At 40.6% G+C, this 144179-nt stretch overlaps 3 protein-coding genes and 2 long non-coding RNA genes across 8 annotated transcripts; 4 read left to right on the top strand and 1 right to left on the bottom strand.

Moving 5' to 3' along the window:
- Positions 1-9851: 9851 nt before the first annotated feature.
- On the bottom strand, positions 9852-34142 carry LOC138730515 (uncharacterized). Of its 2 annotated transcripts, XR_011339038.1 has the most exons (6): positions 33935-34142; positions 22867-22935; positions 16081-18477; positions 15727-15970; positions 15448-15568; positions 9852-14454 (listed from the first exon to the last, which is right to left on the bottom strand). It is a non-coding gene; the product is annotated as an uncharacterized lncRNA (long non-coding RNA). The 2 variants fall into 2 exon arrangements; XR_011339037.1 differs by having other exon boundaries at positions 15448-15970.
- Positions 34143-46794: 12652 nt separating this feature from the next.
- LOC138730497 (CD99 antigen-like) lies at positions 46795-86093 on the top strand. The gene is made up of 13 exons (XM_069875768.1): positions 46795-46963; positions 71166-71201; positions 71577-71627; positions 76745-76780; positions 77157-77207; positions 77763-77798; positions 79374-79415; positions 79553-79591; positions 80455-80526; positions 81856-81897; positions 82391-82501; positions 83082-83135; positions 85737-86093. The coding sequence occupies exons 1-13, from the start codon at positions 46900-46902 to the stop codon at positions 85760-85762; spliced, it is 660 nt and encodes a 219-aa protein (XP_069731869.1). The 5' UTR covers positions 46795-46899; the 3' UTR covers positions 85763-86093.
- A 183-nt stretch (positions 86094-86276) lies between these two features.
- LOC138730532 (uncharacterized) lies at positions 86277-90825 on the top strand. Its single transcript, XR_011339040.1, has 2 exons — positions 86277-87816; positions 89589-90825. It is a non-coding gene; the product is annotated as an uncharacterized lncRNA (long non-coding RNA).
- Positions 90826-92210: 1385 nt separating this feature from the next.
- On the top strand, positions 92211-115742 carry XG (Xg glycoprotein (Xg blood group)). Of its 2 annotated transcripts, XM_069875790.1 has the most exons (9): positions 92211-92501; positions 103228-103269; positions 103609-103665; positions 107601-107636; positions 111852-111917; positions 112767-112823; positions 113473-113511; positions 113803-113922; positions 115023-115742. In XM_069875790.1, exons 1-9 carry the CDS (start codon positions 92441-92443, stop codon positions 115037-115039), a joined length of 495 nt encoding a protein of 164 aa, XP_069731891.1. In that variant the 5' UTR covers positions 92211-92440; the 3' UTR covers positions 115040-115742. The 2 variants fall into 2 exon arrangements, with proteins under 2 accessions (XP_069731891.1, XP_069731882.1); XM_069875781.1 differs by lacking the exons at positions 113473-113511; positions 113803-113922; positions 115023-115742 and having other exon boundaries at positions 112767-113130.
- A 4223-nt stretch (positions 115743-119965) lies between these two features.
- On the top strand, positions 119966-137299 carry GYG2 (glycogenin 2). 2 transcript variants are annotated; one of them, XM_069875448.1, is made up of 9 exons: positions 119966-120046; positions 125722-125863; positions 127464-127638; positions 128289-128451; positions 129007-129133; positions 129655-129877; positions 131027-131167; positions 132871-132981; positions 134860-137299. In XM_069875448.1, the coding sequence occupies exons 1-9, from the start codon at positions 120040-120042 to the stop codon at positions 135019-135021; spliced, it is 1251 nt and encodes a 416-aa protein (XP_069731549.1). In that variant the 5' UTR covers positions 119966-120039; the 3' UTR covers positions 135022-137299. The 2 variants fall into 2 exon arrangements, with proteins under 2 accessions (XP_069731549.1, XP_069731557.1); XM_069875456.1 differs by lacking the exon at positions 132871-132981.
- The last annotated feature ends 6880 nt before the right edge of the window (positions 137300-144179 follow it).

The following is a 144179-nucleotide window of genomic DNA, read 5'->3' as shown; positions in this document are numbered from 1 at the left end:
TAACTATTAATCCTCTCTCACCGTAAACCTGAGACCGGCTGCAATGCAAATCCAAGGTATTTCACTCTTGCAGTGAATACAGGAGCAGATCAGAAGAATAAAGAGTTGTGATTGAAATAAATAATGTTTTTTTAATTCCTTTACTAGTGGAAACATCCAGCCTGCCTTATCTCTTTCTTTTTTAGGGCGGTTGCTTTTGCCTGTAAATTCGGAGGCGTCAGTGAAAGGCTTGTCGTTATACTGGTGTTAGCTGGAGGCGATTCCGGTCCAGAGAGTCAGACACGGACTGATCATTTCTAAGCATGATATTTCACTGAATGTCCAGTTTTCAGTACTCTCATGGGAACCTTAGATGCAAAAATGTAAGGAGGTTTATTAGAATGATTTCAAGACTCACAGAAAAATTCCTTGGAGCAGGAGTGTCAGAAGCATGTCTACGATGCCCAGTGATTGCACATGGCCTGGAATGCACATTCCTGGAGTGTCTGCACTAAAGAGGACCACACATGTTAGAAATACTACAGGCAATTGTCAACAAACTAGCTCGAGTATGGTAATTTGTCTGGCATTGCTGCACAGTGCTCAATGCATATTAATTTAGTCCAGTACTCAGTCTATTGTCTTAAAATGGTATATATCAGTATTTTTTGCTATAGAAGTTCTGTCACTGACTTCAACGAATACAGAATTTTACCCCATGACTAGAAAATACAATGAAATTAGTGAAAATTGGAGTCTAATTTAATAAAAGAGTACTTGGCTATAAACAGAGTCACAGGAAAATATATTGGTTAAGGAACTGATGACATGTTTCAGAGCCTTCCACCTCCAGAGCATCTTTCAAATAATTTTCAAGAAGTGACCATGTGTTGATAGAATGATTGCCTGGCAGTGGTCTTTGTAGCTTTAGTGATTTTCTGAGTGGATGTATGTCTATATCATAAAACCACTCATGCAAGTGGTGCTAATTACATTGGACAAATCCATAGATTACCATAGATTACATGTCAGGCCTCGAATACTGCTTTACAGGCCAAAATGTGGTGCTGTTGAGACTGTATGAATTAGTGAATTAGAAGAGAGTTATCAGTGATCTCACATTTCATAATGATGGACATGGCATAAAAGGCTGGGCAAACATGAACGCGCAGCATGAAGAGCAATCACACAAACAAAACAAATCTCCTTCTTAAAAGAGGGAGCCAGAAAACAAGCTCTGAGTTATCAGTGACATTAATTAGAGGACCTCCCTTTGGTCTCTTATTTGGATGACCCAAAGTAATGAGAAAATTCAAAATATGAGTTCATATTCCATCTGCATTATTCAGAAGACGCAAATTAATTTAAGGTTGTAATGTAATGTAATGTAAAGCATTACAATTTGTAAAGATTCACAGCAAGGAGAGGTATGCAGTAATGGTCATTTCTGGGGGAAAAAAAAAAGCTTATTTGCCACAGTAAAGAACAAATTAAGTGGGCCCTCAGCAACACAGCTTTGAAAAAAAAAGGAGGTTCTTTATAGAATACTCAAGAGTAGAAATGCAAGAAGGAGACAGGAGTTACATTTTGTCATGCTGCATCATGTCAGTAACACCCTCCTGGGGTACTGGAGTTCCACTTTCCAGGTTAGAGTGTTTGGGGGGAAAAAAAAAGCAAGAAAAAGCAACTCAAGGCTGTAAGAATAGATCTTTATCAAATCAAAGCCTCAAATCAGGACAGAAAATCAGGTAGCTTTACTTTCCGAGACGCTCTTCAAGCTGCAGACACAAGTCCTCCTACTTCCTCATGGCAAATGACAAGAGGATGGACAATTCTGTTTGCCTTTGTGTTTTCTGAGTCTCCCCGAGGCATCATGCAGGGCATCTGACTTATGGCACAGGCAATTACTCTGGGGTCCGTATTTGTGCTAGTCTCACATTTACTGCTGGGGCTGCCCTTGTGCTTCTGTTCCAAACCTGATACCCATCCCAGAAAAAAAATAGGGAAGATGGTTCATGTGGTGGTGCAGAAACTAGCATGGCCTGGCCATGGGGTTCACATTCGCTCTTTTCCCTAGGCTGAATTTCATCCTCTTCCTAGCCAAGGCTGTGGCTGATGCCAGCTGGATTTATTCTTAATGTCATTGCCTGCCAGAACGGCTTGTAACATTACTAGCAACCCACAAGAGCAAGTTATATTGTCCTGTGGTTATACAGTGGGGCTGAGACTCAAGAAAGTTCAGTCCCACTCCTGCCTATGATATTGAATAGCTATCTGAGTTTGGTTTATTTGTTTAATTTGTTTGTCCAGGAGGAGTCGAAAGTGGATATGATTGCATTGCTGTATTGTTCTGAATGCGACTTTGCTAAATACTGCATGTTCTTGAATATCAGCCCTTTTCAGATTTCATCCACCTGTTACTGGAGCTCAGGAAGAGAAACGTGGTTTGACAGACATGCTTCCCTGGTGAGAAGAGTCAAGCTGTTTAGAGAATGAAAGTGCTCTTCAAATTGCCACTTGCGCAAACCCCAGCTGCACTTTTGTTTTTCAATTTTGTCTATAGGAATTTGAAAACATGGAATAAACTCAGCAAGCGAGTTAAGAAAAAGGAGTGGCAAATGAGGTATCTGTGACCTAGTTGTCCATCGGCGTTTTTGGTAACTTTTCTTCTGGATCAGAGGAGATGTTACGTTAGGGATATGTCCATCTCAAGAGGCAGTTAATATGGCTCAGCTGTGTTTCCTCTGGATTAAAAATGATCATTATTTTCATGCCTTCTCCTTCCTACCTGGTACGACGGTGAAGTCTATACATAACGATTTTTTTTGCTTGACTCTTTTCAGATATGCTAACCAGTCTTTTGTTGTTTAGTGCAAGGAGAACTAAATGAATTAATGAGACGTCTCCCCTTCCCTTCCCTTCCCTTCCCTTCCCTTCCCTTCCCTTCCCTTCCCTTCCCTTCCCTTCCCTTCCCTTCCCTTCCCTTCCCTTCCCTTCCCTTCCCTTCCCTTCCCTTCCCTTCCCTTCCCTTCCCTTCCCTTCCCTTCCCTTCCCTTCCCTTCCCTTCCCTTCCCTTCCCTTCCCTTCCCTTCCCTTCCCTTCCCTTCCCTTCCCTTCCCTTCCCTTCCCTTCCCTTCCCTTCCCTTCCCTTCCCTTCCCTTCCCTTCCCTTCCCTTCCCTTCCCTTCCCTTCCCTTCCCTTCCCTTCCCTTCCCTTCCCTTCCCTTCCCTTCCCTTCCCTTCCCTTCCCTATTTAACTCATCCTATACACTCCTACATGAGTATTCTACCAGTACCCTGGGGGTTGGATTTTACTTGCACTGAAGCAGACACTGTCCTTTTATACCACACATTAGGAATGAAAAATCCCTGCTGGGAACCAAAAGCAGAGGCGGGGTACTTGCAAAACATTGAGGAATTGTCTGACATTAGACTGAGGAGGTCAGTGGAAGAGCTGGGGAATGGGAAGCTTTCTGTTCTTGTGTGCACTTATAGAGAACCATTTCTGAGGTACAGATTTGGATACTGGACATCAAAACAGGCTCTGTTCAACTTAGAATTTTTTTCTCAATCCAGCAGCCACACAACAGGACTTAAGCCTAATAACTCCTTTCACCCATGCCATTAGGTAAACAGTTTTGCTGTGATGAAGATTGGCACCTACAATCAAGCTACCATTTAAAAAGCAGAAAGATGTCCTGAAAAGAAACGATAGTCCATGTGCAATGTGAAAGAGATTGATATGACCAACAGAAAGCTCTTCTGTGGATCGACTTAAAAGATGAAGAGAGATGTATATGCAGGGAGTGAGCTATTTTTGTGTTCCATCTATCTCTTGCTAACAAAAAAGAGAAGTTAGACATGGTCACTGTTAAACACTGTTACCCTTAAATTCCACTCATATTTTCTTCTACAGAATTCTTCAGTTTCTAAGAGTTGCATCTTTATGTTTGACTTGCTCCTCTGTTTCTATGGAATAAAAATCAAACTGGCCAACTAAGGGAAATGAATCCCAAACTCACTCAAGGAGCAGATTAAGTACCTCTGGTTTTGCTGGGTGCTGACAACACATCATACTTTCTGCTCTGTGTAGCAGAGTGGTGTTGGTGTTCCCTCATCAGGGCCCTGTAGTTGCGAGCATTTTGCCTAGAGATAGAAAAAGGCAGACTGCGTTTGAAGTATAGTTGGAGGAAAACTGAAACGTGCATAACAAATAAGGCATTGGGGAAAGTAGGTCAGGGCTAGTCATGGCAGAACCACTTGTTTAAACAAATGTGCAGGATTACCAGGTTTTGAGCAGATCAGTCCTGAGTGAAGCATGTAACTTTGCTGGGAAGCTTTGTTTATCACGGTATATCACTGTTCTCACTAAGCACCAGTGTTTGACAGCAGACGTGCAGCCATGGTCAGGATGAGGTCTTAATGAAGTTTAACAGGGGAGACTGTAACTGAATAGGGCTGCATTTATTTACAGCAAAGTAAAAGTTTGGTTTTAAGAAGTGTGATTAATCCAGATAACTGAATTTATTCACACATAATTACCAGCAGAGATTTCTAACATCCTATAAACTATTGTGAGATTGGGAGAGAATATTTTTTTTATCATATATAGAAGCTCTTCAGATTCGAGTGTGACCCAAGTGTAGCATTTAGAATGTCTGATCTGGCTTTCAGGATTTTCTTATTATTCCTCTTCGTTGCTATAGGCTGCACTCTGCTGCAGTAGGGTTGTGCTTTCTGAAACAGATATTCAAAAGAAACCATATTGGGATACACAGTACGAGCACTGAGCAATTTTCCAAAAGGATTGATAAAGAAGTCAAGGAAGTGTATTTATGATCTCTTCAAAGCACCATGTCTGAATCAGGTGAATGAAAGAAAAAAAGTAGTGCAGCAAGATCAGTAACAGATGAGAATTTTGTCTGTGTGAGTGCAATTATTTTTTATTTTCAAGATCACACTGTTTTCCCTCCGAGCTGTGAGCGCCTGTGCTGGCTGTTGTCTTAGGCTCTCCCTTTCCAAGAGATGGCTCCTTTCTGGGCATGTGGATCAGATGCAAGCTTAGGAACTAGAGCCAGAAAATTTGTGTGCCTCTAGCCACCTGAGAAGCAACATCCAGCCATTCCTTTCCAGTGTTTTGTGAAACAAGCACCTTTTGCTGCATAGCAGAGCTTGTCACCCTCATTTTGACAAAGCTAGTCACAATAGCTTGACACTTTTAATTGAACTTCATGGAAATCTCAGTAGTTAAGATTGATTTTTTTGTATTTTAACCATGTTGTACTTCAGCAAAATACTGAGTCATGAATAGGAGAACACTCACTTTTTGAGGGGCATGGACTCTGGAAAGCTGATGGGGAAATGGGGGGGGGGGGCACATAGTGGATAGTTGAGAATTTTCTGCTGGAAAGATTTCCAGTGAAAAACACTCATCTCCTAAAACAAGTTCCTAATAGAGAAATTTCAGATTTGGAGAGAGCTTGTTGTTTTACACTGGGAAAACTGGCATGATGCTGTAGTGTTGCCTAGCTAGATGAATCTTGCCAGCTATGTTCTCTGCCTACAGGATTTTATCAGAGGCTCACCGTGTGGCACTGAGTGCTTCAGCTCTCCACTGTTTTGGCCCTCCTGCTTGCTTCTCTCAGGTTTCTAGGAAAACAGGGTAAGACTGCCATAACCTTCATTCACTGTCTTGAAGCATAAATCAGATTTATGCTCATCTCTTTGTGTAATGTAATCTAAAGTATAGTTTAATGAACAAAACTAGTATGCACCAGAATCCAGTTCAGCTTCCTACTTTGCTGACAGCTCTGTGGATAGTGCCAAAGAATTCACATAGCCTGAAGACATGAAATAGGGATAATAATAACTCCCTTCATTAGAGTTAGGGATCTCAGGATAAGTACAGTAGAGGCAATGAGTAGCCATATGTGACAGGGAGTGGAGCATATCCATACCATAGATACATATTATCATCTTAAGGAGGAACAGGCTCACAGAGGAGAACTTAAAAATTGCAAATGCAGTCACTGAGGCAGTTGAGGGGAAGTTAAAAATTAGATGTGCTACTAAAGTTCTGGCTTTTTATGCTCTTAGCCTCTGAATCAGGTTGCAGAAGCTACAGCCACCAGAACCAGTGCATGTTGCCTGGTATGGCCAGAACAATCCTGGTCTATGGTGTCAGTGTCAAGAAGGAAAAGTCAGATTCTGACCTATGAAACCTTTCGTATGGTAGTGGCATGTTTGGGATGGTTCACTTGAGAAAAATGAAAAGCTTAAAAGATATCATGATCCCAAAACATTCTTCTGGGGAAATGTGCACAGCAGAATATGGATGTGAGGGAGAGACCATCAGTGTTGGGGACAAACACACTTCTTCCATTGCAGCACTCCTTGGTAGTAAAACAAGTATATTGGTGCAATAAATCTAGAGTAATGTATAAAATTAAACCCCATCAAATAATGCGGACAACTGATTTCAACGTGAAGTTGCTAGTTCTCATGTCTCCCAGGCACTGCATATTATTCATTTTAGGATAGGGTGCCAAACAGTGTTTGCTTTGGGCACAAAAGAGTACAGGTATTAAAAAGTCTGAAAATGGAGCAGACTTCAGTCTGTTCAAGAGTCTGAAAAAGGTTTTTTTGCAAAACCTGAAACTAGACAGATGATATTCAAACAGAAAATTAAAACCATCTTCCAGTATCATACCTCAATGCTCAAGAAACTGTCATACTTTTGTACCAAGGATAAATCTAGGAGATAGGCTAAGCTTTATTGAAATGGTCAGTTACAAAAATGTCATGTTTACCATCATGAAGGAGAAAACTCTCAGGCTTTCAACATTGCTGAACTAAATCAATAATTTCTATTAAATAAGGTTTAGAGTCTAACAGGAACTAGTCCAGACTCTTTATTTCCATATATATCTGGACAATCTCTGCTAATTTCTCTTAATTCTGATAATTGTCTATATAACATTGTTTTCTTCTTTCCCATTTTGCCAGCCACAGACATTTATTTGGCAAAAATATTGACAGTGCTGAGTTACTGCGCATAATGAACAACTGGTGTAAGAGCCAATAGCCTTGAAAACACACTCATCATTCTGTCCTTTGCTTGTACTGCCCTTTACACAGAGTTATCTTCATCCTTCCCCTTGCATAGGAATTAGGAATACTCCAGTACTTGTAAGAATATATAAGTTAAGAAATCAAAACTAGTGGAAACTAGAATCAGAAAGTGGCAGAGAGTCAGGTTGCACACATTTTGCCCTTCCCATTTGTATTACATCTGTGTGTCTGTGTAGCCAATTTTTCATCTGAATCCTGTGCCATTAATGTGAGTGAGCTTCTATCATTAATGGAAGTGAGGTCAAGCGCTTGCTGGAATTTTCTGATTTTTATGCATTCCTTTTAAATTCTTTATCTACTCTGCTTCTTTATTTCCATAATTATTTCTCTGTTGGTCTAGTTAGTTATGTTGACCCAAATGACGTAGCATTCGTCTACCTCCAAAGTTTGCAGTTTGATCTTGGTAATGTGTTAAGCTTATGAAAACCTGGTTGTACAGACAGGTTGCTGAGCAATAGTAGTTTTGAAAGCATGTAATAAGCTTTCTAGTTGGATACAATGAATCCTATCAAGAGGCGAGAGCTCTCGGCAGGGAAAAATACCTGCATAGTACAGCGCTGATAATTCCCAAGGGTGCCTGCTGGATTGTGGTTTTTTAAAATTCATTTCTTCTTGTCTGAGCGCGCCACCTAATGGAACTGAAAGGAAGGTATTTCTGATTTTCTTTAAAATACCTCTTTTTATTTCTGTGCTGGTGTTTGTGTGTCTTCCGGAGGGAGGGTGTGGGAAGAAGCGCATCCTTTGACTTTTGGAGTAAAGGACAATTAGTGAATAGGAATTCTGTATGTGTTGTCTTCTAATTTAGTGGCGTGGAGTTTGAACATACTTTCTATAAGGCAAACTTAATATAGATAAAGTAAATGTCTCCCAGTTTTTGCACTCAGTTTGTTTAGCTGCCAGATCTGTTATCTTGCCTCTGCATACCAGTACTGCCTATCACTGCAGCAGTTTTCATGGGTGCAAAATACAGCTTGCAAGATCAGGGTCCAGAGCTGCAGAGAAAAAATTAGACTGTAGGACTACTTATATTCACACAGACTAATGGGATAATGGTATCATTACCACTTTGAAGACACTGGTGACAGAGCATTACCAAAGGCGAAACTTCCACAGTCAGTATCAGTACTGCAACCTACAAACATTCAGAAATAATTAACGAGTGTCCCTTCCCCCCCCCAGCCCCATCAGTGTTGTGTAATCATAAAAATCACGAGCCTGCCTTTTATATTAAACTGATTCCATATTTTCAATTGTGTATTTTTTGCAAAAAAATATGTTTTCAAGCTTTTATTTGCAATGAGGAGGGGTAGAAATTCCCCCTTTTTGCAGTGAAAACCGAGATCCTCACAGTAACCAAGATGCTTCAGTATCCAAGAGCTAAGGATTGTGATGCGGATTTACAACCATTAGATTTGCAACCTATAAAAAAAGGCAATTGTGTGTAATATTTTTAATACCATACTCACGTTGCTGATGAGGTATTATTTTTCCTCAGCATAGACGGTTATATCAAATGGAAGATGTAACAGGGCCAGGCAAGAAATACAGAGCAATACAAATCCTTGAAAAAGCAGTGGAGGTGCTGTTTGTTGGAGAATACATCCTTTTTGACACCTGGCACATTAAGAACAATTTACTTTTCCAAATCTAAATATAATTCAAAGGAGGATGCTAGGCTAGAAAGAAAGGGCTGTGGTTACTGACAGATATCTAGGGAAATGGAGGGAAAATCATATCATCAGGCAGGCAGTTCCTCCGGATGTAGAGAGAGAGCAGCTGTGTCAGATGCTCTGTATTCAAGGTTGTAATGAATGACTGCCAGTCAGGTAAGGGGAAATATATCTAGACACTTCTGTTTTAAACACCATATGGCTATTCCAGGACTTGTACGGCAGTAATAGTATTGTCTTGATATTGTTACAGATATTGTATTAGAAGCCCTGGTAAATTGCCTCAATTCAGCAGGAAAACAAACACTTCAATAAAATCCCTGCATGGCTAGGTCGAAAAGGTAAGGAGACCACACTAGTGAGAATTCCAACTTCCAAATGAAATGACTCAATGCTGAGGAAGGTAAGAGAAACAATAAGCCATGGAAAACGGCTTACAGACTTGCCTGAAATAATGTATCCTGCTGCCACTGCTAGAGTTAGAATAAAGGTTGGAGGGACCACTGTGATCGTCCACTAGGGCATTTATTGCATCTCTCTTAGATCTTGTGGTTTGTACCTGTGGATGAAAGTCTCACCTATGGGGTGAAATTCTCCCAGAACACTACTGCTGAGATTACTTCGTCCTGCAGGCTGGGAGCAGCTCCTTGGCCTGAGTTTTATATATGACAAACATAAATATAAAGCTGTTTATAAATGTTAGAGTTTAAATAAGTTAGAGTTTAAATAAGTTAAATAAGTTTAAATCTTTAAAAGGTTAAAAAAGATAAAGATTTTTGATAAAGATAAATCTTTAATCCTGTAACTGAAGTATCACACATTGAATGTCAAAGGGATGGTTACTGAGCTAAACGGATGGACAATGTTCCCTGAGGAAGTTGGTGGTTAAACCACAAAGTAATCACATAAAGTCTATGTAACATCTCATATTCTGCTTGTGGTACATCCTGGTTTGTCAAGTGAACGCTTAAGAGAGGTACTACAAATGCTAGCATTTGATTCACCAGTCCTTACTTGATTAAATGAAAACTGAAATGCACTTTTAAGATAAACTTTTTATTAATTCAGCTATAACACATCTTGGACTTCAATGTTCTCATTCCCACATTATTTTATTCCTCTGTTTCTGATATAAACTGACAGTGACTGGGGCTCACCTCATTAACTTTAGGTGTCTGTAGTATTGTTACCATGTCTGAAACAGATCTGAACCCCCTTTGCAATTATTGGAGGGAAATAGGCACTTTCAGGTGCACCATTCATTTCAGAGAGCAAGTTTAGGATGAGATGAGTCACTTGCTAGAAGTGTCTGTTTCGGTAAATGATAAATGGAGTCTAAACAGCTAGTTCAGATGTATGTGCCTACCCTTGGTCTGATACCTACACTAAAGTGCCATGTACACTTAAAAGAACAGCATGACAGTTTCACGTGGCTGACTTTGAACTGGGTATAATTGAGAAGCCAAGGAATAAAGGAGTCTCTATGTGGGAGGGGAAAAGCCTTGAGAAGTCAGTACAGAAAGAATGGTGAGCAAAATTTGCTGAGATTTACTTCTTGGTTGTTCCACCTCCCAACCCCATGAATCTTACTGTCAGTAGCAGCTGGTCTGTGAGGGACTGTGATCAGGCTGATCTCTTTCCCTGGCCCACAAGTTTCCCAGAACCCAGTGGAGCTCTCATCCTGACTCCCCATGGAAGGCAGAGATGAAGTTTTTTGTGGGAAAGGCAGTGTGACGGACCACATTAAGATCCTGGTTCAGTGCTTCAACTAGAGTCCCACAGGGCATATGTTAGAAGTGGCAGGTAATGCAGAGCTTGTTTCATGTGATTCCTGCCATAGCTTATACTCAGTGTAGCTGATTTGCAACTTCTAACACCTTGCTTTTCATGCATTTTCCTGCTTCCCTTCTCTTCCCTGACCCAACTCATCCTTTCCTCAGTGTTTTTCTCTAGTGAACTGTATCAGTGCCTGGTCTATGCATCATTTATGTGGTAGTGAAGTGTTGTGCTGCAACAGAGTAACAGCGCCTGGAAAAGGGGAATCAGCAACAATTTAAAGATAGTTTTTCATGGATCTTAAGAAAGAGATGGTTAAGGGTGCACTGATATTTTCACTTGCTTTTGTTCTACCAAGGATCTAAAATCCTAAAAAAATGATGTAATTGTTAAGAAAGAGGAAATTAATAGAAGCGTGAAATCAACTGAGTTGTAAAGATTAAGGTCATTCTTTCATCTTTGCATAAATTGTTTATCCCTTGTTGACTGACATAAAAGTTGGTTAGAGGTACTGCTGCCCCTAAGGTTTCCTCTATGCTGGTAAGTGAAATATGCAGAGGTTTATTCCCTGAGTGAGGCCAGCTGGCACTGATCGCCTGTGCCTGTTGAGATTGCAGACCCTGGGAGCAGAGTGGTTACATGTACCCTGCATATTGGGATCGATCCATGGCCAGTGTTGACTTGGGCAACTGGGTGAGATAAAACCATGTCCTGAACCATTTAAAAAATTTAAAAACTTAAGTGAAGCCTTGAAACATTCCTGAGGTGTGTTTAATGTGAACAGCCCAGCTGTGGCCTCTATGTCCAGTCCAGTGTGACTGTCACCTGAGTACCCTGCTGCGGGATCAGGCAGTAAAGGGGTGCTTGGCACTATAAGCAATCGTGGGGAAAATAAAACTGTATAGAAACTGTGTTGAACCCTGAAGGCAATTGTTATTGTGACATTCTTAATGTTGGTTTTCAGCTCACGAACTATCATAAATTCAAAATCTATGAAGGTTGAACTTTCAGTTTAAAGGTTCTCAATGGGGAAGGGGAACATTTCTTTTGTATTAATCTGTTCTATAAAATCACCCAATCGTATAATAAAATTTATAAACATTTGGGAATGTCTGCAACAAACGATGAACAACTGGTAGATTGTTCTGTCATTTATTTATGGAAAAGGCCAATGTTTTGGATTGTGTATCTGCTCAGATTAATATTATGTATTTTTTGCATAAACTTAGAGTTAGAAGAATTTTGTGATTAAACTGATTAAAAGTAACATTACTGCAACACACTTATGTTAATTAATTTCTTATTTCTTCTAAGCCAATAGCTTTGTAGGCTGATCTTTTAATTATTTGGGGAGCACCAAGTGTGCTGAAGCCAAAAGTTGTCTGCTGTGACTACTTAAATTATTTCCCTGGCTTAAGTCCAGAGACAATATTCTAAGTTTGAAATATGCAGAGGAGTTGGTGAGATTTATGCACCACTCCTCCTTAACTGCACATTGTAGACATCTCTGGGGAGAGCTTCAAGGGCTTTTGTACATGATAGCTGGGGTAAGATAGTCTTAAATACTATCCCATGAGATTTTAAAAGTTGGTTTCGGAACTATACGCTGTCTCTAGCTGCCAAATCAAACATGTTTTAGGTCATCTATAAGTTTTGCTTAGCATTTGTGAAGGAGTTCAAATAGGAAAATGCAAGCAAATCACAGCAAAAAAATGAAATAATTTTGGATAAAACTGAGGATTCTCCCACTTCCTGACAAACTGAAAGTTAAAAAGAATATTGCTGCCTTATCAAATGAAACATCTTTTTAATATTTGGAACAAAAGGTTTCATTAGTTTCTGGGACCAGAAGACAAAGGGAGTTTTATTTAAAATATAAGTAATTCAAAATCAGTAATTTCAGGTGCTTTATTGAATGCCTATTGACATTAACTGGAACACTGAAGTCATTGCATGAATCAGGTGATTTGTCCTCATGAAGATTATTGAAATGTCGAACACTACTGCAAGAGTAACCAGAATCTCTTAGGGCTTCGGGGGGCAGGGGAAAGATTTTACAGTGCATACACTCACAAGTTGAAGTGAGGACAGTCAGCCACGATAGGCATCCCTACCACGAGGAGGACCTCACATCCCAGGCACTCTACTGCAGGAGGACTCAAAATGACCTCCAGTGGGGGCTCCATTTATATCCAAGTCAGACTGGGGCTTGTGGTCATATATGGTCATGGTGGCACTTATTGGGTGGAGAGGTCCCCAAAGCAGCACCACGGTGGAGTCTGTAACCTGAGTTCCATATCCTCTGTACCATTGCTCACTCCTGCTCCCTCCCAGGGCAGGTGTACTTGCCACATTTCTTTAACAGAAGCAAATCTCTCCTTTGATGCACACCTCCATGAGTCCCAAAATCGATAGTTCTTTTCCTGCCGGTATAGCACATTATGAAACACTGCAGATCTCATTTTACTACCATTACCTTCAGAAGTATGTCTCCCACTGACTTTACTGATAGCAAGATGAGAATACAGAATTCTCTTATGAAAGCAAGATCTGAACTGACTTCAATGGAAAATTTTCCTGCTAATGGAGCAAAGGATTGAGCCCAATAAGATGATTGCAAGAGTCTTTTTCACTTTGATGAAAATAGAAATGATGGAATAGCTTTCCTTAGCTTTGCTTTTGTAAATATCCTATACTGCAATGATATTGACTTTGGGAGTACACTTTAGTAAGCCAGAAATTGTGAAATATAAATACTAGAGACTAGCTGTCTGATTTACCTTGAATGTACAACAGCAATCACCAAAGCTCTTACAACCTCCTAAATGCATCAGAAGTGCTCTTAATTAGGCTTAGTCTTTAAAGTAAAATAGTCTGTCTAGTTTTGTAGGGATATAATTTTAGTAGCTAGATGTTTATTATATATTGTTCACACTGTCACTCGTTATCATTCTTAGCCTGAGGATAAGATCATGGGTTCACATTCTGTAGTTACTCTTGATAGTTACTTGCTAATGTTACTGTTATGATTATTAATAGATCAGTAACAGATGCTGAACTGTGCAGTAGTTATATGGTGTTCTTAAGCTTCTGAATAGAGGCATGGTGGAAATATTTCTTTTTCTTGCCTGAACATTAAATAGAGTAGCAGAATTGGGTCAGGGTAAGACTGAGAATGGATAGACCATGGCTGGTATATGCTTCTCTACTGTAGAAGCCTGCAAGGAGAGTATTTCTTAAGGAATGTAATGGGATTTCACAAGTAGCTTTAAAATAGATTTAGAGAAAAATGAACAGCCAGCATCACGGGAAGACCTGGAGAGGGGAGCCCAGGCAGCTTTGACTGAGTCTGCCACCATGTCTCTCCCTCAGCAGGGCACTCACTCAATTGATTCCCAAGTCACATTCCCCAAACCCTTTAGATGAAGCTCTCGGCGGCGGTTTCTTTCCTTACTCCATTGTTTGATGCACCTTCTGGAGGTAGATTTTTTTGAACTGCTCATCAGTTGTACGCAGCATCTCAAGTCACAGAGTGAAGGGAATGCTCTGGAGCCCAGCTCCCTGCTTTGGGTTTCCCCATGGTGGCAAATTCTCTGGCAACAGCACAGCTCTTTTCCATCACAGGGGGACATGACACCATGGGAGCAGCTCCTGCAGCAGTTCCTTGCCTTCTTGAAGAGAAGAGTTTCTCCTTCATGGAGCAGTTGCTACATATCTTGGTGGTAATTCAGAACTGCAGAAGACTTTGGTCTTAAGTAAACTATTTTTGTAATCTGGGCAGTAGGTCAAAACAGAAGATGGCTGTGGCTTTGATGCAGCAGCTTGCAACTGTCAACACAGCGGAGGCTCATGTTTCTGGGACTGTATTGCAGGGTCACAGGTTTTCAGCTCCAGCCCAGCTGGGCATTCAAGTTTGAATGCAAAAGCACTTTCATTCAATTAGGCCAAACTACACGAAATCATTAAGAGCTCAATAATTTCTAAATTAGATCTCGCTGAAAGGTGAAGCATACATTTGTCACATAGTAGGCACAGTAGCTGCCAAGGGACGTCTGGTGGGGCTGTTCCAGCTCCCTGCTAGAAGTTCCCTTCTGACAGGGGGAAAAGAAGTTTAGCCATCTTGAGGCATTATATAGTATAAAAAATAGGGTTAGAATGAAATTACAATTACTAAGTGCTAATTGAAGCACAGGCACAGAGACTGCTAGATCTAATTAGAAAGGGACAGGATGTCTGTGTACCAGTCTCTCACTCAGGATGGGATTTGCCCTAGCTCAGGTTCATCACATCACTTGATTTCCATTCAAAGCAGCTACTGGGAGGTAGAGAGGTAAGTTAGTGCCAGGTAAACAAGACATGTTCACCAATTGTACATAAGCACGTTAACGGCTTGAATGCTTCCAAGACAAAAGAAATACAAAGTAAAAAGTTTGTTGGCCAGGCAACAATTAAAGAATATTAGCAAAAATATTAAACAATTATTTAAGCTGTATCCAGTATGGAAGATTAAATTTCCTTTCTATTTTATCCACATAGATACATTAGTTCTGCTCTATACAGTATAATAGACTTCGAACAATAAAATAAAAAGCACTGCAGAACTCATTGTTATCATTCTAAAGTTTTTTATGATTAAAGATAGTTGTATGTTATTACAGATGATTTCTTCATATTTGTACAGTTCTTTAAAAAGGTAAATAATGGCTGTGTTATCACTGCAATTTTTGGCTATTTTTACTGTTTTCTACATTTGTCAGTCTGGCATGGCGTAGAGCAGACAATGCCACTTACTAAATAACAATACCTCTCTCTACTAAAAGCAGGAAATGGGAGGAAGGAAAGCTTGCATCAGAGGGCTAGCTACCGAGGAAGAAAATAAATCACAGTGCAACTTCACCCACCTTGGTCTCTTCAGCCTGGAGAAGGGAAGACGGAGAGCGGCTCTTATCAATGCTTATAAATGTCTGAAGGGCGGCTTTTAAGACAATGGGGCCAGACTCTTTTCAGAGGGGCCTGGCAACAGAAGAAGGGGCACTGGACACAAACTGGAGCACACAAAGGTCCACCGAAAAATAAGGAAAAACTTCTGTACTATGAGGGTGATGGAGCACTGGAACAGGCTGCCCAGAGAGGCTGTGGAGTCTCCATCTCTGGAGATATTCAAAACTTACCTGGATGTGATCCTGTGCAACTTGCTCTAGGCGAATCTGCTTTAGTAGGGCAGGGTGGACTTGATGATTTCCAGAGGTCCCTTCCAGCCCCTGCCATTCTGTGATTCTGTGGTTCCTTTTCTTATTTTTGCTGATTGAAGGCTTGCAAAGGAGTATCCTTATTAGATATTCTTACAAATGGCTATATTGAACTGTGTTGAAGGAAATATTCATGCAGTGGCCTTTGCATAATGGTCAGTGATGCCTGTGCATGAGTTTAAGAGACAATAAGGTACTTTGTGATGCCAGTGTTCAAAGTACAAACATAAAATTATCTTTGTCTGCAGGGAGATGCAGGCAAATTCCCAAACGTACCTGGAATGTGCAGATCATACCAGAAAGGTTTTCAGTGTCTTTCAAAGGAGGAGAGTGAGTGTAAGGTGGCAGCCTTTCTTCCTGGAGTTACTTGATCTACAGGGAGCTCAAGTTCAAACGTCCTCCTCATGACACTTATATCTCAGGAGTGTATCCTGGCTAGCAAGATAGGCTTGTGGGATTCTCAAGCTCTTTTGCTGAAGTTTATTTAAAATTTCTCTGGATAAGATGGATAATCAGAGCTAGAGTGATACAGAAGACTGCATACTGCATCTGCAGGAGGCACATGGGCTCTCTTTTCTGAAGAAAAGGTACTTTAATCATTCCACTAAAAAAAAAACCAAAAACAACTTCAAAAGATGGCAATGAGAGCTTTACCATGAAAGGACGGGCCTCCTGCACATTGGCGAGAGTTTTGTAGTGCAGGCTAAAGATGCTGCTTCAGCTTCCTTTGACTGGTCTTCTTTAGACAGCCTCATAAGGAAAGCAAGAGAAGGGAGCAATCACCAGTGCTTTTTCTTCTCAGGTTTCCAATATATTAAATAGTCAGTATAGCAAATGCTCCTTTTCTGTAGAAAGCATTTTTAATTTTCCTTTTGTTGGTCCACACTTCCTTTGCTTTCCTGGCATACGCTGAAAGTCCAGGACTGCCCTCTTCAGTTCCTATCTCTCTCCTCGATTTCATCTAACATCTGCAGCATTTCTATGGCTCAGTTTCTCCATGTAAAAGACTGTATTGAGCTGTCAGTAGATGCAAAATAAGAAGAAAAGAATGAGGATACAGGAAGTTGGAAGAGTTGGCAGGGTTATATTTCTGGAAATTTTATTTCAAAGCATTATTAAAAAGCTTCCTAGTCTGTCCAGCTCATTGGTAGCTCAAAGGAATACTTTGAAAAAGCTATTTCACATACGAAATATGAACTGTGAGGCCAGCTGGGAAGAGTTATTGTATATTCTTAGCTAAAAAGAAAGAAGGGAGGGAGAAAGAAAACAATGCTGATGATAGACTTAGCAAACAATTAGCTATGACAACACTTCAAATAGTAAGTTATATCGTTTGCAGTGGCTGAAATATATTTTCTTTCACGGGAACCAAAACCATTTGTTAAAATTCATTATTACTCCAGTTGGAAGCAGGTGGGTTTGTAAGACTGGGAAAGCTAATTTTGGAATAGTAAACTGTGAGTCTTTGGCATGAAGCCAGTTACAGTTTGGAAAGCAGAGGTTGAATTATGGAGGAAGTGTGGGTTTCTGCTGTTATTGTTTTCACTTAATCTACAATTTGTAGAGCTGGATCAGGACAGCTGTCACCCAAAAATGTCCCTAGAAAGATGAACAGGACTGTATACACTCTTCTGCATGCTGATGTCCGCTTCCCCTGTTAAGTTTCTACTTTGCAGCTTCATCATAAAATGTCACACTAGATAAAATTCTGGCACAATGCAGAAGAAGTTGAGCCAGGAATTAATGAAAAGGAAGATTCAGCAAAACAATAATGGGAAGCTAATGTTGCTGCTGTTTCAAAAACTGTTGTGGAGGAAAGAAGAGGGCGGGAAATATTATCAGCAAGAGAAATTTGCTGTTCTTCATAGACTTACTCCTTGGAATTGCATTTTCCCAAAGAGTTGATCAGGCCTGATTGTTGTCAACAAGACCAGTTGCTTCACTGATTTCTTTACAGTCTATGCATTAAAAAAACTTGTGAGGCTGTTGATTACTAACTACTACCTGGAAACAAGTTTTGCTTATAAAGTCTATTAAATGATAGCACTAGATTCAAAGGCAGAATACAGAAGAATTTGTTTACAGTCTGTAAGTTGAGCACACCCATAGCAAATGTTAGTAAAGGAGATCTCTTTCCCCAACCAACAGAGGCATGCACCTCTGTTAAGCTCAGCCTAGCTACATTTCTTCTGCAGCCAGATAGTATATAAAAAAAGCTCTGATAAAAAAACCCAACAGTGCTTCCGTTGACAATATACATTCATTACAGTGCCTGCACAGAACTCTGACTGTGTGTCCTTTTGCTCTTTACTTTTTCTCCAAGGAGTTAGGATTAGTGTTAACATGACATCTTAGCTAGCTCTGCTGCTAGTCCCTTAGTTCTGTGCTGCAGCTGAGATGAGATTGCATGTCTTATTAAGCACTGGCCTTGTGATGCATGCTAGGAAAGCCATAATTTTTGTATATATGAAACAAAGAATAATATCATTATCTTGTCCTGGAGTTCTCTCATAACAAGGTTTTGCTGTACAAAATCATAACTGTTGTTTCCTGCTTCCATTATTCTTCCAAAGTCTTCCCCAACAGCCATCTAAAGTGATTTGTATGAAGACTTGTTAACAGCTGTTCCCTTGCTATGATTTTCCCTTCAGGGCTGCACAGAGCAATAACCTCCTGTAGAAAAAAAGCAAATTAATCATGATTATATTTCAATAATCTTCACTCCTCGTACAAGCCATCATTATTTATTTACCACATGGGCCCTACAATCGCCAGTGGTTACAAATGCAAAGACAATGAAGTCATCACCTAATTTTGAGGCCTGTTTGCCTCTTCAGCTCAAGGAAAAATTCTCTGGCTGTAAATGCAGAGTTGTTTTGCACTTCATACATAGGACCGGCAGTTGTAGCTGAAATACAATAAATCTTCAGGGAGGATACTCAGCCAGACATAAGAGTGGGTACAATACTTACATAGGTAGTAATACAAGGTGACAAGTCAACATTTCTGCATATCCCATGCTGAAGGAAGAGAGTGCACAACTAGTGGTTTTCATCACACTCTTAAATACTCTGGCTCTGCCTATTCAGGTTGTTAAAAAATACTCTGCATGCAGTTACGTTATGCAACCTCTATAAAATGGCTGGCTGGTTTTTTTCCCCAGCAGAACGTCTTTCTTATCTTCAACATTCTTAAGTGCATTTTATCGTTAGAAACCTAACATTGCCAGCTGTGGCTTCCTGATAACCTCTGCACGTTCTAGGCTTACTGAACAGGTCACATATACCTTTTACATAATCATAGCTTACTAGGAAATTTCATTCCTACAGTGCTTTTTACAGCACCTTTTATTAATATCCATTTAATTATGGCAATGCTAACAGTGACCTCTTCAAGTTACTGAGTCCAGAGGCAGACATGAATACACAGCATGACCACAAATGTAGGAGCCTTTCAAGATGTCCCCTGGGAGAAAGAGGGAGAGAGGTAGCCTCTTAAGTCTGTCTGTCTACTGGCTGCTCTCTGAAAAGAGGTGCACTGGAGAGGAAACTGAAGCCACCTCTCATGCTATGGACTTTCCACATCCCACCACTACATTACAAGCCACCATACGCATCTCCGCCTCTAGCTCAGTTGCATCATGTGGCTCCACAAATACTAGCCTCCATCTTGTGACCAGAGGCCCCTTCCTTCTCCACCCAGGATCCAGTATAGTCTCACATTCATCCAACAACAACTGGCTTTTACACAGATGGCTGTCATGGGATGGCTTAACTTGGGGCAGGGTGTTGTGTCTGAACTGCTCATGGGTCAGCTTCTAAGCAGCAGCAGTTTGCAGCCCAGGCTTTTATGATTTATTACCAAGATCTATTACAGTTCTTCGGCTTGCAGAGGGCAAGACAGGTTCAGCACACCCACTGCATCCAGCTGCAAGATGTCTGATGAGAGACAAGGACACAAGCAGCTCACTGATCTTCTCTCTGTCAGGTTCCTGCTTCTGGATTGATTGTTTCTTCCAGTTAGATGGAAACAAGGCAAAACTTAGGAAGACCTAAGAAGTGTTGAACAGAGAAGCAGGGTACGCACACTGCCCAGAGGAGACACGATGGGAGGTGCCCTGGAATGGAAGAATTAAAAAGAACCTTCCTCAAGATTTACTCCTCCTGGACTTGTAAACTTAACAGGAAAGTGAAGGACTCGCTGCAGGAACTGGGTCACACACTCCACTTTCCTGGTAAGAAATAACGCAAAAGGATCTGAGTGAAGATATCAGTCAACACACACATGTGTTTTCTTCCTTAAAGTCAGGAAGTCCATTTTTTTTTTCCAACTACACTCCTCTTGTGATTTTAAGTATCTTGACACCTTCAAAAAGACTGGGAGGTCATCTTTTAATTCCACTTGGCAGATTGCAAATTTTATTGTCAAACTTGGCTATTTAAATTAAAGGTTTCTTTTTATTAGCTAGAGTTTATCAGTTATAACTTCTGATTTCATCTGGTTCATTCAACTCTGGCACAGCTGTATCTTTTGATCAATATCCACTCCCTAGTAGCCAATCAACTTTTACTGCTTGAGTTCAGATTTTATCAAGAGTGGTTTTAAGACAGTTATTTTTAGGAAATTAAAGAGTGTAAGCATTTCAACAAATATTTATACACCAAAACCAAATGCTACAAAATCAAATCCAAATTCAGCTCAGCTATCCTGTGCACCATTAAATATCAAGTATTTGGTGGCCATTAAGCCACCTGGACTATGCACCTCTGCCTCATGTGTCCCACTACTTTTACTCAGCCTAGAAGGCCTTGTGAGGTTATGTAGCTTTACAGTACAGTCACGGCTGGGGGATCTGCAAGTACCAGTGCAAACAGAACATTCAATGGTGTGCAGGTCCCATAACAGATCTACAGAGAAAGCAAGAATATTTGTACATCTTTCACTTTTACCTCTCTCTGCTCAGTATTGTGGAATGTAGAACTAGAGCAGCAGAAATCTGGAGAGGTTCTGTTTGAAAAAAGATACACTGAAGTCAAAAGAAAACACAAAGAAATTCAGGTCTTAAAAGTGGAAACTTCTAGAAGAAGACAGATTCCTCTAAACAAGGCCCAAGACAAGATGTCCTTTATCTGCAAATAAATAGGAGTAGGAAATAACTTATGAGAAGTAAACCAGTTTTTAGTTAAAATGCTCCATTAGATAATCTTGCAAAGCCAGATCATTTTTACTTTAATAAGGCATAAAAAGCCTTTTTCAAAGTCAGTAACATCTGGTTGAGTAAGATCTACTAGGAGCCTTCATTGATGCCTGCTGGCAGTTGGCAATATGACATGACATGAAGGAATTCATAGTAACCACGGGAACTTTTAAAACCATGTCATCTTTCTCAGCAATGACATGAGATGCATCTGAAAAGTTAAAGGAACAAATATCTAAGTGAATTATCCTTATTGACCTCTGCAGTCAAAACCAAATTCATCGAGGGATCTTTGAGGGGGGAAAAAAGTCAATCTTGAGGTTTTACCTGTTCATTTAATTTGAAGATGCCAACTCCTCAGTATCCTTCAGAAAAGCTACCTGCATCATGCATGTCACATTACTCGCATGAAGAGGAAAACGTCTCTTGTCTCAAGGATCTTTATGAAGTACTTAAATAAGTAAGGACAGATACTGCTGTAAAAAGCAAGTGAGCAACTTTAGGGTGGGGCACATGTGCACAAGGGGGAAAAATGACAATTATGACGCACAGCAAATGTGTATGAATCACTGAAAGTTATGTGGTGGAAACGCAGATGGCATAAGCAAGAATTAGACACTTCCAGAAGAGGGAAGCAAAGAATAATGATCAAAATTTTAAGATTTCAGGGTAATTCATGAACATTTTTCTCTCTTGTACCACTCTTGAAGCAATCAGTCCATATCAAGAAAAAGTGTGGTGACCCTCTCCTTAAAAAGTCGTGATGGCAGCTGAGATTGGCTGTGGCTTCTTCCTAAAGCAGTTGCTAGTTTTCAGCCATGAGCCGGGCAAAGCCTAACAAATTCCTGGTTATGAGATTCACTCTCTTCTCAGTCTGAATAGTTCATTTATAACCACTGCTTTTCTCAAGGACTGGCTGTTAATTCTACTGCATGTGACTTTGCGTGGAGTCTAGACTGGATATGACACATTGTTTGCATAATTCAAAAAAATCTCTGTATGGGTTTTTTGTCTTAAACTTCAGCTCATGGAATCATAGAGTGTCTCTAGCTTTTTTCTTAATTACAGTTCTTCATTGCCATGGTTTCAGAGAAAGAGTTGAAAATTAGAACCATGACTGTTGAGTGCAGAATACAATAATACAAAATACACTTAGAAATAACTTATGATTTCAAGCCACTACCAATTTTTTTTGGCAATACAATTCTTATTTGATGATTAGAATGAGTCTTGTCCTGAGCAGCCTGCTTTGGCTGACCTTTGCTTCATCATGGGGGCTGGACTAGATGATTTCATGAGATGCCTTCCAACCTCAACGATTCTTTAATTCTGTGTTTGCAATGTCAGGTAAATTGTTGTAATTTTAACAGCATTCATGTTATAAGCAGTAAAGACATGTATTGTTTTATGTTGGTATGTGCCAATCATTTCCCAGACACTTCCCCCTATATGTGAATGCACACATACAGACTCTCCCACACAGACAAATACACCCAGAGATGGTACTGGCTCTTATTTAGTCTATATGAATGACAACTTGGGTATAATAAAAAGTACAAATGGAATTCATTTTAAATGCTTGTGTCAGAATGATAATGTGAGCCAATATGAAGATGGCATTTCATTAATTGTATTAAGTCAGTGACAAATGTGAAAAGTATGAATGTCCCAGTCTCAGAATTCTCTCCAAAGCAGTTATTTATGCACCTCTCATCTGTCATGTTTCCACCAAGGAGACAGTGAGGTCTAAGAAATAGGCCTCCATATGCAAGCCCACTAACTCCAATTTCGAGAGTGATCATTCCTCTCTTGCAGGTAAGGTATTTCAGAAGACTCTTAGGATGCTGGCATACACTTTAACTCACCGCTTTCCCAAGCAGCCATGTGTCAATGTATCTTGAGTTGATCCCATGTAAGGTTTGAGCACTGTGAACCTGAAACATAATAAAAGATCAGTGGATTCAATTGCACTCTATGGAAAAGATAAAACTTACAGTATAACTTGCATTTAAAGTAAGTAAGCATACCATGCCACTTTTTGAAGTGTATCTATCTCCTTCATGGTGTCTATTAAGTTGCTGAAGCTGTTGGCTTCAGAGCTTTAATGAAAATGTAAACAGTGGTCTTCCACATAGCACTAGTTTTAGGGCAACCTTCCCAGCATTTTCTTTCTGGTCTAGCTCTGAAGGCCTAGGAAGGGTAGTCCACTTCCCTTTAATTTGTCAGATTGCATGTATTTTACCAGGAAGACTCATGTTATTTTCTTTTTAAGGTAATAGCACAGAGAATTGTTTTGAATGCAAATACTTCTGTGAAGCACACTTGAAATTGTAATGTACTTTTGGAGGACAGTAGAAAGGAAATCTTATTCATATACAATTAAGAAAAATAGTTTTGTTTTATTTTATTTAAAGATGTTACAATATGTTCACTATATTGGCTGTCCAGCAAAGAGATCCTGCAGGAAAGGGAACACTAGGTCAAATTACAAAAAGCTCAGGAGTTCAGAATCTATAGGTATCATACTAAATTCCAAGTGCCAAGACAATATTTTGAGAGAATATAATAAAAAAAATGGAGGCTGTTCCCGCTTTTTTTATAGAAATATTGGGCTATCAAAAAAATTGCCTGGTAGGTAGGTGTTTTCTATTTGTAAAACAGCTCTGTGTCAAGGACATGCTAATGAAAAATTGCGCTGCCAGAACCATAAGCCTCAGGAATGAACGGCTTGCAGGGAGGGGTAAGCAGCAATTGAGAAGCAGTGAGGAACATTTTGCACTTGCTGATCATCTTCAGTGAATGTATTTTACCCCTCCTTCTCCCATTCAAAAGCAAGGACACTATTTCATGTTCTCAAGTTTCACTAAATAACACACAGAAGGAAACGTCATAATCTGAGACCAAATGTCAGTATCTTTTGACATTTTCTCTACCAGTTCTCTTTATATAAAAAGCTACTCAAACTGTTTAACACAGCTGCTTGCATTAATATTACTTATTTCCTTGCTATGTAAACTTAAATGCTCATTGAAGTTGACCATAATGAAAATATGTCGATGGCTAAAGCAAATCGTCCTCAGTTTATGGACTAAGTATTTGCAAATGAATGTGTATCTGAGACATCAAGACAAACATTTCCCTCATGTATGACACTGCATTGCAGTGCTTCAACATCAGAAAGCATACAAAATCCACTTAGGTGGTACCTCAGCAGCAACTCTCTGGCTGTAAATGCTACATTTGTTGAGCCTTCCAATAAACTTCATATTTAACATCTGGAACTGCATGAGCTTCATTTGGCTCTTCCAATAACAATCCGGCAATGTGAATGCAGTAATCTTCTTGAAAACCATCATCTGTCAAGTGGTAGGTTATTTTACTTGACACATTCAATATATCCATATGGATAATCTTACACAATAGCATCTTCCTAATTTGGTCCTCATCTAGAGAGTGTTCATGTTATCATTTTACTGAAAAAATAGAACAGTTGTTCTAGCTGCAAGGTTAGCTTTGTTGCTCTAAACTGCTTAAACTCTCTTTGTCTGTCCTTCCTCCTTAGGAGAACAAAGTGGAATAAATAAACAGGGATCATAACATCAAACAGAACAATCAATATTTGTCTCTTGTCCATTCATATTAATCAAATGTTAACAATGGATTTATAGTAAATATTTATGGAATGCTTTCTCTTGCATCCTCAGAATACACTGTAATTCTTAACACACAGCTAAAAGCCAAATGTTTCTCTCAGACATACTACCATACTATTAAATAGTTCTTAAATGTTTATATCAATGTATGAAGTTAAATCTTCTTTCTGTAAACCAAGACTAATTAAGAATTATTAATAATTAATGGCTATTAATAATCACTGTCAGTTCTTGTTACATTTAATTTTCTGTGCAAATGCAGCCATAGAATCATGGTAAGTCAACTGTTCTCTCCACTTACAATAGATTTGTTGATATTTCTGGTCTATTGACCTTCTGAATACAAAGACTTCTGTTGTAGTACAGACCAGTTTCATGAAGAGGCATAAGCACTACTCCCAAGAGGCGTTCTGCTTTTTACCTAGCAATTGCTTCACACAAAACATAGAAACTGGTCGAAGAGGAACACCTCCCCTCACCTCTCCTCCAGTATAAAGCTCAGAACCTACTGACATATCCCTTCTATTTCTTACTACCATGGCTGTTTTGTGAGAATTTTTATTATAAAGGTTTGAAATGTGCTTCTTATCCATCCTACATCCCAGGTGGTGAAGACACAGACTATGAGGAACAGGAGACATACCATGCTAGCTCCTGAATGATATTGGAAGCAGCACTGGAGCAACATACAAAAGAAGATAAAAGGTAAGAGAGCAAGTATACTCTATTAGATTGCTTTCTTCCTTAACGAGTTAGCAACTGGCATCCATGTTATTTTATCTAGAATGAATTTCTTGCACAGAAATAAAAATTAAGTTTAAAATAAGGTTGATACATTCTAATTGTGAAAACATATTTTTCAGGGCAGGAAGGAAATGGGATGATCTCCAGACATCTGTGTGAGTCATAGCACGCCAACGAAAGACACGTGGGCATGCTTATTTGGCACAATTTTTTAACTTCTCTTTTGGTGTAACTATTCTTTTAGCTTTTTCCTTAATTACACTGACCAAGGTGAAAAAAGGAACAGGTCCTAGGATGCCTGACTTAGATTTACCCTGATTTGTAAAACTGTAACAGAAAAATATTTCAGGATTTCACAGATTAGGACCAGATAAAGACAGAGACTTATATAAACCCATGTTTCAGATTCCATTTCCTTGAATCATATTTTAAGAACATCATCCTGAGGGGAGGACTAGAAAGCTTGTAGTCAGCACTGTTAATATTGAAAATCTGCTAAAAATGTATCTGTCATTGTAGCTTAAAAAATATATTTTTAGTACTATGTTCCCCTAGCCTCAACAATATCAAACCACCAGAAAGCTATGCATGCATGGAAGATACATAGGCCCAGCAATAAAGTTTAAACATTATGATTTTCCATTAACTGAAAAAGGGCCTGACCAACTGCAGTGTGAATGGGCTGCTGTTGCCTCATCCTGCCTCAAGCACCAAATTTTTGGCTCACTAATGCCACTAAGAAGCTAGGCTTAACAATTGTTGTCTAAGAGCAGCATTTTTGTATTCTACCCTGTGTGCTGCATGCTCCTCCCAGAAACATAAAACTAGCTCAGCACCAGTTTGAGAGAAGAAAGGCTGCATCATACAACAAAAAGTCCATTTGGAAACAGATCCCCTTCCTTCACTGGGAAACCCGTACATACGCAGATATTTATGATTTTCTTCTAAACCTGTTACCTACATGGGGGAGGGGGATTGTGAAGAAAACTATTATTTGTCCACACTATCAAATAGTCCTAAATATACTTTCTTATCTGGGTGATGTCTAGGGAAGCCAGAAATAGAAAGCCTCCACACCGCAGCTATGCTGGTTTACAGCACTCCTCACAGAAGAGCTACTTGCAGCAGAGCTAGGGGCTTGGACAGTCAAGATGCTTTACAAACCATAGGTTCTGTAGGAGCTAGGGCTTTGCCATACATAAATACTGCAGCAGGAAAAGAAAGAATACCTTCACCCTGCAAAACTTTTCTGGGATAGGCTTATTTATTTGGACTTTGCTAAGTGTATAGTATTAAGTGGACTGTCTGTGAATTCTAGTTATCTGGTCTTTTATAGACTCTATGAATAAATAAATCATAACCCAGGAAAAGATTAGCAGTTGTTGTCATGGCCGATAAGTCAGAATCCAGTCAACCAAGTGTAGTACTCCAGGTTTTTGCTATTTAAAAGCCTCTCAAAGACTTGCCCCGATACAAAATTGAAATCTCATAGCTGCATAAAGGAACAAATCTCCTTCCAGGTTAGTAAGAACATAAACGGTAGTGCTTGGCATTGTGCCATTCAGCAGACATTTAGTCAGTACCAGCTAGGACTCTGGGAATATTCATTCTTGATTGAGGTTTTGCTCTGAAATCTTCTACCAAATCCAGAGCGTGCAGGAATCCTGTGAGAAGTTAGGCATACCACACCATCAGAATAACATGTACTCCGAAGTTCCTCTGTTGCTGAGGAAAACTCTCTGGAGGCAGGGAAGAAAATTCAGTCTTTGTTTGGCCAGGAAGTTCAGACCCCTCCACAGAGGCAGCTGGGAGCTGTGCACTGCCCAGCACCCTGCCCCGCACAGCTGCATCTGGCTCAAGCCGGCAGCTGGAATTTGCCAGGGCGTGTAGCAAGAGCACAGAAAATACCGATGACTAACTCCCGCCACTCACACCCTTGCATTACTTCCAGTTTGACTTAGACACGACTGCCTTTTTCTGATATTTTATCTTGCCATACCCTCTCTCACTTCCGGAGGGTAACTCTTCTGACACGTTGATTTTTTTCTTATGTAGTATTTGATCTTTTGACAAAAGTCAGCTTTTGATCCCCAGCAGGCAGTTTTAGGAAAGCTGAAATGTTGTCTTATCAATCACAGATGAGCTGATTATATCACACAAAAGCCACTTTGTGTCATGAATAATTTCAGATCCTCCCTATTTCTTAGGCAGACTTGTTCCCTTATACACAGAGAATTAAACTCTGTGCCTTTATTTCCTTCTGGCTTTTCTGCTGGGACACAAACTTATTCAGAACAAGTAAACAAGCTTAGGAGGCAACACAAAGACATCACCGATAGCACTTGCTACCTACCCTGCACAGTCCCCTGGCATTTCACTGCACAACTGTCCTGAGCACTGAAGAACCAAAGGAGCTAACCTTCTTCTCATAACTGCACTGTCAGTCAAGTTTCCTCCTTTTTTTCTGCCTTTCCCAAGGAAAGTTTCTTGCTAGGACAAACTCTGAACTGCACTCTCCTGCCTACACTGAATTTTTAGCTTTCTGTGCCTTTCTGCATGTTCCAGCTTTGGTAGAAGCGGGACCTCTGTCAGGTATGTGAGTATCTTTAAAAATCTGTGTTATCTACAGCAGTCCTGACTAATGCCTGCTGAAGGATATTCTTCTTTACAAGTGCAGCAGGTGCTGTTACAGATCTGGCTTTTGCATCACTGTAGCCACATACACGCAAACACCTGATAATCATATGGCAAACCTCAGAGAAGGTAAAGGGAAAATACAATTGCCTGCCTTATTTATAGGCTCATTATTCTCTAAGTGAAACTAATGTTCATACAGATGTCCTGTTCCCAGGAAGCCATAGTCATTATGAAACACAATTCAAATATGAATAATTAACTTATTTTATTGTATCCAGTTTGGGGCAAAACAAAGCTACATAGAAGAAATAAAACTAAAACAAATACATAGATCCTATGGAAACCAAACACTTCACTTCTAGATTTAATTCTGATGGGATGCCTGTCTTGCAGCTTCTGCTGATGTAAGTGAAGCTGGTGTGCATCTCCCTTCGCTGACAGAGTGCTGCTTCTTGCTTTGGTTACAATTTACCATTCAGATGCTTTGATAATGTTATGAAAGTCACATCAGGTATGTCAAAAGGCACTCTTTATGACTGCCTCTGCAATGACAAAGCAACTCTCCCAGATATAATTTTCTCCTTACTTGTGTAGATAGGCTCCTTACTTAATAAACATGCCTTTGATTTTGGAAAATTGTCGCTACATTTACCTCAAAGGACAGACATACACAGCATATCATGATTCACAGCTACCCTGATTATGGCACCTCCTGAAAAATGCTGCAGCTCCCTCCCATGCCTAACTTTCCTGGAATGATGTGCATATGGGTTTTCACCTGACTCGGTACCAGGATGGTGCTAAGTGGTACATTTGAAGCCAAGGTGTGGGAATAAGCCCCATAGTCCTCTGGTAGAAACACAGCTTGGGAGACTGTTGATGGAAATTTTTTGTCTGTTTAAGAAGAAACTTCTACAAGTGAAGTGGGTGTAAGGAGTTGGTCCCATTGCTCATCAAGAAGTGCATGTTTTCATAACAATTCAGGTGCTTCTGTTGTGCCTATCTCTGCTTTCCCAAACACAGACAGCAAGACTAACATGATGTCGTTTTGAGTGGTGATAATGCAATTTGAACTTGAGAAATTAATACTGCTTTTTCCAGGAACAGTGGAAGAAAAGCCCTTGCATTCCTTCTTTTACGTATTAAACAGTAAGAGAGGAAAGTGATGAAGAACCTGAAAGGTGGTTGCTTCTGCCACTGACTTCTGCTGGACTGAGTTCAGTTTCAATCCTGTTGCCAGTGCTCTTAAGTTTCTTGAGATTGTATCTCTATAACATAGCTCCATTGCCGGTGGGCATTTCTAGGTCTTTGTTTCTCAAATAAAAGCTTGACTTAGCTTTCGAGGCAAGCTGTTGGAATGCCTTCTCAATCCAATACAAGGGCTGGCTTCCTTCCTCAGTCCCTCAAGGACCAAGTGCCATGCCCAAATTTCTTTCAGAGCCTACTTCCAGTGTGCTCTTTAATTGAAATAAAATGTGGCATTTAATATTTCTTCCTGATCTTCTCATGACAACAGAGGCCAACTTCCCTCAGCCAGCAGCATGAACCCTCCCAGGGCATCCCTGTCCTCCTCTGAGATGTAGTTAAGCAACCCATCAGCTGCTTTGAACAACTGCACAACATTAAAAGCAAAGCAAATATTTTAAATTCTATGCTAAGACTGTAGAAGTAATTAGAGAAGCATAATCAACACAAAATTCACACCAAAGATGACTGTTTACATATATGCTAGAGAAAGGAAAAATAATAGGTATTCTGCCGTGGAATTTATAACAGAGATATAGAAACAAAGAAACCAAGCTCTATGGGACTGACCTTAAAGCTACAAATCTTAACTTTTTTTTGTCTTTAAACTCAACATTTTGTAACCAACTGTTATTTAGGACTAGCTTTTATAAGATTCACAACAATTTAAGAATAAAGGTGCAATGGGTTGAGCTTGGAATTGCTTCTTTTTTTCTGCAGTTCCTTATTCGTATTGCATTTAGTTAAAAGGTTACAAGTCCAGTGGAAAAAAAGAAAAAAAATCAAAATCTTCAGCTTCAGTTGTTCACAGCACAAACTATGCTGACCTTTTCCAGACAATTACATAAAACAGCAATGATAAGCAGTAGGGATCCCTATTAAACTACAACCCACGGCTTTTGTGTGTGTGCATGCCTTCCTTTTAGCCCACAGTTACTGGTGACACTGAAAAAGATTTTATGAAGAAAAACAAGAGATATGATGAATTCCAACAGAAATCATCTTTGAAATATGAACAGCAAGCATAACCACAGCTGAATCCAGCATTTGGTTAATTCACTAGGGATGATCCAAGACACCTTCTAGCCTTTATACTCAACTCAAACTAGGCATGTTAATAAAAGCCCTTTAATCTGTTTCATGAGCGCTTTGCTGTTTCCTTTATTTGAGGGTGGAGAATGTGCTTCACAGAACGTTTCAGCTTGTGTGTAAGTTCTTTCTGGCACAGCGCATGTGCCCTACCCAAGAGGCTGTGTTTTCCTTTACCACATAACTGCTACAGATGAAATCATCTGAAAATCTCTAGCAGGAAATCCCTGAACGTGAACTACAGATTCGTGTGTGTGTAGTCTCTATAGACAGTCTAGGTTACAGCTTCCCAAAAAGCCTATTGCACATGTACTGTGCCCACTACAAATACTGTTCCTCTTTTCTCAGTCTTTGCAAAGAAATGGAAATAACTGAGCGGGCCTTTAGTTAGTTCATTTTTAACATACAGGCTAGACAGTTGCATTTTAACAAAGAAAGCAACTAAATCTGGTTTCTACTATTTGCCAGGACAGCAACTGCAGTTGAGAAATAAATTATGCTGGGTTTTGTTAGCACTGCTTTCAATGGAAAAGCAGTGGCAACCCCTCCTCCACAGTTTGGAGGAGATCAGATTTCACTCATTGCTACTCCTCTTGACTTCTTCAGCGAGAGCAGGCATTTCTGAAATATCCACCAAATAGTGCGTGAGGATGGCAACACAAAATTTGTTGTCTTGAAAACAGTCTCAAAGACACAATCAGTAATGCACACACAGCCACACAAAAATGCACCTGTTTCTCCTTGCAAAAAAGACCAGCTTCAGCTTTGAAAGAACATAACTGTGAGGATGTTAATGATTTTCTTCCACTCTTCTATGGAATATTTCTGAGGTCTTAAATAGCTCCACCCATAATTAATGCTGCTGAGTAAATCGAGGGTCTGCAAGCCAGATGCCTGAGAATTTGACTGAGTGATCAAGTCTGATTTTTACCTTCCCATATGATTAACTAGAACATTTGCACAAAGACGTAAACTTAAAACTCCTGGTCTTCTGGTCTTAAGTGATGTTAGCTGAATAACTGAGTCTCTCTCTATATATATCAAATAATTTGTATGTATAAGTTTTACTTTTTATACAAGAGCCTCACTGAAGATATGCTGATGGCTAGGGAGAAGACAATTTATGGTATACTGTGAATTACTCCAGTAATTAAACGTACGTGGAAACTCAAAGAAACTAGGAATATGCTAAATGTCAAAAGGTTGCAATGCCATTAATTTTCTAAATGAATGAATGCTGCAGGCCATGCGACTACCCACAAGAGTTATATAAAAAGTGAAGTTATATAAATTTTGATTTGTAAATAGAGATGAAGAGGCATGTGCAAGAACAGCACAAACAAGACATTCAGCTGTTGCCAAGTGAGGACAATAAAACAGCAGAACTGGTGTGCTGAGTTGATGTTTGCTTCAAATCCCATTGTGTCGAATTTTAAAAGTTCACTGCAAAAGCACTGGGCCAGAACAGAACTTGTCAGGTTTAATGTATGTTTGTCCAGCGCTTCACCCTCCTTATGCATCCTTTCCTGCCCAACATTACTTGTGAAGCAGAAAATTCATTACGGTGAGACAGATAAGCAAAGCTCTATTTTCTTCCATATTAGTCAGCTTTAATACTAAAGCTGGTAAGTAGGGTTAATGCAGCAGAGGAAAATAATGTCATCTGAGTGTGTTTCAAAACAGTCAGCTGTGCTTAAGGTAGTAAGGAAGAGTTTCTTCTACCTGCTGCTTAATGCTGTCTTCAGCAGCCTGGAAGAGGAAAAGAAAGTGGGCTTGGAAGCTATTGCAGAGAGTGGCTAGTAGAGGATGAAGGAGGCTTGATGTCTCTTTTGTACAAAGTTAAAACCTCTGGAAATCAATGGGTGGTTGTTGTTGCTATGTCAGAGAAACAACATCTTGTAAACATCATTTTTTCTGGTGGTGTCAGTTTCGTGCCCACTCGGCCCCCCCAGCACCAGAATGTAACAAGACACAGCTGAGGCTCAGTGTGCTGCATGCTCCTGCTAACTGCACAGCCTCTGCTAGGATGTTGCAATAAAGTTTTGATCAGTTTTTCAGCTCTGCTAACTTCAGCTGTGAAGGTTGAAACGTTGCCTTGGTGGTTACGTATCCAGGAAGAAAGAAATAAGTTTCATAGTTTCATGCCACCTGTGGTCTGTTCCAGTCATCCACTTCATCTGCATTGGCTGCATGCAGATATTGCACCGTAAATATTTTAGTTTGTTAAAAAAAAGTCAGAATTAAATTTTAAAAGTTTCAAGGGTGTCAGACCATTTTTAAAGTTATGGAAAGAATCAAGAGGAAGAGAGTCTTTATGTTTTCAAGATCACACATGGGGAATCGAACAGAAATGAGGAAATGAGGAAACAGAAATCTCAACTACTAAGCTCCCTGTTTGCATCACTAAACAATCACCATCTTTGCTCAAAACATGGAAAGCTTTCTTTTGAACCTTTACACAAGCCAAAAATAATTTTGCACATTCTGCACACTAGCCCTCATTGCTCTCTACAACTACCTGAAAGAAGGTTGTGGAGAGGAGGGTGCTGGCCTCTTCTCCCAAGTGACAGGGGACAGGACAAGAGGGAATGGCCTCAAGCTCCGCCAGGGGAGGTTTAGGCTGGACATTAGGAAAAAATTCTTCACAGAAAGGGTCATTGGGCACTGGAACAGGCTGCCCAGGGAGGTGGTTGAGTCACCTTCCTTGGAGGTGTTTAAGGCACAGGTGGACAAGGTGCTAAGGGGAATGGTTTAGTGTTTGATAGGAATGGTTGGACTCAATGATCCGGTGGGTTTCTTCCAACCTGGTTATTCTATGATTCTACTTCAATTATGAAAGGACAGCTCATTCCCTGTACTCACACTCCCTCACAGAATATTCACAGGGAGAGGTTAAGTGCATCTTTCTCTACTTCTCTGCTGAAGTTCATCTAAACCATCAGCCACAGCTGTCTCTAGTGTCCCATTACACCGTAGTCTCCGATAGGAAGCCATGCTAGCAGGATGCATCTGGAGGGACTGAGATGGCAAATGTGTATTTATCACTCAAAGCACAGAAGTGTACACAATTAGTTCTTACTAATAGGCAGGAAAAAAAAGAATTATTTTGTGTATTTAAAAAGATTCCCCTGACAAATGTATCAGCAAATATCAACTACAACTGGGGACCCTCTATAGTAAAATATATAATTATGGCAGAAATGCCCTGGACAGATCCATAAACTTTACCTCTGTGCTGAGATATGATATCATCAACATGATAAGTTCCACTTTCTTAGCTGTTTTTAAAATACCGAAGTCTGCCACAGCAACTCAACTATGTGTGGACTGAAGCAAAACAAACGTCCTTAATCATGCAGGTTTGGCCTGGTTTTGCACAAGAAATGAGATACAACGTAGTTGGTAGCAATGCAAGACCTCATCAATACACACATTCCTGCTTTTGATCCCTCATCCACATGTGATATCACTATGTAATTTTAACTTATTTTAAATCTTGGCAAGTGTGAAGCTTCAAATTTTACATTACAAAGGTGTGGAGGAAAGCTCTCCACAAAAGTCTTACCTCAACACGGTCTCCTCTGACTCCACAGTACTAGACGTAGCTGGGGGTGCTTGCAACTAAGGCCATGGTGAATTCCTTTTCTGGCTCCTGCCTAGAGCTCTCAGCAGACAGCAAGGGCTTTTCAAATCATCTAGACAGGGAAGAAGGAGACAAGGCAACAAAATGGAAGAGTACGTGAGGAAAAGAAGGTTAAGCAATGATAAGAAAAGCAAGCAGGAACAGCTTTGAGATTTTGAACCTGGTAATAACAAGCCACATATGTGAAAATCTGGCCCTGTGAGGACTAGTGAGACTTCACTCCAATTCCCCACTCCACCTCCACCCAAAAAAGGCAGGAGGATTTGCTCTCCCTTGTTTATGCTTTCTGATAGCACTCTGGGTACTTAGGAAAAGAGTGGTGTAAAAATAAATGAGTCAGAAGAATGGATGTGGGAATGACAAATGCATAAAGTATTTTTCTCAAGTGACACTTGCTTTCCACATTTCTTAAATTCTATGGAGAAGTTGTTCACAGATAATGTTCCCAGGGTAGGTACACTTATGCTGATTTGTTTTATGAACTCAAATTTTATGTGCTCAAATGGAAAATGCTGCATTGTTTGACTTAACAACTTTTCCTGAACTACACAGACAGCAAGAGGGGGTGTTCCAGCTGTGTGGTTTGTATTTCACATACATACCATTTATCCTTGTATTTATTTTCATTTTTTTTCCACCTTAATTTTGTAATGCAATAAAAAAATCAGGCAACCATGAACATTATAACTTTACTTTAGTAAGCTGCACTTCTCTACTCTTTCCTTTAGATAATAAGAGAAAAATATTAGACGTATGCAACATTGTGAATGTCGTTGCTCAGAATTACAGTGCAGATCTGCCTCCCACAGGTTCCAGCATTAGCAACAAAATCACATATAAAAAAGTACATTTTTCTTCATAAGATGCCTATTAAGGAAATAATAAAACAGAACTTGAATTATTCAGGCTTACGATATGCATTTCTGTTATATGTGCTTTTTTTTTTCCAAGAGGGCAGAAAGGCAGAAGCGGAAAGAAAGCAAATAATTAGTAAAGAATAGCAGGAAGACCTATTTCCCTCTATAATGTGGGGAAAAAAAATGAAACTTCAATGTTACTCCCACCCTTAAACTAACTTTAAATCACCAGTTTCAAAAAAAGAAAGTCTAAGTATGCATCGGCCGCCTCATTTGTGAAATATGTTACTACTCACTGCAAACTGAACTGTGGAATAGTTTAAACTGATTTTGGTTTCTTCTAGGCTGGACCACAACACCACTATCAGCAATTCCTAAGTTTTTTTTTCATTTTTCAACTGAGGCAACTTCCCCACTATCACACCCTTCTCGCTACCGCTGTTCTCCAGACAGCTGGAAGGGAAAGGATACTAACAGTCATCTATCAGGAAACAAACTTGGGAAATCAACTTTGTTCACCAACAAAGCACACGAAGACAGCCACGCATTTTTGTGTCACAATCCAAAAAAAGCTCTATTGGCTGAGGAGGGAGTCTCATGAGCTGGTTAATGGCATCATTAAGCACAAAGACACAGACAGTCATTTTCTCCTAAACAGATGATAAGATAAACCACAAGAAAGATCCCGTGGCAGGAACGCTACTCCAATATTAGAAATTATTCTTTAAAGAAGAATTTTTAAGTTTTCAAAGGGAAATAAGAACAAAAATTTCCTGCCTGACTTTTTAAGCACCCACCCATTAGGGGGGCATTTAACTGTTTGGATTCATTTGTTCCTAAGATCATGCATGACCAGCAATGAATTATAGAATCATAGAATCATAGAATAGTTTGTGTTGGAAGGGACCTTGAAGTCCATCTGGTTCCAACCCCCCTGCCATGGGCAGGGACATCCCACTAGATCAGGCTGCCCAAGGCCCCACCCAATGCTTTTAATTCTCCTGTATGTGAAAGGAGGTTGATTCTGGGCATTCCTAGTGCATTTAAAGCACTGCAAGTTTTCTGCTGTCATTTTTCATTCATTTATATATTCTGGCTTTTTGAGAACTGACAGTGTCTACTTCTCCTGGTGCACAGGCACGAAACACACACGACATAATGACTTGAGCTTCTTTGGGTCACTGAGTCCACAGCCCGGCTATGCAAAGACAGAGGCCACTGTCTTTCAGACTACACCTGGGAATGAAGCATCCATTTAAAAGCTTTAATCACAGAATCATAGAATGGTTTGGGTTGGAAGGGACCTTAAAGATAATCTAGTTCCAACTCCCTGGCATGGGCAAGGACACCTTCCACCAGATCAGGTTGCTCAAAACCTCATCCAGCCCAGCCTTTAACACCTCCAGGGATGAGGCATTCACTACTTCTCTAGGCAACCTGTTCCAGTGCCTCACTACCATCACAGTCAAAAAATTCTTCCTAGTATCTAATCTATATCTACACTCTTTCAGATTAAAACCATTACTCCTCATCCTATTACTGCTATCCCTTATAAAAAGCCCCTCCCTGTCTTTCCTGTAGGTACCCTTTAATGCCAAGTGCAACAACAGTACACTTCATAACACACTGGAGCAGCTGCTACTTTTCTGCAACACACGACTAAAATAGCTTATGCCTGTCTTAGACTGTAGATAGCTGACAGCTTTTGCCAGTGCCATCTCAATGAAGGACTCTAATATGGAGATCTAAGTGAGAAATACAGAAATTTGCCCTGATGTGATGCATCTAGCATGGATACACAAAAATCATTGTGAACAAAATGCCTTCACAAATGGCTGCTAAATTCTTGCTACATTTGTCAGATCTGCTGCCCTCTTTCAAGAATGCAGCTACACCCTCACCATGTTTATGAAACCGAACACATAACCCATGCTACATAACAGAGGTGGAGATACAGAAGACAACAAACCATGGAAGCATAATTAGCTGTCACTAAATCTTACCTTTTTTTCCCTGCTCTAAAGCAGTTGTTTCTGACCTGGGACCATTGCACACCACATAACCTGGTGTTGTCTCATTGGATGACCAATGAAATTCCAAAATCCTGGTCATTTTAAAGTAGATGCAGTTTGGTGTTAAACTTACTGCCCCTCGAGGCAATTGGTCCAACTCATGTTTCTGGTGCAGGTGGCCTTGTAGCCTATCCTGCAGGAGTCTTTGGATGAATGGAGAACATGCTGGGAAACAAGACCTCACAAGCCCTAGACATCCAGAGCTACATTCCCAAAGCAAGGAAAGGGAGGGGAACACATGCAGTGACACCTATGATTGCTTCTCTCCAGTTTTACAGGAAAGATATTGTCTAGAAACTAGACTCTGAAACAATAAGGTATGCAGACTTGAGGTTGAAAGAAAGATTTTCAAGAACACAGTAACCTGCTGCTTCTTTTTACTTCTTAGACAATGCCAGTACTGCAAGTATCACAGCCACTGTGGCTGAAGAAGAAAGCATTCCAACTTTGTTTTACTCTTTGTGAATGTAACAGTTCATGAAATTGAGCTATTTTTCCTCCAAGGAGAAAATATAAACAGCAACAAAAATATTAAGTCGGATATGTTCAAATAATACGGCAAATGGCAACAGCACCTGAACAAATAAAACATATACTCTCATGTTCCTCTTTTATAGGATAAAACATCTCTAATACATGTTGGAAGTGCCAAAATTGCGTTCATTTAAACTTAGAAGTATGCAGCTCAATCAAAAACTTTATACTGAATTTGGCACTTACCTGTTTGAGAATTGCTTCAATCAGTTTTCTCCTTCCTTCCTCTCTGAAGAGCAGAGACAAACAGAATTTAACATCAGGGAAAAGAGCACATAAAACCAGCACTAAGTTATCACCTTGGAATTGAATATTTTGTTCTTAGAAGAAAAAAAGAAAAACAATTAGATGTAACAGTTTTTTCAAAAGGAACAAATACTTTATAACTAAAAGTGTCACTTCACCAGAAACCAAGGAAAGGTATTCCAGGTTTTCTTTTCAGCAAGTCAAATATTTACATTAAAACAGAAGTGACTTAAAATATTCAAAACAAAGTTTCATAGTGAAATGCAGATATAGGAGAAACAAGTTTCAAAAGATATATATGTAGTGAACCAGGAAATCTGTATCTCAGCAGTCAAATAACAAAGACAGAATTATATGTTTAGTATAAAATTGAAATACTATTGGATGAATCACGAGCCCCTATCAGCAAACGGCCTATTTTATTTTCACTGATAAATCTACACCATAGAATACCTTACAAGGCTTTATCTTTAATAAAAAAAAAAAAATTCACTGTATTTGAAAAGCCTATGCAGATATCTACACTGCATACTGCTACAAGGAGACTATGTTCAGCATTTACACTATAATAGATATTTCTAGGTCATACTATTATGAAAACAAAATGTTATAAACAGCTCTCTAGATAACAAAAAATCAACTTAGTAGAATTAATTTAAGACACTATAGTCTACTGAAATAGGAATTAAATAAAATTAATCTTTATTGAAGAAGGTGAATATACAAAATAATAAATAATAGAAATTTTAACACACTGAAGTAATTAAAAAATAAATCTGCTCCAACAGAGAGGAACACATAAAAATACAAAATAATACTTTTTTAAAACCACATTTGGTATGCTTAGCCTAAAAATACCACAGACTTACTTCTAACAAAGAAGACATCTTTATATCCTGCTTACACTGACATCACTGGCTCTGTCAGAGGAGCCATTCAAACATCTTCAGAAAAACACTACTTATTTATAAGTAATTCAAAACCCTAGGTGATGGGCAGCTAGCTTTTTAACACCTTATCCTAAGATGATAAAAGGCTACTTGTTCCAGTCCTCCTAGTGTGAGTTATTCCAGAAGAAAATTAATTGGCTTTAAGGGAAAAGGGTTGCAGTTGCAAGTATTAAATAAGAACTCCTAAGAGAATGGAAGGAAATAGAAAAGATTGCTCAGAAAATTGTAGGGAAGTTAATTCCTCAGAATCTATGTATTGGTTAAGAAAATATACTCAGAAAAGAATTATCAGCGAGTATCCACAGTTATTAAGAATAATGAACTTAAATGGTCTGTGTTATCACTACCACAAATCTGGTTGACAGACTTCTTGTATTCCACTGGTACATATTAAAGCATAGCTTAAGCTCCATATAACTACAAAGAATATGTTAAGGACTGTTGCTGCAGGCTGTATTTGCTTGAAAGGAGTTATGTAGGAAATAAAATATGCCTCTGTTTCTGATAAAACATAAAAATGCTAAAAAAAATATTTAAAGAGAAATAAGTTATTTAATTGATCAATAAGCTGCATGTTCTATTATGGAACTAAACTTTGAATGGCATCTCTGTCATGTGCTATACAGCTACTTTTTAAACACTTTTTCACCTAGTGTGTCTTCAAATGTAGATTAGTATGCAGAAAAAGTATCTATAAAATTTATATGTCATTACGAACTCTTAGGAAAAAATGTAACAGACTTTGAACATCGAAAGGTCTTTGGAAAGTACGTACAGATGTTACTGGAAGATAAAAAATAATGAAACAAAACATAAAGCTATTTGGAGGGAAAGGCAATCTGAAAAGCAAATAATAGCTGCCTGATAGTTACAGTAGGGGAAATCTCTACAGTATTAGAAATGGTATCATCTTTAAAGGAGATGAGCTTTCAGTTGCCATACACCTTGGTGCCTTACTATCCAAGCCAGTGCTTTAAGTCAGCATACTGCAATAACTGCTGCTACAGGAAGGGCAGAAGAGGTAATAACAGAGAGACAGCATTGAAAAAAGGAAATGTTGAAGGTGCCCACGACCAGGTAAATGGCCTTTGCAGACATTGTTCAGGATCTACACATCTCACACAGAAACTCCTTACTGAAATGATCTTTGTTATTGAGCAGGCTGGTTGTAGAGGAATATAATTTTCATCCTTAGGAAGAAACTCTTAGATTCTTGTGCCTTAATGTCTCTTCGGTCCTGCAAACCAGAGAACATCAGAAAACATCACACAACAGGACACCTAGCAGAGGTGACACACACAGCAGGTTCTGGACCCTCTTTGGACTCTGGCTCACTCTGAATATTCCCTTCAAACTGGAAATAATACTGCTGCTTCTTTAAAAACAAACAAGCAAACCAAACAAACCTGAGGCTGTTTTTATGTGCTTCAACTAGGTATCAAATGGGTTTTCACTATGTTTGTAATACAGGCTTTATATTTCACCCTTAAAAAATATATTACAATTGTATTGACCAACTCTACCATATCCATTTGTTTGTGGCCTTAAAACTTCCAACTCACTGCTAAAATACAATGCTTATTTACAGGAAACTTTGCTGACAGAATTAGCTCCATCTTCTCTCAGCTCGAGTATGAAAACTTTGGAAGAAAATCAGGTTTCACGTGTTTGATTTTTATTTAAAAATAAATATAAATGTGAACCTTTCTATCCTCCCAGCAAGAAGAAACATACAGAACAGAATTTGATGCTTCAGTAGATGCTGTGACAGAAGCACACACTGAAACTCTGAACTTCAGTTTGATGTCCAATTGATTAAATAAAATAAGAGATGCTCAGGCAAATAGCCTTCCAATATACGCAGCTAGATAAGGCCATAAACACCCCCAAATACAGAAACATTACACCTGAAATAAAAAAATCATTGCAGAGTATTTCCAAATTCTGGTGAACAGTAAAAGCAAAATAGGGAATGTAATTTCCAGGGTTATTTTTTTTTACGCAGAAAGTAACCAAATGCATGTGGACATCAAAGAACAGCTTTTTACTGTTGCCAGTACTGCCCATCTCCTTTCTTTTTTCCCTGGTGCTGTCTTTGCCTGCCTGCTTCACCATCTACAGGCAGTGGCTGTGGCCCTCTTCTTCCAAAAGGCACCCTCAGGGGACAGAACAAGGTTTTAGCTATTCTATTAAGACTTTCCTTTTAGCAAGTAAAAATCTGTCTTTCCTTTGATGCTTTGAGTATCTATTTCTGGCAAGCCTGAGAGCTTACAGGTAAAAGGGGCAAAATGTTCTGCTGAGGCAGGAAAAGAGCTACAAGGGTCTTACTTTGGAAGAGGAATTGGAGGAAACTTAGAATAAGGAGCATTTATCTTCATAGCTCACAGGCTGCCGCAAATACAGCTCTTTAGCTGCTCACATCACTAAGTTTGTTCAAGTTTGAACGGTTTCATCCAAGTTTACAACTTCCAGCTGTGATCATGTTGCTGTATAAGTAATATCTTCCTTTGGGCCTGTACAGAAACCAGGAACTCACAAACTACTGAGGATCGAACAACAATTGATAACAATTTATTTCAAACCGGGGTGTCTGCACAGTTTCAGGGTAGATGTGGCACAGGAGTTGGTCTGCACTCTGCTACAAGCTCGCAAGGATCACTGAGTGGGAACAACACTACTGCAAGGGTAACCAGAATCTCTTAGGGCTTCGGGGGGCAGGGGAAAGATTTTACTGTGCATACACTCACAAGTTGAAGTGAGAATAGTTGGCCACAATAGGTATCCCTACCACGGGAAGGACCTCACATCCCAAGCACAGGAGGACTCAAAATGACCTCCAGTGGGGGCTCCATTTATATCCAAGTCAGACTGGGGCTTGTGGTCATATATGGTCGTGGTGGCACTTATTGGGTGGAGAGGTCTCCAAAGCAGCACCATGGTGGAGTCTGCAAGCCGAGTCCCATAAGTCTTCAGATAACCTATCCTTTCAAAGCATCTTCAGATCAGGAAAATGCCTGGGCTGTTTGCAAAGGCTTTCTAGTAGAAGCTATGTGCAAGAGACAGGTAGAGCAACAGACCTGCTAGGGCAACCATTGCAGGCTGAATGGGCGAAAGACAGGTGCTATCAGAAAAATGGGTCTTGGATTATGCATATTTTTCACACAAACAGATAACCAGCCCTTGTACTAAATTATTTTTATTTTCACAGATGAGTTGGCTTTACACGTGAAATGACAAAGCCTGGGTTTTTTTTCTAATCTAAGTTTCACACACAGAAGAGCTGGTAACCACAAATAACCACATTTTCACAAGATGCCAGTGAAATCTTCAGATTAAAAGATTAGTAAGACTGAAAAAAAAGTCACCACATATTCATAAATCTGGAAAATTTATCAGCCGTGAAGTGGTAGTGCCAGCAAACTATACCCTGCCTTAAGAATCAAACCAAATGGAAACCACTAATTCTACTGAAAAGTGCAGTTCTCATTTCTTTTCTAAAAGAAGGTTGCTTTTACCTCATCTGAAGATGATGACTTTGACAAAGACTAATTTTGGAAACAGGAAACTACAGGGCTCTGATCTCACATGGTAATTCCATTGAGATAACTCAGCTTTCTGTTAGTTCTGCAATCCTAAAAAAGAAAGTGGCTTGGTACAAGGTGATTAAATAGAGAAGTGCACCATAGAGATTCTTGTTCTTTTTGTCAAGACAGCAACTGCTTCAATGATGCTTAACAACAGCTATAAACAAACACTCTGTTAAAGGACATCCTTTGAGCAGCATTAACAATTTCCTGTGTATGTGCACATAGCATTAATGACTAGATCCATACATAAATATCAGCCTCTGGAGAAAACACCTCTTGCTGTTCAGCACCCTTGCCAAAAGTCCTCAATGGACTCTACAATACTACTCCTGCAAAACTCAAATATTTTAAAGGAAAAGCTTATTCTAAATTTAAAATGCAGCATAATTTTAAGATTAAGAGTGTTTATTACGACAGTTAAACTCTTTATTGCCTCTAGTTACGTGTAAAAATTACTTGACTAGGCACTGTCAAGCAGGGAAAAATATTGCCCTCAGCAAATGAACCAGTGACAGTGATTTGCCAACCAGTGAATCAATGTCATCTGCACCTCTCCAGTTACCTTCTAAATCACACATTGTGCATGGCTGAACTACCATTATCCAGTCAAGTATTGGTGCATACTTATCAAGCAGAAAACCATTATTTGAGAGAGCTGGTTTTGTCATACATGCCCTTGAGCAGAGCTCAGAACAATGGTGTTGTCACAGTTCCCACCCTGATCCACAGCAGCAGGGCTTCAGGCTGCTACCACAAGACTCTGAAGACTGGCTGGCTCTCAAACCCGATATAAGACGTGAACTGTCCATTAGAAAAGGAGTGATAAGAAAACAAGATCTTTAGCATCCATCTTCCTGGACCAGTAAAATTAGTTAAAAAAATTCAGTGCTGTACCTGCCAGCCGTGGGCCTGGTATGGCACAGTTTGCAAATAAGAGGTCTCAAACAAATTTTATCAATAGTCTGTCTGAGTGGAGAAAAAAAGAAAGCTTAGGATAGGTGAGATTATTAGCTGTCCTGTCACGTTTAGTGTTGGGCAACTTTTCCTGAGGGAAAGAAAGGTGGGGAGGAGCTCTATCATAGAATTATAGAATCACAGAATCATAGAATAACCAGGTTGGAAGAGACCCACTGGATCATCGAGTCCAACCATTCCTATCAAATACTAAACCATGCCCCCCAGCACCTCGTCCACCCGTGCCTTAAATACCTCCAGGGAAGGTGACTCAACCACCTCCCTGGGCAGCCTGTTCCAGTGACCAATGACCCTTTCTGTGAAGAATTTTTTCCTAATTTCCTGCCTAAATCTCCCCTGGCGGAGCTTGAGGCCATTCCCTCTTGTCCTGTCCCCCGTCACTTGGGAGAAGAGGCCAGCACCCTCCTCTCTACAACCTCCTTTCAGGTAGTTGTAGAGAGCAATGAGGTCTCCTCAGCCTCCTCTTCTCCAGGCTAAACAACCCCAGCTCTCTCAGCCGCTCCTCATAAGGCCTGTTCTCCAGCCCCTTCACCAGCTTTGTTGCTCTTCTCTGGACTCGCTCCAGAGCCTCAACATCCTTCTTGTGGTGAGGGGCCCAGAACTGAACACAGGATTCGAGGAGCGGTCTCACCAGTGCCGAGTACAGAGGGAGAATAACCTCCCTGGTCCTGCCGGTCACGCCGTTTCTGATACAAGCCAAGATGCCATTGGCCTTCTTGGCCACCTGGGCACACTGCTGGCTCATATTCAGTCGGCTGTCAATCAACACCCGCAGGTCCCTCTCCTCCAGGCAGCTTTCTAGACAGACTTCTCCTAGTCTGTAGCACTGCATAGGGTTGTTGTGCCCCAAGTGCAGGACCCGGCACTTGGCCTTGTTAAACCTCATGCCATTGGACTCAGCCCAGTGGTCCAGCCTGTTCAGATCCCTTTGCAGAGCCTCCCTACCCTCCAGCAGACCAACACTTCCACCCAGCTTAGTGTCATCCACAAACTTGCTAAGGGTGCACTCAATGCCTTCATCCAGGTCATTGATGAAGACATTGAACAGGGCTGGACCCAGCACTGAGCCCTGGGGAACGCCACTTGTCACTGGCCTCCAGCTGGATTTCACACCATTTACCACCACTCTCTGGGCCCAGCCATCCAACCAGTTTTCCACCCAGAAGAGTGTGCGCCTGTCCAGGCCAGAGGCTGACAGTTTCTCAAGCAGAACGCTGTGAGAAACTGTGTCAAAGGCTTTACTGGAGTCCAGGAAGACCACATCCACAGCCTTTCCCTCATCCAGCAGCCGAGTCACTTTGTCATAGAAGGCGATCAGGTTAGTTTGGCAAGACCTGCCTTTTGTGAACCCGTGTTGACTGGGCCTGATCACCCAGTTCTCTTGCATGTGCTTCATGATAGCACTCAAGATCACCTGCTCCATGACTTTCCCTGTCACTGAGGTCAGACTGACAGGCCTGTAGTTCCCTGGGTCCTCCCTGCGACCCTTCTTGTAGATGGGCACAACATCAGCCAGCCTCCAGTCCAGTGGGACTTCCCCAGTCTTCCAGGACTGTTGGAAGATGATGGAAAGGGGTTTGGCCAGCACATCTGCCAGCTCCTTCAATACCCTTGGACGAATCCCGTCCGGCCCCATAGACTTGTGGGTGTCTTGTCGGGCTAGCAAGGCTCTGACCACCTCCTCTTGGATCATGGGAGCCTCATTTTGCTCCTGTAGCTCATGGGTTTGTACACAGACGGAACAACTTTCTTTACAATTAAAGACTGAGGCAAAGAAGGCATTAAGTACCTCAGCCTTTTCCTCATCCCCTGTCACTGTTGTTCCTTCTGCGTCCAATAGGGACTGTATGGTCTCCCTAGTCCTCCTTTTATTATTTATATCTTTATAGAAGGATTTTTTGTTATCTTTCAGAGACTTTGCCAATCTGATTTCTAGTTGAGCCTTAGCCCTTCTGATTTTTCCCCTACACAATCTCACTTCCCTCCTGTAGTCCACCCAAGAGGCCTGTCCCCTCTTCCAGGGCCCATAAACGTTTCTCTTCTTCTTGATATCACTCAAGATCTCTCTATTCAACCAAGCTGGCTTTCTCCCCTGCCGGCTTTTTTTCCGGAACATGGGGAACATGGGGATGGCTTTCTCCTGAGCTGCTAGGATTTCCTTTTTGAAGAGCTCCCAGCCCTCATGGGCTCCCTTGCCCTTAAGTCCTGTCTCCCATGAGACTTTGCCAACCAGCCTTCTGAAGAGTTCAAAGTCTGCCCTCTTGAAATTTAATGCTACCGTCCCACTAACCACCCTCTTCCCTTCACCTAGAACAGAAAACCCTATCATCTCATGATCACTTAGTCCTAGGCATCCACCTACTGCCACATCTCCCACAAGGCCTTCTCTGTTCACAAACAGCAGGTCCAGGAGGGCAGCCTCCCTTGTCGGTTCATTCACCAGCTGTGCAAGGAAGTTGCCTTCCACGCACTCCAGGAACCTCCTAGACTGCTTCCTTTCTGCTCTATTGTACTTCCAGCAGATATCAGGAAGATTGAAGTCTCCCACAAGAACGAGAGGCATTGATCTAGAGATTAACCCCAGCTGTTTATAGAAGAGCTCATCAGCTGCTTCTCCTTGGCTGGGTGGTCTGTAACAGACTCCCATCACAAAATTTACCTTCTGGTGGGCTCCTCTGATTTTAACCCACATGCACTCCCTTTATGAGGGGGTGCAGGGGTAAGATAAGGGGTAATGGTTTAAAACTAAAAGAGGGGAGATTTAGACATCAGGAAAAAAGATTTTACTGTGAGGGTTTTGAGGCACTGGAATAGGTTGCCCAGAGAAGTTGTGGATGCTCCATCCCAGAAGGTGTTAAAGGCTGGGCTGGATGAGGCTTTGAGCAACCTGATCTGGTGGAAGGTGTCCCTGCCTGTGCCAGGGAGTTGGAATTAGATCTTTGAGGTCCCTTCCCACCCAAACTATCCTATGGTTCTATGGAGATTCATAGAATCATTGAAGATGTCCCTTCCAATACAAACTATCAGATGATTCTATGGAAATTCATAGAAACACAGGATAGTTCGGGTGGGAAGGGATCTTAAAGATCGTCTTGAGATTATTAACTGTGCTGACATGTTTGGTGTTGGGCAACTTATCCCGAGGAAAAGCAGGAAAATCGAGAGCCTGAGGTGAAGAGAGGGCAGCAGCGCCAAGACCGTGTGTCTCTGCTATTAAAACCTGTGCCCCGAGTTTACGCCCTGGAGCTCACTCCGTCCAGAAAACGGGTACTTTGGGGGCCGTTTGGTCCGGTGCCCCGTTTTTTCGGCCGGCACAGGAGCGGGCAGGGCTGAGCAGCTCCCCGAATTGATAGGAATGGTTGGACTCGATGATCTGGTGGGTCTCTTCCAACCTGGTTATTCTATGATTCTATGAATTCCTGCTGCACGCCCAGCGCAACGAAGCCCATTCGGGACACCCGGCTCCTGGCTTCAAAGGGGGACCCCTCCCTCTCTCGGGGGAGCGGCGATTCGGTCTGAGCAGAGCCCCGCAGCAGCTTCAGCAGAACGGGACGCCCTCCCCCGGCTTCTCCTCCTCCTCCCCCGCCCGCCCCGAACCTCGCGGCTCGCTGGGCGTGTTCCCCGCGGCGCGCCCAGAGCCGGGCGGCGAGTGCGGGACGGGCAGACATGCGGGGCTGGAGGCTCCTCGCCTTGGCGGTGCTGCTGCTCGCCTCCGCGGCCTCTGTCCGAGGTGAGGAGGAGGAGGAGGAGGTGGCGGTGGGACACCGCTACCGTCCCCGGGGAGGGGGGCGAGCGCATGGATGCGGGGGAGGGATGCGGGGAGGGAGCCGGGCGCATCCCTAGGGTCTCTCGGGGCGGGGGAGCGGTGATGTCTCCCTCCAACTCCCTCACCACCCTTTTTTTTTTTTTGAGTCGCTTTAGTTTGTTTTATTAGAGTTTTATTTCACTTTAACTAGCTGGGAAAAATATTCCTGAGCTTTCTGCCCACCTCCCTGTCTTGTTTGTTAATCTCTGCGGCGAACGACGCGGGACTCGGAGCCCTTGGGTGCGGGGGGGGGATGATTGGAGAGGACCTGGAGGGTGGGGGGGTCGGTGCCGTGGGGAGCCCCGCTGGAGCTCGGCTTCCATTTTAGGGAAGAAAGCGGAGTTATGACGAGTCCAGGGCAACGGATAAGTTACTCAGCGGAAAGTTTGGCAATAGCCTTTGTTTGGAAAGCAATATTATTAATTGCAAACCTGCAGGGTAAAACACATCAGAGTGTTCTCTGAGAAGCTTCTCACGACTTCGGTGTGTGTCAGGGACGATTTTCTTGCAGCCTGATCAAAGCAATATGTATGTATTTAAACATTGTTATTTGGGGTAAGGAAACAGTTCGGGGAGGTTACAAAGGTAGCAAAGTTCCCAATGCCAAATCTCTTTTTTCCATGAGGAAGACTTCTATACGGGAAATGACAGTTTGCATTGCATAGTCCCATTTGTCTGACTTGTTTCTAAGAAACTTTTTATTGCCACCTTAATAATCATACTTGCTGCTGTGCGTATATATTTTCTTTCAGGTGCTTTGTAAAAGTAACACTTCAAAACCTGAATCTGTCTCTTCGCTGTAAGAGAGAAAAAAACAAAAACAACCAACCTTTTGACTGGCAGCTGTAGATAACGGGATGCCAGATAAGCAGTTTGGCTTCAAGCCTGTTTGAATCCAGCTCTTCTGCTGTGGCATAATTGTGGTCTTAACTGCTAGGTTAGCAAAGCTGAGCCCTTGGAAAAACAGTACAATTTTACAGTAACAGCCTTTAAAACCAATAGATTATTCAGGCTGCTAACGCTGAGGTATCATCTTACTGCTTACGTAGAAAACTTGCTGTCTGTGACAGTGAGGACTGCTTGCAGAAGTTGAGGAGCAAGATCTTTGGGGTGGTGCTCTTAAGATGTGGAAGTATTTGGAGTTACCCAGAAACTGTCTTTCTGAACTTGCTGCCAAGAAGTCTGTCGGGTTTCTGCTCCACCAGAGGGAAGGCACACAAAACCTGCCTTCAGGGTTTTTTGTTTCTAATTCTGAGGAAAATAATGCTACATTTTTGAAGAGCTAGTTGATTTATCTGGATGCTGGTTAACACTGGTAATATGAACCAAGTAGATAGGTTATAATTAGTTTTTTCCCTAAACAAAATGGGTAAGAATTCAAGAAGTGCTGAGAATGTCAGCCAGGGGAGGGTGGGGCCCTCCAGGGGAATTTCAGATCTGTGGTGAAGCAATCTTAAATAAATGCAAAACCTGAATGACATCCTTTTGAAAAATCTTAATTTCACTGTTGGTAGGCTGCCTGTGGTCTGAATTTGCAGAACTCCTATAGAAAGTTAAGAATCTTACTTCATAAGCAGTTCAGCTGTTGTGTGACAGTTTGGAGGTGACTGGTTTCCTGGGACTGCTTGCTTCCAGGATTCAAACAGATGAGCCTGTGCCTTGGGACTGAGAACTTCTTATGATATCATACACTTTAAGCACGTGAAAGCTGTTAGTGTTAAAACAACATTCAACATATCATGAGATTTTGAACATATTATTAAGCAAGGGTGAACTTTGTCATTTGAGCTTTCTTGGAAAAAGAGCTTGCAGTTTTAACCTCAAAACTGGTATTCAAGTGTTGACTCATTCACCAAGTATGAGCTCTGCAGGTCAGGCAGAGCTGACGTTTAGTTATCTTTGGGGCTGGATCCAGAGGAAGGTTAAATATGAGTTTCTATAATGTCAGGTTATATAGGCAGTCTGACATCTTTCCTCTGCTGAAGAGTGGGGTTTTTCCATTTCTCTCCTCCTGTGTTTGGTCTGGCACCCATCGGGGCCTGTACTGAGATGATTCAGCTTGATAAAAGCAGCAAATGAGCAAATGACTAATCTGGTGCATTGAGTTTGCTCTGCGGACTGTTTGATGGGTGTCCGAGCCAGCGTGAGGGAGTGGCAGGGCTGAGCATCAGAGAGTGGAAATGAGGAGAGGGCAGGAAGCTTTTGCTGGCTGTCAGGTATGAGACCAGCTCAGCCATCTGACATCTGCAAAACCACCAGGCTAACCCAGCATCTAATATAAGGCATCTGGTTTTCAAAATACAACATTAAAAAGTGGTAGGCAGCAGGTCTTCTGTACAGTTTATATAAAGAGCACAACAGAAGAATAATTAAACACCAATATCCATACATTATGAGTAACAGAAAACTGCTGCACACAGATGCAAGGCTGAAAAGATTCCCTTATCTACTGCAAACAGATCAAGGCATAAAAACCTGTCTGCTTACTGAGGATCTCAAATCTGTACTCAGGAGTATATGTTTTAAGTATCCTTTGCAAGAATTGAGTAGAGCTTGTTGATTGAGCCAAGAAACAGTTGTGGTAGCTCATTTCCTGGTGTTCACTAACTACACACTGAAAGCTGAGGTATCTGTGTTGTAAGATCAGTAGCCTAAGGTGAATTACGAGTGGGGATCCATTATTCGTAAGACTGCTTAATTACAGAGTTATGAGCACAGGGAAGGAACCACTTCAGCCCTTGACTTCTTGTTGAGGCAAATTGCTGTTGGAAAAAAAGGACTAGTTGGTGAAATTAACCTGTCTGTAATGTAGTAGACGGAGCTTTCAGCTGGGACAGGGAGGTGTCTTGGGGACTCCTGGAGACCGATTTCTGCCTTGTGATCTCTGGAGTTGTTTACCTTTTAAATCCAATTCAAAAAAACTCCAAGCACAAAACTTTCTTTCAGTTGAACAATTTTAGTAGCAGTGCTAGTGTGCATACATGGCAGCATGAACTTGAGAAAAGCAGTACATCTTTCTCCAACTTTCTGCTAGTTTGAAATGGGAATGAGTTTTTTTTGTGTTGTTATTTATATAAAATGGCCACTGCACTGCTCCATCAAAATGACATCACTGCAACAGTCCTTAAGCTTTACTTAGTTACAGCGAATTAACTTGGCAAGAGCTGAGCGTGACTCAGCCTATTGCTGTCCAGCCAATACCAATTTCAGTATTTTTCTGAGGTTACTCTGGTGCATGTGATGGAGTAGCCCACACTCAAGAAAGGGCTGTGCTTTAACTCTTGCTCTCTTGGACCACTCACTCCAATCAACTTGTATTTCATCAGGTGACATCTGTGTTAGTGAAAAGCAGTAGTAACTGTAGTAATAATCTTCATCAGTTAAGATCATCTGATCAGAGGCTAGCCTCTTCTAGCCAAATTGCTTTTTCATGTTCCAGCACAGGAACCTACTCTTTGGAGTCTAGTAAAAGTGTTTTGAGAGAATGTTATGAGCAAAACAGTCTCAGCTCAGGAAACTTTTACTTAAATTAGCTTACTGTGAGTTGACACACAATTCTAATCATGTATCTAGGAACTGAGAGAAAGAAAATTAATCCCCTAAATTCCTTCCTCTTCCCTACTTACAACTTAAGCCAAACACCCCCATCCACCCCATCTTGGCTTCTCTGTTTTTTTGCTGCAGATTACACTCAGCTCATCCCCTGTTCCTTCAGTTTCTTCCTACGGCTCCTCCTTGCTTCCTGCTGATATTCCTCTGCTTTTCTTTTCTTCTCAGTGTCCCTACCCCAGTGAGGGTTGCTCATGGTCCCTCAGGGCTGTCCCTGCACTGGTGTGAGTGCCCCTGGTTGTGAGTGGCCTACAGCTGCAGACCCTCAGGATTGTCCTTGCCTTGATGTGGATGGCTAATAACTACATTCCCTCAGGGACATGTCCTGTTTGCATGGAGCCTCTCCTGCCTAGAGCATATCTCCAGCCACTTGTTCCCTTTGAAAGCTCTCCATCTGTGAGTCCTCACGCCATTTCCTCATGTGTCTCTTGTCCTTACTGGCTGATGCTCTTCTTCATGTGTGTTCAAGCAGGAATGCTCTGTGCTTCTCTGACCAGTTAAAAGTTTGGCATCCATCATCAATGTCAGTGCCAAGTGGCATGGGGACGTCTTCCCAGACAGGACACCTCTGCTGCTGAAACCCTGCACAGGTCACACCCCATACATCCTTGAGCAGCACGTACCTAGGAACTATTTGGTCATAAATTTCGTCCTCAAAGACAATGTCTCGTGTATCCAAAACACACAGCATAGGTAGTGGAGTAAATTGAAATCGTTTATCTCATGTAACAGCACATATTTAATTTCATTTTCACCTTTCCAAAGGCCACCTAGTAGGTAATTCCTGGTCCTCAGTTGATGAGGACTACCTTCCTTAGGGATTTCAGCTGCGGCAGAAGAATAGACACAAACTTCTGTCTCCATTCTGTGTCCTCAGGGCTGACTGGTACTTTGTCACCCAGCTGAATTTGAGCTATATACTTTTTTGCAGGGATGCTGGGTTGGATTCCTACTGTTATGTTAACTAGCTCCCTCACAGCTTTGTAGAGGTGAGATTCCCTTTCCCTAGAGCACAGCTTCAAGTAAGCCACTGCACCTACCTTTCCAGATGCCTGGGGACTAGAGGGAATATGATACACCCTTTCTACGTCAGTGTCTTCTCCTCATTCTTGGATAGCTGTGGTTTTGAAGTGACTACAACCTATCTGAGCCTAGCCAAGGCTGCATTCCATCATGCATAAGTTTGTTTGTTCCATCTAAGTAAGGTGCTGCTTACATTTTCTTTCCAAGTGGAAAACCTTCTAGCAACCCATTGCTATCTTTGCCACAGCACCTGCCAGTATTGCTGGAGAGGAGGTGGCTGATGTACTTGCCAGGCTTCTCCAAACTTCCATTTCTCCTATCACACTTACTGGTTTATCATTCAGACTTTCCATGTGTGTCATACTATTCCACAGATCTCATGTGGCCTAGTTGCTTGCACTATGGCTTCCTGGGATAAGCCTAAGCTGCATTCTTTGCCTCAGTACATGAACCACAGTTTTATGAACCCACCTGGCTAAAAATCATAGAATCATAGAATGGTTTGGGTTGGAAGGCAGGACCTTAAAGATCATCCAGTTCCATCCCCCCTGTCAGGGGCAAGGACAGCTCCCACCAGACCAAACTGCTGAAGGCACCACCCAGCCTGGCCTTGAACACTTCCAGGGAGGGGGCAGTCGCAACTTCCCTGGGCGACCTGTTACAGTGTCTCACCACCCTTATTGTGAAGAATTTCTTTCTAAAGTCTAATCTAAATCTTCCCTCTTCCAATTTAAAGCCATTCTCCCTCATCTAATCGCTACATGCCATCAGAAAATGTCCCTCCCTGGCTTTCTTGTAGACCCCTTTCAGGTACTTAAGGGATGCTGTAAGGTCTCCTCAGAGCCTTCTCTTCTCCAGGCTGAACAGCCCCAACTCTCTCAGGCTGTCCTCATAGCACAGGTGCTCCAGCCCTCTGATCATCTTTGTAGTCCTCCTCTGGACCTGTTCCAACAGTTCCATATCCTTCTTATGTTGGGGATTCTAGAACTGGACATAATAAATTTTTCCTCACACCCTAAATCTGTGCTGGCGAGTTGAGCTAACTTGTCAGCCTGGTTATTATGTTTCTCAAATTGCCTGCAAATTTCAGATATGTGCATTAACACTGTGTGTTAAAGAAGATGTTTCTCTGAGTAGCTGTGGTATTACTTTCCATTCTTGTGCTACTGGAAGCGCTTTGTTTTCCTCACTGCTGCCAGTTATCATTATTCCAGTCTTTGAGCCATTTCTGTACCTGTATTAATGATTAATCAGGAGTCTGTGTACACTGATGCTCCTGAGCATACTCCCAGTCGATTCTGAAGGCTGTTACTTCTGCAGACTGATGGCAGCCTCTTATCCCTTTGGAGGTGACAGCCTCCCTTGTGCAGAGGCTCCAAGCTGCTTGGAGCCCTATTTCCTGCTGTGATTTTGGGGGATCCATCAGTAAACAAACTCCGTTGGTTATTTTCAGCATATAACTCATCATATGCTGGGGCATTTTATAGCTAGAGGAGTTCAGTCTTCTTCATATTGTTGATTTGCTGGCTATAGACTAATCGGTTCAAACTGGGAAAGATAAAAATTGCCTGTTGCCCATTACTTAGTACTACTTTGAGATTTCCCCTAATCAGTACATCATCAAGGCAGTGGAAAAATTCTCTAGAGATATGTTGCTTTAAAGTTTTGTGGATGATGCCATGGCAGATGGTAGAGCTGTGTTTGCACCCCATCCAACAGCCAGTTCCAGGCGTATGGCACACCATTCAAGATGAAGGCACTTAGGATCTTGCTTCTGCAGCAAGAGGAGTTGGAAAGAAAGCATTTGCAACATTAGTTTTAACATGTGAGGTATATGTTTTGGCTTCTGACTCATGCAAGAGCTGCAGCACACCTAGAACTACATTGGCTAATGCAACAGGTACACGTTCAAAGCTCTGACACCTGTTCTTAACTGCCATTCTTCAGTATGTTCTTGGAGAGGCCAAACAGGATCTGTTATAAGGTAGGTTTTTTTTTTCCTTCCCTTGTTTTATTCAGGGGAATCAGTTACTAATTACTTTTAAAACCTCACCAGCAGCCCCTTAATCAGTTCAGTGCGTCTTTCAGCAAATTATTTGGGTTGCTAAGGGAAGAACAATTGGGTCTGGGAGCCAGTAAGAGTCCAGTAACTGGTTCTCTCCTGTATAAAAGACACTGCTTTTACAAAAAGCCCAGTTCCTTCCTGTCTCATCTGTCCATCTAGAGGGGTCAAGAAAGTCAAGCCCAAGGAGGGCAGGGGCAGTAGTAGTGGCAACAAGTAGTGGCTACCGGTCTCCTCTGTTCAAACTGAGATACCCTTCCACTGGAGGTAAGCATGTATCTTCTCCAGTTACTTTGTGAATAACTGCTCATTCATCTCTGCTTCAGGAGGGCAATAAGGTGCATTGAGCACTGCTATCGGTTAGGGCACTATGTAGGTGGGGTCCAAGTGGTGCCTGGCCGCCTTACCCAGACAGGCCAATGAATTTGGTCATTAGCAGCCGGATGGGTTGTCAGAACAGCGTGTGGTCTAGAGGCTGGAGCAGGAGAAGGGAGTGGTTGGACCAAGCTCCAACTCTGCCCTGTGCTCCCAACTCGTCAGCTGGCAATTTTGCATCTCTGAAGGGCCTTCCATACAACTCGATTGTACTCTCTCCTTTTCTGTTCAGGAGCATCCATAACTCCCAGCATCTAGGACAGGGGCATGCAGAATTCCTATTCTTTCCAGGCATTTTTCACCAAGATTTACCATACTCCTAAAATGCTAATACTATCCCTGACCTTGCTGTTGATCCTATGGCAGGCTCCCTCCGGCATGGTATATAGTAGGTAATTCTTTGGTTAACAGGCATCCCACCATGTTAGCAGCCCTTGCTACTCAGACCCTGCCAGTCATTCCCAACACAGAAAAAGTGTTCTAGCTTATGTCTTGCTCTTTGCATGACTGTACCTTACTAGCTGCTGCATGGGACCCCTGTGCCACCTTGCAAAAGCTCCTAGTGCGGCAACAGCACTGCGTTAGCTTTTCTGCAGACCTGGGACCAAAACTGCAAAAGCTTATGTCTAGAAGGTTGCTTGGTATCATAAAAACTAATTTTAGTTTGCTTTTTCATTTCAAGAAAGTCTTGCTTCCTTAATATGTCTGCAAATTCTATTCTGGGAAAGATTTCCCAACTAGCTGCAGGAAAACATGCTTTTCACCTGTTGAAAATAAAAATACTGCAGTGGTAGTCATTGCAAACTCCTTTTAAACTGGCTTAGTTTTTACATTTGCTGTGAGTGGGGAGCCCAGGAGAACAGAATCCACAAGATTTTCTACAAAGAATTCCAAGAAGTCATAAGGCAGATTCCTGTGACAGTTCCAAGAACTTAGTTCTTCATGGCATAAGGCCTGTTTACGATAGTTTTTCTAAATTACAGAACTGTTTTTCTAATTATAGAACAGTTCCTTTACATTGCACAATTAACACATCAAATGCAGGAATCATTCTAACATATTTTGAGCAAAAGATAATTTTAAAAGAAAAAAACTTACTTTTTAAGTCAGGTCTCAGCACACAACACCTTTGTCTGTGTAACAAATGTAGTTGGTTTGCTTTACACAGTTTTCAGTCACCTGTGAACAGTCCACATATTAGAAACATCTAAGAAATGGTTTTACTAACTGTACTTACAGAAGGAAAACCCCTTGACTAAGGCAACTCTTAAATTAACTGCAGATGTTAATTCCACTCCGTTTTCTTCATAGCTTGAGTCCTGTAACTCCAATTGTTTTGATCTCTTGTTTCTTCAAAATTTTTCAGAAAAAAATGGTGTTTATTTCTTGATAGGCATAAAACTTACTTCACTTTTAGCCAAAGAGGTTTTAGCCTAGGTAAAATAAACCATTTTTATTTCTAGGGTAGCAGCTCTTCTTTCGTCAGGTGAATGTTATGACTCAGCATAGAAGTTACTCTTTCCATGAAATAGTTATTTTTATTAAACACCTACTGATTTCATTGGTAAGACTTTAATTGGTAAAAATCAGATTTCAGCTATAAAACTATCTTTGGATGCTTTTTTGCTTAACCATGTGTTAACCAGGTGTACTGCTTGCACCTTTTCTCTTTGTGAAGAAGTTCAGTATTTCAAAGGAAAAATAAAGAATTTGTTAAACTCTAGTATTTCCAGGACAACTAATTCTGCCAGTGTAGTTCTGCTTTGCAGTACTGGTAGTATTACTGTTTTTTTATTGCTGCCACAAGACGACTACTCTCCATTTTTTTTCCAGGCAGAAAATGTTTTGAATTACACTTTTTAGACTTATATTTTACCACCACTTGTTTCTTCCCTGTGATTTGGAGGAAAATAGTAGGCATGTGAAAGATGAAAGGGGATAGTGGTGATAGTAGTAGTAGTAGCATGACGTGGTGAATTAAAAATAAATGAAGCAAATGTGTCGGGTAGGATACGGCTTTTATAACAGCTGTTGCTATTGTTGGACAAAACAGACAGCTCTGGAGGCACACGAGTCCTTGTTAAATTTAGAAGCAAGGAATTTCAGGATAATGTTTGGGGGAAGGGTTTGGGGAAGCCTATGTGGAAAGCTTTTGGCTAAGGCTAGCCTTTTATACATTTCTGTCTTTATTTTTCAATCCCCTGTTTTTCCCCTCATCTCCAGCTATCCATGCCTGCCTTTATTCTCCCTCTTTGATGCCAGAAATCTCTGCCTCCGTGTTTCTCAGTACATCCTGATGCCAGGCATCTCACAATTGAATTCCAGATTCAGTAATTAACTCAGTAACTATTCCCTGCCTCTCTCTTCCCAAACATTCTAAATGGTCACACAGACATAACTTCTTCAGCAGAGCTTGTCTCAGCCAGCAAGTTTACAATATGATTTATGGCATCCTTCCCCTTTTCACAGTAATTTCCATCTTTTGTTATTTTGGCCTTCTGTAAATGTCAGCTCTTTACACTGCTAAATAAGCAGAGATGTGGACCATTTTTTCCCAAAACTCCAGACAAGAGCCACGATTCTGAAGCTTGTGGCTGTAGCAAGCTGACAACTCTGCATCCAGATCTCTCTTAACTCTCTCCTTCTTTCTCTTCCCTGCCCACTGCTTCTTCTCCTTTCATTTGGGTGTTACCATTGCATCTTTGTCAACTGCATCTGCACAGCTCCCTTTAGCTTGCGATTCCTACTGACCCTGAGGACAATTTTTCTATCCACTTTTACTGATTTCCTGTGTTTTTTTACAAAACGAGTAAATTTGTAGTGCAGGCTAAAGTCTGGCATATGTAACGACTGCCTGTAAGTGATAATACTATAATATAAAATCCAGTTTACATTAGATGGTGATACAGAAACAGACAAGATGGTGAAACCATTTCTTAGGGTGGACATGAAGAATTCTTGATAAAAGTTTTTTCTTTAAACATAGCAGAATAGAAATGCTTTCACAAGATGCTCTTGAACTAGAAATGCCTAAGATTTCACTGTGAACACATCCCAGATGTTTTGCTGAGCACCTAAATGACTAAGAACGTATCCTTTGTACAAAATACAAAAGGGAAGATTTACCTCGTTTGTTAAATAACAATAATGAAGGATGAAAAGTAAAAAAAAAACAACTTTCTTTTTTTCTTTTTTTTTTTCCAGAAACAAAAAAATAAACCCTCATTTGAGGTTTGAGGAAACCTGTGCCACGTTTCTGGCTTGTCATATCATAGAATCATAGAAAGGTGTGGGTTGGAAGGGACATTAAAGATCATCTAGTTGCTCTGGGCAACCTGTGCCACTGCCTCACCACCCTAACAGTAAAAAATTCTTCCTAATATCTACTCTAAATGAACCATCTTTCGGCTTAAAACTATTACTCATCATCCTGTCACTGCCCTCCCTGATAAAAAGCTCATCCCCATCTTTTCTATAGGCCCTCTTTAAGTACTAGAAGGCTGCTGTAAGGTTGAAGGCTGAACTCAGCTCTCTCAGCCTATGTTTGTACAGGAGGTGCTCCACCCCTCTGACGATATTCATGGCCCTCCTTTGGACTTGCTCTAAGAGATCCATGGCCTTTCCTGTACTGAGGACTCCAGAGCTGAACACAGTACTCCAGGTGAGGTCTCATGAGAGTGAGTAGAGGGACAGAAATGTCTCCCTCACCATGCTGGTTGCACTTCTGATGCAGTCCAGGATACAGTTGACTTTCTGGGCTGCAAGTGCACATTGCTGGCTCATGTTGAACTTCTAATCCACCAGCACCCCCAAGTCCTTCTCTTCCTGGCTACTCTCAGTCCATTCTCCACCCATAATTGTGCCATTTACCTCAGGACCTTTGGCCTTGTGCAGCTTCAGGCTCCCTAGATGATCTTGGACCTGATTCTCTTCTACCGTGGGCAGTTCTTCCATCTCCCAGTCCCTGCCTTTGCCTTCTGCAACTTGGATGGTGTGGCTTGAGCCCTTAGCAATGAAGACTGAGGCAAAAAAATTGCTAAGTACCTCAGCCTCCTCCATATCCTGGGCAACAAGGTCTCCCGTTTCCTTCCAGAGAGGACCCATATTCTCCCTAGTCTCCCTTTTATCACTGACATACTCACAGAAGCTTTTCTTGTTGACCTTTTCATCTTTGGCCAGATTTAATTCTATCTGGGCTTTAGCTCTCCTAGCCTGATCACTGGATGCTTGGACAATTTCTCTGTATGTCTTCCTATGTATCTGTGACTATCATTTATTTGGATTCTAAATAATCTATTTAATTTCTTTACCCACTCGGTTTGGGCAAGCAAAACTAGTCACATTGACCTAGGTTCACACAGTATCTCTATGTGCATGGCTATATTTAAGAAATACTTTTTTAGATAGTAATTTGGCATACGTGATACAGAGTTAGTTGAAGTAGAAAAAATGAGCCTTCTCCTCCAGAGTTCCCCAGGGAAGCAGACTCCTGTCGCATTGCATATTTTGTGGCTAGAAGCTAGTCTGCACATTTCCTTACCACTGCTGGGATCGTGCAGTAGAGCACAAACTGCGAAATTCTGGCTCACTGAACTGTCACTTAATGAAACTCTTGTCTCGAGTAATCTCTTAAAAGTAAATACCTGCAGAAAGAAAAGTGTCAGTGGTGCTAATGAAAAATATCAACATCTGAAGTTTGAGCAGAGCAATAGTTTTTGTTATAAAATGACTGGTGCCAGAACTGATTCAATCTCAAAGCAATGGGTCAAAATATGAGTTGAATCATTGCAAACCACCATATGAGGTCTGATTTCCTCTACCCCTGCCTTCCCCACAGGAAACCCTCATTGTAAAGCCTGAAGACTTCCTCTTCTTTCTTTTAGCTGTACTAGCTGTTTTTAAGTACGCAGCTTGAAAATACTGAAAAATCTTTACAGCCGTTGCTGAACAAGCCACATGACGTCAGTTCATTACTGTTCAGTTAATGTTTCTGTCTATTACAAATGTGATTTGTTTTTTTTTTAATTTTGCCAACAGTATTGAACTGATGAGGAAGGTAAAAGAAACAGATTGTAAAATGAAATTGTCAGCTTACAAGTACCAGCAGATATAAACCAGCCCTGCTTTCTATGAAACATCATCTCAGTGTACTGCTATAAAAATATGAGTATTCTTGACTTAGTTCTGTGCACGTTGCAAGTACATATTTCAACTAAATTTTATTTTAAAGAAGGAATTTCTAAATAGAACACAAAGTTCCATTTACTTGTTCATCATAAGTTAGAATTTGAATTATTTTTCCTTGATTGGAGTGAGGATTATTATTTTGGAGCTTGAACTTCACTGGCTGCCTTGATTTCTTTATACTTCCTTCTTGGGCAGACCTCCTTAACCATTCTGCAGCAGAGTCTCATTGCTGCACTTACTTTTTCCTCTGAATCCCCTCTGGGACTACTTTTCCTTCCTTCCATCCCTCCCTACCCCAATCCAAAAGACTACCAGAAGGTGCAGAGTGTGAACAATTAAAGATGCAGACAAAAGAAAATGCTGGTGATTCCTGACCGCTTAGTGAGAGGGAAGCCTCCAGTTTATCATCCTACAAACTTTATCACTGTCTGAAGGGTTTTACTGAATATTGGGATGAGCAGAAAAAGCACTCAACTCTTGAAGTCATGGCTCAAGAGATGACATGATTGCCCTGGAAACACTTCTGCCTTTCTCCATGCAAGGCCAGGCAGGGTACTGAACTCTACAGATGCGTATAGACATTTTCAGTGCAAAGAGAGGAGAATGTTATTATCTGAATGGAAGTATAGATAAATTTCTGGCCATAAAATAGCATTAGGTTACATGATGTCAGTTGTAGTTACTTCCAGGAGAACCAATGATTTAAAATTACACAATACCCAAGAGTTTGCAACCTGCTTGGATAAAACAGTTTTCTTAGATTTGAGACAAATACTTTGATTAATCATCATTGTAGTCTTCCTAGTGTATTTAACTTTATTTTTGATACTGGCTGCAATTTAGGTTGTTATCCCAGTGAGGCTTAATGTTCATGAAGGTGAGAACACTCAGTATTCAAAGGGCCTTGAAAGTACACCCCTTCCCAGCTGCACCATCTCCTCTGGTGTCCATCTTGGTGCCATCAGAATGTATATTGCTTGCCAGTTTTCAAAACGTAGCTTGACTGCTTATGATATGCCCACTGTTTTGATGTACATACTTCAGAGCAAGAGGCTTCACAGACGTCTGTCAACTTCAGAAAGGTACTTGCCAAGAATGCTGAAAGTGTTACTAGATGGAAGTACAGAAATCCTCAAGAAGTAACGAGATTCCTTGACTCGGGAAGAGTGCTGACATAGTGATGTTGGCCCTAAGAGAGCATTATGAAAATTTGCAGCTGGCCCTTACCAACTAAGGAGAGAGGCTAGTATGCAAAATGTAAAGTTATGATGGTAAATATTTATTCATGCACATAAGATGTCCCAGCCAAATTGTGGCATCCCAAATGTGGTTTTACGCAGGTTCTTGTGGCCTTCAAACATGTATGTACAACATGATTCGACTAGTCGCTAACACCCACACTACTGATTACTAATCATAGTAAACCTTTGCAAAGCACTTATATTTCTGCAGCATTCTTGCCACTTGTCTATTGATCCAGATGTCCTTGGAGTCAGTCTCGCTATAGTTGCTTATCTATGATCCCAGCCAACACTGGGAGGGTTTCAAAGAGATGTTAAAGGGGCTAGGATGCTGGGATATAATCATAGAATCATAGAGTGTTTTGGGTCAGAAGGGACCTTAAAGATCGTCCAGTTCCAACCCCCACTGCCACGGCTGAGGTTGTTCAAAGCCTCATCTTACCTGGTCAAGAACACTTCCAGGGATGGGGTATCAACAGCTTCTGTGGACAGCCTGTTCCAGTGCCTCAACACCCTCACTGCAATAATTTCTTCCTAACATCCACTCTAAATCTTCCCTCTTTCAGCTTAAAACCATTACCTCTTGTCCTATCGGTACACTCGCTGGTAAAGAGCCCCTCCCCAGCTTTCCTGTAGGTCCTCTTTTAGGTACTGGGAGGCAGCTATAAGGTGTCCCTGAAGCTTTCTATCCTTCATGGACAGTTCTAAGCTTCCAAGAAATAAAGTCCTTTTCTTTACAAGGACAAGCTGCCTTTTGGTTTCTTTTACTGAGGCATGAACAATACCAATATTTCTGGTAAAATTCTACTACCTTGCTACATTGCAATATGTAATGTGAACTGATACATATTAACATAGCTAATACACTTTCATACTATGAAGACTGACATAATAGTCAGGGAAAGGAACTTTCATAATGAGTAAATGTGAGCCTTGTGGTAAGAGTGCATCTGGTTATGGAAATTGAAGCTAAGTGAGTTGCAGTAGCTGCAAGGCTCATCACCTTCGTGAAAACTTAAAGTTCTGCCTGTCAAACAGCTTAAACTTTGAAGCTGCATGGTGTGAGCAGCATGTACTTAAAAGATTTCGGTTTCTTAAGCTTATAAAAAAATAGCTACTGATATTTCTTATGCTAAGACAGAATTTCAAAAGTGGATGAATGAAAAGTAGGTGCACAGTGCCTGCCTACTTGAACTTGAAGAAATTTGAGAGCAGGATTTCCTAAGACTTCATTAGAGCTCCTGGTTCTACCCTGGCACAGGTCTCTGCAGAGGCAGAGGTGTCTTGGCCCATTGTGCTGGCTCTACGAGCCTCCCTATCGAAACAGCGATTGTGCCAGACCTTGACACCCGGGAAGTGGGGCAGGGGCTACTCCTTGCCTGCCGTAGGGGCAGGAGGACGGGGCTGGCTTCTGCAGGTGCCCTGTTGATGCAAGCGAAGGCAGAAGCAGCAGCAGTGGCCCCAGAGGTGACGTTGCTGACATCAAGTAACTTCATGCTTAATGCACAGTGATATCTCTGTGGTTTAGGGCTGCTACGAGGAAGAGTACCGAGAACTCAAGGCTTGTTACTGAGCAGGTTGAAAATTTCAGCGTACCTAGCACTTGCAAGTACAAGGACCAACAAGCAGGCTTTAAGTAGTATAAGCCTAGGCAATATTTAATCAAACACCTGCAGCCTTAGTCAAGGATGTGTGACTGTGCTTCTATCTGCCAGTTGTATTTTACCTTCAATTTGCATCAAAGAAAACTTAGTATTTGCTTTCTAGAAAATACATTATTAAAACACTCACTAATTTTAGTAATTCGTTTATGCTTGGTAAGGACTAGGGTGAAATAGCAATAAGTGTAGTATATGACATTTGCAGTCTTGAAGTGTGGTCAGGCCCTCCTGAAGTTACAGGTAAGAAGAAATGAGCAAAAATCAAATAAATACATTCAATATTTTTATTCGTTCTCATCTGGGTTCAGCACCTTTATTATATTTTCCAAAACCCTTTTCCGCTCTTCTTGCTCTCTGTCCTCGTGCCCCCAAAACTTAATCTTGTCATTTCTTGATGTAAATCCCGTGCTTCTGTCACCCAAATGTTCTTCTAACAGCTTTTGTTAGAGTAGTGTAGGTTTCCGCTTACAGACTTCATGAGACAGAGCAATGTATTTCAGTTCTAATGTGTAAAAGGAAATGCAGAGGTACAGAGTGATTTGTTTCTTTTGTAGTTATGTGAGTTTCATAGCATAAGGAATTTAGTCCAGTGACTAGAACTGTCCCAAGCTGCAGAACCACAAGGTGCTGAGGCAGAAGGACACCTCCAGAGACCTTCTAGTCCCATTACCTGCTCCAGCAGGGTCAGCCACTGCAGGTTGCCTGGGACTGTGGTCATCTGGGTTTAGAATACTTCCAATAAGGAGTAGATAATCTCTGCAAGAAACAACTTTCCCCAAAGCACTGAAAATAGTTCCGCTTTTTCCAAGCTGCAATTAGTGACAGTGCTTCAAAAACTCTTTCACGCTTAACGAGGTGATCTGGGACCTATGGTTCTGCCATTTGAGGTTTGATGCCCATTTGCCACTAAGGGCTGAAACCTGAAGAGAATCACCAAGCATCCAAAACACTGGTTGGAGGGAAAATGGTCACATTTGTTATGGATGTGGGGAATTACAAGCTGTAAGAAAGCAGCCAGACTCTGGTAGATGAGTCATCATGGGGCAGGTTGTGATTAAAATGGCAAATATTTGGTTTTGTCTTCCCTGCTTGGTGACAGGGACTCGCAGGAGTTCTTAGATCTTTTGTAACTATTGTGTAGTTCCCTTTTTGCCCCCTCTTGTTTCTGGATAAGGAGCTCCTCAGCATTTGGCAGGACTGTTGCCATTTTGTTAATTTTCTCCCTTCATGGTTGACTCAGTTCTTCTGTATGCTTTCTGCTGGTTTGGAGTGTTTATTCTATCCTCTTATTCCTATATAAAATACTCCCCAGAAAACTCTGCTTATAGCTAATGTTTGGAGCCCCATTGTATTTTCCTTTCTTCCCCAGAAAATGACTTATTTTACCACGTTCTGTTAAAAAACCCACTTCTTCACATAACTATAGTTATTTTAGTAGAGAGTTTTGAGTCAACATGAGACCTTGTAGGCTTTTTTAGAATATTAAATTGCCATTTTTAGATGGAAGGAATAGTTAGTAATTCGAATATTAAAATGCATTGCAGATCAGTTAAAAAATATTTTCTAGCAGTCAGACCAGGAAAATGATTAGGCCACGTAATTGCCTAACATTTTCTGTACTGTATTTTCAAGATTGGTGAAAATAAAGTAACTTCTCAGGGACCTAGCTTTTGGATCACTGTCCAAAAACTAAATGTGGTAGTTATTAGGGTAATCTTATGCATCTTTTTGAAGAAGAAATAAATCTTTTCCTTGGTTGCCGCAGAGGCTTTGCTGACTTTACTCCCGTCAGATACGTTACTGAACAGTCCAGATGTGCAGAAGGCAAGACACTTCCCACATGTAAAACATCCTTGTTTTTTTGGCTGATTTACAGTTGTTAATTGTGTTTGTGTTGTATTTACTTTAGGTAGGAAGGGGCTTTATTCTCCTAAATAGAAATTTATGCAAAGCTTTTTGTTTTCTCTTGCTCTGCAGAGAAACTAACCCTGAAAAGCAGCATCGATAGGTTAGTACTTTTAGGAGGAACAGGGTTTGAAACCAACTGTGTGGGATTTAATTTCATGAGACTCCAGGCAGAGCTAATTATAAACTGCTGCTTGGCTCTGGGAGTAAACATCCCATCTGCATTGCCTGACGTAGAGGAATCTTGCCTGCAAAGCTCTGCCTTGGCTTAGGGGAGCAACATAGGTTTAGGTATGTTCTTCCATTCACAGTGAGTGGTTTTCATGTTCCAGGTTCTCCATTTAAAACCTTAGAAAGGCAATTCTTACAGCTAAATATGGAGAACCAACTTACCTTCCTCTCAGTTTTTTTTTAACGAAATCACTCCTCTTGGTTTTGTCTGCTTAGGACATGTTGGAAAATAACTGTCAGAATGTGAACTCAGCAGTAGAAGTCTTTTATTGTAGATAACTAATGTCAATGGGACAAAACCTGGATTGAAATCAAGTGCTGCTAAACTTAAAAAGCAATTATAAGGGATGTGATGGCTTTGCTCTGTTATTTAAAGTGTTTCTTGAAAAAGTTTCAATGCATTGGCCTTCTGTATTTTCTATAGCTTCTTTCGTGGTTAGGTGTTGAATATTTCTGCTCCTCATGCCTGCAGTTGTCCAAGAAGAAGGAGTACAAGACACAGGAGAATAAAATCAATTTCCCTGCTGGAAGTTAAGAAGCTACATTTCACATGGCAGCCGAAGATTTTATGCCCTTGTGGCTACCAACATCCTTACTCTGCAAGAGGGCTACCAAAGCATGTGTAAACTATACAGAGATGAGAGGGCTCTTTGAGCTTAAGTTTTTTGCACATTTCATGTAAATGAACAGCTAGGCAGCAGGACAGACCCAAGTTGGGCAGTCACCAGCCGTGTGAAATTTTACAAGAGGAAGTGCTGGATTCTGCACCTGGGATGGGTTAATCTTTATAGGCACAAATTGGGAGGCAAGAGCCTGGAGAGCAGCCCCGCAGAAAGAGATGTGCAGGTTTGGGTTGATAGTAAGTTGAACATCAGTTAACAATGTGCTCTGGCAGCCAGAAGGGCCAACTATGTCCAAGAGTGTATGAAGCACAACATATCCAGCTGCTCAAGGGAGGTGATTATCCCACCATGCACTGCACTGGTGTGGCCCCATCTCGTGTACTGCGTGCAGTTTTGAGTGCCTCAGTATAAAGAGTTCATTATCTTGGTTTTTTTTTCCAACTTAAATGCTTATGAAAATTTAATGTCTATGAAACTATTAGAGGTTATCCAGAGGAGGGCAACCAAGATGATGAAAAGTATCAAGAGCAAGACTTAGGAGAAACTGCTGAAGTTGGAACTAAATGATCTTTAAGGTCCCTTCCAACCCTAACTATTGTATGATTCTAAGTTCACTTGGTTTGGAGAAGCAAAGCAAAGCAAAGAGAAGTGAAGAGAAGGTTGATGGGTGACCTCATTGCTGTCAACAACTTCCTCAAGGGAAGCAGTGGATAGGGAGGTGCTGATGATCTCTCTCTGATGACCAGTGACAGGACATGAGGAAATGAACTGAAACCGTCAGGGGGATATTAGGAAAACGTTCTTCACTGAGAGGATGTTCGGTTACTGGAATAGGCTCCCCAAGGATGTGGTCATAGCACCAAGCCTGTCAGAGTTCAAGGAGCATCTGGACGATGCTCTTAGTCATGATGTTTAGTTTCAGGTAGCCCTGCGAGGAGCAGGGAGTTGGACTCGATGAGCCTTATGGGTCCCTTCCAATTCAAGATATGCTATGATTCTATGATGGTTAAATTTGTCGGCCACTGGTGGAGTGGCAGGTAATGTTCAGCAGCGGGACAGGGAGAAGCTGACCAGTGTCACCTGGTCTGTAGGCCTACAACTGGAAGACCAGCTGCAGCATGAAAGTTCTGTGGCACCGTGTAGTATGCTGGAGAGAGAGGGAAAGAAGGATGAGAGAACCACTATTTTTAGAAAAACAAAATTCAAGCAGTCTATTGCTCAAGTCAGAAAGTTACGTTTGTGGTGATTCATCACAAAGTCTCCTTTCTTGGTGTGTTGCCATACATGTGACTGATGGAGGAACTTTCCAAAGCTCATGTTGGCTTCTGCAGTGGGATGTAAATATGACTAATCCAATACTGTGGCAGTAAGTATCTGAGAGCAGTGATGGGTCTTTGCAAAGGACTCCTATTTATGTAGTTACTTGGCTCCCTTGAACACCCTCTAGCTCATCAGCTTTTCAAAAGTTTAAATTTGCTTTTTTGTTTTATGTGCTGGTTTTCCCCCATCTGACACAACTATGCGGGTTACTGGGGACAGCCAGCTGAAGATCTGTCTTGTGAAATCATAGAATAATAGAGTGCTTTGGGTTGGAAAAGACCTTTAAAGATAATCCAATCTGACCTGCCTGCAATGAACAGGGACATCTTCAACCAGATCTGGTTGCTCAGAGCCCTGCCCAATCCAGCCTTTAATGTTTCCAGGGACGGGGCTTCTGCCACCTCATTGGTCAACCTCACCACCCCCACTGTAAAATTTTTCTTCCTTGTATCTAGTATGAATCTACCCGTTTTTAGTTTAAAACCATTACCCCTTGTCCCATCACAACAGAACCTGTTAAAAAGCTTTCCCCCCCCCATCTCTCTTACAGGCCTCTTTAAGTATTGAAAAGCTGCAATAAAGGCTCCTCAGAGCTTTCTCCTCTCCAGGATGAACAACCCCAACTCTTTCAGCCTTTCTTCACAGAAGGGGTGTCCATCCCTCTGATCATCTTCATGGCCCTCCTCTGGACCCATTCCCAAGAGGTCCATGTTTTTCCTGTGCTGAGGGCTCCAGAGCTGGTTGCAATACTCCTGGTTGAGTCTCAACAGAGTGGAGTAGAGAAGGCAGAATAGCCTCCCACGACCTGCTAGCCACCCTTATGATGCAGCCCAGGATGCCATTTGCCTTCTGGGCTGAGAGCACACATTGTTGGTTCACGTCCAGCTTCATCCACCAGTCTTCCTTAGGGCTGCTCTCAGTCCATTCTCCACCCAGCCTGTATTTGTGCTTGGGATTGCCTTGACTCAGTTGCAGAACCTTGCACTTGGCCTTGTTGAATCTCATGAGAATCACATGAACCCCCTTCTCACGCTTGTCGGGGTCCCTCTGGATACTAGACCATCCCTCTAGTTTGTCAGCTGTATGACTCAAGTTGGTGTCATCTGCAAACTTGCTGAGGGTACACTCTATCCCACTGCCTATATTGTTGACGAAAATATTAAGCAGTACTGGTCCCAGTGCAGACCCCTGAGGGACATTACTTGTCACGGATCTCCACTTGGACATTGAGCCATTGAATGCTACCCTCTGGATATGACCCTCCAACCAATTCCTCACCCACTGAACAGTTCACCAATCAAATCCAAATCTATCCAATATAAAGAGAAGGATGTTGTAAGGGACCATATCAAAGGCTTTACAGAAGTCCAGACAGATGACAACCATAGCTCTTCCCTATGACCGTTGATGTAGTCAGTCCATCATAGAATGCCACTAGGTTGGTCAGGCAGGACTTGCCCTTGGTAAAGTGATGCCAGTTGTCTCAAATCACCTCCTGCTTTAGCATAGCTTCTAGGAGGTCCTTTTTCCAGTCACCAGGAACTTCCCCTGACTGCCATGACTTTTCAAATATCATGGAGAGTGGCTTGGCCACTGCATCAGAACTCAGGGATGCATTTTATCAGGTCCCATAGACTTCAGGTTCCTCACAGCAGGAAGAACTTTGCACCCCCAGTCCTTGTCTTGTGTTCTAGCCACTTGAGAGGTGTGGGCAAAGAGGTTGCCAGAGAAGACTGAGGAAAAAAAAAATAAATTATTGAGTACCTCATCCTTCTCCTCATCCCTTGGTACCAGTTTGCCAGTTGTGTTCGTCAAGGGGAGTACACTTTCTTTGACCTTCCTTTTCTGGCTGACATTCCTACAGACACCCTTATTATTATTTTTTGCACCCCTTGCCAAGTTCAGCTCCAACTGCACGCTGGCCTTCCTGACCCCATCCCTACACAACTGGGCAGCATGCCTGTATTCTTCCCAGGATACCTGTCCCTACTTGCAAGGCCTGTGCATTTCCTTCTTGCCCTTTAGTTGAACCAGCAGGTCTTCCACTTAGATATGCTTGTCTCTTGCCTCCCTTTCCTGATTTCTTACACCTAGGAAACAAGAGTTCTTGTGCTCTATGGAAGGCATACTTAAAGATCTGCCAGTTCTGTTCAGGTCCCCTGTCCCTGTGGGCAGCTTCCCAGGGGATCCTATAGACTAACCCTGTGAACAGGTGGAATTTTGCTTTCCAAAATCTCAGATCCCTTACTTTACTCTTTGCCTGACCCATATCCTTCAGGACTGCAAGCTACCAGTGTGTTATCACTGCAGCCCAGGCTGCCTTCAATCTTGACGTTACTGATTAGCTCATTTGGTGTTTGAGATCCTGGTATTTGAGCTACAAACATGGAAGGAAAACAGTGTAGACACTTCTGAAATGTTCTTGAATCTGCTCATGTCCCTAGGTGCTAGAAATACCTGCTGTATAGTGCTTTATATGCAATATAATACTTTATTTGCAATTGTCTTTGCTTAGACTAAGAAAATGCTCATAAGCTCATTTAGACTGGATACTTCAATCTTCCTGTTATCTGCTGGAAGTACAATAGAGCAGAAAGGAAGCAGTCTAGGACGTAGTGACGTAGTGATACATCTTTAACCTTGAGGCAGATGGTGTTAACAGATGGGGGTGGTCCATCTTCTGGTTGTTGTTCTGATTGGGTGTTTTGAGGCATATGCATCTTCAACAGATGCTTCTGCCTGGCTCCCTGGAAGTAGACTAGGAGGTATCTGATCAGATCCAGTTTTAGGCATGCCTCCTTGGGGGGCTATAGCCTGAGATATGTATGTACGTGAGAAACCAAACAAACCCAGAATTTAAGTATGAGGAACAGCTATGTAAATATCTGTTTAAATTTGTCTTGTGTGTTTTGACCATTTTGTTGCCTGTTAATATGGAAGTTTCTTGGTGTAGTCTAAACAAAGGGGTAGCTTCAGGAGATAGCTGAAATTTGGGTCTTAGCAACTGCTCATTTTACTGGGGTTTTTAAGATTGTATTGGAAGATGATATAGGCTTCAGAAAAACAACCTCCAAATATTTTGGATAGTGTGAAAACTTTTTTCATGAGCTAAGTATCTAAAAGAGCTTATGATCTCCACCTCGAGTGAAAAATACCTTGACCTTCTTGTTTTCTGTCAAAGATCTACGCCTACTGACTTTCTCCAGGAGGTTCAAAATGTACTTTGCTCATGCACCACATTCTAGCTGTGAATTGCCTGTGTTGCCATGAAGCACTGACGCAGACCTGGCACTGCTACCTCCTTACATGGCTGTGAGCAAGGTGGTACTCAGTTTGAAAATTGCAGGAGAATTGTTGCTTAGTCTTCAGATTTCAGGTCTGCTATAGCCATTCAGTTGGCCAAATGGAAGACTAGCTTGAAGGAGGTTTTCTGGAAACTGCAAGCTTTCCATTGATTTTTTTCTATACCAGTTGTCATCATTCCCTGCTGACATATTAAAAATTGAAAATTTATCTTATTCTTATTTCTTCTCTGGGAAAAAAAAAAAGGCATTATTTGTGCAGTTTTCTGAGAAGGAAAAGAGATTTCAAGTTTGATCTAAGTTGCGATGAAACATGTCACCAAGTGTATGAGCACCCATCATTCCTGGTACTAGACCCGTAACTTGTCTGTATCTTAACTTAGCTTGTCATGTAAGCAGAAGAAACATTATTTTTGTGATTTGATTTTTTATGTTTGTTTTTTATTCCTGTCTTTGGGCTTTGCTGTAGCCAGTTCCGATTTCCCTTCTTTAGCTATATTCTTAGAGGAAAAGCCAGACACACTAATGCTTTATGTGTATCTTCTGAACTGAGGTAGCTCTGTCTGGAATTAAGTTTTGCTCTGGATGGCTTGATACCCAGTGGGTAGAAAAAATCTTCCAGCATCTTTGGGACAGTACCTTTGGATGTCTTTTTCTTGAATAGCTGGTATCGACTTTAATGTGTTTTTGTTTTTCCATGCTTGAGTGAAAGTAGGAATGATGTACTATTGGAAATCTCCCAAACAGTTGTTCTAGCTGTCCATTTATCTTACAAACCTCTGCTGCTGTAATCACATTACTGTATTCATGCTGTGAAACCAGTTTGTATCATGAATATATTGAGTTAGTGTGTTTACAGTTGGCTGGATAAGCAGCAGTAGCTCTAGAAACTGAACCAATACAGCAGGAGTGAATGTTCTCTTCCTAGGGGCTGAAGATGAAACATAATCTACCTGGAGTGGAGAGCCCATAGTGGTGAAAGCTGTATTTAACTAACATTTAAGAAGTTAACAAGACTGCTCAAGATCATTTGTGCTAACAACTCAACCACCTTCATACTGTTAACCTTTGTTAGGAAAAAAGATGTCTAATAAACCCTTAAAAAATAATTTTTAATGCCAACGTATTAAAATTACCTAGTCATGTAACTCTCATATTGACCTGTGCTTCAAGATTCTTCTTCACACTTAAATCTTGTAAACTTTTATGAATTGAAGCTGTGACCTTCCTTATTTCATGGTTCAGTGGAAAGAAGGCTGATAAAGAATATGCTGTGGGTGGCACTAAGAAAACATGCAATAGTAACAATAGTGGTGGCAAGAATAAAGGGTCAAGCACATATGTTCTGGTGCTCTGGATCCTGTTCCTTTATTTTTTTAATTTTTTTCCAAAGACATGTGTGGATGATGGCCTGGAGAAACAGAGAAAAGTGTCTGTCTTCAGCACTGACTCAAAATATTCTTATGCTCCAATGAAGGAAGCAGAAAACGTACCTAAAGATAGATCAAAGACCCACTTGTGACTGTAGTATGTGTTGGTTTTGAGTAAGAAAAAACAGTATTCTTACTATTGTTTTCATCTTCTACAGGTGATTTTGATGACTTGGATTTACTAGATGCATTAGGTAATTATTACACTCTTGCAAATTTTGGGAGGTGGGTGGGAAAACAATTTTTGAGTGGTGGGTGGTCTTTTGACTTGTTTGTTTCCAAGTGTTGCTGCATGACCAAGCATGACACCTTCCCCACATGTGGTCTGTTTAAACCTCAGGGGAACAATTTAGCTATGGGTACGTCAATATGTTGACTGCATAGAACTGAAATTTGTCTTTTGGAACACTCAGGAATTCCTTTTAAGGGGAAAATGTCTTTCTATATAGACTTGTTGTTGTGCTTTTCATTCTATAGGCATAGGCTTACATTTGTCCTTCATGTATCTTCTGAGCAGTGTATTAAATACATTTAAACTTTTTTTTTTTATTTTTAACTATCCGTGACAGCACCTACAAAGGAGCCTCTTCCACCTAAGAAGCCACCACCAAACACTTTAGGTGAGATATAATTGACTTGTAATGCCTTTTACTGTTAAATCAAGTGTAGTTTTACCCATTAATTTGAGAGCAGCACCCGGCAGCAGGACGGTGAGTTCTGCGGTGGGGTGGACATTCTGAGGCGGTGGTTGCTCCCCTGAGCCGGGAAAATCCCAGAAAAACCCAGGCGGCGGCGGGGCTCCTGACAGCCCCACAGGCTGGTCCCGCGGTGCCTGACGGGAGGGGGCGGTCCCGGCGGCCACCGCGGGAGATTGAAACAGTCCCCTGGGAGCACCGCGAAGAGGAGTGGGGCAGTTTGAGCGGGCAGGGCGCAAAGGCAGGGCGCAGAGAGGACCTAGAGACTAGACAGAAGACACCAAAGACCATGGTGGCCACCCGGTAGAAGATTAAATCTGCTCCGGGTGCTGTAGCAGGCAGGGTGGATGCTGCCACTCAGCCAGAGCCACAGTGGGTGCAGGCAGCTACCCAGACCCGGGGCTGCAGGCAGTGCCCCCTCCCACACCGGCTCGTGCCTCTGGTCCTGGCTTCACTTGTGAAAGCTGCGCTTGAGTGGGGGAGCTCTGTCTTATGGTGGAGGAGTTAAGGGAGGAGGTAAAGAGGCTGAGGACCATCAGGGAGTGTGAGAGGGAGATAGACCAGTGGAGCAGAGCCCTCTCACTAACTCAGCAGCCTGCTGGAGCTGATGTGTCCAAACACCATCCACCTGCAAACTGCAAGGTTGGGGGAACAAGAGATGGGGAATGGCAGCAAGTTCCTGCCAGACAAAGGAAACCTGCTCCTCTCACCCAGATCCCCCTGGTGAACAAGTACCAGGTGCTGCAGGTGGAATCCAGCCCTGAAGATGAGGATGATGGTTCCCCCAGCCTAGAATCCTTCCCTAGGCCACACCATCCTCAGAAAAAGATAAAAACATCCTCCATCAATAAGAAGAGGAGGGTGATTGTTGTAGGGGACTCCCTCCTAAAAGGAACGGAGGGACCCATCTGCAGACCGGACCCGCTCCACAGAGAGGTCTGCTGCTTACCGGGGGCATCAGTGAAGGAGGTAGCTAGAAAACTTCCTTCCCTGGTCCACGAGACAGACTACTATCCTCTGATAGTAGTCCAAACTGGTAACGATGGTCTAGTAAACAGAAAGGCCAAAATCATCAGGAATGACTTCAGGGCCATTGGGAAAATGATGGAGGGCTCTGGGGCGCAAATAGTATTCTGCTCCATCCCATGGCTAAATAGAGAGGAGCTGGAAGTCAGGAAGAAGAATTCGATTAATGCCTGGCTCCGAGCCTGGTGTGAGGAGAGGGGCTTTGGCTTCTTTGATCATGGGGTGGCTCACCCACCCCCAGGCTTTGTTGCTAAGGAGGGGACACGTGTGTCTCCTAGTGGGGCTAAAACCCTTGCTAAAAACCTAGCTAAGCTCATAAATCAAGCTTTAAACTAGATGTGAAGGGGGAGGGGGTTGAGCCCAGGCTAGACAGGAATGAGCCTGGATGTGAGGCACTGGTGATTTGGAGAGGGTGTGCTGGTGAGGACCACCAGTACCTCACCACACAGAAAGTGGGGGAGAACACACCTGGGGGTGCTAAGGGAGATATAGGCACTCTGGAGCTAGCTACTCCAGTTACCAGGCAATTGGGAATGAACTCTGTTCCTTCTAAGAGGGCTGAAGGCTCAGCAGCTCAGCTGAAGTGCATTTACACCAATGCATGCAGCATGGGGAATAAGTAGGAAGAGCTGGAAGCTGTTGTAGGGCAAGGAGCCTATGATGTCGCTGCCATCACGGAAATGTCGTGGGACGACTCATATAACTGGAGTGCAACTATGGTGGGGTACAAACTCTTCAGGTGGGATAGGAAGGGTAGGAGAGGAGGCGGGGTAGCCCTCTTTGTAAGGGAGGACTTGGACACTGTTGAGATGGATTGTGGTGATGAGGAGATTGAATGCCTGTGGGTTAAAATCAGAGGAGCCCACCAGAAGGTAGATTTTGTGATGGGAGTCTGTTACAGACCACCCAACCAAGGAGAAGCAGCTGATGAGCTCTTCTATAAACAGCTGGGGTTAATCTCTAGATCAATGCCTCTCGTTCTTGTGGGAGACTTCAATCTTCCTGATATCTGCTGGAAGTACAATAGAGCAGAAAGGAAGCAGTCTAGGAGGTTCCTGGAGTGTGTGGAAGACAACTTCCTTGCCCAGCTGGTGAATGAAGCAACAAGGGAGGGTGCCCTCCTGGACCTGCTGTTTGTGAACAGAGAAGGCCTTGTGGGAGATGTGGCAGTAGGTGGACGCCTAGGACAAAGTGATCATGAGATGATAGGGTTTTCTGTTCTAGGTGAAGTGAAGAGGGTGGTTAGTAGGTCAGTAGCATTAAATTTCCAGAGGGCAGACTTTGAACTTTTCAGAAGGCTGGTTGGCAAAGTCTCATGGGAGACAGGACTTAAGGGCAAGGGACCCCATGAGGGCTGGGAGCTCTTCAAAAAGGAAGTCCTAGCAGCTCAGGAAAAAGCCATCCCCATGTTCTGGAAAAAAAGCCGGCAGGGGAGAAAACCAGCTTGGTTGAATAGAGAGATCTTGAGTGATATCAAGAAGAAGAGAAACGTTTATGGGCTCTGGAAGAGGGGACAGGCCTCTTGGGTGGACTACAGGAGGGAAGTGAGATTGTTTAGAGAAAAAATCAGAAGGGCTAAGGCTCAACTAGAAATCAGATTGGCAAAGTCTGTGAAAGATAACAAAAAATCCTTCTTTAAATATATAAATAATAAAAGGAGGACTAGGGAGACCATACAGTCCCTATTGGACGCAGAAGGAACAACAGTGACAGGGGATGAGGAAAAGGCTGAGGTACTTAATGCCTTCTTTGCCTCAGTCTTTAATTGTGAAGAAAGTCGTTCCATCTGTGTACAAACGCAGGAGCTAGAGGAGCAAAATGAGGCTCCCATGATCCAAGAGGAGGTGGTCAGAGCCTTGCTAGCCTGACTAGACACCCACAAGTCTATGGGGCTGGATGGGATTCACCCAAGGGTATTGAAGGAGCTGGCAGATGTGCTGGCCAAACCCCTTTCCATCATCTTCCAACAGTCCTGGAAGACTGGGGAAGTCCCACTGGACTGGAGGCTGACTGATGTTGTGCCCATCTACAAGAAGGGTCGCAGGGAGGACCCAGGAAACTACAGGCCTGTCAGTCTGACCTCAGTGCCAGGGAAAGTCATGGAACAGGTGATCTTGAGTGCTATCATGAAGCACATGCAAGAGAACCGGGTGATCAGGCCCAGTCAACATGGGTTCACAAAAGGCAGGTCTTGCCAAACTAACCTGATCGCCTTCTATGACCAAGTGACTCGGCTGCTGGATGAGGGAAAGGCTGTGGCTGTGGTCTTCCTGGACTTCAGTAAAGCCTTTGACACAGTTTCTCACAGCGTTCTGCTTGAGAAACTGTCAGCCTCTGGCCTGGACAGGCGCACACTCTCCTGGGTGGAAAACTGGTTGGATGGCCGGGCCCAGAGAGTGGTGGTAAATGGAGTTAACTCCAGCTGGAGGCCAGTGACAAGTGGGGTCCCCAGGGCTCAGTGCTGGGTCCAGCCCTGTTCAATGTCTTCATCAATGACCTGGATGAAGGCATTGAGTGCACCCTAAGCAAGTCTGCGGACGACACTAAGCTGGGTGGAAGTGTTGATCTGCTGGAGGGTCGGGAGGCTCTGCAAAGGGATCTGAACAGGCTGGACCTCTGGGCAGAGTCCAATGGCATGAGGTTTAACAAGGCCAAATGCCGGGTCCTGCACTTGGGGCACAACAACCCTGTGCAGTGCTACAGACTAGGAGAAGTCTGTCTAGAAAGCTGCCTGGAGGAGAGGGACCTGGGTGTGTTGGTTGACAGCCGACTGAATATGAGCCAGCAGTGTGCCCAGGTGGCCAAGAAGGCCAATGGCATCTTGGCTTGTATCAGAAACGGTGTGACCAGTAGGTCCAGGGAGGTTATTCTCCCTCTGTACTCGGCACTGGTGAGACCGCTCCTCGAATCCTGTGTTTAGTTCTGGGCCCCTCACCACAAGAAGGATGTTGAGGCTCTGGAGCGAGTCCAGAGAAGAGCAACAAAGCTGGTGAAGGGGCTGGAGAGCAGGCCTTATGAGGAGCGGCTGAGAGAGCTGGGGTTGTTTAGCCTGGAGAAGAGGAGGCTGAGGGGAGACCTCATTGCTCTCTACAACTACCTGAAAGGAGGTTGTAGAGAGGAGGGTGCTGGCCTCTTCTCCCAAGTGACAGGGGACAGGACAAGAGGGAATGGCCTCAAGCTCCGCCAGGGGAGATTTAGGCTGGACATTAGGAAAAAATTCTTCACAGAAATGGTCATTGGGCACTGGCAGAGGCTGCCCAGGGAGGTGGTTGATTCACCTTCCCTGGAGGTGTTTAAGGCAGGGGTGGACAATGTGCTAAGGGGCATGGTTTAGTGTTTGATAGGAATGTTTGGACTCGATGATCTGGTGGGTCTCTTCCAACCTGGTTATTCTATGATTCTATGAAAGCTGTATTGAATTAACTTTTAAGAAGTTAACAAGACTGCTCAAGATCATTTGTGCTAATAACTCAACCACCTTCATACTGTTAACCTTTGTTAGGAAAAAAGATGTCTAATAAACCCTTGAAAAATAATTTTTAATGCCAACGTATTAAAATTACCTAGTCAGGTAACTCTCATATTGACCTGTGCTTCAAGATTCTTCTTCACACTTAAATCTTGTGAATTTTTATGAATTGAAGCTGTGACCCTCCTTATTTCATGGTTCAGTGGAAAGAAGGCTGATAAAGAATATGCTGTGGGTGGCACTAAGAAAACATGCAATAGTAACAATAGTGGTGGCAAGAATAAAGGGTCAAGCACATATGTTCTGGTGCTCTGGATCCTGTTCCTTTATTTTTTTAATTTTTTTTCCAAAGACATGTGTGGATGATGGCCTGGAGAAACAGAGAAAAGTGTCTGTCTTCAGCACTGACTCAAAATATTCTTATGCTCCGATGAAGGAAGCAGAAAACGTACCTAAAGATAGATCAAAGACCCACTTGTGACTGTAGTGTGTGTTGGTTTTGAGTAAGAAAAAACAGTATTCTTACTATTGTTTTCATCTTCTACAGGTGATTTTGATGACTTGGATTTACTAGATGCATTAGGTAATTATTACACTCTTGCAAATTTTGGGAGGTGGGTGGGAAAACAATTTTTGAGTGGTGGGTGGTCTTTTGACTTGTTTGTTTCCAAGTGTTGCTGCATGACCAAGCATGACACCTTCCCCACATGTGGTCTGTTTAAACCTCAGGGGAACAATTTAGCTATGGGTACGTCAATATGTTGACTGCATAGAACTGAAATTTGTCTTTTGGAACACTCAGGAATTCCTTTTAAGGGGAAAATGTCTTTCTGTATAGACTTGTTGTTGTGCTTTTCATTCTATAGGCATAGGCTTACATTTGTCCTTCGTGTATCTTCTGAGCAGTGTATTAAATACATATAAACTTTTTTTTTTTTATTTTTAACTATCCGTGACAGCACCTACAAAGGAGCCTCTTCCACCTAAGAAGCCACCACCAAACACTTCAGGTGAGATATAACTGACTTATAATATTCTTGTAGTATTCTGCTCCATCCCATGGCTAAATAGAGAGGAGCTGGAAGTCAGGAAGAAGAATTCGATTAATGCCTGGCTCCGAGCCTGGTGTGAGGAGAGGGGCTTTGGCTTCTTTGATCATGGGATAGCTCATGCACCCCCAGGCTTTGTTGCTAAGGAGGGGACACGTGTGTCTCCTAGTGGGGCTAAAACCCTTGCTAAAAACCTAGCTAAGCTCATAAATCAAGCTTTAAACTAGATGTGAAGGGGGAGGGGTTTCAGCCCAGGCTAGACAGGAATGAGCCTGGATGTGAGGCACTGGTGATTTGGAGAGGGTGTGCTGGTGAGGACCACCAGTACCTCACCACACAGAAAGTGGGGGAGAACACACCTGGGGGTGCTAAGGGAGATACAGGCACTCTGGAGCTAGCTACTCCAGTTACCAGGCAATTGGGAATGAACTCATTCATGAGGTGCGTTTTGTGTAAAAAAAAATCTAAAATTAGTTCTGGTTTTGCATTACATTTAAAACATTCCTTCTTTCTTAGAAGATGATTTCCACTTGGAACATGCTATTACACCTGGTAAGTTTTGTGTTTTTATGGATGCTGCTCAGTGGTGCTTGGTGCAGTGTCTATCTGTCCTTTATTACATAAATGTAATAAGGGCACTGAATTGATTAAGGTAACAGACTGCAGATAAAAACAATTGCAGTCTATTTATGCTTATCTACTTTCATTTTTAGCGGTGTGAATCACAAAACCTATATGTATTTCACTCATTTCTTAGCCAAGTCCTACTTGTTTCATTGCTGTGTCTTCACTAGATGGCACTAATTCCATAAACTATTACTTATGGAAGTAGTTTTTAAATCTGAAATAATGTCTTCCTTTCCAGGAAGTAGTTTTAGTAGCACAAGGAAGCATTAATCTGTTTTAAGTGATGTGAGGGAAGGTGGTCTTTCTAATGCACTTCAGTTCTGCAGTGTGAGCAGCAGTAAAAATTGCAGTATTGGTTTTCACTCGGTCAGTAAAAGATGCATCCAGTTAGGCAGATAACGCAGAGTAGCCGTAACTGAGGCTGTTGCATCATAGACAGCTTTTCTAATGCAGCACGTACATTTGCAGGAGAGTAGCACTGTTTGCTGCTCTGTTTGATTTAGCCCTTTGAAGTTTTGTCTCTCTTAAAGCAGCGTATTTACAACTGCTGACATTTTTGAAAACATCATTAGCTAACTGAGAAACAATTGGCTGAATGAATCAGATGGTTCAGGTAAGCCAAGAGAGAGGGTCCTTTATAGGATGGAAAACCTAAGTTTGGGGCTTAGAACAGTGCTGTGGATGTGCCTGGCTCCTTACTTCGGATGTGCAGAGAGCCTAAGGAGACACGATCTGAGTTGTGCTAGAGCTGGGAGGAAGTAAGACGACACAACGTCAAGGAGAAGGAGCATACGGAAGATATGGGCTTCTAGATTGGTTCAGCTGTTGGTGAAAACACAGTTATCACCGAGTGCTAATGTGTTTGTGTTAACATGTGTTAATTTGATGTGAGCAACAAAGACGGTGACCAAAAAGCACAGAGATAATTACTTGTATGTCTTATTCTCGTATTTTGTGACAAGCTAAATTAGTTGTCATTGTGGGGACCTTATTTCTAGTTCTACTGTGTGTATCTTGTCCTTTTTTTTTTTTTTTTAAGTGAGGTAACAACTTTTAATATTGGTTAAAATCTGGTATCTTTAAAAGAGGAAACAGCCAAGCAGTCTATACCAGATAGAAAAATTCTGACAAGTTCCATGTTAGAAATCAGATGTGCAAACCAAAATGCTGCATAACACTCAGAGAGTTCTTCTGTATTTTTCATTATAGCAAGGATCTGACATACAGACTGATGTAGCAGAAACACTGCTAATTGCATCAAAGTACAGTGTTTAATTTAAAATAACCAAACAAATACAGCATGAGTGAAGAGAAAGAGAAAGGGAAAAGAAAAAGGGGAAGGGAGAAGGGGAAAGGGGAAGGGAAATGGCACAGCATGGGGAAGGTTTGATATAATTTTTCAGGTAAGATGATAATCTTGCAGGGTCACTGTATTCTTTGCTTTTGGTCTCTTTACACTGGTAACTTTGCTCACTTTGTCCTAACTCTGGTTGTCTACAGGTGACCCCAAGCCAAGTCTGCCTGCAAAGCCTAGAAGCACTGGTAAGACTGACCTAGCAGGAATTCCCATACAGTAGAAAAGTATTGATTAATCTTTCCTAGTCCCTTTCAAAGTTACTGTACTTTTGCCCACTTCTGATATCTTAACTTTTTTTTCTAAATTTGTCTTTTGTGTGTAGATAAACCCAAGCACAATCCACGTGCACCTGCAGACTCTGGTAAGGCTTCTACCCCAAACTCTTGAATTGTGATGCAGCTTTGCTATGTCAGTTAAACTTCTAATAATTACTCCTTGTTAATTGCCTGCTATGTATGTCAACTGTTGCACTGGATAGACATTGACAATTAAGGAAAAGCTGTCTTGCAAATAAGCATTGCAGCAGTCTTGAAATTCCACAACCTGTTCAGTTGCTTTCCTTTCACTTAAAAGTGAGATGGTGTGGGGAGGAGGAAGGATGGGACAGAGTGTGTATGCTTAGGGCAGTGCTGTTCTTGGCTGTGTAGAGTGGGGCACCTGTGTATTATGAGTCCTTTCATCTTTACAAACTGAATCCCTGCTAGTTGTGCTAGTCATAGCCACTGGAATGTGTTGTGTTGAACTCTTTTTTTTCCTCTATCTACTGTGTTGTACAGCTTCAAAAGAGTGATTGTGACTTAGAAACCAAACTCTGAAAAAATATTCACAGCTGCATCCTTGAAAAGAAATGGTCCTGTCCATGTCCTCTCTCTGCCTTAGCTAGATAGTGAGACTTGGACAGTTCCTATTAAGTAGCTTACGGGACTTCTTTCTTGCTTTGTCTATGACTTGTGCAGTGCTGTGTCCTCTTGGACACTGATGTCTCTCTCACTTGTTGAGGAAGTCCAGAGGCAACAGTGCTGCTATCAGACTGTATACTGCCAAGCTGAAGGGAATTGAGATTGGGAAGGCTTTTGAAACATCGACATGTTGTGACTATGGTGCTGAGCCTAAAACCACCACAAACTCAGCTGAACAATCTAGAGAAAACTTCCCTGTTCTAATTTGCTTTGAGGCATTCTTTCACTGAAACTTAAAATATGTAAGGTGCTATTTTTTTTATAGGTGATTTTGCTGATACAGATCTATTGGATAACAATTCACCAGGAGGAGGAGGCAGCAGTGGTGGCAGCAATGGTAAGATAGTAGGTTGTGCTTCATATTTATCCTATGGTTGCCTGAGCTTGTGGTAAAAGCTTGCTCACAGGCCAGTTAACATGGTCTCACTTGTAACACATTTGGTTCTGATATCTGAAACTTAAGAGCATACCTTCCAGTTCAAAAGAGATATGTTCTGTCTCTGCTAAATCCTCCTAGATAATTAAGAGGTAAAGCTGGTCTAGAGGTAAAACCTTCAAACATATTTACTGTTACACTAAGAAAGATGGTGTTAAAACTGAAATAGAAATGTGGTATTTATCTCAAAATTAATTGTGAGTATAATTCTTAAAGGCATCCAGGTGTTATTTTCAGTTTGTCTGTGGCATGCTCACAGTTTATTTTAGTTCTTGTGGTTAGAAGACCTAGTGGTGGACCAGGAGAGGGTCCACCTTGTTTTCTCAAATATTTCATCTCTCCCATGGGATGAATTGATCCATAGACTTCCATGTGATGTGGGGTATATCTACTCTGGGTGCTGTAAAATCATTTCATAGCTTACTAAGATCTTTGTGAGTAACTTACCGTGTCTAATCATTACGGTGCAGCTCAGTACAGCGATGGTCATTGGGACCAAGCTGCGGTATGGGATCACTAGGATGGGGTTAGTCATCCCTGTGTGCATTGCTGCAACTTTACTATTTTCAGATCAGAGTTTGCTTAAGTATCTTTTGTGTGGTATTGAGATATATTGTTGATTACCAACTTCTTCAGAGATCTGTCCTAGACAGAGATTACTCATACCATTTTTTTTGGGAAGCCTTCACCTTTCAAAGTTCCTTTGGAGCAGTAACTCCAAACTGGAAGGGAAGAAATATCTGTTGAGAATTGTGTGGTGATTTCATCTGTGCAGGTGCCTGCTTCAGTGGTACAAGTTGCATAATGACAAATAAGGATAATATTTACAGAACTTCTGCCTAGTTTGCTAAGAGAAATGCGCGAGTATTTATTAAATGAGGCTGGGATTTTAGGAAAAGATAGCTGGTGTCATGGAAAAATACAGTTGATTGCTACTCTGAAATTCTATACTGTTCCTGTCCACTGAGTATTCTTTGGTGGCGGGCAAGTTGGTTAAACCACATTCCATAGATTGGCTGCACTCATTTTGTGGAAGTGCTGGACACCCAGGCTGAAGTTGGGACTACCATGAGCTGTGCTTTGAAAACAGAAAGTTTGAATGCTAGAGCTCGGCACTGTATGGATATAATAGATGGCTTGTAATTTTGCGTGTTTGACAAAAAGGATGTCAATTGTGATATGACCGTTCTTTAGGTATGTCAAATCTAAATATTTTGTTCATTTTTACAGAACGAAGGGACTCAGGTCCAAATAAAGTCGAAGAATCTGATGGTAATACATACATTTATGTCTGCGTGTCTGAAGCTTCTGGGGTTTTCTGTGTTGCTGATATTCTACTAAAATAGTCACAGGTGGTACTGTGTTTCACCTCAAAAACTTCTGTGGAATCTAGAATTCTTACTTTCATGCTCTGCTTTCTAATTCTTTGGAATCTCTGTTGCAAATGATTCAAAAGTGCTAAGGTCTCAGATATGCTGGTGCAGTGATTGCATGCGTGCCACTTAGATTTGGCTATGAAAGGGCAGCTTTTTTAATTAGTGGAACTTACAACAGGCATGCTTAAATTGCTTAACAATAGGCAATTCTAAGAAAGCAATGGTTACAAAATTAGAGGATAAATTTTTCATTATTCACAAAGACAGTTGATTACTACAGTTTCATGTCATTTCAGTTTATTGGTTTTTGGAAGAGTTCACAGGACTTTGAGACAGTGCAAGACAGTTCTGAAAAACGTATTCAAAACTTTTTTTTTTATTTTTTCCAGCTTCTCAGGGAGCAGTAGCTGGAATTGTAAGCGCTGTGGTTGCTACTGTAATTGGAGCAGTATCTAGTTTCATTGCTTACCAGAAGAAGAAACTCTGCTTCAAACAAAGTGGTAAGAATTCTAACTTAGTCTTGTTTTGTACTGTCTAAAGAGATGCAGGTTTGTATTTATATGTGGGCTTGAAATTTATCCTATGCATAAGGTGTTTTTAATAGCACAATGAATTTGTGTTTGCAGAAAGTAACCTCTCTTACAAGGCATCTTAGACAGGGTGTGGGAAGAATGCCTCACCCAAAGTTTAGATTTTCAGAAACAGACAGACTGAAGGCTTTGTGTTTCTTAAAATAAAAGCATTTCCTGCTAACAAGTAAGCAGGAGAGACTGCAAGAAAGGACTTCTTTAAGGAAAATTGAGTGGAGGTTGGGGATTAGAGACTGTTTTCATGCTGAAAAATACTGATTGGTGAAGGGAGATGATAGAGCAGCTGTCCAGCCAGGTTTTGTAATCTGGGAAGTTTAGGAACTGTGTAAGATCTACCCTGCATATTAAAGTTAACAGGTAGGAAACACAAAGGAAACTCAACTGCCATCAGTAGCCCAGTTTCTTCAGTGCTGTTTCAAATTATCTCTATTAAATAACAACTCTGAAGATTGAGATAATTGGAATGCTAAATGTCTCTCTTTCCCAGCAGATGAAGAGAATGTGAATATGGAAAGCCACCGGGGAGCACAATCTGAGCCACCAGGTAAGAGAAGAATCTAGATAGAAGATGGTGGGGAACTTCTGGTAAATGCACTTTATTGATATCTAACAGTGGAGAAAATTACTGTATTGTTTTGTTTTAAAAAAAATATTTGTAACTGCCACGACAGCTAACCTAGAACTGAATCAAGATTTCACTTCTGATAATATGGCCACTCTTCTTTAGTTTTCTATTTTTTGAGCAAATTGGTTCATTGCCTTGAGGAGTCATTGAAATATGGGAGCTTAGAGGAAACAAAGAATTAGATTTTCTCTGCAAAAGTATTATTAAAGACAACCATAAAAATACAAGCCTGATCCTTTAATGTGATACATAACTGCAATTAGCTGATAAGCGTTTCATTAGTGTATGTTGTGTCTGATTGGAATCTGATACATTGTTTGGTTGTAAACTTGTATAGAAGTCTGCAAGAATGCGTATTAAAAATGTTAATAGTGTTTGGGCAGAGATGAAACTACACTGGAGGAAAGCAGGATGGAAATTATAGCATATTGTTGTATCTAAAACATTACTTTGAACAGAGAACCATTCTCGTATGAAAGAATCATCAAATAACAAATTTTTCTACAATGGTGGCAGCTGTGAAAGGATCTTGTTTTAAAGTAACAAAAACCCTAACAGCCTCACCCTTCCAAGTATCATTGTCTAGGGTACTTGGCCAATGGAACAAGTGATTATTTCCAGGAGAGCCATTGATAGCTTCAGAGGAAAAAGTATAGATGAAATCTAGCCCTTGTGACTGCTCAACAAAGGAAGGAGCAGTACACCCTCATGCTGAAGTTTGTTGAGTGTCTTCAAAACACTGGCTATTAAAATCTCAAAACAGTATAAATTTGCAATATTGTTCTTCTGTGAGTTTAATCTAAACCCCCCAGAACTTAACCAAAAACATCTTTACAATTTATTTCTTTCAGTTATTTCATCAGGTTGCTAAAAACTTCCATCTTTATAAAAAACTTCCATCTTAAAAACTTCCTCTTTATAAACATTTTTCCTCTAAGCTGTGAAATATATAGAACTTTCAAGGAGCAAACATTTACTTGAGACTGGCTGTTGAAGTCAGGACTGGAGATAGGCAGGTATTCTCGATTCAGTTGTGCATGAGTGAGGCAAGCATTATTGTTTGAAGGCAGTGAACATGACTTGGAGTCAGGGTATGCTAAAATCTTGGTGAAGATTCACCAGAACTCAGATGTGAAATGCTTCAGATGATGCATGCTTTATTTTTAATGGTAAAGTCAAACCTGGGATTTTATCGTAAGTGATTACCCTTGCCTACATATTGTCATCATGTTAAATCCCAAATTTCATACCTCTGTTCTATTTTGCAGGCAAGCATAAGCATGTTTTGAGCCACGAAACTGAGCAACCATGGTCAACATGGTGCTACTCCTAGTCTAAGTTGTGGGAGTCAGTAAATATTAGCTCTGCTTTTGGAAATACCAATATTGATATACCTCCCTGGCTTCTACTTAGAAGCAGTCTTGCATTAAGCCAGGTGATGTGTCATGGCAAGACAGGTTTGCATTTTTAGAATTTTGTGTGGATTTATCTTTGACTCACTGAAGATGTAGATAACCTAGGCTAGCCCTTACTTTCAATAATCATCAACTGTATCAGAAACGGCATGACCAGCAGGTTTGTATCAGAAACGGCATGACCAGCAGGTCCAGGGAGGTTATTCTCCCTCTGTACTCGGCGCTGGTGAGACCGCTTCTTGAATACTGTGTTCAGTTCTGGGCCCCTCACCACAAGAAGGATGTTGAGGCTCTGGAGCGAGTCCAGAGAAGAGCAACAAAGCTGGTGAAGGGGCTGGAGAACAGGCCTTATGAGGAGCGGCTGAGAGAGCTTGGGTTGTTTAGCCTGGAGAAGAGGAGGCTGAGGGGAGACCTCATTGCTCTCTACAACTACCTGAAAGGAGGTTGTGGAGAGGAGGGTGCTGGCCTCTTCTCCCAAGTGACAGGGGACAGGACAAGAGGGAATGGCCTCAAGCTCCACCAGGGGAGGTTTAGGCTGGACATTAGGAGAAAATTTTTCACAGAAAGGGTCATTGGGCCCTGGCAGAGGCTGCCCAGGGAGGTGGTTGAGTCACCTTCCCTGGAGGTGTTTAAGGCATGGGTGGACGAGGTGCTAAGGGGCATGGTTTAGTGTTTGATAGGAATGTTTGGACTCGATGATCTGGTGAGTCTCTTCCAACCTGGTTATTCTATGATTCTATGATTCTATGAATAATTCGCTTTTTCCATCAGCTATGCAGACTGTACTCCCATTTCATTTTTCGTTTGCAAAACTGCAAGTCCAAACCTGCATATTGAGTTGCACTGCAAGTGTAGATAGCTACACAGACCTAGTAGGATATGGTTATTTGAGTGAGAAATACGGGGTGCAGTATCCCTTAGTGTGTCAATACTGGCTAAACAGAATCAAGCCTCTGCTTACCTGAATTTATCCCACAGTTTCAAAAGCCTACTGAAAAAGTGTTGTCCTTATGTCCTTATAACTTATACTGTTATGTGGTAATATATAAGTTAACATACATACTAAATTAAGTGTACTAATCTTTAATTGTTTTTCACTTTTTAGTTCAGCGCACACTGCTCGAGAACTAAAGAAAACATGATCAAGAAAAGACCACTGAAACTGGATAGAGAGCCTGCATTCTGCCTGAAAAAAAAAATTAAAAAAAAGGAAACAAAAAACACACTCTGAAGTTGTATGAGAAAACAGTTTTTGTTTGAAACACCTCTGGGGATGTGACTTAGACCTGAGTACTTCTGTGGGGTTAGCCCTGTGAGGCATTGCTACACACCAATATATGACCTTAATGACAGGAGTCTAGAAGTATGTTGTGCCTTTACATTCTTTTCTGTACTCCTGTGATAAATAGGTGTGTCTCAAGTGCATTCAGTATGTTTAACTTTTCCTTACCTCTCCAAAAACCAATAAGCAATTAATGTTATGTTACACCAGTGCTTTCAGGCAGTGCAAACATCTTTAATATCCTGTATGCAGTGACTGTACCAACCAGACAACTTGGTATGTGTTGTGGTCACCTGAAAGCAAATGGCTCACTGTGTTGGAATAATGGATCTGGGTGTGGGTGCTGCTGATACATCTGTGTAGCTGCATGGGTCAGCCACCAGGGAAGAGATACTTGTTCTTGAGCATCCAAAAGACAAAAATTCCAAGTTTTGGGTTTGCATTTTTTACATTGCATCTGTCTGGTACAGATTCAGAACACCCAATCTAGCCTAGAATTCCTAAACTGTTGCACACAGACCCTTCATCCTATCTGGCTCTTCCTGCTTAGCAAGTACTGACCTGGTCAGATGTGGGAAAGCTTGATTTGCAAATCAGAACCATAATTGGATTTTGTACATGTGGTTAGGTTGATGTCTCAGCAAATGTGGATGAAGTGTTGTGGAATGGGGTTTAACATCTCCAGACTTCCATAACCAAAAACTTAACAGAAAATAATGTGATACATTGTATTTGGAAGGCTTATCATATACACTTGAAAGACAGCAACTACTACAATTCCAAAGTACTTAATAGGAAGACTGACCAGAACAACCCAGCCTCACTCCACAAGCATCTATTGAACAGCTTAACTAGCATACATGTGAAGGCTTTTGGACTTGTGAAGGATTGCAGTCGGGATGAGGACCTGTGATTACATCCTCAACTGAAAGCACATGTGAGCTTTGTTGTGGCTCTTGAAAGCCACAGGAAGGTTTCAAGGATCTGTGGTAACATGAAAAACTGTGCAACTCATAACAGTTAAAGGACTAAGTCTTGAATATTCTAGTTGTGTCTGGAAGGAATAGTCTGACCAGTTCTGTTGGCTTTCATTCTAATTGTTTCCAATTTTCATGCATTTTTACAATATGTGTCTTACTAGTGTGCTTCAGCTACCTGGCTAAGATCTACAGAAAGGTGACATTTCATGGAACATCTTAGAAGACATTATGAATTTGGATATTAAACATGTAAATATGTCTGTGCATTCAAATATGAATGTATGCCAAGGATAATTCATTTACGAATTTCTTGTACATGTTTCTTAGCTTGCAACAAAGCTTTACAGATTTTAGTGTTTTGTTATAGAATTAATTTGTAAACCTCTTTTTACCCCATTTTAGTTTTTAGTATAAAAGTGCTAAAACCTTTAAGAGTGTATGAGGGTGGAAAATTGATTTTTATATAAACATTTGATCTATGTAAATACTAAGAAATGAAATGTACTGCTTACCTGCATGAATGAGCAGGTATCTCGCATCCATGCCAAGTGTAGAGAAAAAAACAGAAATAAGCCGGTGTTTGTTAGGGATAGAATGGCAGGGGAAGCTCAAACTGGCTTTTAGCTAACCAGACTCTTGAATCCTTCTTCAGCTTTTGCAAGCCTAAAAATTACTTATTAAAACCTCTTATCAACATTGTGATTTTTCTAAAAATAAATTAAAAAAAAAGAAAATGTTTATGTATTTTCCTTCTTCATAGCTCTAGAAATACAAACATTGTGGTGCTCTACCAGAGAAGCAGTCTTTAAAGGGAGTGTGTCTTCCTGCTCCATCAACAACTCAGGTTTATTTCTTGCAGACATTTTATTCATCTTGGAAGGAAGTTTGCAAGTACAAACAAAGCTGTGAGCTGCTTTGGCAAGGTGCTTACCAGTGCAAAGTGCAGAGAAGGCATCTGTCTCTGTGAGGGATGGGCATGGCTTATGAAGAACATCTGATTTCCTGTGCGATCTTCTGTAGGTGAATTTGCATTAGGAGGAGGATTGCACTAGATGATTTCCAGAGGTCCTTTTCAGTCCCGACCATTCTGTGATTTTGCGTTACTAAATCACAGAAACTACGAAAAATAGGCACAGCAATAGAAGGCTTAGTATAGGAAAACCTAACAGTATTCATGTTGAGAATGATGACAGACTGGCTGCTGCCATTTCTAAGAAAATTTTAAAGAGAAGGCTTGAATTTTCAGGCTGCTCTTCTGTAGTGAGTGAGAAACTGCCAGTTTTCTGTTTCTGATCTGTGGATAAAACGTAGCAGTTCGCTTACTTTTCAGTAATCATAGTTTTAATTGGAAGGGACCTTAAAGATCATAAAGTTCCATGGGCAGGGACAACTTCCAGTAGACCAGGTTGCTCAAAGCCTCATCCCCAACCTGGCCTTGAACACCTCCAAAGATGTGGCTTTCATGGCTTCTCTGGGCAACCCGTTTCGGTGCCTCACCATCCTTACAGTAAAAAATTTCTTCCTAATATCTCATGTATATCTCCCACCTTTCAGCTTAAACCAGTTACCCCTTGTCCTACCCTGCATTCCCTGATAAAAAGCCCCTCCCCAGCTTTCTTGTAGGCCCCCTTTAAGCAATGGAAGGCTGCTATAAGGTCTCCCCAGAGGCTTCTCTAGGCTAAACAAACTGAACTCTCTCAGCCTGTCCTTATGTGGGAGGTTCACTGTTATGTTGCTGTGTGCCTCACTACCCATTGAGACTTTGAATTTTTGCCTTCCTAGCTCAACTGCACTTGCATTGCATAAGTAAATATACTAATTCATCAGTTCTCACTTTCATTGGGTCAACAATTATTCATCACTCTACTGAAGTGTTCTTATGCTTGACTCACACAGATCAGCTGTTGCCCATCATGGCCTTAAAGGCTGCCAGTGACTTTCAGATCCCAATTTGGGAATTACTATTGTAGTTTCCTTACAGGTTTCAATCAGACTGTGCAATGGGATGAGAAACTATTGTCCTTCCCAGGCCCAAACTGTAAGTTCATTCCTGTCCACACCATTAAACTGAGTTTAAATGGATTGCAACAAAGAGCTCTGTCCTGTTCCTGTGGCACATTCCCCTCAGTTCTCTTTATTTCTCCAGTCTACCTCTTCTGAGGAGGAGGAGTTACCTTCAGTAACAGGATAAAAAAGCAGGGCATATCATCTTGTTTGTAGAATATCATGTCACTTTAGCTTCTACAAGGGAGTTGAGGTAGCAGTTTAATTCATCCTAACTCAGTGAACAGGACTGCTTGAAAAAACAGTCTGATGATTTTCAGCTGTGCTGTCCCTTTCAAATACTTACCTAAACTTATCCAAACAAATTCATTGGTCTGGGGAAATAAAAGCAGGCAATTCTTACTCTTTAAAGTGTAAGATCTGGCAGCTTTTACTTCTAGCTGCTTTTCAGTCTCATTTCAATATCTGTGCCAGACTTTGAATGCCAAGGAAAACTTGGTGCACTCAGCTTTCAGTGTACCTTGGGCTGAATTACACTACCAATTGTGCATTACGATGTTTTTATTGCTAATTATTTTAGGCTACTATCTAAACTACTATTCTCTGTGTGTTTTTCACTAGACAAGATTATGAAACAAACCTTAGCCTTTTCATAAACTGAAAAGATTATTTTCTTTTTTCTGTCATGCAGATGTAAAAGACCCTTTTGAAAGAAAATGAAGAGATTATTAAGAATAGGAAGAGGACTTCAATGGAGAAAAATACACCTTCTTTTTTTTTCAAACTCCTGCATTTGGAGTACTTTAAGAACCACAAGATTTTTTTTTTATGAAAAAACCATGAAGTTTTAGCTAGTGTGTAGTAATTGTATCAGTGAAGCTCTTGTATATTTGGCTTCTATTTAAATTAATGCTTAATATTACCAGATGTTTCAATATTTTAATTAAAATACTTCATTTTTACAAAAACAGTGAATGCTGTAGGGTATTAGTCGCTTTCCCCAGAGGTTCTAGGGTATAATTTATTTCTTTCATCTCCAAGAGACTCATGCAGCAGGTCACCCATGTCAAAGAGAGCAATGTCTAGCCTCTGCCCACAGGAAGTACTGGGGTGCAATTGTGGTGAGTTGTGACTGTCCTCCTCTTCTCTTTTAGCTTCTCATCTAGAAGCGGCCTGATGGGCTAAAAGTATATGGCATAGAGAACAGACAAATACACTGGCTCTGTTTCTCCACCCATTTGCTATTTCTTAAATAAGGTTTTTTCCTTTACAGAACAAGTAAAAAAAATTAGGCAAATCATCCACCTTGTCAGGTCAATATCAGACAAAACTTTGGTTTCCCTTTAAATAGAAAAAGATGATTCAATAATCTCTTGAAACAATAAAAACGTGGTGTATGTTAAGGTGTAAAGCCTTACATTTGTTTTTAATAAATAATATTGTTCACTTGTTATCTTGGGCAATCACTTGCACATCTTCAACAAAGGGAACTTAGATGAAGAAGTTCCTGCAATGCCCCAGGAACAAAAGTGGGGTAAGTATTCAAGACATCCCAACCCCAATACTAGTCCCAATCCCAGTGCTTTGCATTGTTATTATTTATCTACACAGAGCACTAGCTGGCTTGAGAGGAACTAGACAAGGGCTGCATAACCTTCAAACTTAATTTAAGAATATAAAAATCTCTGTAAAATATTATCAGCAGACAGGCAAGATAAAGCGTTTGGGGTAGACTTCACTTACACAAACAACTGTTTAGAAGTTAGACTACAGAACGTTTGTGAGCTGCTTGGACTTGCCTGGTGCTTGTATGTAGTCTTGCCAACTTTCCTGATCCTTTAAGGCAAATTCATCACTGATAAAAAGATTAGCACATGCGTGCCTACTTTTGTTATTCTGGAAAAAAATAAACGGTGGACTTAAGAGATTGCTCGTGTCATGGTATAATTCTTATTTTCACTTATTGACAAAGTCACCTTCTAAATCTAGCTATCCTTAGCTCTTCTGAGACCAAACAATTGGCCCTGACAAGGAGAATGATAATACAGAAATTGAACTTTAGAGCTTCTGATACTAGCCTAAAAACAGTTAAGCCATGTGATACAATAATGCAGGCCTTTAGAAAACATCCTACTGTTTCCAGTTTGGGATGGGGATGGGCAGCACAAAGAAGCTGACCTACTGAACATCAAGCTGCTTGAAGATCCAGCATCACCAGGTTTTATCAGTCCAGTTTGTGTTGTTTCATCCGTTTTCTTGTAGCTTGCATAAAAGCATTAATTCCGTGCACACGCTGTGTAGTATATTCTAAGTAACTCAACAGAAACATGCTTCGGGCCAACCTGTGCCCCACATGAAACTGGATCACCCAGCAACACCATGAGCATACAGATCAGCCATTCATGGCAGCAGAGGGTAGTATTTGCTGCCCTAGTCAAAACAGTGCTGACAAAACCACCTGCAGTTTATCCCTGAGCAAAAGGGAGGACATACGCCAGTCTCCTCGCTAGCGTCAGGCGCCAGTGGGACAGGGACAGTCCAGGTCAACAGACAAGTGCGCTGGCACACATTGGCTAGAGAGATGCTATGGAAAAACTGGTTTTAAATCACATCAGTGGTTTAATGTATGTTCAAGGATGGATGGATGTGTGGGTTCTGTTCATTTTCCAATTTTTTGTGCTTTCATGCTCAGCACTTAGATCTCTGTCCATTTAGGATATGTATAGATATCCCTATTTAAAAACATATCTAGATCAATGGAAAAAAATCATGACAGACAACATTTACCTTCTGAAGATAAGCGCCAGGGACCTGAGCATGCTTCAGTTCAGTAGCCTGACAACACAATTAAAGTTTATAAGATGGGGGAGCAGGGGAAGGACATGTCACCCCTCTGTGGACAATTCCTAAGTCTCTTCAAAGCAGATTCTTGGCTCCCACTTCTCTCACTTGGTTGGTTAAGTTAGCAGTTAGGACTCTAACAGGATTGCCTTTATCGGTAGTTATTGCTCAGCCAAGAACTGAGTAGGGAAGCAGCACTTTGAGGATAGAATATATCTGAGAGGTTGTTTTTTCAAGTATGCTTCAGAGAAGGCTGATCTCCTCTCAGAAATAACTTGAATTCCCACAGCACCACACCCTGCTTTGAAGGCAAGGATGTCAAACAGGTTAGCTTTCCCTCTGGGACGGAGGCGGATTCAAAGCGTGCTGACTCCCTTCTCATTGGGTGCTGCTATGGCGTCTTTGGCTCTCTACGCTCCCTGCCTGGGCAATAAATAGATTTCTTACAGGGCAAGTGGCACCTATGGTGCCTACAGCTTGGCTGTAGGAGGATCATCTGCTCTTTTTACTCATCTTGTTCTAGAAGAGGGTTTTAAGGACTTCTTTCTTTTTGTTGGTGCTTGAGTGTGATGGTGAGGGAACTCTTTGGACACAGCTGTTGATTTCAACATCTCCCTCAACCTGTGGCACAGCAGTTGCAACATCTACTGTCATCATTTGGAAAAAACCAATCAGTGCAATCAAGGCACAGCATAGAAGACCATGGGGAAATTCAGAAGTATCCTTCTTTTGTGCCTTGGCTTTCTTCTAGTCCATGTAAGAGGTAAGTGATCTTTGCCTTGGCTTATTTCTAGAGTAAGATTATTAAAAATGAAAATAAAACCAAAAATCTAAACACCAGTCCCTGAAGAAATGTGTTTGCTTATTTGGAAATGCTTGTCTGTGTTATTTTTGTTCCTGCTGTTTCATAAGAACCATTCAAGATTGTTTAGACAAGGACTTTTGCAGTTTCTGGAGAGATATATATCTGCTCATAGCAGCCAAGCTAGTTGGAGTTTGTTTATTAAAATTCCTTATTTCCACTAAAGAGAAACTCCTTGGTGTTACTCCTCTAAAATTATTCACGAGCTTGGACTTGATTATAAACCTTTTAAATGGAAGCTGTAAAATGAGAGTTTCCAGGGGAACCTAAATTTTCCAAATAAATCCTTAGTCAAATATTAACTTCATGTTTTTAGAGCTTTTCTTGGTTATTGATATTTTGAAATATAATAGTTATATTGTAAAAAACAAATTCTGATTCATTTTAAAGATGTTCATGCTTTCATATCAGTGCATGTGCTTTAATAATTGTAAATTAATAGTTTATTAATCTTAGCCAACACATTCCTGAATATTTAAAATCCACACATGAGCATGGTTGTTTGGTTATGGAGTTTTTTTCTTGCAGGATTGCTAAAGCATTGAATACATTTTATGCATATTTTTTTAAAGAATGAATAGCAGTTGGGAAAATAAAAAGAATCCTCCCATATTGTGGGTTTTTTCTATATTCTAACATAATTTTCTTTTAGCAAAGAATCTTTTTTTGGTAGGAAACCAAATAAGATCATGCTTGTGTGCATCTGCCATGCAGTGTACTTGTAACCTTTTCTTTTTTGTATATTAGTGTTCCTTCAAAAACTTGTAGTGTGGTGTTTGACTGCAGGAAGAAACCAGTCATTAATCATTAATTCACAAAATATAGCTGCTGCGGCTGCTCATCCTCCCACCGCCCCTGAATTAAATGGAGTCCTTAGGAGATCTTGCAGTGATGGACAGTAAAAAAATCTTTCCTTAAATTAGTGCCATAGTTCCATTTTAACAAAGGAGGAACTATTTGGAGGTCTTCGGCGAGTAACGTGGCATAGAAGCAGCAGAGCAGTAGTGCTCTGTGCTGGCCTGCCCCGTGTTATGTTTTGAACAGTGATGATTCATGTGGTTTCTCATCACTGGTATGCAGACTTTCTTGTTCTGGGGGACTCCTTTATATTGAATATTTCTGTTCAAACAATCTGAGCACAGGCAAGCCAATTTCTATGTAATCTATCACTGTAATTACAAGGATAGTCAGCCTAACCATTTGTGCTTTACACAATTTTGAGCCAATTTGGGCCATACTTTGGGGAAGAAGTCATTGCCAAAAGTTGCTGTGGGCTTTGGGCACAGTCTTATGATGATGGAAACTATTTAAATCTCTTTGAAAAGCAAAATTAATTATTGTAAGTCTGTGGCAACAACCACTGAATTTTATCATCAAAGTATTTAGAATGTTTCAGGTGACATATACAGGAATCACTACTCAATCCTAATCAAGACAAGGAATGAGAAAGGTTTGGCCTTGCTAGTTAAAAGCTGGTCTAAATCCTTATGATAGGAATGTCTATGACATGATTCACCTTTTTGTCTGCAATCTTAATTCTTATCTAAACTGTAACCACCTGTGATTGCTTTGAGAAACTACTGGACTACTGTACCAACCATGGCCAAGCCAGAACACATCATTCCTCTTACCATCTAGTATTTCTTTTAAGTCTGGCTATCTTCGGTTAGTTAGACTACCTTGATGGACACATCTCAACAGAAGTGTGGCATAACTAAGGACCACATTGCGTGAGGGAAGTGAGACCTGATATAGTTCAGAATCTTACATGCTCTCTGCACTCTCTTGCTTCTGTTATTTCCAAGCCTACACAGGTTACATAAGGTCTCTCATATAAACTGAGCTGCAACAACTAATTGTCTGGGGGGCTTTTAGCCCAGCCCAAAAGAAAGAAACTTCATAGAAACTTCTTCCACTTTAGTTCACACTAACATCCCACATCAGTTACTGTGTCTTGGCTGACCAGTGGTAATTCAGCTTTGGCTGTGCCTGCACTGCCCACTTAGGGTGTGGTGAGATACAGTTTAGGTCCTAGTCCCCCAGTAACTGAGATCAAGCACTTGTTTGAAACATACTGCAGGTCTGTGTGTGTATGTGTACCTGCAGTGGGGAAGCAGTGCAGCTTGAGGGCTCTCTCCTATATGGTGCTGGAAAGCAGCTGAAACTCTCATTCAGACCTGACTGCTCAGAAATGCTCCTCAGGTTCCAAGGATAGATGTAATCTACAAATCCGTGGTCTTTAAAAACCAAGCGATTGATCACATGTTGAATGGTTGGACTCGATGATCCGGTGGGTCTCTTCCAACCTGGTTATTCTATGATTCTATGATTCTATGTTTAGTGAATAACAAAGAAGTGCAAAGGCTGCTGATGGTTAAGAAACATGAACTTCACTGTGTCATGTATTGCATGCTATGCAGGCAAAAGAACAGCGTTTATTGCTAGCCAGAAAACCATGTACCACCGTTCAGCTGAAGCTGAACTAATTGTATTCTGTATTCTTGGTTAATTAGGTAGGCACTTTATGGTGAGAAAATTACAGACCTGTTTGGATTTGAGACACTATGAGACAGAATTGGAGAGCTGAAAAACACAGTCCTGTTTTTCTTATACTGCTCCATCAAGGCTTGTCAGTACTATGATCCAGGGGTGTGAAGGCAGCTTGATAAATAGTCATATCTGAACTGGTTAAAATGCTAACAGCAACAAAGCTGTTGTGACATCAGAGCTGGGGAGTGCAAACAACCGATTTAGTTACTTAGCTTCTTGGGTTCACTTTTCAAACGTTGCTGCCACATTGCAAGCCTGGAGACAGTGTCCAAATTGACTGTTTTCAGTCTGTATTTTTCCCCTCATTTGTATCAGTGACTGTCAAACCATATCATTGACGGTAATAAATACACAAACAAATAAATGCTATAATTCTTTCTTTAGTAAAAATATGTCTTTCTGTGGTTAGGAGGAGAGAGATTCAGATTTATCCTTCTTTCATTTCAACAGGGGGGCTGACATCTATGAGTATTATGGGGAAATACTATCTAAAATCTGATCTGTAGTACAATATCTCATGAAGACAAATAGGCCATTCCAATTGAAAGAGGAGGCTTGAATGGTTTATGGAAATTTAACAGTCTCACTTCCACTGTGCAAGCTTTGTGTGTCATCAATGCATTTTTTAATTCCTGAGGAATTGGTTTAAAAAGCTTAATCGCAGCAATGTATTTTCAAAGGGCAACAATGCTCCAGATTAAATGAAAACAAAGGCCAGAGCAGGCACTATGACTAGAAGCCAAATTAAAGCAAAGTCCTTTCTTAGGGCACAGGATTTATGCCATCAGTGATGGAGGAACCAGGGACATACACTCCACCCTGGAAACAGTCCTAAGATAACAACAACAAAGCCTCACAGATCACAATCTATATCTTATCAAAACTGCAACTCTACTTTGCAGATTACCATCTGCAAGAAACAGCAATTGAGATATAAACCAGATATTTCTATTCACAAAGATTGTATAGACCCTTTTGTTTCCTGAGCATAATGGAAACAAAAAGGAAAAAAAAAAAAAAAAGGCTAGGTCTTTGTTCAGCAATCCAGTCCAGATTTGCAGAGCATTCCTCATCCCAAATCTCTTGATATGCTTACTCTGAAGGCTAAGCCATCAGATTCTATTTGGAGTTTCCTGCTTTTGAAGTTCAGATACAGACTGATGCTCCATCACTCTTTTCCTAGCGTCATTCAGAGAGGCTTCTCCGTGCACTCTGGCAGCACATGCAGAGGCTTCTTCAACTCTGCAAAGGGAGCCTAGCTGCTTTACTCATTTAGTCCAAATGAGATGTGAGGTGGCTACTGAGAATCTGAAGAAACTTAGTTGCTGAACAGACCTGCTTGCTGATATCCATCAGCTCTTTACAGCATTAGCCTTTTTTAGAAAACTTGTTCTTAATTGCAGGAAATAGACAAGGTGGAGGCTTTGTGTCTTTGCTCTCTTGCATCTTAAACACACAAGCAAAAATGGATACAAAATGTACAGTGAATGGTCTGATCATCCACTTCAACTTGGCTGTGTTGCAACCCCCCTTGGAAGGAATATAGACAATTCTGCTGATTGGTTACTGTGACTTCAGTAGGCACAGGATTAGCTATGCAACAGAATTTATGAAAGAAATTAAACTCACTGTTAACTTGAGTTTAATTTAATAGCACGACTGAGATCTGTTCCTCCCATACTGAAGAGCTAATGATGTTTTGCATGTATTTTACCAGTGTACTTGGGATAAAGGTGGGAAGAGGAATGTTTAAAGACTCTCTGTGAGCAGGAGAAATAAAAAGCCTGGTGTCTTCTGGACCCCCTGCATTATCTTCGTCTCTCTCTGTTGTCTCTAAACTACCACCTGAGAAAGATGTGGCTTAGCCAGCTGGTACATAGGCAGTGAGTGCTCACTCAGTGAGCCAAACACAGCTTTTGCTTGTGCCACACTGTAAAGTTTCAGTGGGAACACTCTTATAGGCGTCTTGTTTGAGCCTATCTATGTGTACAGCTCTCATTAAACCTGATGCTCTCAGACCAAATGGCTGAAAAGGGCCGATAGCTTTGCAAACCACACAGAGACAAAGAGAAGCTTTGACTAAGCAGCCCAAGCCATGGCCTAAGCTTTGTTTCCTTGTGACACAAAGATGAAAATCCGAGTTTCAGTAAGATGCACAGACATATGGTACTGCTTGGTTGGAGATCCAAACTAATTTGCTCTGCCTGTAATTTTACAGTACACACCAGCTTCTTCTGCACTCACTCTGAAACAAAATACAGAAAATTATATATGTTTTATTTTAGGTATGTAGGCCATATCACCTTTGAACGGCTGTTGTTTGTCCACAGCAAAGCAAATATCCTCGAACTAGAAGATTTTCTTTCATGTTTGATGAGACCATGCTGCACAGACCTAAAGCCATTCTTGCTTTATTAGTGAGTCTCATTTTTTGCTATTTATTTAAGTGCGCTCTTGTATGAATAAGTGACAGAGACCTTTTCATTTCCCTTGAATCCAAACTATAAGCAGAAACGGCCTAGAAAAAACATGAAGGAAATAATCAGGTCCATATGCTGTGGTTTGTAGACTGGAACTTAGACCTTAATTATAGATTTTTAAACCATAGTCATTTTCCACCCCAACTCTAAGGGGTTATAATGGCAATAGTTGTTTATGGAATGAAACACCCATGATGGAAAAAAAAAGCTATAGTAACCTCATCAGGAAATATGGATCATGAAAGTATTACATCAAACAAATAGTATCCATTTAGATTTGATCCAAAGCATCCACTCTGGGGTGTAAGCCTTTGTATTTTCCCCACAACTTTTCTCACATGAGTAATTTCCTTTAAACAAACGTAATTGCTTCCTGAATAAAGTTGGACCAGTAAACAGGTCCTGAATCACATACCTGGGAGAATACATCCCATTTTGTCATTACAGGGGAAATATGCCTCATGTTTGTATAATAATCAGAAACGATCTATGTAAAGAGTACTTTACAATTTCAGGTAAAAAGAACATAATATGAGTCCCACCAGTGATTTTGGTAACATCGTGTTTCTTTTCAGAAAAGTCTTCTTCTCATTTGTGGGCCAGCCACTTCTTCCTCAGCCCCTGCCAGCTTCATAATGTTTTAAGCCCATTGTATTCACAAAACAATTCTTATTCAATTACACTGAAGAAATAATTGTCGTTCTTGTTTTTAAATAATGTAAAATCAACTTATTTTCCCTTCCTATCTAGCTCACATTTAAGTTAGTTGCTTCTAATTCATTTGTAACACAGGCAATCTCATCTCAATAATATGACTACTAGCCATGTACTCAAAACCCATTAATTCAATCATATTAACGAAAAAAGGATTTATCTAATACACGTGTGAATATATTCAAGACGTATGTCACCACACATGTATATACATGTATAGACACATTTCCTGATGGATCTTAGCTTCATTTTTAATACTAGACTATGCATACTAAATGCCTGTGAAGTTAATTTCATTTGCCTCATAGCTTGACGCTCATTTAGTGATATTCATATTGTCTTATTTAAATATGCATCATTTTAATGGCCACAAGCCATGTTCATAAAGATCCATTGCAGAACTTAGCCTGCTTATGGAGATTAAAAATTGCAGTGATGCACCATGGTAGCCTTTCAACAGTAAACTTCTGAGTACAGTCCTAATGAGAAATGGGTAACATCCACTTGCAGAATCCAGCCTTGTTCCTTGTAAACCCTCAAAAACTATGGGACTTCAGATCCTTGGAATCAACCAGGTCACAGTGATGATGCATTTAACATTTAGGTCACAAATTCAACCACAGGCAAAAGACACAGGTGTCTGCATTTTAGTAACTGCGTATTTGGGTAACATTTTCAGAAAACTAATAAGGGCAAAGGTTTGGAAACATTAAATATGCATGTGCCCGAGGACACAGCTGTGAAAGGGACTGCCTTGGCAGGATAAGATGACCTCAGATCTATGATGGTTCTGCAGAATGTGTCTTAAATTTGAGGGAACTTACTAAAAGCTGCCACAGTATCTCTGTGGCAAACAGCAACCATAACAGTCTCCATAGCAGAGCAACTAGACTAGCAAGGATTTTGTATCACGGGTCTTCCACACATTATATTTTATAGGCTTATATAAAGCATGGGGATTAGTAAAAGCAAATAAACTACCCAGAAGAATCATGCCTATAAAAATAAATTTATAACTTTGAAGTTTAAGCTACTGTATTTTGATGCTTGGCTTTATGGAGTCTATTCTCTCTTGTCTGGCTGTGACAGGAGAAATCTATTGTTAGCTGTTTAGGCCAGGACTACACTTCAGATTTTTATAGGCACATGTGTTGTGTTGAGATGAGGGAATTACATCCCAAATAAGGCTGGAAGTGCCAGCAAAAGTCCTACTGTTGGTGTAGTTCATTGGGTTTGAGCAGCTAGTATAAACATAATTAAGTCAGGTCTTTTCATGATACAAACTGCCTGTCCATCTGGAAGGCTTGCTTTCTTAGGTTAGGATTTTCTCATTTGCAGCTAAGGACTGTTCTGTGGTATCAGGCAGGAGCTTAAAAGCATTTTCTCAAATTCAGTTATGAATTTTTGTGGACCACCGAATAAAAAACACATTTTATTTCTATGTAAAAACAGGGATATTCCCAGAAGAAAGGCTAGAAGTGATGCAAAGAAACAGAATACTAGCCCAAAGCAGGAATTACAGAGATAATGCTGAGATGATACTTCCTGCACAGCTAAACCTTTTCATAACTTTATCCAGGATAAAAAAAGAAACAACAAAAAGCACACACTAAAAACCCCAACCAAATAAAAAACATGAAAGGAACAAAACTGTTTAATCTCCCTACTAAAATTTCTTTCATTCTCATTTTCATCGCTATATTTCCAGCTGCTTCTATTACAGAAGCTTGTCCAAAAAAAGGCCAATTTTGTAAATGGAAAATGAATTTCTTTCACTCTGTTTGTTCTGTGAAGAAGCTTGACTAATTTATTTCTGTTGTAATTTATCTTCAGAGTTCCCTGAAGTGACTGCAGTTCTTATTGAGCTAAATATTTTCTGAGTCCCTAATGTGTTTTTGGTTTTAGATCCACCATTTTGCGGATGTAATCTCGGCTGTTCAGCTATTTGACCATCTGTTATTCTCCCAAATCAGATTCTTAAAATATCTAGGTGCAGTCTCAGAAATGGTAATTTAAAATTCTGCTCCACAAAATCTTACTTCTTGTGGTCATTTGATGTTATTATCAGAGGAAGTAGTGATGGAAGTCCAAGCATGCTTTTAGCTTGTTGGAATATCATTTAGTGTGCTGCACAGATGTCCACATACAATCTGCCCCTCTCTCAAGGCTTATATTTACACAGCCAAAGAGATTTCAACGTAGATTGCTGTCTTACTGCCAGTTAGCCATTCTGTGTTGGTGTCTATATTATTACTTGATTTATCATGAGAAATAATTAAAATAAAATCAATCTGAATAATTTCTGTAGGGGATTTTCAGACTTCTATCTTTTTAAAATTTCTGTAGTTTTCTTCTATTTCTTCCTTGATGTCTCAAAAGAACACCTATGGCCCTTTCTGACTTTTTCAGTAACAGAGCAGGCATGAAAACAGGAGAGGGAAATGTTGGTATTGTCTACAAGAAGGGCAGACATTAATCTACTGTTTTGCTTTGTTTCTCATGCAATTGAAGCATCTGCATCACCTTGTTTGAATTCCACAATGCCTTTTGATTAGATCCCTTCTTCTTCTTTTTTTTTTTTCCTCTTTTCCCTAGCTTCAAAGAAATACTGTACCTGGAAGTTCTCCAGAGTCTTCCTTCACAAGGTGATCTTGTCACATTGTCTTCAGAGCACTAGGACCTCCGTATCTTGTTTCCATATTGTTAGTTGCTGCATGTTGGGACCCGTAACAAAGAAGGCAGTTTGGCCAGCAGCTCTTTGGTGTTACAAAATTATTTCTGATGACTCATTCTAATGAGAACTGGTTTGATTCCTGGTAGCAGTATCCTGCAGCTGCAAGGCTCAGGTCAGACATCCTCCTTCAGCACTAACGATGCCAATATAGAATGAAAACTTACCCAGGATACAAAACCAAAGGACAGTCAAACTTAAGTTGCTCATGTTATTGGCACTGAATAAATGCTTCAGATAAATATAATTTCACTATATAAGTTGAGGCAATGCCAAGATGACAGCCTGCGGGCAGAATGTCTGCATTAGCATAAAACGGTCCCGTTGCTGTGTAGCAGCATGGCTGTGACAGTCCATGGGTAGGGATGAAGGCCAGTAAGGGCTGGTGATGTCCTCAGGGTTCCAGCAGGGAATATCTTCTGAGGAAGCCACTTGTCACTATTATATATTTGTGTATTTTAATGAATTCATATGAAGAAATAACCTTTCAGGGGTTTGCAATATTAACCATCTAAGGACTCAGTCTAAAGGTTACTAGACTTGTCTGAGTGGCCAGAACAGGGGAAAGAGGTGGTCAGATGACTTGTGACTCCGTGATCAGTTCAAATAAGGGATAAAATGTTAATCTATTAATGGTAAAGCTTTATGGTGCTATACGCTTTTTCTTTCCAAACACAGGTTTGTAATAATATTTTATAGGGACAATTTTGTTTCAGGACACTATTTTGCTTTAGGACACTATGTTGTTTTAGGACACTATTTTGCATTCCAGCCTCCTTCATCTTTTCCACCAGATGCAGTTATAATTAAGTTCATGGACTTATGTGAAAATCCTCATGGGAATCAAAATGTTTCTACTTTATGCTCCTGCACAGATTTTTATCTGAGTATCACAGTGTGTTACTGCTGATGATTAATTTTTCCAGGAGCTTTTTGACATAGGCAAGACCTATTACTTGAGAACTGCAAATACTGTGAAGAATGCCATGAAGACGAACAGCACCAGTTCAGAAGAGAGAACTGAGCTGAACTCGGAGTGCTATTGCAGATAGCTTGTAATGACCTCTCTCTGTTCCTCAGTTTCCCTACTTGAATAATAATGTCTTTCTTTCTGTGAAGTGTTCAAGACTTGCTAAGAAAAACACTTCATTAAAGACTTAGCTATTAGCCTTTTAGACAGGATAGTACATAGATGCAGATCAAGAGGCTTACTCAATAGACCACGGTAAAACATTTATGCTTGGGGAAGCCATGGCATGTTGCGACTTTTTGCAGGTTTATACAGGCTGATCTTGTATTTGGTGTGCAAACACAAGGAAATTGATTGGATACATAGTCTGCAAAGAAGTGTTTCATGTAGACTGTGTATTAAAAGTTAGAGTGGAAAGTAAAACTCACATGAACTCACTGTTCGTTCACTTCAAAACCATATGTTTCAACTTATACATTTAAAAATTTTCCAGTTTTATTAACCTGCTGACTGCAAAGTTCAGGATGCTAATTTCGCTTCTGTAACATTTAATGACATCATTGACACCTAACACAGGATAGGAAGAGTTCTTTTCTCCCCTTTCAGATTTTTTAAGGCACAATAAAAAATAAATTAGGTAGACAAATCTTTATATCTTATACTGCTAGCACATGTTACAGGAAGAATGAAAAAAAAAAGTAATTACAAGTAATCACAAGGCAGGCTTGCCAATAAAGCTACTCTCTGAAGCTGAGCTAGTAAAACAATAACGAGGATATTAAAAGTTCTCACTTAATGATTCTGGCCTGCAAGTACTGTGCTGAATGCTACTTTCAGTTGCCTCCTGTTAATAGCCCTTGTGCCCTGTAATAGGTAACTTGTGTTCTTCAAAGTTGTGTTTGCACCGTGGCTGAATATGAACAACATGAGACAGCAGTTTCTCTTTGCACTCCCAAAATGAATGGCTTCCTTGAATTAAATGAGCTTGTCTCACATGGTCAGTTCAGGACTGCACAACACTGGGACAGCAGCTGACAGCTTGCTCTGCGCCTGCACCTGTTTGGATGAATTTTTCTTTTGCTTCTTACTGGTGTTCTGACTTTGTCCAGAGCCCTCAGACTTGGTGGTCATGGAAATGTGTCCACTGACTTAATGTCTTTCCTTCTGTCACCTTTCTTCTAGGTCAACATGATTTTGATTTAGCTGATGCTCTTGATCACCCAGGTAGGTAAATCTCCTATCCTTACTTTTACATTGGCATTTAGACAAAGTAATAGATCTTAAGACTTTTTCCTTGAGGACTGACATATGACGTGGTTAGTAATTAAATTGAAGATATGCAGAACTGGGAAATGCCAGATTTCAATGTTTCTGTCATAAAATTAAAATTTTCTTTAAAGCAAAAGTAGAGGCAGCTTTGAAAACCTACCCTTCATTTTTAGTTTCTGCCATGGTATATAAAGATTTGTTGAATGTAGCTCCCTAGATTTGCACGTACTTCCTTTGTTAAGTTGAAAAAGTTTAAGCTGTTACTGTTTATTGGTGTGTCATTGTGTCCCGCAGAGGATATAATTACCAGGAAACCTACAGTGATCAGAAGACCGACAAGGCCTGTGCTGAGTAAGTAATGAAGACAACAGGTCATAACTAATTTTAGATATGTAGAAACCATATGCCATGAGAGTCTTGATCATATTTGCTAATGTACAACAGCTGAGATTATTTGGGAGAATACTAGCTGTCTTCTGTATGTAAAGTATTTTTTTGACAATTACCAATTACATGTCTTTACTGCTTCCAGTAAGGCTTTAGAGCATGACTGGCCAATTATGTCACATTATTTCTTGAAGATCCTCTTCATACTTTTCCAGCTTGTCCTGGTGTATAACCATTGCTAACTGTTGCTAAAAATGGGCAGAAGTTTTTCTACTTTATTTTTCTTTATCTTTTCTATTAGCAGAAATATTCATAGAATCAGACAATCATTTAGGTTGCAAATGACCTTTAAGATCATCAAGCACAAACATAAATGTAACACTGCCAAGTTCACCACTAAATCGTTTTCCTAAGCAACACTTCTACAAGTCTTTTAGGTATCTCCATGGCTGGTGACTCAACCACTTCCCTGGGCAGCCTGTTCCAGTGCTTGATAAACCTTCTGGTGAAGAAATCATTCCAAATATCCAGTCTAAACCTTCCCTGGCACAACTTTCTTTTCCCTGTTTAATTACTTAATGTTATCTACTATTGATTGCTACAATGACCAGTGTCAGAAAGGAAAAAAAAGGCCCTAAACAGTGGAGGGACTCAAAGGTTTTAGCTGTTGTCCTGAGGATGACAATTAATGGTTCCCAATCAACACCTAGTACTATCAAAAAATCCAAATTCCAACCAACAACAAAACCACACATGTATTTATGACAGAACATTTTATGGTAACATAGGCATTTTTCACCTAAACTGCACTGAAAAAAATTTCTGGCCATCAAACAAAATGCTTGAATCAGGAAATGCAGGATAACATCAGCCCACACCGTGACTTTCAGACTTTTCCTGGATAAATGTTACAAAAATTCCTTAGGTACATGAAAGCAGTAACGTTTTCCACACAATTCTCTGGCTCTCTCTTTGAACAAACAAGGTAGAATTTTGCAGATGTTGTAAATACTTAATCCTGTAATGGTTGTGTACTTCTTTCCCACTCCATTTGAGGAAAAAAAAATAAAATCCAGGTTTGGCCTAGATTAGAAGTCTCTGTTGTAAAATACTGCTAAGTCACTGCACTCTGCTTAGATAGCTGTCCTGACTTCCTTTAAAGTCAGTGGAGAGAAATCACCATATCTAGGGACAGTTAATTTCACGCTAAATGAGGATTTGTTCTCATCCCAATATAGACATTTCAAGTAGGTTACTTGAATTGTAACCTAAAAGTCTGTGTCCTCAGTTATGTTCAAAGGTAACATAAGGATGCCAATATCTGTCTCAGTCAGGTGAAAGGATTTTTACATTTATGGACTCTAAATGTGTTAGAGATGATGTTAGACATGTTAGACAGTCAAATGAATATCTGCCCTACCCGAATCAGTTCCTGAATTCCTGGGAATTAAATCCTTCATGCCTTCGAGAGATAATTATGAAATCTCTTCTGTCACTGAGGGGTTTCAGGGGGTTTAAAGACAAATTAATTTTTAAAAAAAGTGTTAAAAATAAATTACTCGGTATGGAAATGTGCAGAGAGATAAATGTCCTAGCATATGCCTGATGTTTCATCTTAACCTCAGAGTTTCCTTTATATCTCATTCAACCATCATCATTGAGAAATGTGGCTAACTGAGATTATGATTTTGGTTGAGATGGGGCCAATTACTGTACAGGCCAAGCCCTGTGGGCATCATGTCCATCACACATTTGCCTGAGTTGAAGCTCTCCTGTAGGCACCTCCCATCAACAAAATTCAACACAAAATTTAATGAAGGAGAAGGTGATGTTAATCTCTAAATAAGCTGATTATACTCACTCACATTCATCCTGCCATTGATTTTCTTCAGCCATAAGCCCAAACGTGCATACTCATGAGCACCAAGATATGTGTGCTCAAGTGGTCTGATGAACATCATGTGTAGCAAAGGACAAGGTCCTATCTCTGTGGTTCTTCTTGACCAGAAATAAAAACCAGTTTCTGTACAGATCTTTTATACCCTTTAGGAGTCATCAGCTATTAAAGAGAGGTCCTTTGCCTCACAGTCTTGCTTACTTCAGTGCCTCTGAAACCCAGGCCAGGTTTCTGTACACTGTTTGGTTTTGCTTGTCTGGAGTACACAGACTACGTCTACAGACGGTTTTCTGGGTATGTGAAGAGGAAAAGTAATGGAATGGCTGATACATTGCGTCCCATTGCTTTAGGGTGCCCTTCTGCTTATCATCTGCTGACAAGTCGTCTGTGCTGTTGTCTTACCAGAGTGCAGGCCTGCTGGTTTTGACAGAAACAACACATTCCTCAATTTTACTGCTGTAAATGGTGACCTTTACTATCTGTTCTTTTAACCCTTTGCTCTGCTGTTTCTCCTAGCCCCTACTGACACGTACATTTTCATTTGTATTTCATGCATACCAAACTTAACATTTCTGTTAGAAATCTCTGCCTTCCATTGCAGACCCCTGCATTTTAGGTGAATTTTTAATCTTGATAATAAATTGAATCCAGTTTGCAATTTATTGCTTCTTACAGTGCTAGTATTTGACAGGTAAAGGTATTTTTGAAATGCACCTTTCTGCTGGTCAGACATAGACAGGATCAACACTTTGATCAACAGGCTTGACAAGAACAGAGTCATGTAGTTTGCATTTGATTGTTTTCTCATCAGATTTCCTAGTAACATCAAAGCATTTCTGAGTTATTACACAAATCAGACTAGATACTGTGCAAAAGCAGCTTCCCACACACTCCGGATACAAAGAACACGTGGAGGCAGACCTCTGCACAATAGTGCATTTGGATGGATTTTCCTGAGTTTCAGGAACTCTCACACAGATATAATGAAATATATATTTTATTATTTACCTAATTTTCTGTGACAATAAGCATCAGTATAAAAATTCAGGTAAATGTTGTTATCCTTTTTCCTTTGATTTGTTCCAGCACTTCATATTTATAAGAAGCAAGAAAGGGATCCTTAGACTTATAACATCCTTCAAACATATTTCTGCCTATCAGATCTCACTATCATCCCATACACACCCAAAAATATCACCCATGTGCTCATATTCACAACTACATGTTGAAATGAAGTCCCTCTTGTTTATGTATCTGCAGCTCATTGACAAATTGTTTATTGGATGGGAAATTCCATCCTACATACAGTGAGACATGTACATTGTCAGCAGATAACATGCACATGCAGATGTCTAAGTGTATTTCAAATTCTTTATAGCTCAGCCAAAGAAAAGCCAGACTGTTACCCAACCTCAGACAGGCACATATGATCGTTTCAAGCAAAAATTTGTACATCACCATAACTCTTACATAAATCAGTTGATACAATTCTCTCTTCCTAAATAGGTTTATCAATTTCCAGTATTTGTTCTTGAAATGGGTATTCAGTTTTTGTAATTGAATAAATTACTCTTGGACCAAGCATGCAAAGAATAATTTTAAACACAGATATGAATACTAATAAATACGTGTATTTTAAAAATAAATAAATACATTTTAATATTCTAAAAGAGCTAATTTTATTTATGTACTTACGGATATATGAAAGAACTATCTTGACTCTACTACGAGACTTACTCTAAACTTCTTTAATGCAGGAATAAATCCTATGTATTTTGAATGGAAAATATATAATTTATCAATTATTTTGTGGGCAAATATTAAATTTTACTGGAGTTTTCAAGAAAAGTGGAATACCTTACTTGAATTTGTGGGCCTGGCCTGAAAAACAGATGTTTGTCAAACAGCCATTTATATATTTTCTGTTAGAAACTAACATCTCACTTTACTCAAGAATTGTGTGGTACTCATTTCTCTACATCTTCTTCCTCTTCATTTTTAGACAATGATCTGCATTTAGGAGATGCTCTTGGTGGGGGTGAGTACTCTATTCTTCCCTCAGATGTAATGGCTGGGATTTTTTTGTAGTTTTTTTCTGAAGTCTGTCTAATTTGTGGAAAGAAATTTCACGGCTGTAGGAGGAACTATACTATTGGGAGTCATTACAAATCATGCACATGTAGCTCATTGGCCAGAGGTTATCACAGAAAGTGGGGATAGCAGGATGGCCTGTGTCTGGTTGCCAGTTATGGGAGCTTGCAGGCTGGCCTGCTTGTGTGATGTGAAGTCAGCTATAATTTACATTATGATGCCAAGCTACCACCCACGGCTGTGGCTGGGGAGAAGATGTACTATAATGATGCAGGGTGGTGGCCTCTAGCAGAAGGTTGAAGACAATAGCTGATAGTTTATTCAGCGACCAAATATGAGTCTTCCTAATATTAGGAATTAAAGGTAACAGTGGATAGAGAAAGGTGTGAGCTTATTGCAGCTCTGACAGAGTTTAGTTATTATTGCAGTTATTATTATTATTATTGCAGCCTTTGACACAGTTTCTCACAGCATTCTGCTTAGGAAACTGTCAGCCACTGGCCTGGACAGGCGCACACCCTCCTGGGTGGAAAATTGGTTGAATGGCTGAGCCCAGAGAGTGGTGGTAAATGGAGTTAATTCCAGCTGGAGGCCAGTTACAAGCGGTGTCCCCCAGGACTCAGTGCTGGGTCCAGCCCTGTTCTATGTCTTTATCAATGACCTGTATGAAGGCAGTGAGTGCACCCTAAGCAAGTTTGCAGACGATACTAAGCTGGAAGGTAGTGTCGATCTGCTGGAGGGTAGGGAGGCTCTGCAAAGGGATCTGAACAGGCTGGACCGCTGGGTGAGACCAATGGCATAAGCTTTATCAAGGCAAAATGCTGGGTCCTGCACTTGGGGCACAACAGCCTTATGCAGTGCTACAGACTAGGAGAAGAGTGGCTAGAAAGCTGTCCGGAGGAGAAGGACATGGGGTGTTGGTTGACAGCCGACTGAACATGAGTCAATAGTGTGCACAGCTGGCCAAGAAGGCCAGTGGCATCTTGGCTTGTATCAGAAACGGTGTGACCAGCCGGTCCAGGGAGGTTATTCTCCCTCTGTACTCAGCACTGGTGAGACCACTCCTTGAATCCTGTGTTCAGTTCTGGGACCCTCACCACAAGAAGGATGTTGAGGCTCTGGAGCAAGTCCAGAGAAGAGCAACAAAGTTGGTGAAGGGGCTGGAGAACAAGTCTTATGAGGAGCGGCTGAGGGAGTTGGGGTTGTTTAGCCTGGAGAAGAGGAGGCTGAGGGGAGACCTTATTGCTCCCTACAACTACCTGAAAGGAGGTTGTGGAGAGGAGGGTGCTGGCCTCTTCTCCCAAGTGACAGGGGACAGGACAAGAGGGAATGGCCTCAAGCTGCACCAGGGGAGGTTCAGACTAGAAAGAAATTTTTCATGGGAAGGGTCATTGGGCACCGGCAGAGGCTGCCCAGGGAGATGATTGAGTCACCATCCCTGGAGGTATTTAAAAGATGGGGAGATGAGGTACTCAGGGACATGGTTTAGGGGTAGATAGGGATGGTTGGATTCAATATTCCAAGAGTTCTTTTCCAACCTGATGATTCTATGATTCTGTGATTCTGTGTTTCTCTGCTGATCCAAAGACAGAATGAGGGAAGAAACACTTCAAAGATGAGTACTGATGGGCACGATATAGCTTAAGCTTGAAGCAATCAAGCTTTTGTGATGTTCTATAACTTCCAGGTATTTCTATAACATCCAGACCTGACCCAGGAAGTATTCATCATACTGGGCTGTGCTGTGTAGACAAACAAAATCCCTGACTTTGGGAATTTTTGCACCAAATTCTGTTTAGTGTATTTAGAAGTATCTCAAGGATGTGAAGTATTCTAGAAGGGTTCCTATACACTGAAGTAACAAAAAAACCCGATTAGCTTTGAATCAAATTCCACTTGAATTAAGGCTACACAAAAGAAAAATTACTTCTCACCTCATTCCACAGAATCTCTGAGTCATGACTCCAGTCACAGTGTTTCAGTCTTAGTGAATCATAACTTTTACATTATTCTTTCCCACTTCCAGGGCTTTCCACATTTACAGGTTCCCCTGTGGCATTTAGTGACTCTGAATAGCATGTCAGCTCACACTTGATAACACTGAATCTAATTTTGTTTATAATTCCCACATTTATACAGTTGTTTCTTCATGCCTGTACTAATTGTTCCATTCCTACAAGTTTTAAGGGGCACTTTTACTAGAGGATGAGTTTAGTATGTTGATTAAATTATTAATGAATAGCTTAAGTATCTTCAGTGAGACACATTTTCATTCAGAAGATGAAAAATAATGTTTCGCCTAGTTTTTATTACCTTGCTCCATTTTCATTTCAGGACCTTAATTGACAGTCATACTGGGTATAATGGGATCAATGATACATAACTCATTATCAGCAGTTCTGAAAACATTTTTTCAGTAGCTATGCCATCAAATATATCTTCTTATGCTTAGGGAAGATGGAATAGATGCACCATAGGTAACAGAAATGAATAATGGGATTGGTAGTTTTCTGCTTTTTTTTCCAGAACACACAGTTCTGGAACAGAACAAATACCTTCTTCTATTGAATAGAATCAATTGGGCAAAGTATGATTTACAGAATCATAGAATCACATGGTTAGAAAAGACCCTCAGGATCATTGAGTCCTACCATTCCCATCAATCACTAAACCATGCCCCTCAGCACCTCATTCAGCCGTCCTTTAAACACCTCCAGGGAAGGTGATTCAACCACCTCCCTGGGCAGCCTCTGCCAGTGCCCAATGACCCTTTCAATGAAAAATTTTTCCTGATGTCAAGCCTGAACTTCCCCTGGTGCAGCTGGCGGTCATTCCCTCTTGTCCTGTCCCCCGTCACTTAGGAGAAGAGGCCAGCTCCCTCCTCTCCACAACTTCCTTTCAGGTAGTTGTAGAGAGCAATGAGGTCTCCCCTCAGCCTCCTCTTCTCCAGGCTAAACAACCCAAGCTCTCTCAGCCTTTCCTCATAAGACTTGTTCTCCAGCCCCTTCACCAGCTTCGTTGCTCTTCTCTGGACTCACTCCAGAGCCTCAACATCCTTCTTGTGGTGAGGGGCCCAGAACTGAACACAGTATTTGAGGTGCGGTCTCACCAGTGCAAAGCTTTAAGACCCTACCTAAAATCCAGTGACTGCAGTAGGCTAAACTCACTTGAAGTTAAGCATATATCTAAGTAATTTGTGAATCAGAATCTAAACGTTACACATACACACACAAAAAAAAAGCATTATATTTAGTACCTGAGCAAGAAGAAAATACAGTAAAAGGACATATGGCATGCGTGAAAAGTGAAAGAAAAATCTAAGGGGAGGGAGGCTGGTATTTACTTCTGCTACCTAGCGCCAATTTATTGAGAGCTAAATTCACTGTCTGGCTATGATAACAGTTAAATATGTGACTTGTCTGGTTGTAAAAAGGATGGTAAGAGGAGATCTACACTACAGACACTGAGAAAGAGCCCAGAGCATTAACTGTGGCAGGTTTTTACTCAAGTCAGCTCTTGTTACTCCAGTACTGTATGTGCATTTTGGAAACTGCTATTAGTCATCAGATCTCCCACTCTATCCAATGTATCGCTTCTTGATACTTTAGCAAAAACTAAGGCCAAATACCAGCACTGAACAACAAAGATGAAGTCTGAGTTCATTTTGCATGGTTCAAGCATGAAAAATTCATCACGTATTAGATGAATTCAGCATCTGTTAGGTGAAACTAACTTTCAGATCTTAGTAATACCTGCTGATGGCACAGAGATAATGTGTCGCCTCCAGCCCAGAACACCAGCTTCACTGTTGGCTCTGTGTAACTGCATCACTGTCACCTACAGAAACAGAGTGCTTCCCAGCTGTCAGCATTAAACACTGTTAGCACTTGCCAGAAATACATTAAACACTTTCCTTCAACATTTTTGTAAATACTTCTCTCATTTTAATTTTGAAAATATTCCTTTTTACTTTATAATTAGTTTTAGTATCTAACCATTTGTTACTATAGAGCTTAAGACTTTTTGACCAATAACAAGTTCCTGTTCTTAATTCACCAGATGATCAAATTAGCAATAGGTAGAAAATCTCAGGTTATCGTACTCTTTTTTACAGCTTTCAATTTTGCCTAGCCAAACCTCTAACGACATTAATTATCAACAGGTGACATCCCACATAAACCTTTATACCCACCTCTTCCACCACGACCAGGAAGCTATGGTAACTCTGGTAAGAACATTTTTTTCTAAGAAAATCTAGCACTATGAGCTGTTCAGAGCAGATATTTTGAATACTTTACTCTCTTATTTCTTTATTAACAGTTTTTATGATCTCTTCCCTCCACCTCCGTTTTGTAATCACTGTTCCTGGTCCAGTGTTTGGCAAGATTTTCTGAATTTTAGTGTTGGTACCATAAAGCTTTCTTGTCTGCCCAAAATATGGGATGTTGACTCCTAAATGGCACCAGAGTAACACATATAGCCACAGTGCATGGATCAGCCTGTGTTCAAATCCATACTGAGATGCACAGCTGAAATGTCCCTGAGGCATACAACAGGTGGGAACGGGGAGAAGGATATAAGCCTGTATTGTCTTTGAGTGTGGTCCTAGACACCCAGCTAAATAAAGTGGAAATGACACATCTATCTCAGCCATTGTCATGTAACCCATATTTACTTCTGGTATGACTGCATTGGTAAGCCATAGACAGGTGCTTACGTAGTCCTCCTGGAGTCTTTCCTGGAAGGGACCTACTGAATTCTTGCTCCTGAAATTGCTGGGATTTGAGATGTCCATACTACATAAGAATTTGTATTACTGAGAGCCCAAGCCCACACAGGTGCCAATCCAACTGCAGAATGGATAGGTGCCGGCAGTTTTAGTAGTCCAGCTTCCAGGTAAATTTGAATGCGCGAATATTCAGTGCAAGACACCTGATACTTACACCATTTTAAAGCTGGGATTTCAAATGTCCCTCTCCCCTCCCTAGAACATGAAAGAAAGACTGTGCAGGAGAATGGAAGGGGTTACCAGTGATTTGATAATTTTGCAACAGAAATCCTAATCTTTATATTGCAGGAGGTTTTGATGACTCAGATCTCATTGATGGGAAGCCCTTACCACCATTCGTACCAGGTAGTATTTGCCAACACTCCCTGCAGCTTCTCCCTAATACTTGTAACTCAGAGCTGGCTAGTTTTGCTTTAGTGTTAATCTGTTTTTCACGGAAGGTATGGAACAGGAGTCTGCTATTTTTATTTAGATGTTATCCTTCTCTACAAACCATGGCTTTGAGCCTGAATCTCGAATTTGAAACATATCCCTAAGCATTACTGGCATATGTCAAAACCTTGCAGGATTAATCCCTTTGAATTCAACTAGTCCCAAAGCAAGGGGCTTCTACCAAGAACCATAAGTAGATTCATCTGGCCTATGATCTTCACTTAAATTATTGATCAATTATTTGAGTGTCTGGCAGTAGAGAATAGCCAGAGTATACTGGCCTCCCACTCCCTGTGAAATCAGCTTAATGTAGACTGCTAAGTATTATCCTTTTTTTAGATGACAATATTCTTCTCCAAAAATGAAGTGTCAGGAGGATGGATAGTTATTCCTCCAGCCAGTGCAGCTGTCAGTCAGGACTGGAAGGGGAGCTCCTCCCTCACAGTCCTACCAAGTGCCCCCCTTTCACCTTCTGTATGAAATCACACTTTGTTTGGTAAAGGCTTTGTTCTCAAAACAAGATGAAAAACATTTCTTGATGAGACTTCATCCTCTGTTCCAGGAGAAGGGGACCAACATTTCAATCAGGGAACAAACACGGGTACAGTAAATAATTTATTCTATAATTTGTTTCTGATCATTGTAAAATAGTAAGAAAACATTAGCCTTGTGAAAGCAGTACATATACTAAATTAGGCATCGGGATACTGTTTTCACATCAACCATAATGTAAGATAATTTCTAGTCTTCTGCTTGATTCTATTTAATGAATCTCCAATGTTTCACCAAACAATTCTCCTAGTTTGGCAAAAGTACACCTTAGTAAAGAGGATAGATACTTAAGTCAAATAATTTCAATGCCTCTGAAAAAATCCTCTCTCTTTTTCCACAGATTCGGGATTAATAGCTGGAGTTACATCTCCTATAATTTCTGCTTTTGTAATATTAGTTGTAGGATCAATAGCGGCCTACTCTGCTTACAAGAACAAGAGACTTTGTTTCAAACCACAGGGTAAGATCAAATTGGTTTCCTACTTTCTGAACTGATTTAATGCTGAAATAGATGGGAATTTTATAAGCAATTTCAGCAGGAGTAGAAATAGCTCAGGGATAAGGGCATTTGAAAATCTTGTCCTAAACAAGCTCATTGGGCTGTAAGAGATACTGGTAATCAATATTCTTTGTCAGAGACAAGTACAGGAAGCCATAACGTGCCCAGATGATGGATGCACATCATTTTATGAAGAAAATCACACGACTCGAGGTCCTTGCTACCCCAACTGGTTGTCAGGGCTCAGTGTGTGGGAACCAGCTTGTGTTGCCCAGATCAGCCTTGCCTGGGGCAACCCCTTGGCGAGAGTCCCCATTTCAGCTCTGGGCTGGGTTGACCTCCTGCTGTATCCCTCCATCCCCTGCCCAGCCATGAGCCTGGGTGGCTGGCTGGGTTTCCTGGCTTGGCCCTGGACAGGGCTGGTTGCCTTGTCTTCACCAGCTGATGTCTGCTCCATCCATGCGGCACGTTTGTCATCATCCCCCCTCTGCGTGTGTCCGATGCTGGGGAGGTGATGGCTTGGGCTTCCCTGCAGTTGCAGCTCTTCAGGAACAGCCCCGTCCTGGCCACTAGCTGCTGCAAAGGTCAATTTAAACCTCCTGGTTTTGTTATGTGTTCCATAATGGGACTAATGATTAAGACGTGAGCAAAACGCAGAAGGTGGGTGGAGAAACTTGATAGGCACGTCTAAGATAACAGGGATACCCCCAGCACTTCAGAAAGCTGCAGCCTAGGGGAGAAGCTTTGGGCAGGGTTACACAGGGGAGATCCATATGGAGCATGGTCTGGGATGCCTAGGGGAAAGATGGTCAGGGCTGTGAAGGCCCCAGGGTCTGACAGTCACTTATTTCCCTCTGTTCCAATGAACGGGGTTAAACTAAAGCATCAGATTAGTCATCCCGTGGCCCTCTGAAAACAGGGAGTGAAAAAGGGAAGGCTGTCTATATATCTCTAGGGATATAAGGTTCCTAACTGTTGCCTCAAAAGGACTGGAGCAAAGAAAGCCCAGAGGAGCTGGCAAAGGTCATGTATGTGCTGAGCGTTCAATCTTCATTTTTCAGGTGGGGCTGCAGTGTAAACTGCTGAAAGAAGAGTTGCCCTCTGAGCACAGGCTCCTTTGGTTGGTAACATTCAGCCCACAGATCTGACAATTTTTTTTTTCTACTTTATCATTCTGACAAAAGAAAATCTTCCTCTAATGAACATTTGCTGAGACATAGCAATCCTACTTTCTTTTAGCTGACAGTTCTCTCACACCTGGAGCTTTATGTCATCAAAGATGTGTTTAAAACCTCTGGAGACAGTATTGAACTATCTGACCTGCACTCATGAGGGTTGGAAAAGTATTTTGGTTCAAAAGGTATTTTAAATAACAAAGAAATCAAATTTAATATAGACTAAAAAGAAAGATGTGGTTCCTGAACATTTGAGTCACCAAACAATTTTTTTTCCTTTTTTCAAAATTAGCAAAAATATTTAATCCTTCTAATAGAATAGGAATAAGGAAATTGCTGCTCTCATTCATAGATATTGGTTTCTTTAGTATATTTCTGTATTATCCATAATGTTTAAGGAAAACCTGAAGTTGTATAAAGGATTAAAAATTTTAGTGACTTTGCTTTCTGTTTATGTCTGAATTGTAGTGAATTGAGAGGAGCTATAGATGGAAAATTAATTCTTAATTACAAAACATAACATGAAAAGAACATGTATACTGACAAACTACTGCTTAAAAAAATAAAAACAAGAGGAACACAAGCTGATTTTATTTATTTATTTATTTATTTATTTATTACTGAAATGTATTTAATTTTTCTCGGGAACTCGAATTTGCCATAAATTTTGTTTCTTTCCATTAAAAGGCATTAATCTGGCAGGCTGTTTTTTGGGTTTTTTTTAAGAACTATATTATTTATAACTTCTTTAAAGGGAATATAGCTGCAAAGTTTTCAGAAACATTTAAAATGAGTCTGCGACACTTCGTTCTATAAAATTTATGTCATATCAACTAATAAATTTCATACATATATAGAGGCATGCTTAATACAGTTTTGCTTGCATGGCTGTTTCATCTTTGTTCCTTGTTCCTCATCAACCTTGCTGTGCCAACAAGAGTCCACATGTAGACAAATTATGAACAAAAACTAACACTTTTCCAGTCTCCTTGCTTTCATTTAGCTAAACATATCAAAATACCAGCCAATGAATGAAATGTAGATGAAAGCTGACAGAACTAGTAAATTACTCACATAATTCTGCAATACAGCCATTTTTAGTGAAACACTTAAAGCATAGAGGAAACCTATGTGTTTTTATTTTCATCTATATGTGAAGCATTATTTTTCTTACTGAAATTCCACGGAGATGAAGGTAAACATGAATGTGTGTTTATTAAATTGTTGAGGGACAGGCATGATAGAAAAAGTACTCCATTCATACAACAAAATACTCTTCTATCTAAATAAAATTTGAAGTGTATATATATCAGTTGCTGAGAAGATTACCATCTTTATTGCTATTCTGAAAGAAATTGTACTGTACATCAGTTTAAATATCAAAACATCTTCACAACACATGAATGAGCGAGCCCCTTTATAGCTACCACTTTCAGCTATGAATAACATATTTTTAACATGGTTTGTAAAACCACTTGGTATTTCTTTAACAATACTAATTTTCCATGTTAATAGTTGAAATGGACTGATGTATATTTTACTGCACAGACAAAGTTTTGTTTAATGAAATATTAAAGTGTTTTGTGGTTGCCACTTCAGGGTTTTTTTTAACAATAAAAATGCATATTTTGCTTCTTTCTCTTGAAAATTTTCAATAAACACAACTTCTAAGATGATCTGAGTTTTGTTTGATTTGTTTATTACTTTCTGGTTTATATGATGGTTGATATCTTTTGTATACAAATTCATCTATGTCTTGCAAGGGAAGAGAAAGAAATACTTCAAATTAAAGGCTTTTGGGAAAAAAAGGAAAACAGCTTAAGAATCTTTATTTTTCCAGGAGCAGTGTCCACCGAAGTATCTATGTGCATTATTAATATTTTTTGTTTTGCAATATTATTACAATTTATTCAAATTTGTTCATAATAGTCTCAAAATAATTTCTTATTATTAGTCAAAAGCAGATTTTATTATGGAGAATTTGGGCAAAACCCATGAGCCTGAACTGGTAAACCCCACTCATTCAACTGAAACCCCACCCACTCAAGTGTTTCACCTTCTGAATCTCTTTGGTCTGATTATATCAACATATGACCAATACATCAGCATGCAGACACACTTTTCTGTGCTAATTCCCATTTTAGCTAATATAATAATGATGATGATAACAGCAGTAGCAATTATAATAATTTCATAAGCATTGTAATAATAATAGCTATGATTTCAGATAATTGGAGAGTTATGTGGGGAAGCTGTAACATATTTAACTCTGGAGAGCAAGGAAAGAATATAAACTGGCTGTTAGACCACCAGAATTCTAGCTTGTATTGTTGGCTCCGGCATTTAAAATCTGTTCTATACTGCAAAAAAGTTACTGGCACACAAGTTAACCAGAAAGTCATCCAAATGCAGGCATCACTTTTATTACCAAAAAAATGCTTTTGTTGATTATGAAATCCTCCAACTGAAATAGATCTCCCAGTGAAATTATCTGCAACAGTGATCTTGCTACTCCTAAGCACATTGTTTAGTTGATCTGTTTATGTAAGCACGATGAACATATTTCCTGAGAATTTTGTTTCTGTGGTATAAGTAAAGCTTGATTTCCTATGCATTTATGTTCTTCCTTCCTTAAAAGCCTTGCCACTACTAAAGCAATGACATCCTCTGCAGCTTGGAGTGGCAGCATTGACAATTTGCAGATTGTTGGAAATAAAGGTTTAAATGTAAGAGTTGAGTGATATATGCCTTTTCTTCAGTGGCATACTGTCTTAAATTGTTGTCCTCTGCTAAGTAGTTACTGATGTTCCCAGAACAGTTTAACACAAAAATGCCTCAGCTGAACCACGTCAACCTAAAACTATGTTGCAGAGACTTTGCGGGGCTGGAGCACGTCCCATACAAGGGCAGGCTGAGAGGGCTGGGGTTGTTCAGCCTGGAGAAGGATCCGAGGAGACCAAATAGCGATCTTCCAATACCTGAAGGGGGCCCACAGGAAAGCTGGAGAGGGACTGTTTACAAAGGCTCGTACTGATAGGATGAGGGGCAGATTAAGGCTTAACATAAGGAAGAATTTCTTCATCATGAGAGTGGTGATGCACTGGAATGGGTTGCCCAGGAAGTTGTGGATGCCCTATTCCTGGAGGTGTTCAAGGCCAGGTTGGATGGGGCCTGATCTAGTGGGACGTGTCCCTGCCCATGGCAGAGGGGTTGGAACAAAATGATCTTTAAGGTCCCTTCCAACCCAAACTATTCTATGAGTCTATGAATTACATGCAATGGTTACCTCATTTCTAAGTTACTGGCAAAAATATACTTTGTGACTACATGGATGTTGATATAGATATATATGAGAATACATATAGCACTCTGAATAGCACAAGCTTTCTGAAAACATTAATTTATTTATCTGGGTAACAAGTTGCCAGACTGTGTGAGCCTGTAGGGGTTATGGTTGCTTCAGGTAAGTTATGAGGTACTGCATTCAGTTTTGGGCCTCTCACTACAAGGGGTACATTAAGGCACTGGAACATGTCCAGAGAAGGGCAATGAAGCTGGTGGAGCAGTCGGAGCACAAGTCTTATGAGGAGCGGTTGAGGGAGCTGGAGTTGTTCAGCCTGCAAAAGAGGAGGGTGAGGGGAGACCTTTTTGTTCTCTAGAACCGCCTGAAAGGAGGTTTTAGTGATGTGGGTACTAGTACCTTCTGCCAAGTAACAAGTGACAGGACAAGAGGAACCGGCCCCAGGTTGTGCCAGCAGGGGTTTAGATTGGATAGTAGGAAATTTATTTTTACCGAAATTGGAACAGACTGCCTAGGCGAGTTGTGGAGTCACCATCCCTGGAGGTGTTCAAAGAGATGTGTAGATGTGGCACTTAGGGACGTGGTTTAGTAGGCACAGTGGTGCTTGGCTAATGGTTGGACTTGATGGTCTTAAAAGGACTTTTCCAACCTTAATGATTCAATGAAGAAGGATGTTGAGGCTGTGGAGCAAGTCCAGAGAAGAGCAACGAAGCTGGTGAGGGGGGCTGGAGAACAGGTTTTATGAAGAACAGCTGAGAGAGCTGGGGTTGTTTAGCCTGCAGGAGGCTGAGGGGAGACCTCATTGCTCTCTACAACTACCTGAAAGGAGGTTGTGGAGGGGAGGGTGTCACTTCTCCCAAGTGACAGGATGAGAGGGAATGGCCTCCAGCTGTGCCACGGGAGGTTTAGGCTGGATATTAGGAAAAAATTTTTCACGGAAAAGGTCATTGGGCACTGGCAGAGGCTGCCCAGCAAGGGGGTTGAGTCACCTTCCCTGGAGGTGTTTAAGGGACGGGTGGATGAGGTGCTGAGGGTCATGGCTTAGTGATTGATGGGAATGGTTGGACTCTGATCCTGTGGGTCTTTTCCAACATGGTGATTCTATGATTCTGTGATTCCTCAGCTGGCGGTGAATCCCATTTATCTGGGCCACCGCAAGCCACTCCGGAGTCATTTTGCCTGCGCTCCAAGGCCTCTCCCCCACCCCCAGCCGCCCCCCCCAAAGGCGCCGACGCCCCCCCGCGGGCCGCCCGGCCGCGGCTCCCGCAGCCCCTCCCTCCCGGCCGCTCTCTGCCGCCCCCTGCCGGTCGGGCGGGGTGGCGGCGCTGCCTCCCGGTGGCCAATGTAGGGGCAGCGCCGCCAGGGGGCGCGCGCGGGGCGGCGGGCGGGGGGCGAAGGGGGGAGGATGCTCCCCTCGCCGTGAAGCCGGCGCCCGGCCCCGCGGCTCCCGCCCGCCTTCCCCCGGGGCGATCCCCCCCGCAGCCGCCGTGCGAGGGAGCCTCGGCGAGTGTAAGTCAACCCGCGACCTCCTTCAGCAAGAAAAGAGGCTTTAATCCCGCGAGCAGGCGAGGCGGAGGCGGCGGGCGCCGTGCCCCCCGCACCATGCCCGGTGAGTAGCGCCGCAGGGATGCTCCTGCTCCTTCTCCTGCTCTTCCCGCGTCCTCCCCGCCGCCCGCTCCCTCCTCGCACCCCGGTCCGGGCTGGGGTCTCCGCTGCTGGCGCGGTGGTGCCGTAATTAGCAGCCTCAGATTAGGATTTAAGCCGCCCGGCTGATGAAGGAGCTAAACTCCTTCACGCGTCCTGCTCGCACGTACAAGGCTGGCCTGGCCGGGCCTCGGCGGGCGTTCCTGGTGGGTCTGCAGGGGGGCGGGCTGGGGTGGGCGCCCTCAGCATCAGAAGAGTCGGAGAAACCCTTCCCCTGTTCCTTCTTCCAGCGCTGGTTTTACTCAGTTATCCTTAAAGCTGCCGAGGGACCGGTTTCCGTCATAAACTAGAATAGAATCATAGAATATAATCACCAGGTTGGAAAAGACCCACGGATCATCGAGTCCAACCATTCCCATCAATCACTAAACCATGGCCCTCAGCACCTCGTCCACCCGTCCCTTAAACACCTCCAGGGAAGGTGAATCAACCACCTCCCTGATCAGGTGCAGGTGCCGCTGCGTCTATTGAACATTCTCTCAAAACCGAGGGAAAAAAGTTTAGCGGCAGCTCCCGAAGTTGGGTTTGTTGAACCTTTTGAAGGGTACGGCAGGCATAACTTCTCGGGTATTTGGCCTGGTGGATCCAGGGTTAATGTATGCAGAACCTCAGCCCTGCAGGCGGATGCAGAAAAGGAGTATGCAAATAGAAGGATTATGGATTTGTTTCAGTAGTTTTTTTTTTTTCTTGAAAGAAAGGTGGAAAGACTGGAAATACTCAACATAATGTATCAAGTCCCTGTGCTGTCTTTGGATTGCTTAAGCAGTTATTAATAATTTTTTTCTGAACTGGTTTGTTACTGTGTCTGAACTCATTTTGTGAGCTATATGTGATGATTATTTGCATATTGTGGCATTTGGTTTTTCATAAAGAGCATTTACTGACTGTTGAATAACAAAATTTCAGGGTCTTGAAGCAGAACGTAGCTGTTCTTAATGGAAAGACAGATAGTAAAAACTACATAAATGAGAAACAAGTCCTCTTTCTGTAGCCTTCCAAGCTAAAGGTTGCAAACCGGTCTACTAACGTTTAGTATTGTTTTAATAAAGGGTAAGAGAGAATTTGATTTAGGCTCAGACAGAACTTGTTGGACCAAGAGAAATATTTCATGCCATTAAATGTCAATTTATATTCTGTTATAAAAAGATTTGTGTAAAGATGTTGGTTGTGCCATAAATAACGTAAATGTTTCTACCGCTGGATCCAAGCTGAGGAAGCATGGGAATTAAAATGGCCAGCTGCCATTTGTTTACTATGGCAAGAATGGGCTCTTTGCTGAAAACTTGCATAATAATTTCTGCTGGTTGTCTGACATAAGTTATTGTCTGACATCATTATTCATTGTACCTACTTAAAATACTTCTTGACTGCTTTGGAGGTTGTGGGTGACACCTGGAGTGGAGCTTTCTATTCCAACTGCTTCTGGTATGAATGTGCTAGGTCAGAGAAGTGAGAAGGCCTGTTGCTATCTTTATCTTTGCAGCAGTCTAACACATATTCACCGAGTCTTGCTTCTGGGGGAAGATGCGTAGGGACCTGTGTGTGGGAGGGGGAGTAACAAAACAGTGGTTAGAAAACATTATGTGATTTGAGGCTGCATTGTGTCCTTGTTGCTCGGGGTTTCAGGAAGGTGCTTCAGGCTCAGCGGGCACAGGTCCAGACTGCAGCCTGACTGTCCTGCAGATTGCGTCTGAGGTAGAAGCAGGGAGGTGACAAAGGAGCAACAGATGGTACCAGGGAGGAATCTGGAATTTAAGGAAGCAGTGAGACAGTGTTGATTAGTATGAAGGGCGGTGCATCCTGGGCACCTCACCAGCCTGTTGGAGGCTTTTAACTATCGGTTTATATATTCTTATTTTTACGCAAAGGATGCCAATGTGTTATTCAGAGTATGCGTGTAGGAAACTTGTAGCATATGACTCTCTAGTCTTCTGCAGCAATTTTGGAGTGGGCAACTCGGCAAATTTGAATTGTTACTCTAGGATCCACAGCTAGAGTACATTCATCCTTCCTCCATCTATCAGAAGAAGGACTGAAATATGTTTAAAAAGCTATTTCTAGTTGGAAAAACCAGACCGCATTCTACTTAAACTTGTCTTGAAGCTGTCAGGTGCATTCGGTTCATTCAGTGTTTGTTGTTATGAGTCATTCCTGATTCTCAGCGGGTATCTGGTGCCTGTTCACTTTCTCTCTTTTTTCTTTGAACATCAAAGTGAACACCACCCTGTCTGCTTGCTAGCTGGGATTCTAAGTTAAGCTTTTAGCTGCCCCAGAATTGGTTTTCAGGCCTATTGAAGAATTTTGCCTCTGGCAGTGTTGTCAGAGGTACTACTGCCACTTTAAGTAGCATAAGAAGTTGGTAATCATGGCTAAATGAATTGTAACAAGTTTCACATGAAATCACTACTGACTGTAGTGATTCACATTACTTTTGCTGTCTTTTCTGTGTTGCTATCTGTAGCTGCAGAGCAGGTTCTAAAGTAACTCACTAAAGTTATCAGCTTGAAAATCTTTGGTTTGTTCTGAGAAACTGTTGTTAGGTGCTGCTGCTGATTATAGTGATTTCTAAATTTGCATCTTCATGTGCTGTGTGGTAACCCAGACAAGAGAAATGACCAGATTTGTAAATTCATGTGATGTAGTTTTAATGTGAGTCTAATCATATGCTTACTTTTCTCATAACTCACTGAGAGTCAATGTTGTTAGCCAGAGGGCTCCATAGCTTGAAAACAATTTTCTTGAAAACTTCCTGCTGTTCACACTAGGTGTTTTCCATGGAAAATTGTATTGTAATTCAGTGCAAAGAACTGAAAGAAATCCATAAAGCTACACTTGACACTTATAAAAAATCCAATACAAATGAATTTAAATATCTAAACCTTTGGCTTTAAAACGTAAAAGAGCAAATCTTCTTTTTCAGTTTGAAGTCAGTGAGTGAAACCCTGTGTACATTAGCTGTTGTAATGCCACATTGTCCTTAATTTCAGTTAAATAGGAACTTTCAGGTAAACAATCTACTTTTACAAATTTATATGAGAATCTGATCCTTAGTTTTCAGTTATAAAAATAAAGTATTTATCTATAGAGATGAAGTTATAAAGAATATTATAAACTATGTAAGTCAAGTATACTTTTTCCTTGAAAACAAGGATTACATCAAAGAACAGGTGATGATAATTTTTTTTTTTTATTTAAAACAGCCTATGGATCCTTAATGGATTAGGGATGCCCTAGTATGGTTTTAAAATATCTAGGACATACTTTGTATCAGAAATATTTGAATTTTGCATTTTTCAGTCGATATTTGATCATCCCTTTAATTGTCTCTGTAATTATTCACTCTGTTAAAAAGGCTGTAATACGTATCCCACATCTGATTCTTCAGAGAGATGATTATTGTTTCTTTATTGTGTGAGAGTTTCTTAGAAGTTCTATTTGTTTGGCAGTTTGCTTCCTTGAGCAACTTTAGCCTGACAGGTACAGGGCATGAAAGCATATGTAGTATGTGGTAATTTGCTTTACAAACTTGCTGAACTATTTGATGAGCAGCTTGTTTATTTATAGATGTATTACTTATGTGAAGATTCAACTTCTGTAGCGAAAATAATCTGCAGAAGCAATAAGAAGATTATGCATTCAGTTTTGTGGTTGTTATTTAAAACGGTATTTGAAGATTTAAACTTCCACTCATTTCACAGTTTGATTTTTGTATTGACCTACCTCCCATGTTCCTCTCAGTAGTTGTTTTATTACCTCTACTTGGCTAAAATGCCTGTTGCCTAACACAAAAGTGCTTTTCTTTGCTGAGTCTTTGCATCTTTTGAGAATAATTTTATTGCTGAAGTAGCCTTCAGTGTTTTTTTGTTTGGTTTGGGTTTTTTTTTTTTTGTATGCTTATATTTATTCGTTTAACCTTTTGGAAAACTGCAGTAGGAGCAGTTTATTGAACAACTGTCCTTTTAAACCACTCCATGTAAGCAAATCCTTATTCATTGTTTTCTGGAATGCCCATAATTTGCTTGAGCTGTTTGGTAATGGGAGATTTTGAAAGCTCCTTTTTTTTATTTGTTTCTTCTTGAAATTGTTATTGAAAATATCATTGGAGTTTGCCTACTTGAGGGATCTGAGACTATTCTAAGTCTGGATGAATGACTCTTAGGTTTTTTGGCCAAGTTTAGCGCTACTGGGTTTCTCCTGAGGTGCAGGGATCTGTGGCAATGTCAGCAAACATAAGGTGTACGTGCTTGATTCAAACTCAAGCCTGGCAGGAGATGAGTGGGAGGTAGAGAAAAAAAGTGGGGGAGAAGACAGTACACCAGTAGGTCTGTAACTTCCTCTGGATTTGGAGAACATGAAATATGAAAATACTTACTACCTGAGAGCTTCTCACTGATACCAACCATACTTCACTGCATACCTTAATGTTAGGTTAGAGGTTTGAACTCGTTAATTTTGGCATGCTGTGGCTGAGGCAGCCATGAGGTCATTTGAGGGGCTCTCTGCAACTAGTTCTGTGGGATTCTTTCCTTGTATCTTTCACAGAGCCTGGAAACTGTATGACAGTGTTTTTGTTTGGTGGCTTTAATTTATTTAACATAATTGCTTGACCCTTAAGATGATGGTGGTTTTAAACAAGTAGTTCAACGTAAGTATTTAAGGAGGGTGTGTAGAGCTCAGTGGAATTGCCCTCATCCCAATGACCTGCTCATCATCTTCTGGTTAATTTTGCAGCCTCGAAAGCTGAGGTCTTCCTTCTGCTCTGAGAATGCTGTTCACCTTTCTGAATCATAGGTTCTGTCTCTCCCCTGGAGAATCCCCATAATGGTGGTTCTGTCAGAGGGCAGAGCTGAAGAATCAGCCCCTAATGATACCACTACAGGCCTGGTATTTCTACAAAATGCATAAATGTGTGCTATTGTACAGGAGTGTGGCTTGCTTTGTTTTTTTTATTTTTTTCCCCCATGTTTCCCCTCTTTCCTGATTTTCTTGGAGTAAGTTGAGGTGGGGATCCATAGCTTCTGGGAGGTGTACAAATCTCTGTAGCAATTTCTCTGCATTTGTTCAGCCAGCATCAGTTACTCCAGTACAAAGAGGACAGAGGAAAGAATAATGCCTGTTGGGCTAATTTGGTGAGGTCACAGAAAGACAGGCATTTCTGCCTAGTACTTAACATCCTGGGGGTTTTTTTCATATAGATTGTATTATACTATGTTAGTTAAATGTAAAATCTAAATGTTTATAGAGTGAGTTTTTCTTGATTGGCATTGTGTTTGGTCAGTAAGACTTGAGGAATTATTTGTCTAAAGGTAATTCACAAACTTTGTGCCTGTTGTTATGTAAATCAGGCTGACAAAAAAATAGTAAAATTCAGAAGCATACGTTCTGCTGTCATATTCACTGGATTTTCTATTCAATTGAGTCTTCTGGGGGAGTTAGAGAAAGAAAAGAGCTTATCACAGGAGCTGCAGGTTGTTATAAACCGCAGCCTGTTGGTTAGCTGGAGGAGGGAGATTGTAGGAACCTGCCAAAAGAGCTTATGTCAAAGCTGTAGCAGTGACTCTTCTGAATATTTCCTCACAGTAACGGATCAAGCCTTTGTGACCCTTGCTACTGATGATGTGTACTGTCAAGGTGCTCTGGTTCTCGGACAGTCATTGAGGAACCATACGACATCTAGAAAATTGGTAGTGCTAATTACACCAGAGGTTTCCAGTGGGATGAGGTAAGGATTCATGTATTTTTGGAGGGTGATAATGTGCAAGAATAAACAACAGCATGAAAGATTTTAATAGGCTTCCTGTGGATTTCACAGCATTATGTCTAGAAGCTCCCCTTTGGCTAGTGATTTCTGAAAGGAGTCTCAAATAACATCCATGATTAAGAACATAAGCCTAAAAAGAATTCACTTGCAGATGTAGGGCTTGTGGGTAGAAGTTGTCTTAAGCTCATAGTTGGGGACATAAGCTGAAAGTTTTGGAACTAAGGTTTCACTGTCTTGCTTTTGAGAGTAAATAAAGACACTAATGTTCCCCTCACCCTCAAAGTGTTCCTCTTTTAGAAAGAGCAAGAAATGTAACCACCTGTGCCTCGGAACTCTCCAGAAACCTTAGGAACACAGTTTTGGATGACTAATCTTAAAATATTGGTCCACAGCTGTCTTGATTAAAGAAATATGTATTTTTGCTGTTTTTTTTTTTATTTTAAACACTTTCCAATTTCAGTCGTGATTCTACAGTCACTACAGAATGTCATGTATAGAAATCTTGTTAGATCTGGTGAACTCAAGCCTTGTTATTTGGGGGACTATGTTGCTTATTAGAAGAAACATACCATGCCATAGCTACTGAAACTCTTAGTTCCACTATGGCTTAGGAAGTATGCAAGCTCCTGATTTCTGTATGTCATGTGAAAGTGTTTGCAATGCATCTGGCTCAAGAAACATATTTTACCATTTTTTGATGTGATTACATGTACAGAAATCTGATTTTACAGGCTTTTTAAAGTATGGATTTTCTTGGAACACTATACTGTATACATTTGATACCTGGATGGATATAAAGTCCATCAGGATTTTTGTTCCCATTCAGTGGGAAAAAACCTTTATGATATATATTTTTAATAACTCTGAAATCCAGAAAATCAGCACAAGGTTTTCTTTTTCTGTGTTTGACATCCAGGACTTCATAGTTAATAGTATAATGTGTTTAAAAGACTTCTTTCTGATGTCTGGAAGGAGAATTACCTACTTCAATATCACCTATAGAATTCTCATGAAAGGCATGCGTAGAAAAAGGATGTCTTCCTGTAAGTTTCATTTGAGGTGATTTGTAGTAGTGAGCAAGTGTGTATTGCCCGTTTCAAGAGGTGCAGTCTAGAAGCTGCTTTTGTATGGGCGTAATAGGTGCAAATGGCTGGGCTGTCAGTGCGTGCCACATCCTGCACAGTGCACAGGAAACACAGTGGGGTGCTGTTCTTCAGAGGTATTGTGCAGGAAGAAAGCTGCTTGAATCTCTGTGTTTCTGTAGGAGATTAAGTAACTAAAAATAAGGATTGCTTTCCACTCCATACAGCACCTGTCACTTTTGAGATCTGCTGATCCTGTAATGGAAGAGGTGATAGTTTATGGCCTGATTGATAGCTGCCACTTCAGCAGGCTGTTTATGAGGGCTTTTCACTTTTGACTTCTCATTCTAACCAATCAATCTAGTCTTTGTTATTGTCATAAGAAATGTTGTACTGTGTGTCACTGTTTTCATGCCAGAAGTGAACTCTGATGAACCTCTATAAATTCCCTTCTTTCTCTCCACTGCTCACTCTGGTAGGTCTGTCCTCCGCAGCGTGTTTGATGAAGTAATCGAGGTGGATGTGCTTGACAGCGCTGACTCAGTCCATTTGGCTCTGATGCAGAGGCCAGAACTGGGTGTAACCTTCACCAAGCTTCGCTGCTGGACTCTTACTCATTATAGCAAATGTGTCTTCATGGATGCAGACACTTTAGTAAGTAGAGTGGGAGCTGTAGAAGTGTTTGTGTCTGTCTTAAATTGCTACTCAAGAGTGTGAGATGCTTCCTCGTCAGGCAGCCTACTGGCCTATGAAGTGACCAGATTTACTGTTGGTCACAAGGTCACAGCAGCTCCAGCTGGCATGTTTTGGCAATGCTCACGGTTTTGCTGGCTGCACAGAAATTAAACTTATGTTGAGAGTAGCTTCAGGGCTGTCCTCAAAAGATATCACAAACACACTCTATGCAAATAGGCTTCTGGCAGATGTTTAAAATAGATCTGTATCATATACTTTAATTTGGACTTATTCTGGTTAGAAAGGCAGACCAGTTTTAAAATGGAAATATGGTGTGTTAGAATAATTAAAGGGACCCTCCGGAGGGTCTCTGAGGCTCATGAAATAATTTCACAGGATTTGTGCTTTTTATCAGAGAAATCACAGAGAACCACAATTAATGTTACCTTATTATATTAAACATGGAGGTTCTTAACCCTAGCATATTTTGCCTTGCCACTGTTTTTATGCATTGCAAGCTATGTATTTGCCCAATGTGTCAGTTTACTCACTTGGTGCTGATTTAGATACTCATGTTCTAGAAAAACTTTTGCTCGAACAATTTTCCTTTTTTTCCTACTTTCTCTAAGGTACTTTGCAATGTTGATGAATTATTTGATAGAGAAGAGTTTTCAGCAGCTCCTGATTCTGGCTGGCCTGACTGCTTTAATAGCGGCGTATTTGTGTTCCGACCTTCTTTGAAAACTTACAACCTACTGCTCCAGTTTGCTGCTGAACATGGCAGCTTTGATGGTAAGGGGCAAGGCATAAGAGATGAAGTGGAGAACATAAGATTCCTTCTCAGTAAGCTGTTTTTCAAAAGCTTCCATGCTATCTAGCAGAATGGAGGAAAGCAGGAGTTCTCTAGGCTTTATGTAATTGTGCCCCCACAAAAAATGAAGGTGCCTCTTACACAGTGCTTAAGACCCATTGACTTACCGTGGACTGTGCTTCCCAGAAAAGGGCAACGAAGGGACGTTGTGTCTGAGTGTCACTCAGTAAGTTTTAATTTTGCTGTCTGGTTTAGGAGAGAGAAATACAACTGATCTTCAGCCTTCTGCTCTGAGAGAGACCCAAACCCTTACCTACTTCTTTCTTCATATATTACAATAGGACTCCATTTATACTGAACTTGCATCGGAATTGATCAGGTATTATTCACTTGTACCTGCTCATGTGGCCATATTGTCAAGTCCAAGGTGCAGTCCCATGAACACACCAGTCTCACTCCCATCCTTGGATGTGAAATTTTGATGTAAGTTTGAGTCTATGCATGATTATGATAATACTGTTTTATACATTCTTTAGGGGGTGATCAAGGCTTGTTGAATAGCTTCTTCAGCAACTGGGCAACAGCAGATATTGGCAAACACTTACCTTTCCTCTATAACTTAAGCAGCAATGCTGTGTACACCTATGTTCCTGCTTTCAATCAGTAAGTAGCAACGCTTCTGACTGAATGTAAACCTCTAGTTTGTAAACAAACATTCTGTTATAAGAGAGGATAATAATGGCATATTCTGTTGATTATAAACTACATTAGTCACAAATAGTGTTATATAAAAATCATGCTGTAAAAGCTTAAGTACAATACGAATATCTTGCATCTGGACAGAGAGAGTCCCAGAGTTGGTTACATTGTCACATATGTTGTTTCAGTGAAGCTTTTCTCGTATTTGAAAAAATGTAGATTACTTTAGAATTATGTTCTTACAACTTTACTTTGAAATTTGTTCCTTTTTTTTTTTCATGTCAGTTCTGTGGGAAACAATTGGGGGTTTTAATTTTTTTAAACAATTTCTTAGCTTGTTCTGTGAAACAAAACTCATATTGAGTGTGTCACTGTTGCAAAATGCCAAAATTACTTCACTAGTGAGAGTAAGCACATTTCTTTAGCAGTTTATTTGGACTAAAAAAAATATTTAATGTATAGACCTGTATGTTTAATCTCTACAGTTTTGGTAGAGATGCCAAAGTTGTTCACTTCTTGGGAGCAACAAAGCCCTGGAACTACAAATACAACCTTCAAACAAAGAGAGTTATGCAGGATGGCACCACCTCTGGATCTTTTCATCAGCTGTCATTTCTTGCCCTCTGGTGGAATATATACAGTGCCAGTGTATTGCCTTTGTTAGAAAAACTTCAAAAGATGGAAGAATCAGAATCTGAGGAATGCAAGGTAACTAATAAGGAGTCAGTGGGAGTATGCTGGAATCATAACAAAAATGAAGTATTTTTTTGCTAAAGGAATCAATTATATGGGGAAGTAAATTATCTGTTGATTGGTATTGGCAGTGATTGCTTCCAGAAGCATTAAACTGAGCAGTTTAGAAAGGATTTTTAGTACTATTTCTAAAGATTTCCCCAAGCCTGCTTCTTAATTGATGAAGTATTTCTGTGTGAATGTATGTATATGGATTCTGCAAATTAAACACAAAGCATGGTACAAATTTGCCAGAAAAAGTGATATCTGGCTATGAAATGAGCGCTTTTGACTTTTTGAAGCTAAGCTGATGTAGACCATCAAACTGACCCTTCAACTATAGTAAAATATGCTTTTTCATAACTGAATTGTACCTTGCTTTATGAGGGTCATAGCAAAGAAATCAGATTTGCAAAGACAATGTTAATTGCATTTCAGGATGTTTTATACAATACTCCTATGTTAACAAGCATTTAAAGCCTTTGCCCTTTTTTTTTTCTTCTAGAAAGGAAATGCAGAAATGTAGGGTTTCCATGAATAGAATGAAAGAAATCTGTTGATAAATAGATGTCTACTTGGAGAACAGCAGCATAAAGTAATGCTTAGAAGTACAATTTTTAATTTTGTATCCAAACATGACAATTTAGATTGCTTTTATGCATATATATAAATATTTTAGTAATACTTTTTTAATATTAGACTATTACCATCATTGAGCTAATTGCATGATCCCATAAGATGAGTTGGAAAATTACCATCAATGCTTCAGAGAGGAATTTGGTTTGTTAAACTCATTGCAAATTGGAAAGCAGAGGAAGGGAATGGCTTGGTTTTGATCTCATACTTTAACATGTCTTAATTTTTAAGACATTGTGCAGTAAAGAAATATTTCAGCTACAGTAACGTGAGGGTAGATATACCTCCTGACAATGCTGGCATACACATGAATGCAAAAATCTGAATAGCAACATGCTCTGAATCTGGGACCACAATTTTTTTTTTTTAAACATATTTACTTATTCATTTAATGTTGAAATCCCTGTAAGGAAGTGAAACTGTTGTAAATGAGATACTAATTTCCTGCAAAATTGTGTTTCAGTGGTGAGATGTTCTTGTTTTTGTTAGCACACTTTCAATGGAGTTGAAATTACACTGAAAAAGGTCAGTCCTTATGTGGCCAATTCACTGCAAATGCCTGTGCCTCCAGAGCAGACGTATGAAATGCATCCCACAGTATATTCACCTGAGGAACTCACTTTCAAAGCTGTAAGTATATTGTACATTACTGTACACAATAACAAAGTGAAATAGTATACTAAACTGAGATTTTTAAATTAAACTGCTGATCTGGGAGATGATATCTTCTTTGATTTAGCTCTAGCTATTCAATTTTCTTGCTAGCAGCAGAAATAGTCTTATTTTCTTTAATCTTTAGTCACGTGTGCATGATGTGTCTGGAGGCTGAATGTTTTCATTGAATTTTATGAGGAGATTGCCTACTGAAAGTTGTTAGGTACTTATTAAAGCATAATATAAAATAAATCTGTTGCCAAAGTAATCTTTTGAATGTTAATAGTCTTGTGAATTAATGTATTTTAAACTAGATTTTTTTCTGTCACTCCTCTGTAGAAATCACTGGGTTTTTTTCCAGAAGTGTTGACTTGGGAAACTTTATACAAATTTCTGTGATTTGGGCACAGATTGCCTTAAAAGAATACACTGATGAACATTTTTTTCTCCCTTCTTGTATTTGTGTGTTTCTATTTGGGTGTTTCTGTGGCACTGACTCTCCTTATTTTATAGTGAAATTAAGCTGGACATAAGAGCACAATGTTTCTACAAGTGAAAGTCATTGTGTGTTGTATGATAAATGACAATATAGCAAGGTACAATGGAGTGAAAATAAAATCAGTGTTCTAATGCCATCTGTTGTAACTTGCGGATTACTCTCGAGTAAGATGAAGACAGTTTTTATTATGTTCAATCCTTCATCCCTTTAGACTATATTTACCCCATAAAGTAAAACTGTAGCTTTCCTTCCTTTCTTTTCCACCCTGAGTGTGGAGGAGCTGAAGGAAAACTGCAAACCTTCCATCTCTTGAACTTAAAACATCCTTTGCAAGTATGTTATTCTTATCTTGTGTGCCTCATGCATCAGTCTCCATTTGAAATACTCAAAACAAATAGAGACTGATTTTCAAGGTATTTGTCTGGGGTACACAAATCATAATGCTCACTTAAAGTAGCATCATTCAAATTAATTTTTATTTTATAATTTCAGTACGTTAGGATTGGTTTATCAGAAGATTGTATTAATTGGAAATTAATAGCCTGATACCCTTCTTATTTAGGAACACCATCATTCCAGCTTGTTTATCTTCAAGCTTCAGTAGTTTTGTGGAACTGTTTTGGTTTCGGTGGAAGAGACTTCAGAATGGGGTCTGTCTACTTATTTGTATTTGATATCTGGCAAAGGCAAATATTTGGGGCAGTATTTTTGGAACAGGCCGGTTTACCTTTGTTTTGGAACACAGTGTTCTGTTCTTGTTCGATACATATAAAAGTTCAGGAGTTATAGAGCCAGCTATTATTCGAAGATGAGATTTTTCTCATTGAAGTTTGGCCTTGTGAGTGATAGACATCTACTGTAAGCTAGCTTTCCAGGCTTTTTCTGTAGTCACTGAAGAAAGGTTCAAGGGTGGTTGTCAATTTTAAGATGAGAAGAGCTGCCCTCCGGAGGTACTTATCCTAGATTGATTATAGCAGGAGCTTAAATTCAATGCTGTTTTGATAGTTAAAGCTGGATGAGATGAATTTTGTCCTTGGTGATAATGTGTTTTGTTCGTTTTCATCCAATCCACTGCTTTCTCCTACCCCAACACTGAAATCGGTTTGTATTGTATCATTCTCATGATAAGGAAACTGTGAAAAAATAATCCCCTAATAAAACCTCAGTGACTGTATTTTAGCAACCTGTATGTGAAGCTGAACAAAGCAGTTCTCATGTCCAGCTCTCCGAGTCTGACAGACCTTCAGAACAACTCGTATTTCATCCTTCATTTCAGGAAACTTCAGAACTGGTACATGTAGCATTCTGCATAGCATATCTGTTGATAACTGCATGCATGTCTTTGCTGACAACGTCATTTTGGGAAAACTCAACTAATTATGATGCAATATGCAAATAAATTCTTTAAACTTTTAGCTATGTAATCCCTTAACTGCTTCCAATAATGGGATATGATCCTTTTCTAGTTTTCATTTAAAAACTGGACGTTTTTAAATGAATATTTTCCTGTGCTAGCCTCCAAATAATAAATGCATGTTGTTAATTTTGGCCTCCGGTACTAATACAAACAAAGCTGCTTGGGTTTTTAGGTTGTGTTTTGGGGTGTTTTTTTTACCTACTGAAGTGATGTTCCCAACCAAGTGGAAAATGAATGTACAGTGAGTTGGGCATGGACCACTGCATTTCTCTGTGGGCAGTGTGACAGCGGTGCCTGACTTGGCACTGATGGGAGTGACACACTGTCAAGGACTTGTGTCTTGTAAGGTACACAACACTGCCATTTTCCTAATGTTGTCTTTTGTATGATTGTGAAGCACCACAATGAAATATTTGAAGACTGAGAAGTAAAACTGTAGGTTAAATCGTAGCTCTTGTGCAGCCAGGGCTATCTGGGCTCCAGCTAAAATTCTTGATTTCTAAAACTGTGATGATTCTTGTTTTCTTGTTAATGACATCCAAAGCTGTTGGTAAGTCTTGCCAATGGTAAAGAAAGAAATCTTCATGGATTACTGCAGTATGTATATAAGCAGCCTAAAAATTAAATACCAAGTATTGTTACATATTTGCATATAAAAGGAGCAAACATGCTCTTCAGAGTGTTTATTCATGTTTAAAATTGTGTACAGATTGGGACTCAGGTGGAGATACATATGGAAAGATGCAGTTGCCTAAGCATACAGTGTTATCTTGGCTGTTTGAAGTACCTTACCTGGTCTGTAGATGCGGGTCTTGCACAAGTCCTATGCCTTATCCACTGTAATTGGCAGCTGTGATGATATTCCAGGACATTTAGGCAGTTTCAGCCACTGATTCCTGCCCAGTAGGTTTTATTCTGAAACATTTCTATATTGAATTTGTGAGGACTTAATGTGAAGGCCATTCTGCTTGATTTCAGTTTTGTTTATAATGTGAGATGAGTTCCTCGCCTTGGAGCCTCTTGGAGTAGCTACTGAAAGTAGGCTTTCGGTAGCTGCCTTGATTAGTGCTTTTATATTTCATCTTTAATACTGGTTATAATTGTTGAGATGTTCCAGTTTTACTGGCATTGGTCAATCATGGACACAGTTTTTCTTCCACGTGCTTGGAGTTATCACTAATAACACATCTTGCATTTGTACACTTATGATAATTAGATCTTGCATTGGACTTCACAACTTTGTACTGTCGTTCAAAATGAACTAGTTAGCGTTATAATGAATAGTGTCAATCTTTTAATTTATATTGGTAATGTACCTCACATCTGCTAAATACTACTGATCTCGCTGGAGATGATTTAAAACAAATGACCAAAAATTCCTGGAACTTATGTTCATATGAAAGCCTGTTTTATCTGCGCAACTTTTGGTCTCCATGGTTACACTTTATTGTGTGAAATATTCTTCTCTGAACAGGCTGTATTTGTAATACTGTCATTGTGTTGCTGATGAGTTTATCAAGATCTGAGTTAAGCGAAATAAACATTTAGTATGTTTAAAGATGCCACGACAAGTAGTAAAACCATGAGAAAACGAGGTCACGTTATCAAAACAAGAATTAATATTTGAATAGTTTGTTTTATTGTTTTAACTGGGACTGTAGAAAGATGAAGTTTGACATTTAAGATTAAACTTCACAGCACTGAAATGAGAATAACCCAATGACTGTTTTCCTACTGTTCTGCTTCCCACAGGATGAGGTTGCCCATTCCATTTTGGAGCTGTCCATTAACTTCAAACCAGAAGAAATAAGGCCGGAAGAGGAACGGAGAAAATGGGAGGAAGGGCGCATGGACTATATGGGGAAAGATGCTTTTGAACATATCAAAAGGAAATTGGATGCATTTTTACTTTAATATAGAGTGTACTCTAATTCCCATCATGATCTATGTTTCTTCTATAAATGTAATCCTTGAATACTTGGCTGTCTTCATAGTTCATTTGACACCAAAGTTAAAGAGGTAGATATGGATCCTCATATATTTTGGGGAAATATTAACAAGTGTAGACTTCTGTTTTTTCAGTTCTGTGCCTCATCTTTATTGTTATGCATGTCATTTTCATTGTTCCCCCTAGTGCCTTCTCAAGTATAATGAATAGTACCCTCTGAGTTTTAACTTTCATATTTGTCCCTCCTCCCTGCCACTTCCCGTGGCATTCTCCAGAAACAGCCATGAGTTTGAAATATGTTGGAAGTTTAGATTATTTCACAAGTTCAGATTATTTCAGAAGTATTTTTAGAAATATAAACTATATATAAAACTATTTCAGTGAAAACCTTGTTCTTGAAACCCAGTTAACACTTTTAAGGCAGCCATAATGTAGACTTCAATATAAGAAAAAAGTGAGGATATTAAATCCTGGCCTGACGGGACTCTGCAACAAAACTTTTAAAGTATGCTTAGGAGTAAAGGAAATTCAGATTTTGTCTAAGATCACTAGTGGATGTTCTCCCTATAGGGACTATATAGGAAGCTGTTTAGCTTCATTACCAGAGTGGTATAAAATGCTTAAGATAGACTGGTAATGTTAACCTTTTATTTTATTGCTATAGGATACTGTTGGATTTTTTTAAAATAATGTTAACTTTACTTGCGTATTCAGAGTTGCAGAGTCAGAGGAAGCAATGCTGACACTATGGTGTAAACCTTCTGGTGCTTTATATCAATTTGTTTACAGTACCCCAAACTGCAGTTGGCTAAGGTGTTCTCATTTAGCACGGTTGCCCCAAATTGCAGGCAGTTTGAGTGTGACTGAAAGCACAATTGGCACTTGTTTTAGTAAACCAACCCTTTGATGGTCTTTTAAACAATAGCAGTGTGGGAACTAATAAATCTGAGTGTAGTTCCTGAAAAAATCTGCTGATGAGTCTCCATTATATTAAGTAAATTTATGGGGGATTGCTTTGTGAATTTAGGTAAATATATTTGTCTCATCTCAGAAAGTTTGTCTTAATAAACATGGAAAAAGTAACACTTTTTGAAAAAAAAAAAAGCTTGACACGCATGCTAACGTGTTAACAGATTTGACACAGTTATTGATGCCACTCCATATTAGAATATGAATTCTGCAGGGCTGAACTTTTAAAGTTGTAAAGGACTGATTTTGTAAAGTCCTGATGCAGGACTTGAAACATGTTTCAGTCTTAATATGTCACCAATTTTGGTACAGATATACCTAAGAAAATAACTTGAGAATTCTGTTTAAAAAATGATGTAGCATTATGCATAAGAGAGATTTTCTCCAGTAGCATCTAGAGCAAAGGAAGGCTGAGAGGGAAGGAATTTTTGTTTCTTTTTGCTCCCTCGGAAAAGGATGGAGGGTAGTGAATGACTTGCTCAAATTAGGAAAGGAACACCAGAGTCAAAAGGTCCCCTAAAGGAACCAAAAATATCCTTTGAGTATTTTAGAATGGCTTTCTAATGTTCACAATAATGTATTTGCTTTTACTTTTGTGGGGTGTTTCTGATTTTATCTAGTTCTTTATTTCTCATTTATTCTAAGCACTCCTAAAATGGGAATTTGGTGGGTCTGCTGAATTCAAGGCTTCTAGTTCAAGTTAGATGTTTAGGGTCTCTGAAGTCAGAGAAAGAGAGAGAGATGTTCTTAAGACGATTCTTCTCGTTGTCTCCATTGATCATAAAGGGACTCTCAAGAGCCTGCCTCTTCCGAGTAGATAATCTTCACATGTTAACACAGGTAGGTGCATTGTACCTTGTGTATGGCCCAGTGCAGCAGTGTGTGGAGATTACAGCAGAGGAAGTTCTCTGTTTTGTAAGCATTATCATTAATGTATTTCGAACAGTTTTTAAAGACTGTATAAAACTCTAGTCAACAATGTGAACTCATGCTTCAGGCACCTGTACTTTTTACAGTAACTATTAGGTCTTACTGGACACGTTAATTAGCTCATGGGAGAAAAATTACTGACATGAAATCAGTAACTGAAAGGTTTTGAAATAGACATATGAATGTAGTAAAAGGAGCTGTCATGGAATACATTTGAAAGTGCTGATGTGTTAAATGGATTATGTGTGGATTATACAATGTTTTGCAAATAGATGTAGTATGTTCATGTCATGGAAATAAAATACAAATGGAAAGGATGTATGAAGTCACGTGCTTGTCAGATGATGCGGGGTTACAGGTTTTTTTTTTATTGTGCTGGGGAGTATTATTTGTGACTGGTTACTTTAATGTGCTTTTTAAATTTTATTAAATTTTTTTTGAGATGTTAGCACTACCAGCAGAGCAGAATTAAAAATTGTGAGTTATAATTATTTCTGCAGACATACATAATTACAAGATTTATCATTTCTTGAATAAGCACAAGGGCTAGTAATTGGCTTATTGCATCCAGAGGGACCTTGACAGACTTGAGAGGTGGGCCTATGTGAACCTCGTGAAGTTCAACAAGGCCAAGTGCAAGGTCCTACACCTGGGTCAGGGCAACTTCAAGCACAATTACAGGCCGGGCAGAGAATGGACGGAGAGTAGCTCTGAAGAGCTACTTGACTGTGCTGATGAGTGGGAAGCTCAGCATGAGCTGGCAGTGTGTGCTTGCGGCCCAGAAAGCCACCTGTATCCTGGGCTGCAGCAAAAGAAGTGTGAGCAGCAGGTCAAGCGAGGTGATTCTGCCCCTCTGCTCTCATAAGACCTGACCTGGAGTATTGTGTTCAGTATTCCTTCCCCAGCACAGGAAGGATCTATTAAAGCAAACCCAGAGGAGGGCCATGGAGATGATCAGAGGGCTGGAGCACATCTGCTATGAGGAAAGGCTGAGACAGTTGGAATTGTTCAGCCAGAGAAGAGAAGGCTCCGGGGAGAGCTTATAGCAACTTTGCAGTGCCTGAAGGGGGCCTACAAGAAAGAGGGTAAGGGGCTTTTTATCAGGGAGTGCAGGGATAGGAGGAGGGTTAATGGTTTTCAGCTAAAAGATAGTAGATTTAGATTAGATATTAGGAAGAAGTTTTTTACTATGAGGATGGTGAGGCACTGGAACACGTTGTCTGGAGAAGTCATGGATGCCCCATCCCTGGAGGTGCTCAAGGCCAAGCTGGATGAAGATTTGAGCAATCTGATCCAGTGGAAGGTGTTCTTGTCCATGACAGGGAGATTGGAACTAGATGATCTTTAAGGTCTCTTCCAACCATTCTATGATTTTATGTAAAAGTATAGCTGTGGTTAAAATCCTGCCCAAATTTGTGTAATGTCTTCACACAAAAAATATTTAACTAGCTACAAGTAATCTAGTGGTGTAGCGGATTCTAGCACAGCATTGGTATCACCAGGGTGTGAAAAGGGAGAATTTTGTGAGTAACTCCAGAATTTGCAAGTGCTGTGCTTTGTGCAGCTTTCTGTGCTCTTGCAGACTTCGTTCTTAAATCTTGAGGCCACAAGCACGTCTGGGGGATGTTTCCATGAACCACAAGGCTGAGGTGTGCTAAGATGAAACGTGGCTTGGAAATAAAACTTAGCAAGCTTCACTCAGAAGTCCTTCCATGTTAAAGTGTGATAGAGCCCCAGCTACATTTAGAGTAAAGGGGAGTTAAATGTAGGCTTTTTGGCAACACCATTCCTCCCTAAACAAGACTTTAGCACTTTGGAAGGCACTGTAGAATAATAACCTCCATGAAATGTAAAGGAAAAAAAAATGGCACAGTAAAATGAGAATGGCTGTAGATCTTTTACCAGCTGATCTGTGTGCATGTGTGTGACTCGAGTTTTGTCAGTATTGTTTAAGTCCTCTTGACCTGGGAAGCAGCTGTAAGGATCTTGAAAGGCCAGACTGTGACCTGATGCTGTGCGACTGACTGTATTTAAAGAGGACTGCTTGTGTTTTAAACAAAATGTGCTGATTCTTTTTCTGTCGTGTGCCTAGAGTTATGTACTGCTAGACTTAGAGGGTTATCTTATTTGCCATACAACTGTTTTAGTAGGTGCTTTTCATGTATAAACAGGCGATAGTGTGGGTGTGCTACAAGGAAAATTCTTGAAAATTTTAGACATGTGGGTTAATTTCCTAGACTACAGGAAAAGGAGATTCTTGTTCTTGAAATACCGCTTGACTTACTGCCTAGTGTCTTGTGAGGACCTTTCCAACTGGGTTGTTCTTGTGAAGAAAATTCCTCTCTTTCTCTCTGTAGTTCAGTCAGCTCACATCAGTTGTTTTGTAGGGCTGGTAAATAAAGAAACACCTATTTTTTTTGTTTTTATCCTTGATTTTTCTGTCCATGAATGTCATGGGTTAGTAGCAGGTGGCTTTACACATGTGCATGCTCCTGCAATTGTCTACTTGTTCAACAGAAACAAGTCTACAGCATGCCTGTATTTATTCATTCATTTATTATACAGCATTTATTCCTTAATGGATCTGATTCTTTTGTTTTGCTAATCTATTACAAACTGTTTTGATTCCCGTGTCTTTGAAAATAACATGAGAACTGCCTGTTTTTGTAATTAACATCTCTAATATTCTTACCATTGTATAAAAGTATTTAGAACAGTTTATGGAAAAAAAAGATTTGTATATTTCATTGCTTTTCCCTCATTTTTTTTCTTTGTTGTTTTGGGATTGTATTTCTGTGGTTTTATTTTTTATTTATCAGTCCCATAAATGAAATTAAGTGCATAGCAGTCAATTCTTAAATAGCCTGCAAAAATACATGTCAGTTAATACTAGTCATTGAAGTAGGCTGCCAGCTGGTTTATGCATAATAGTTTCTTTGGCGCTGGCAGTTAAAAGGCGTGACACTCAAGCAATATGTTACATCTTGGGATAAACTTTCAACTTGTAATAACAGCATGCCATAATTATAGAAAAGGTATTTAAAAAAATACAATGATAAATAATTGACTTTAACCATTATAAAAACCAACTGTTCAAAGACAGACAATGATATACTATGAATAAAGGAAAAAAATACAGTTGCAAGCATTTTTTCCTGAATTTTACTTTGACTGTTGTCAGAACCCTTTCAACTTCAGCAAACTGAAGAGAAAAAGAATGTAAAATTCTAAGACAGCCAGCCTCTGGCTTGTGATTATTTTAATACTTTTCCTACTTCAGGATGGCATGACATTAGCTGCCTTGGAGAAGTGTTTGTTCCCTTCTATGCTGTTCTAAAGTGTTCTGCATCAAGATAAATAAGGGAGGTTTTCCTTTTGATACATAATATCAGAAACAGGTGACTTGTTTTATTTTAGAGAAATACAATTTTCAAAGCCTTCTCATAGCATTAAATTCTTGGAATAAAATTGATTGCATGTGATGGGGGCTGCCTGTTTTCTTTTTGTCTAGTTTAAGGACTTGATTTTTTTAAAAACCTCCATAAACTCTTTATATGTTCAAACCTTTTACTTACAGCTTTTAGACAAATGGCACAACAGAAGCCAGGGTTGTTTGCAAGATGTAGTAACCCCACTTATCTCAGAAATGTGGGATTAAGATTTATTTTTGAATATTCTGTTCTTGCTTTCAAAAAAATCTTAGTAAGGCAGTAATACGGTAATTCAAAGAGAAACCAGATTTTTAATAAACTTAATTTTTATGGACTTTTTTTAGATGTAACATTACAATCAAAGCAGTCTACAAAGTCCTACTAATATTTTATTCAGTTCAATGCATTTATAATATGTGTTCTTGCATTTTCACCTACAATCAAGCAATGAGCAAAAGTTTTTTTGCTATTTAGTCCTTCTTTTTGGTCATTTATGTAAATGCTTCTCCAATATACTGCAAGTCCTGTGGAATTTCAAGATGGATAAACTTTGAGCTCAAATTGCTTTTCTCAGTTTATGTTACACAAATATTTTGCATCCCCAAATGATGGGATCTTGTGATTGGCATGCTGGCATTTCCTTGGGTCCCAGCAGGAAGCAAAGCAATACGTCTGATGTTGAAACATGGTGAAGTGAGGACTCTTTGAAGCTTATTGTCTCACTACTGTAAGACTTGACAATTAGTTTGTTGAGTCAGTCTAATGCAGTGATTCCAAATGTCATTTAATAATGATCAAACTGTTTATAAGGAAGTCAACTTCACATAACATGAATGTCAAACATTTATACAGTTCAGCTACAGCTCTTTCAGTAAAAACAAACTTCATTTGTTACAGAGCAACGTGTAGAGATTTGCCGGTTGTCTCAGGTTTTTGCAACAGGCCATTGTATGTGGTGCTTGCTGTCTTCAACAAGGAAGAAACGATGAGAAAAAAATGCAGAAAGCATATAATTTAGCTTTTATTCTTATAGTCATATATTTTGCAAAAGATCATTATAGAGGATTTTTTAAGCAAACTTAGGTAACTAACTTGAGTTAACTTATTTCAGTATTATTCAAATGCAAACAGTTTTTAACAGCTTTGTACCTATTAATGCATTTTATGTGGAAGTGTGTACCAGGACAACTCTTAAGCGTGATGTTGGGGAATATACATTTGGAGAATATACATTTGGGGAATATACATTTCCCAGGAGATCAGAACAATAGTTTGTGCAGATCTTGCATGATCTGGCTACACTGTAAACAGACAAAGAGATCAGCAACCACTCCATGGCTATCATTTGCAGAAAAGAGGTAAAATAATTTACCTCCATTCCCTGTGTACCACCATCTCCTCAAAATCCGCATCTTTTAAGATACATTTAGCTTTAGATGGTGAAAGGAATTTAAGACTGAAAATAGGCTGTTCCTAATGTTTTTTGAAGTGGCATTGTGCATCCTGTTCAGTGATTTCCCATTGATGTTTTTCTCCTTGTTCCATCCAGATTACATCTGTGCACAGTCTGCTCTCTTCCTCTCTCCCTTTCTGTGGGTAGAGTCCATTTCCCTGTGCCTCCAACAGCTGCTTAACCAAAGTCAGTTGTTCTATGTTGCCAGGCCTTTTTCCCCCACCTCCTTCCCCAGAGCCCCCTAGCTTTCCACAGTTGCCAGCTAAGATGAAATTATCTGTGTTTGGATGTCAGGAAGACAGCACGTACATTAATGAGAGTCCTTAATGTTTGACTCTGTATCATAGTTTAGCAAATTTACCTTTCAGAGGAGTGAAATGTTGCACAAAAATTTAATGTTTACATTTTTATGGGGCGATATTTTTTTTTTCCTGTGAGGTGAAGGGCAGGTTTGCATGATAGGCGTGTTATTAGCCAATCCAAATGCACTGTCCTCATTTTTCTAGCTCTTAGCCTGGCTTTAAACTTGGGTTGAAAGCATTCGCACTATTTCTGGAGATGGAGTTCAGGGTTTTTCCTGATGTACTAGGCTCTTCCCATAGCTTGAACCTATGCTAACATGCTGTGTGGGTGTTGGAACACCTTTCCATCCCTCGGTACATGCTCTGATTATGTCATAGTCTGGGACTGGGCATGTTCTTTTGTATAAGAAGGATGGGAGGGTGGGGAGCACAGTGAAGTGTACTGAGAAAAACCTTATCCTCATGCTTAACTGACAATGTAGATGTTGCTGAAGTGACCGGCTTAACTCTGGAGAACAGCTTATGGCTTTGTTCCCCACTGAGCAATAAGATTTCTCCTCCATCTCTGAATTGCCCAAACTTGCTTTAAAATGCATGGTCTTTTATGCGCTTTTCTTTTTGCATAAATCCAGTGAAATATAGCTGCTCTCGTTTCAATCCCTGTCGGCCACAGAAAAACGTCAAATCTTCTGACAGGTTCTTAGCAAAGCTGATGTGGATTTAAATGCTATCAAGCAGTAAGAACATATGTATTTTTAGATACTCCTGTCAAGTCTGACATTGACGTGTCCTATCAGTTCACTGTCAGATTAGCCCTTTGATTTATATGGAATAATTTCCACATAGCTGTCCTTTTGGTGTCCTTTTAGAGGAAAGGTAAAACATGAAATAAGCTGAAGAATTGTGGGGGTCAGGTTTTTGGAGACTTGCATTTGGTGCTGCATCGTGGTCATAACCTGTGCTGTTCAGAGCAAAATAACAGCGACTAATCACACTAGTGATATACCATGTTGGGGGGGGTGTAAGTCAGGAGCTTGCTTGAAAACAGTGTAAAAGATACATAGCCCAGGCACTCAAGCTTTTTAGTCCTGAGGCTTGTGAAAGGGCTGGGGCCTGCTGCTGCAGCTCATGAGCTGGGAGTGCACGATGCTGCTCTGGGATTATCAGCTGCCATGGGCCTTCATATCTCCTCCAGTTTTTCAAGGGGAAAAATGACATGCAGACAACCTTGCTACTGAAGCGAGCTGCACTGGTGTGTCTCTGCAAGCTGGCTAGCTTTAAGAAAACAGGTAACTTGATGCACCTGTTGTGCAGCTCTTAGTGTCCCTTGGTACTTTTAAAATCTTGGTGACCTTTAGCTGTGTTGTAGGAGTGAATATACAGTGTTCAGGAAGGCTTAGATGTTTGAGTCTCTGGCACATATTCTACATTTTTATTTTTTTTAAAGCAAAAAATGCAGAAGCCTCCACTTAAAAATTGGATTTGACACAAAAACTCTGTAAAAGCATGGTTAGGATTATATATTGAGAAACGATTTTATTTAACCTGAGGGCAGCAAGAGAGGATTAGATATTTTAATTCCCTCTGTTTCCTTAATGACTGTACAGAGTGCTGACACTTGTTTGGCTTGGAGAAGATGACCTGTATACTGAAGTAATTAGGTTACGGATTGAAATTTTTAATACCACCTACTGAAAAAATGAAGTGCTGCTTCACAAAACAAAGGACGTTTTACATGGGGCTTTACAGCACATTTATAAGATCAGGAGCATTACCAGTCAAGCGGGGCATGCAGCGTATGAATTGGACTCTCAGATCATGAAATTTGGGACCTATCTTGTCAAGGCAGCTGGGTGTTGATTTTCAATGGTCTCACAAGTGAGAAGACTTAACAACATGGAAAATGTATGTCAGTAGGAGTTATGGTGTAGTGTTTCAGAATAGCTAGATACTTTGCTACTGATCTTGAGGTTATAACTTCAGCTACCTAATTTTTAAAATGTACTTGTCAGCTTGTTTTTTTTCGCTAGGAATTCTTC

The sequence above is a fragment of the Phaenicophaeus curvirostris genome, chromosome 1 (assembly GCF_032191515.1).
Source record: "Phaenicophaeus curvirostris isolate KB17595 chromosome 1, BPBGC_Pcur_1.0, whole genome shotgun sequence".
In the NCBI taxonomy this organism is placed as follows: domain Eukaryota; kingdom Metazoa; phylum Chordata; class Aves; order Cuculiformes; family Cuculidae; genus Phaenicophaeus; species Phaenicophaeus curvirostris.
The sequence above is the reverse complement of the archived record's forward strand: the minus strand, read 5'-3'. Positions and strand labels throughout refer to the sequence as shown.

What these genes read in the sequence shown, in the direction of transcription:
- LOC138730497 (XM_069875768.1), top strand. Translation starts at nt 46,900, where the DNA reads ATGCGGGGCTGGAGGCTCCTCGCCTTGGCGGTGCTGCTGCTCGCCTCC. An exon ending in GCCACCACCAAACACTTTAG is followed by an intron (nt 71,628 to 76,744) that starts GTGAGATATAAT and finishes CATCTTCTACAG; the next exon opens with GTGATTTTGATGACTTGGAT. An exon ending in TAAAGTCGAAGAATCTGATG is followed by an intron (nt 81,898 to 82,390) that starts GTAATACATACA and finishes TATTTTTTCCAG; the next exon opens with CTTCTCAGGGAGCAGTAGCT.
- XG (XM_069875781.1), top strand. Translation starts at nt 92,441, where the DNA reads ATGGGGAAATTCAGAAGTATCCTTCTTTTGTGCCTTGGCTTTCTTCTA. An exon ending in TGATGCTCTTGATCACCCAG is followed by an intron (nt 103,270 to 103,608) that starts GTAGGTAAATCT and finishes TGTGTCCCGCAG; the next exon opens with AGGATATAATTACCAGGAAA. An exon ending in AGGAGATGCTCTTGGTGGGG is followed by an intron (nt 107,637 to 111,851) that starts GTGAGTACTCTA and finishes AATTATCAACAG; the next exon opens with GTGACATCCCACATAAACCT.
- GYG2 (XM_069875448.1), top strand. An exon ending in TGAACATGGCAGCTTTGATG is followed by an intron (nt 128,452 to 129,006) that starts GTAAGGGGCAAG and finishes TACATTCTTTAG; the next exon opens with GGGGTGATCAAGGCTTGTTG. An exon ending in AGGAACTCACTTTCAAAGCT is followed by an intron (nt 131,168 to 132,870) that starts GTAAGTATATTG and finishes ACTGTATTTTAG; the next exon opens with CAACCTGTATGTGAAGCTGA.